This window comes from Aphelocoma coerulescens, chromosome 26 (genome assembly GCF_041296385.1).
Source record: "Aphelocoma coerulescens isolate FSJ_1873_10779 chromosome 26, UR_Acoe_1.0, whole genome shotgun sequence".
Lineage (NCBI taxonomy): Eukaryota > Metazoa > Chordata > Aves > Passeriformes > Corvidae > Aphelocoma > Aphelocoma coerulescens.
In genome coordinates, this window is record NC_091039.1 from 5,342,134 (window position 1) to 5,477,720 (window position 135,587).

General features: G+C 54.3%; 10 protein-coding genes across 13 annotated transcripts; 5 read left to right on the forward strand and 5 right to left on the reverse strand.

Annotated features, from left to right (window-relative positions):
* Window positions 1-764: 764 nt before the first annotated feature.
* On the forward strand, window positions 765-2,533 carry TOMM6 (translocase of outer mitochondrial membrane 6). The gene is made up of 3 exons (XM_068995933.1): window positions 765-955; window positions 1,626-1,727; window positions 2,285-2,533. Exons 1-2 carry the CDS (start codon window positions 798-800, stop codon window positions 1,720-1,722), a joined length of 255 nt encoding a protein of 84 aa, XP_068852034.1. The 5' UTR covers window positions 765-797; the 3' UTR covers window positions 1,723-1,727; window positions 2,285-2,533.
* Window positions 2,534-5,575: 3,042 nt separating this feature from the next.
* Window positions 5,576-36,019, reverse strand: USP49 (ubiquitin specific peptidase 49). Of its 2 annotated transcripts, none has more exons than XM_068995921.1 (7): window positions 35,958-36,019; window positions 19,523-19,659; window positions 15,846-17,232; window positions 13,204-13,408; window positions 10,789-10,897; window positions 8,552-8,757; window positions 5,576-6,673 (listed from the first exon to the last, which is right to left on the reverse strand). In XM_068995921.1, exons 3-7 carry the CDS (start codon window positions 17,202-17,204, stop codon window positions 6,483-6,485), a joined length of 2,070 nt encoding a protein of 689 aa, XP_068852022.1. In that variant the 5' UTR covers window positions 17,205-17,232; window positions 19,523-19,659; window positions 35,958-36,019; the 3' UTR covers window positions 5,576-6,482. The 2 variants fall into 2 exon arrangements, with proteins under 2 accessions (XP_068852022.1, XP_068852023.1); XM_068995922.1 differs by having other exon boundaries at window positions 6,548-6,673; window positions 8,703-8,757.
* A 2,785-nt stretch (window positions 36,020-38,804) lies between these two features.
* Window positions 38,805-43,898, reverse strand: MED20 (mediator complex subunit 20). 2 transcript variants are annotated; one of them, XR_011146675.1, is made up of 5 exons: window positions 43,834-43,898; window positions 43,412-43,563; window positions 42,384-42,637; window positions 39,145-39,664; window positions 38,805-39,026 (listed from the first exon to the last, which is right to left on the reverse strand). XR_011146675.1 is itself a non-coding variant. In XM_068996056.1 (4 exons), exons 1-4 carry the CDS (start codon window positions 43,845-43,847, stop codon window positions 39,449-39,451), a joined length of 636 nt encoding a protein of 211 aa, XP_068852157.1. In that variant the 5' UTR covers window positions 43,848-43,898; the 3' UTR covers window positions 39,049-39,448. The 2 variants fall into 2 exon arrangements, 1 of the variants encoding a protein (XP_068852157.1); XM_068996056.1 differs by lacking the exon at window positions 38,805-39,026 and having other exon boundaries at window positions 39,049-39,664.
* A 13-nt stretch (window positions 43,899-43,911) lies between these two features.
* BYSL (bystin like) lies at window positions 43,912-48,008 on the forward strand. The gene is made up of 7 exons (XM_068996057.1): window positions 43,912-44,260; window positions 44,343-44,502; window positions 44,794-44,932; window positions 45,056-45,189; window positions 45,329-45,489; window positions 45,669-45,771; window positions 47,413-48,008. The coding sequence occupies exons 1-7, from the start codon at window positions 43,993-43,995 to the stop codon at window positions 47,759-47,761; spliced, it is 1,314 nt and encodes a 437-aa protein (XP_068852158.1). The 5' UTR covers window positions 43,912-43,992; the 3' UTR covers window positions 47,762-48,008.
* A 749-nt stretch (window positions 48,009-48,757) lies between these two features.
* Window positions 48,758-85,437, reverse strand: CCND3 (cyclin D3). 2 transcript variants are annotated; one of them, XM_068996061.1, is made up of 6 exons: window positions 85,366-85,437; window positions 84,437-85,002; window positions 60,652-60,867; window positions 54,271-54,430; window positions 53,694-53,836; window positions 48,764-50,398 (listed from the first exon to the last, which is right to left on the reverse strand). In XM_068996061.1, exons 3-6 carry the CDS (start codon window positions 60,820-60,822, stop codon window positions 50,240-50,242), a joined length of 633 nt encoding a protein of 210 aa, XP_068852162.1. In that variant the 5' UTR covers window positions 60,823-60,867; window positions 84,437-85,002; window positions 85,366-85,437; the 3' UTR covers window positions 48,764-50,239. The 2 variants fall into 2 exon arrangements, with proteins under 2 accessions (XP_068852161.1, XP_068852162.1); XM_068996060.1 differs by lacking the exons at window positions 84,437-85,002; window positions 85,366-85,437 and adding an exon at window positions 62,202-62,569 and having other exon boundaries at window positions 48,758-50,398.
* Window positions 85,384-95,518, forward strand: TAF8 (TATA-box binding protein associated factor 8). The gene is made up of 8 exons (XM_068996059.1): window positions 85,384-85,432; window positions 89,176-89,332; window positions 89,914-90,012; window positions 90,229-90,291; window positions 90,620-90,744; window positions 92,080-92,227; window positions 92,894-93,036; window positions 94,026-95,518. The coding sequence occupies exons 1-8, from the start codon at window positions 85,400-85,402 to the stop codon at window positions 94,167-94,169; spliced, it is 912 nt and encodes a 303-aa protein (XP_068852160.1). The 5' UTR covers window positions 85,384-85,399; the 3' UTR covers window positions 94,170-95,518.
* Window positions 95,519-97,150: 1,632 nt separating this feature from the next.
* On the reverse strand, window positions 97,151-100,230 carry CIMAP3 (ciliary microtubule associated protein 3). The gene is made up of 6 exons (XM_068995785.1): window positions 100,039-100,230; window positions 99,587-99,729; window positions 98,761-98,859; window positions 98,492-98,625; window positions 97,942-98,068; window positions 97,151-97,522 (listed from the first exon to the last, which is right to left on the reverse strand). The coding sequence occupies exons 1-6, from the start codon at window positions 100,118-100,120 to the stop codon at window positions 97,454-97,456; spliced, it is 654 nt and encodes a 217-aa protein (XP_068851886.1). The 5' UTR covers window positions 100,121-100,230; the 3' UTR covers window positions 97,151-97,453.
* Window positions 100,231-100,515: 285 nt separating this feature from the next.
* LOC138098849 (acidic mammalian chitinase-like) lies at window positions 100,516-103,664 on the reverse strand. The gene is made up of 11 exons (XM_068995713.1): window positions 103,568-103,664; window positions 103,089-103,118; window positions 102,537-102,738; window positions 102,291-102,347; window positions 102,021-102,186; window positions 101,806-101,930; window positions 101,522-101,627; window positions 101,250-101,435; window positions 100,985-101,104; window positions 100,748-100,889; window positions 100,516-100,606 (listed from the first exon to the last, which is right to left on the reverse strand). Exons 1-10 carry the CDS (start codon window positions 103,590-103,592, stop codon window positions 100,755-100,757), a joined length of 1,152 nt encoding a protein of 383 aa, XP_068851814.1. The 5' UTR covers window positions 103,593-103,664; the 3' UTR covers window positions 100,516-100,606; window positions 100,748-100,754.
* A 3,200-nt stretch (window positions 103,665-106,864) lies between these two features.
* LOC138098848 (acidic mammalian chitinase-like) lies at window positions 106,865-110,519 on the forward strand. Its single transcript, XM_068995711.1, has 11 exons — window positions 106,865-106,939; window positions 107,389-107,418; window positions 107,769-107,970; window positions 108,197-108,253; window positions 108,358-108,523; window positions 108,614-108,738; window positions 108,918-109,041; window positions 109,161-109,346; window positions 109,571-109,690; window positions 109,780-109,921; window positions 110,181-110,519. Exons 1-11 carry the CDS (start codon window positions 106,915-106,917, stop codon window positions 110,435-110,437), a joined length of 1,434 nt encoding a protein of 477 aa, XP_068851812.1. The 5' UTR covers window positions 106,865-106,914; the 3' UTR covers window positions 110,438-110,519.
* Window positions 110,520-130,450: 19,931 nt separating this feature from the next.
* Window positions 130,451-132,903, forward strand: BTG2 (BTG anti-proliferation factor 2). The gene is made up of 2 exons (XM_068995778.1): window positions 130,451-130,657; window positions 132,252-132,903. Exons 1-2 carry the CDS (start codon window positions 130,498-130,500, stop codon window positions 132,590-132,592), a joined length of 501 nt encoding a protein of 166 aa, XP_068851879.1. The 5' UTR covers window positions 130,451-130,497; the 3' UTR covers window positions 132,593-132,903.
* The last annotated feature ends 2,684 nt before the right edge of the window (window positions 132,904-135,587 follow it).

Sequence of the window (135,587 nt, forward strand, 5' to 3'; positions counted from 1 at the left end):
CCCATCCCGCTCCCGATCCGATCCAGGTCCCGATCCGATCCAGGTCCCGGTTCCCATCCCGCTCCCGATCCGATCCAGGTCCAGGTTCCCATCCCGGTCCCGGTTCCCATCCCGATCCGATCTCAGTCCCGGTTCCCATCCCGCTCCCGATCCGATCCAGGTCCAGATCCAGGTTCAGGTTCCCATCCCGGTCCCGATCCGATCCGATACAGGTCCAGGTTCCCATCCCGGTCCCGGTTCCCATCCCGATCCGATCCCGGTCCCGGTTCCCATCCCGCTCCCGATCCGATCCAGGTCCAGGTTCCCATCCCGGTCCCAGTTCCCATCCCGATCCGATCCAGGTCCCGGTTCCCATCCCGCTCCCGATCTGATCCAGGTCCATGTTCCCATCCCGGTCCCGGTTCCCATCCCGCTCCAGGTCCCGGTTTCCATCCCGGTCCCGGTTCCCATCCCGCTCCCGATATGATCCAGGTCCCGGTTCCCATCCCGGTCCCGGTCCGATCCAGGTCCACGTTCCCATCCCGCTCCCGGTTCCCATCCCGATCCGATCCCGGTTCCCATCCCGGTCCCGGTCCGATCCAGGTCCACGTTCCCATCCCGGTCCCGGTCCGATCCAGGTCCAGGTTCCCATCCCGGTCCAGGTTCCCATCCCGGTCCCGGTTCCCATCCCGGTCCCGGTTCCGCTCCCGGTGCCCGCCCGCACGTGGCACGGCGCGCGCCGGCGGCGACGTCACGCGGCGCGTGTGACGTCACAGGTCGCCGCCTGCGTCATCGCGCGGCGCGGGCAGGCGGCAGTAATGGCGGCGGCGGCGGCGGCGGGAGGAGGAGGAGGAGCAGGAACAGGAGCAGGAACAGGAACAGGAACAGCGGGAGCGGTGGCGGCCCCGCCGCGGGGCATCCGCGCGTGGCTGCGGAGCGCGTTCCGCTTCGCCACCGACCGCAACGACTTCCGCAGGTCGGGACCGGGAACGGGGCCGAGATGACGGTCGGGATCGAGGCGGGCACTGGAATAGGGGTCGGAGTTGGGATCGGGATCGGGAGCCCGGTGTCTGTCCCCGGCCGGTGTCGGGAGCAGCGTGTCCGGCAGGAGCAGGGCAGGGACTGTCCCTCAGTGCTGGGCGCTGTGAGGGGCCGCAATCCCCGTGTCCAGTTCTGGGCTCCGCGCTTCAGGGAGGACACGGAGGGGCTGGAGGAGTCCAGGGAAGGGAGCGGAGCTGGGGAAGGGCCTGGAGAAATCCTGAGGGATTTGGGGGGGCTCAGCCTGGAGAAAAGGAGACTCAGGGGGGACCTTGTCATTCCACAGCTCCCTGGCAGGAGGGGGCAGCCGGGGGGGATTTGGGATCTTCTCCCAAGGAACAGGGACAGGAGGAGAGGGAACGGCCTCAGGCTGGGCCAGAGGAGGCTCAGTGGAATTTCAGCAGGAATTTCCTCATGGAAAAGGCGGTCAGGCCTTGGCAGGGGCTGCCCAGGGAGGTTCGGAGTGCCCATCCCTGGAGGTGTCACCTGGACGTGGCACTCAGGGCTCTGGGCTGGGGACAAGGTGGGGATCAGGCACAGCTTGGACTCGGATGAGCTTCCCCAAGGTCTTTTCCAGCCTCAGCGATTCTGGGATTTTATGCTTGCAGGAACCTGCTGGTGAACCTGGGGCTGTTCGCCGCCGGGGTCTGGGTCGCCCGGAACCTGACGGACATCGACCTGATGGCCCCACAGCCCGTCCCATAGCACCGGTCAGTCCTGGCGTGAGGGCACTGAGGGGCTGGGAGGCTCCGTGGGGTGGGATTGTGGAATGTCCCAAGTTGGAAGGGACCCTCAGGGATCAAATCCAACTCCAGGCCCTGCACAGACACCCCAAAATCCCACCCTGGGCATCCCTGGCAGCGCTGTCCCAATGCTCCTGCAGCTCTGGCAGCCTCGGGGCTGTGCCCATTCATTCCCTGGGGAGCCTGGGCAGTGCCCAGCACCCTCTGGGGGAAGAACCTTTCCCATTATCCGACCTAAATCCCCCTGGCACAGCTCCAGCCATTCCCTGGGTGCTGTCCCTGCTCACCAGACTTCAGAGGGACTCCAAATTATGGAATATCCCCTCAGGAGGAGCTGCAGCCCCCTGAGGCCTCGAGGCTGAACAAACCCCCCAAACTCATCCTGACCCACCCCAGGTGACACAAATCAGGGCTGAGCCCACCCCAGGGGCCCCAAACCCCACAAAAACCCCTCTTTACAGAGAGCTTTGAAGCTGCCCCATGACAAAACCACCTCCCCTGACGGTGTTGAATCCCTGTCCCAGGAAGGAGCCGGAGCTGCCGGGAGCAGAGCTCGCCCTCCCGCCAGGACCGGAGCCGTGGGGCTGCTCTGATCCCGCCTGTCCTGCCTGGAGCAGTGACAAGGACAGAAGGTTGAATGCTGAGAGGGAGAATCGGTTTCCCACTTGTTCCTTCGGGAATTGTTTCCTCGAGGACGTGCACGGAATTTCCTCCTGTACCCCTCCCCCCCCCCCCGCCCCCGGATGTTTATTAAAGTTTATGGAATAACGACAGGACCCGCTGGGATTTCTGGTTTTTGTTGGTTTTTTGGTTTTTTTTTTTTTTTTTTTAATAAGAAACTTCAGCTTACAAAAACAAGGTGTAAAAAGAGTAAAGATTTACAAAAAAAATCATAAAAACATGATTTATATTTCACACCCGAGAGCCAGAGGGATGAGCCCAGCCCCTGGGACCCATCAGCTGCTGCTGCCAGGGAAAATCCAGACTGGGATGAGCCTGGGGGAAACTCCAACCACGGAGTTTCCTGGGAAATGTCTGTGTAAAGCTGGGATGGGTGAAGGAATGATGGCTGTGGTGGGAGGAGAAGCCTTTGGGTGTTGCATAGCATTGAGTGCCCCGGGCTGAGCTGTCACAGTGCAGCTCTGGGGGACAGCGGGAGCCCCAGGTGGGAGTTGTGGCTGTGATTTACTCACAGGTTACACCCCAGCTCCTCCAAGGTGCTGTGGAGGAGCAGGAGCAGCTCCCAGCCCCGAGCTCTGGCAGTGGGATTCAGAATGGCTTCACATTCTTTGGACGTTTTCACAGGAGTTTTTGAGTTTGGGACATTCTCCTGAAGCAGCTGCCGCTCAGCTTTGGGGACAGAACTGCCCCTCGTGTGCCCCCCTCCCTCACAAAAAACCCTCACTCTACTCCCCCTAAAAATCCTTAAAAATGCTGTTTTCAAAGCTGGTGTTGGAACCTCCTGTAAGGAAACCGAAATTGCCTTTGAAGTCGGGATAATGGCAGTTATGCAGACACAGTTTCTGCGGGAAATGGGGATTAATTAGGACGTTTCAGGCCCTTTAGAGTTAATCTCAGTTTTAATTTGCTCCCACTAATTCCCCCCCCCCCCCCCAGCCGCGGGTCAGGCTGGGGCCAGGCCATGCCATGGATCCAGGAGGTGATTTGGGGGTGTTGGGAACAAACCTGGCTGCAAGAAAAGCTGGTGAGGAGCCAGCTGGATGGAGCCAGGAATAGCCAGGAATGATGGAATATCCTGAGCTGGAAGGGACCCACAAGGATCATCCCTCAGGAGGAGCCCAATGAGTTCTTCTCCTCCTCCTCCTCCTCCTCTCCATCTGAACAAGCCAAGTGCCCTCACCCCCGCTCCTCAAGGCCCTTCATTTGTAGCCCTTAATTAATTAATTGGATTCTCTTGTCACTTGCTGCCACCTGGGAATGTCCTTGAGGAGGATACTCAGGCCTGGCACCCTCAGTGACATCAGGAGTAGAACTTGGAGCAGAAATCTGAGGCTGTTCTGACTTAAAACCGCTGAAAAACCGCAGAAAAATCTGATTTAAAACGGCTGAAAAAACTCCAGGAAAATGGGAGTTTGTGGAATCCACCCCAAACTCCAGCCCTGGCTCTTCTATCCCAAGGAATCACATCCTTCCTGTTTGCCAGGGGATTCCACAATGAGGGAAAACTCCTCTCCCTGCCAGGAGTCTGGAATTTAGGCTGGGATTAACTTTTTTTTTTTCTTTTTTGAAGTGCTGCACATCAGCTTTAGCTCTGCCCTCACCGAGTTCTCCACAGGCAGGAGAATCCTGCCCCATCCTGCATGGAAAAGCAGCTTTGTAAGGAAAGGTTTTACTGGGAATTCATCCTCGTTCCCTCCCCTGGATGGAAAGCTGGGGCTCGAGTTTGGGAGCAGCCTAAAGGCACCCCCAGAAATCAATCAATAATCATTAACTGGACGTGGAATTCATGCGGATTTTGATGATTTAAATTCAGGAATTGAGAGGATTTTAGGATGCTCCAGGATCCAGCTGCAATAAATGGAGCAGTGTTGGGGTGACAGACACCAAAAATCCATGGAATTGCTGCTCAGGAAGCTGCCAGGCTCGCAGGGAATCCTGCAAACACATTCATTCCATGTACAGTTAGTGATTATTAATTGATTTTTGGGGGTGCCCAGGATTATTAATTGATTTTTGGTTTCCCCCCCCCCCCCCCCCCCCCCCATTTCTAAACCAGGAATTAACATCAGGTTTGGGACAGAAATGATTCCCATCCTAAAAAAAAACCCACTGGAATTTTTCCTCCTTGATCTGACAGATTTCCAGGCCAGGCAAGGCTTGGATGTTGTAAAAAAATACCTAAAAATCCAAATTTGATCCACCTTTGAGGCAGTAAATTCCAAGACATTCGTAAGGAATCCTTCCAGATCCTGCTGCATTTAGGGAACCAAAACTAAACCTTTTTTATCAGCACTGTTGCAAACAAAAAAATAAGAGAATATGACCCCCAAATGATATTTAATTGTTAAAAAAGACTTTCTTTTAGGCTCAGAAGGCAGCATCTTGGTGGGAATATGGGAAATGGGAATTTTTAGGAGGACAGGAGACCTCGTGTGACTTTGCCCAGGGACAGGAGGTTCAAAATCCCAGAAAAGAGTGGGATTTGGGAGCCTTTCCCCCACAACAGCAAAGGTTGGCAGCTTGTGTTTATCTGACAGGACAAAGGGATGAAAAAAAGGGAGGAGGAGAAACACTTTGAGAACTTCCCTGCCTGGAAATGGAACTTTTTATTTATTTATTTTTTAATATTTTTAAAAAACCCTCCTATTTTAGGTTATTTCACCTGTAACCACTTAAAAAAATAACCCAGATGAACAGACATCAGGTCTAATATTCAGATTAAAAGGTGAAATGTGAACAGCCAAGCCCCAAAACTACAAAAACCACACCTGAGGTGCAACTGTAGGCTGAGAAGTGACTCTGGATAGTCCACTAAGGCTCTGTGATTCCCACAGAATTCCAAAATCAGGCTGATTTCAGAGACAAACTTCGTTTTTTTTGTTTTGTTTTCTTTTGTTGTTGGGTTGTTTTTTTTTTTTTTTTTTTTGTAGCCTCTCCAACTCCACGTGGAATTATTTGGGATTTCACTACATTCCTTCCCTTGGGTGGCCCTGCAGGAATAGAGACCTCAAAGGATCTGGGCACCACCCTTGTGACCACCACAATTAAGTGACATTTTTCACTGCTTTTTCACCCCAAAAGCAGTGCCAGACCCTCCCCCTCACTGTGCCATTCCCACCACCCCCTTCCCCTGAGGAAAACCAACCACGTTTGTACAAAATGCAGGAATTTGCCTCCCCAAATTCCAACTTCTGCTGCCACAGCTTTCCCAAACTCTTCCCAATCCTGGTGATGCCAGCAGAAACCTGGGCACAGGCTTTGGTTTGGCTGCCACACAGAGATGGCACACAAGGACATTCCTGGGTTGTTTGGTTTTTTTTTTTTGTGTGTGTTAAAACACATTTTGGGGTGTTAAAACACATTTTTGGGGTGTTAAAACACATTTTTGGGGTGTTAAAACACATTTTCTCCAGAGCAGAACTGCATTAAAATCCCATTTGGAGGGAATTCAGCTGCCAGCTGAGTTCAGCCCACAGGAAGAAACCCCGGAGTGTGGCACAGCCCCAGTGCCACTGACACACAGAGCTGCTGGCAAAGCTTCACCCAGGGCACAGAAATCGCTGTCAGGGGGGCAGCAGAGGGAAGGATTGAGGAGAATTGAAACCTTTCTCCAGCAGGAACAGCTCTGGGAGCAGCCAGCTCCTTCCCAGGGACTGGCATTCACCTGGCAAGGCTGGCCACTCGAGGGGAGGGTACTGTGCCTGCTCCTCTTGGAGTTGGATTGGGATTTTTAGGGATTGAAGGGTGTTGGAGGCAGGTGGATTCTCCTGTTTCCTGCTTGTGCTCATTCCTCTTTGACAGGGGATGAATGAAAAGCATCAAACTTCCTAATTTTGTTGGGTTTTTTTTTTGGGGGGGGGGGAGCCAACAAGACACTTGAAAGCCAAGATTCTGCCAACAACCAGAACCAGCTCCAGAGGCTTTCCCAGACAAACATCCTGCTCTGAGCCCATTCCTGCAGCCAGTGGGTTTTCCCCACCAACAGGGGGAAGATGAACACCAATGGTTCCCAAAAGAAGCTGGGAGTGATCCCCCTCCCCATCATGGGAATGTCAGTCTTCTGTCCTTGTCACTGGTTTTGGGTGGCACCTGAGCTTGGAGTGGTTTTTCTGAGATTTCTGCTTTGTCCTGCACTGTTCTCTGAGTGTAGAAGAGGATGTAGGCCTGGGTCTTGCACACCTCCTCCACGCTACATACATTCAGTTTGGAGTCATTGCAGTGCACCCAAAAACCTGGGAAACAAAAGGAGAAAGAGGCTCTTAGCTGAGGCAGGATCCCTTTGGATTTTGGAACTGCTCACAGGAAACATCCACAGGAGAAAAGGCACCTCTGGCTTTTCATCTAACCTGGAAAATGTTTTTAATATATGTATTTGGGGTTTGGTTTTTTTTTTTTTGGTGCTTTAGAAATAGCAAATCTTCATTTAATCAGCCCCAAAAGCTCAATTAGGCAGACAAAAAAATTCCCTGGGGCCAGGCAATTTGTCCCTGCTCGTGCAGCCAGGAGGCAGAGTCAATCCCGATCCAGCTGCTGGGATCTCACAGCCAGCCCCCTGCGGATGTTATTCATGAACAGTTCCTGTCCAGCCTCAAAACACTTTCTGTTCATCTCCTCATCCCAAGGATCCTGGAGCAGCTCCACGGAGTGCCTCTGCCTGGCAGAATGGAGCATTCATGCCGTTCCCAGCCAGCAGCAAAAGGCTCCCCCAACAACCCCCACCCACCCCCAAAGGAAAAAAAAAAAAAAGAAACGACAAAAAATATTAAAAAACAGCAATACACTGAGGGGGGGGGGGGGGGTGGAGACAAAATTACTCAAGGGCAGGGAGGGGATTCCAAGTGATGCCTTAGGTTTGAACTTTGATATTTTTCCAGGAGTTTTCCTGCAGCCTGTTCACTGCTGGGCAGACATAACAAAGCCTCTCTGGGCCCGCTCTCCCAGGACACCCAGCCCATCCTAAGCCCAAAAAAGTCTAAACCAAAAGCCTCTAAAGTGGGGGCAAACTTGGAGAAACGACCTCATTAAGTGATGCTTTAATTGGAGAATTGATGCTGCTATGCAAATGAACCAAACCTAGAAAAGGGTGACCTAGAAAAGGGTGAAGAACTCGTGACCTGGGGTCCACCTCAGGATCCACCTCAGGATCCACCTCGGGGTCCACCTCAGGGTCCACCTCGGGGTCCACCTCGAGGTCCACCTCGGGGTCCACCTCAGGATCCACCTCAGGATCCACCTCAGGATCCACCTCGGGGTCCACCTCGGGGTCCATCTTGGGGTCCACCTCAGGATCCACCTCAGGATCCACCTCAGGGTCCACCTCAGGATCCACCTCGGGGTCCATCTCAGGGTCCACCTCAGGATCCACCTCGAGGTCCACCTCGGGATCCACCTCGGGGTCCATCTCAGGGTCCACCTCAGGATCCACCTCAGGATCCACCTCGGGGTCCACCTCAGGATCCACCTCAGGATCCACCTCGGGATCCACCTCGGGGTCCACCTCGGGGTCCATCTTGGGGTCCACCTCAGGATCCACCTCAGGATCCACCTCAGGGTCCACCTCAGGATCCACCTCGGGGTCCATCTCAGGGTCCACCTCGGGGTCCACCTCGAGGTCCACCTCAGGATCCACCTCGGGGTCCATCTCAGGGTCCACCTCGGGGTCCACCTCAGGATCCACCTCGGGGTCCACCTCAGGATCCACCTCAGGATCCACCTCGGGGTCCACCTCGGGGTCCATCTTGGGGTCCACCTCAGGATCCACCTCAGGATCCACCTCAGGATCCACCTCGGGGTCCATCTCAGGGTCCACCTCAGGATCCACCTCGGGGTCCATCTCAGGGTCCACCTCGGGGTCCACCTCGAGGTCCACCTCAGGATCCACCTCAGGATCCACTTCGGGGTCCATCTCGGGGTCCACCTCGGGGTCCATCTCGGCAGTAGCCTCAGGCTCCCCAGGGGTGTACCTTTGAAGGCCTTTCGAATCAATACCTACCTTTATTCCCTTATTCTTGTCTAGTCTCTGTTTTTAGGTGGCCTCTCAAGGCATCACAAGGAATCCTGAGGGAGGGAAGAGGAGTTGGTTGGGATTTCCCCGTCCCCGGCACACGCACCTCCCTCCGTGTTGTAGCAATAGGCTGTGTAGTGTCCTGAGCCAAACCCCTTCCCGTGATGCATCACCACAGCCGAGAGGTCATAGACAAAGGTCTCTGTGGCAAGGGAGGACAGAGAGTCCCTGCAGCAGTAAGGTTCCATGTTTAATACCTGCTCAAAGAGGACATGGACCCCGATCTTCTCGCGGTGATTGCGCTCAGACCACCTGCGAACACAAAGAGCACGCTCGGTGTGAGGAATGAGACGACTCTTTGTAGAAATTAAAACGATTTATTAAAACAGAAAAATATTGAAAAATTGCAAAAATTAACAAAATATCAAAATTTGGGATCCTAGTGGCTCAGGAGGTATGCCCCAGGAGCGCAGGGATTCAGGAGCTTCAGGCTTAGGCAGCTCTGAACCTCAGGTAGAGAAAAAACTTGCAGTGCTAGGCTGGTCAAAAAGAAATATATATATTTCTAAAGGCCCCTGAAAAGGAGTAGGTTTCTCCAGCACTGAACTTAGCAAGCTGGAGGGGAAGGAGAAATGAGGGAGGGCGTGTCTTTCTCTTGCACCTTTATAGCTTTTGCTCCACAGTTTAAGGTGATTGGTGTTCTCCCTTTGACAGATTATCTCTGTCCACCAATGGCTCCTCCTTGTCAGAGGGGTGGTATTAGTTGAGATAAGAGTCATGGAGCTTACGGGGGTCTGGCTATGGGGGCTGGGCTGTTTGTTGCAACTGGGGTTTTTAAAATCTGCCTTGAAACCAAGGTACAAGTAAAACATAAAAAAAATACATCCAACACATCCTAAAACACTTGTAAAAGTATACAGTAAACACAGGAAGACCATAAAAACTTGATCTGTGTACCTGGGCTGATGGGTTAATTTTAACATTCAATTTAAAAATATGAAGCTCAAATTAATTAAAGCACTTAATATGCAAAGACCAAGCACAAATAGGGATTTCATGTATGACACTCGGCATCTGCTCGGGGCCCTGGGCGTCACGAAATCCTGGGGTTTCAGCCCAAAATCCCCTGCAGCCGCCCCTCACACAGAGCTCCTGCTGCTGTTCGGGGTGCTGGTTGGACATGGGGTCTCCTGACTTTGAGGGGTTTTGTTTTAGGTGGGGTCTCCTGGTAATTTGGTTTGGTTTAGATGGGATCTCCCCGTGCCATTGATGATTCTTGTTTTAGGTCAGGTCTCCTTCTGTCACTGATGATTTTTATTTGAGGTGGGGTCTCCTGCTATTGATGATTTCTTTTTTAGGTGAGGTCTCCTGCTATTGATTATTTTTATTTGAGATGGTGTCTTCTCCTGCTATTGATGATTTTTATTTGAGGTGGGGTCTCCTGCTATTGATGATTTCTTTTTTAGGTGAGGTCTCCTGCTATTGATTATTTTTATTTGAGATGGTGTCTTCTTCTGCTATTGATGACTTTTATTTGAGGTGGGGTCTCCTGCCATTGATGATTTTTATTTTAGGTGGGGTCTTCTCCTGCTATTGATGATTTTTATTTTAGGTGGGGTCTCCTGCCATTGATGATTTTTATTTTAGGTGGGGTCTCCTGCCATTGATGACTTTTATTTGAGATGGTGTCTTCTCCTGCTATTGATGATTTTTATTTTAGGTGGGGTCTCCTGCCATTGATGACTTTTATTTGAGGTGGGGTCTCCTGCTATTGATGATTTCTTTTTTAGGTGAGGTCTCTTGCTACTGATGATTTTTATTTTAGGTGGGGTCTTCTCCTGCTATTGATGATTTTTATTTGAGGTGAGGTCTCCTTCTGCCATTGATAATTTTTGTTCTAGTTGGGATACTGTAGAGCCAGATTTCTCCTGTGACCACCTTTAAAATGCTCATTTATACCAATAAAACCCCCCCATATCCAGCCTAACCACTTTAGAAACTTGTTCTAATATTTTGAGCTTTTTCTGCTTTTTATTCAGCGGGTAAAGACCCAATATTGGCATTTAACCCTCAGTCTCCCACCTTCAACAAATCTTTCACTCAACTTACTGACTTCTCCTCCCAAGCCACCTGAAAACGCGAGTAAAACTCAAGGAAATTAAGGATTAATACGCACAAAATATTAAATTGTGGCAGAAAACACCCTGCAAACAGGCAGCATGAGGGGGTTTCACAAAGCTGATGGCTCAGAAGTTACACAGCTGCCTTTGGCAGGAACTGAGGGAAGTTAAAGGCCCACTTTTGGTCACTTTTCCCCCCAAAAATCAGGGCCCAGTGGCTCACCTGAAGCGTTTAAGGTGCAGCCGGAGGACCTGAGGTAGTCTGTAGATCAGCAACTGCTTTTTAGCTTCGCTCAGAACAAGAGGTTTAGGAGAAGATTTTCGCCGTTTGCCTGCCAAAAAAAACCCAACCAACCCCCAAAACCCCAAGGCAAAGATTATTAGGATCCAATTCATTTCCCAAAGACAAAAACCAGCACAGGGCGAACTCTTTTATTCCAGCATGGGCATGGCCACAGGAATAACCATTTCTGAATCCCTCCAGAGAGCAGGAACTTCTGGGGGGGATCAAAACTCTCCCTTTCTCCTCAGCACACAAACATTTGTCACCTGTGAGCTGCTCCTGCTGGAGAAACACCAGGAATACTGAGCCAGAGCTCAGGCCAAAGATAATCCTGGGCTGCAGCAGTTCCAGCAGGTGAATTCCAGCACACAAATATTCGATATTTTATTCTCTCTGCTGCTTTGAGCTCCTCACAGAAGCTTTTAGTAGCAGGTTCCAGCAGCTCGGGAGGATTAAAAGAAGGCACAAAATGCAACAGCAAAGCTGGAAAAGAAGGAGAATTCCTCCCTCCTCTTCCCAGGAAAGACAGGTGGCTGCCAGAGCTCCCAATCAGGACTGTAGCTGTTAATTGGATTTGTGCCCCTCAGTGCAGCCCCAGCTCAGAGCAGATGGGGGCTGCTCCTGCAGCAGCTCTGCCACGCAGTGCCCCAACTGCTCCTGGCACTTGGGGCCTTTTCCCTGACTTTTTCCAGCTGGAAAACGCTCCCTCAGCCATTTAGAATTCCTCAGCCATTCACAATCCCTTAAAAGCCATTTAATTCTGAAGTAGCCATTAAAATTCATTTCTTTTTTTTTTTCCCCCCCTCCCAAAGAAATCAAAGCAAACCGAGTTAAGATGAAGCTGAACTCGCACAATTTGTGGATCAGGATTGATTCCAGGCCTATCTGGCTCTGTTCCAAGCACATCCAGTCAGGGATTATTTCCCAACACTCTGGGAAGATGTTTGGTAACAGATTTGCCATTTGATGGAGAACAGATCCCTGCAAGTATTTGCTGCTCCAGCTGCTCAGTTGCCACTCAAACCATGGGCATTTTCCTCCTGAGGGAATGAACATTTGCCATAAAAACCTGCATGGGGAAGTATTCCAATTCCAAGGAATTTCAATCCTGTGTGAGGATATAAAAGGATTTTCAGGGATAAAAGGACTTTTCACTCCGAGCTGCTGCAGGAAAAGGAGGAATCACCTTCTGGCTGAGCACAGCAAACACCTCACAGGTGATGGTAACACATTCCCAGGGTATTCCCAGCTCTGTGCTTCCAGAGAAAATGCCCATGGAGAGCTAAAACTCCCACCTGGCACCTTGGGAACTCTGATTTCTGGCTCAGGGATTCACTGAAGAACAGGCAGCACAGAGGTGATGTGTGAGAAAAGCTTTCCTGCCACGCAGAGATGAGCAAAGTTCCTTCTTTTGCCTTGAAATCCAAAAAATTCTCACCCCCAGAATTTTTGAAGTCCTCTCCAACACAAGGGAGAGCAACTCTGAACATGCTCGGGTTAAACCTGTGGGGAATTGTGCTGCTGGGTGGCAGAGGTGAGGGAATGTGGCAGATGGAAAAATGACATGGCAGGGGCAAAAAATGGCCCAGCAGAGGCAAAAGTGACATGGCACAGCCAAAAAATGTCATTTCAGACCAAAAAATGACAAGGCAGGGGCAAAAAAATGACATTTCAGATCAAAAAATGACACGGCACAGCCAAAAAATGGCCCATCAGATGCAAAAAAATGACATGGCAGAGCCAAAAAATGACATTTCAGACTGAAAAATGACAAGGCAGGGGCAAAAAAATGACATTTCAGACCGAAAAATGACATGGCACAGCCAAAAACTGGCACATCAGTGCCAAAAATGACAAGGCAGGGGCAAAAAACGACATTTCAGACCGAAAAATGACACAGCACAGCCAAAAAATGGCACATCAGATGCAAAAAATGACATGGCAGAGCCAAAAAATGACATTTCAGACCGAAAAATGACACGGCACAGCCAAAAAATGGCCCATCAGATGCAAAAAAATGACATGGCAGAGCCAAAAAATGACATTTCAGACCGAAAAATGACACAGCACAGCCAAAAAATGACGTTTCAGACCGAAAAATGACATGGCAGAGCCAAAAAATGACATTTCAGACCGAAAAATGACACGGCACAGCCAAAAAATGGCCCATCAGAGCCAAAAAATGACACATCAGAACCCAACCGGAGCCCAAAGGAGCCGAAGCCACGAACAGGAGGAACCCAACCAGCAGCAGCAGGCAGGAAAAGGAGATTTCCCCACCCTTGCAGACCCCAATCCGTGTCTCCAGGCACGCAGGAGGTGCTCCCTGGCAGGCCACAGTCCCAGCCCACTCACTGTTGCACTGGTCACAGGCGTAGATCCTCCCCTCCAGGGCCTCGGTCTCGGTGAATTTGGCCAGCATCTCGGTCAGCATGCACTCAGCCTGCTGCACTGGGACAAGCCCCTTCTCCAGGGAGTGGTAGCGCTCCGGGAATTCCAGGGAAAGGTCCCAGAAGGGCTCCACGGTGTTGGATTTGTAGTTGCACGTCCTGCAGGTGACCTGCGGGGGGGAGGACAGGGACACACAGTTGATGGAGCTGGGACAGAGGGAGTTGGGGCTCAAAAAAACAACCAGAGCAGCTCCACAGGCAAAGATCTGGAAATACTTTTTATGTCCAGTTTGAAATGATTTCAATTCCTTTCTCGTTTTTCAAAGAGAAATCCTTCACTGTTACGGGATTTATTTCCTTCCTCAGATAAACAGAAGAAATACCAGCTCACAGATGGGCAAAGGCACCTGGGAGGTGGTTTCTGCTAGAAAAAGTCAGCGTTTTTCATCCAACCTTCCTTCCACAGTCTCTTTTCTTTCCCTGAATATTCAGAGTGTCCAATTCCTTTAATGATTTGTCTGCTATGTAAGAATTATTCATGGAAGGAGCCTGAAAGGACTAATTTTAAGTGTGCTGGTTTTCTTATGTCACCCCACTGCATCGTAAATAACAGCAGGAAAAGTTTTCATGGAATTACTGAGGTTGGAAAAGCCCTCCAGGGTCATCAACCTGTGCCTGGTCCCCACCCTGAGCACTCAGTGCCACGTCCAGGTGACACCTCCAGGGATGGGCGCTCCAAACCTCCCTGGGCAGCCCCTGCCAACCCTTTCCATGAGGAAATTCCTGCAGAAATTCCAACCTGAGCCTCCCCTGGCCCGGCCTGAGGCCGTTCCCTCTCCTGTCCCTGTTCCTTGGGAGAAGATCCCAAATCCCCCCCGGCTGCCCCCTCCTGTCAGGGAGTTGTGGAATGACAAGACCCCTCCTGAGCCTCCTTTTCTGCAGGCTGAGCCCCCCCAAATCCCTCAGGGTTTCTCCAGGCCCTTCCCAGCTCCCTCAGGGTTTCCTCAGACCCTTCCCAGCTCCCTCAGGATTTCTCCAGACCCTTCCCAGCTCCCTCAGGATTTCTCCAGCCCCTTCCCAGCTCCCTCAGGGTTTCCTCAGCCCCTTCCCAGCTCCCTCAGGATTTCTCCAGACCCTTCTGAGCTCCCTCAGGATTTCTCCAGACCCTTCCCAGCTCCCTCAGGGTTTCTCCAGACCCTTCCCAGCTCCCTCAGGATTTCTCCAGACCCTTCCCAGCTCTCTCAGGGTTTCCTCAGACCCTTCCCAGCTCCCTCAGGGTTTCCTCAGACCCTTCTGAGCTCCCTCAGGGCTCCTCCAGCCTCTCCAATTAAACTCGGAGGCAAACACTGACCACAGGAGGAGCCAGCAAACAGGAAAGGAGCTCAGTGCACTAAAGGGGGTTTGAAACTCAACGCAGCACTTGCACACCAGGGTTCCAGGAGCACAATAAACAGCTCAGGAGTTATTTATAGCGGATTTCAGCAGCAGATAAATTCCACTGATTTGTATCTTCGCACCACAACAGGGTCTGACCCAAGCACAACGCACCAGCCAAGGGCTGAGAGACACAACTGAGCACAGGACGTGGAGGAGCCCAGGAGAAATTAAGAGTGGAAATGATTCAAACGAACCTGAGCTCTGCTCTCTGTGACAGCACCCAGGGAACGGCTGGAGCTGTGCCAGGGGGATTTAGGTTGGATAATGGGAAAGGTTCTTCCCCCAGAGGGTGCTGGGCACTGCCCAGGGGGGAATTGTGGGGTGTCTGTGCAGGGCCAGGGGTTGGATTTGATCCCTGTGGCTCCCTTCCAGCTCAGGTTATTCTATAATTACATGAAGCACAACTTCAGACATCCTCTCCCTGAAAGCCAAAAGCTTTAAGTGGAAAAATCCACCTTTTAATCTCTCCAACATGCACCAAGTCCTAAGGAATGCTGAGCTCAGTGGCTCAGAGAAGGGTGACAGAAATTGTCCTGACAACACACAGAGAGCACAGTTTGTGTCTGATCTGGCAAACCACCAGTTCTGCTCCTGTTTCATGTCTCCTGGAAAGCAAAGGGAGCTGGGACTTTCAAAATGCCTGGGGGATTTTGGGACTCTGGGGCTCTTCCTTGTGGGGAATGACACATTTCCAACAAGGAACAGCACAGGAAAAAGAGACCAAACAGCACCACAGGCGCTTTCACCTCCCACACAAACCTCTGTTAAGAACACTCAGTGTCTTTTGTGCTGGCAAAAAAAAAAATTGACACAAAGAGCTTGTCCTTTAAAGTCCCAGAGGTGCCTCATCGTGTTCTTCCCAGGCACAGAAACACCATCAGAAAAGGGAAAAAGGAATGCAAAGGCACCTTAAAAACACATTCAAACCTTAAAACCAAGAGCTCAGGATTTCTGTACCTGTGCAGGTTTCATCCTCAAGTGGCAGAATTGGGGTGAATTTGTGATAAACGTGACAAGGATGGAAATGGTGGCACCTGCACAGCAACCCAAGGGGTTTTTTTCTCGGGAATTGCTCCTAAGCCACTCCTTGGTGGGATCCTCAACACATGGAGCCTTTGCTCCTCAGTGGGAACGGCTCCAACCGATCCCCGTGGAAAAGCAATTCCATACCTGGCTCAGCAACTGCCCATGGAAAATGGTGTTGACCACCTTGAGGACCTGCTTGGTGAGCTTCCTCTGCGAGAAGGGGATGAGGATCCTGCGCTTGGTCCCCTCGGACTCCAGCTCCTGCTGGACCTTGTCCAGCAGCTCGCAGAGGAATTCCTGAGCGTCCTGCTGGTCGTAGCCGCGGAAGGCGGGGATCAGGCTCCACACGGAGTGCAGCATGGCAAAGGGGGACACCAGGGCCCACTTGCCAGACCACATCACTCTGAAGAGGGTGTGCAGCTCGTGGCACAGGGAGATGTGCTTCGAGCTCGGCTCCTTGGGCTGGATCAGTTCTAAACTCCGGCTTATGGAGGAGCCCCCGTTTAAGCCAGCTGGCGAGCTCTGCGTGCCAGACGATCCCACCTTGTCAGGCTTCCCCGGCTCGTTTGCAGCAGCCCCATTTGCCAGTTTGCCAGGCATCCTGGCCCTCCCGTTCACAGTTTTAGCTAAAAGTTCTTCCGTTTCACAGAGATCAAGAGTCAAGAAACATTCTCGGAACTTCTGGAGGTGGCTGAGCACCTGCAGGATGGAGTTCATGTAACAAGTGTTGCCCAGGTTCCTCAGCCCCGTCACCCCGGGCGTCATCAGGGGCTGCCGCCGGATGGAGTAGAACTGCTTGAATCTGCTGCTCTGCACCTGCCTTGAGGTAGGGGAAGCGGTGGCCACCTCCCTGAATTTCCTTGGGATCAAGCTCTCCCTGTGCACGTGGGACAGCAGCCTGGCGCTTTTCCTCGGCGGGGTGTTCGCCAGCTCCTCCAGGAGCCGCCTCTTCACCTCCTGCCGCCGCCGCCGAGCCGCTTCCTTCTTCTTCTCCAGCTCCTCCAGCTGTTTTTTTTCCTTTAATTTCAGCTGCCCCCGGGAGCTCTTGTGGAACCAGGTGCGCAGCGCCCTCGCCAGCAGGGCCTGGCGCCGGTGCCACAGCGCCGTGAGCATCTGGGACTGGCCCTGAGGGCTCCTCCTCCACGCGTCCTCCGCCAGCGCCATGGAGCGCAGCGTCCTCCCGCTCCTCTGCCCCTTGATGGCCGACAGGGAGCTCCTCAGCAGCTTCAGGTCCCCCTCGGGGTTGTCGTTCAGGACGTAATCCTGGCAGAGGTAACAGAAGACGTAGAGGTCGTGCACTTCCATGGCCAAGGGGTGCCGGGTCTCCTGGAAGTGCCTCAGGGCGTGCTCCTCGATGTAGCGGCCGCAGGCCACGTGCGAGCACTTGAGGCAGGCCCAGAGCGACTCGGTGGTGTGGCAGTCCACGCAGTGCCACTTCTGCGGGTTCAGGATCGAGTGGTCCTGGGCGAGTCGTAGCCGCCCCACATGTTTGCATCTATCCATGTCTCACAGCAGGAGTCGCTGCTCCGACCTGGGGAGGCAAAAAAACACAAGGAAAAGGATCTGAAATCTCTTTGTAGGGTCATGGGATATCTTGATTGAAAGGGGGCCAAAAGGATCATCAGATCTGGCTCCTGGCCCTGAACAGGACACCCCAAATTCCCCACATGTTTGCATCTATCCATGTCTCACAGCAGGAGTCGCTGCTCTGACCTGAGGAGCCAAAAAACACAAGGAAAAGGATTTTAGAGCTGCGATGTGCACTTGAAATCTCCTTTCATATGATTATGGAATATCCTGACTTGGAATGATCATCACATCTGGCTCCTGGCCCTGCACAGGACACCCCAAATTCCCCACTTTTGCATCTATCCATGTCTCACAGCAGGAGTCGCTGCTCCGACCTGGGGAGGCAAAAAAACACAAGGAAAAGGATCTGAAATCTCTTTGTAGGGTCATGGGGCATCTTGATTGAAAGGGGGCCAAGAGGATCATCAGATCTGGCTCCTGGCCCTGCACAGGACACCCCAAATTCCCCACTTTTGCATCTATCCATGTCTCACAGCAGGAGTCGCTGCTCCGACCTGGGGAGGCAAAAAAACACAAGGAAAAGGATCTGAAATCTCTTTGTAGGGTCATGGGGCATCTTGATTGAAAGGGGGCCAAGAGGATCATCAGATCTGGCTCCTGGCCCTGCACAGGACACCCCAAATTCCCCACTTTTGCATCTATCCATGTCTCACAGCAGGAGTCGCTGCTCTGACCTGAGGAGCCAAAAAACACAAGGAAAAGGATTTTAGAGCTGCGATGTGCACTTGAAATCTCCTTTCATATGATTATGGAATATCCTGACTTGGAATGATCATCACATCTGGCTCCTGGCCCTGCACAGGACATCCCAAATTCCCCACTTTTGCATCTATCCATGTCTCACAGCAGGAGTCGCTGCTCCGACCTGGGGAAGCAAAAAACACAAGGAAAAGGATCTGAAATCTCTTTGTAGGGTCATGGGGTATCTTGATTGAAAGGGGGCCAAAAGGATCATCAGATCTGGCTCCTGGCCCTGAACAGGACACCCCAAATTCCCACTATGTGCCTCAGAGTGTTCCATATCCTGACTTGGAAGGGACCCACAAAGATCATCAGATCTGGCTCCTGGCCCTGAACAGGACACCCCAAATTCCCCACTTTTGCATCTATCCATGTCTCACAGCAGGAGCTGCTGCTCTGACCTGAGGAGGCAAAAAACACAAGGAAAAGGATTCTGGAGCCGTGATTTGGATGTGAAATCTCGTTGTATGGTCATGGGGTATGTTGAGTTGGAATCATCAAATCTGACTCCTGGCCCTGCACGGGACACCCCAAATTCCCCATGTCTTTGCAGCTATCCATGTCTCACAGGAGCTGTCCCTGTTCTGACTTTGAGTGGCAAAAAAACACAAGGGAAAGGATTTGAGAGCCATGACATACATTTGAAATCTTGTTGTAGGGTCATGGGATATCCTGAGAGGAAGGGGGCCAAAAGGATCATCAAATCTGACTCCTGGCCCTGCACAGGACACCCCAAATTCCCACTATTTTCCCGAGAGTGTTGTCCAAACATTCCTCGAGCTCTGGGCTGTGCCCACTGCCCTCCTTCTGCACCACATCCTTTTGTGCCAATCCCTCAACCAACACCATTATTTCTGCACAGGTTTTTTTAAAAGCAGCTTTTAGCTCCAGTGAAAGACCCTGAGTGGACAAGGCCTAAGGAATAAAACTGAGTCTTGTCTCCAAAGGCTGCCCCACACAGCTGCCAGCACGTCTGAAGGGCTTCCATGGAGAGAAAGATGAATTCAGTGCACACACACATCTGCTCTTCAGCTGCCCCCTTGCCATGGATACATCCAAAAGGAATTTGGGAGTGGAAAGGTGTCACCAGGAGCCAGCCTGAGGTTCCCAACTCCAGGCAGAAGCCATGAAAATATCAGGTCATTGTCACAACCGGAGCGTTCATCCTCAGGCTTCACCTCCTGCCCCCGAATCCTCTGATTTCCCACAGCCTCCTGAACATTCCAGTGGGGAAAAAACCCAGCTGGGAAACAGAAATCAGCAGGAAGACACACACACACACAGAAAACACAACTGGTTTTACTCAATGATCCTTGGAAGCGTGAGGAAATCAAAGCTGGGGCGTGAGGAGGTGCAGAGAGCGTCTGCTCCGTGCCCTGCATCGTTTGATGCAAGATTCCCAGTGAATCCCAGCGCTGTGGATCCCTTTTTCCAGTCCTTCCAAGGCTCTGCTGGCAGAGGAGGAGGTCAGACCCACACAGGCTACTCACGGAGTGGAGGTTACACATCCTTTCCTCCGCGACGCCGCGTCCCGGGCGCGGAGCAGCCCCATCTTCCCAAGGAGTGCCGGCGGATCTCGGAGAATTTAATTACTGGGAACTCCTCACTGCAAGGCAGCTTCAAAGCCCTGAAGAGAGAGAGGGAGTGTAGATACAAAAATGCTGCCAGCAAGGATTTTCTTGCTATTTTCTAAGTCCATGAGAGACTTTTCTCTCTCACAGAAGAGGCACAACAACCAAACACCTGCAACCTTGAAAAGTCTTGTTTATGGTATAGTAGGGAAATATTTTGACAATGGATGTTTTAGGATTTTAGCCAATCACCCCCAAGGGGTGGCTGGTCCTTTGTCCAATTAAGACTATGAAGAAAAAAGTCTATAAAAGAGTCTGTAAAATAATTAAATAAATCAATCTTGCTGCACAAGGGAGAATAGCCTGGTGATGCACAGAAACCAACCCTGGAACGCTGGAGGGGTTGGTCCAGAGCATCCTGAAGCCCTCAGTGCAGAGAGAACTCATTTATTCCAGAATTCTGGGGAATTACCCCCAGGAATCCGGATTCTCAGATGCTCAGGCACGTCACACACACAGGAGGCAAAACTCTGGAATTTCATTCTCTGCTTTCATTTTTGGTTTGGTTTTGTTTTTTGGGGGGGCAGGCTGTAAAAATCTGCTGATCACATGTAGCCTCTTCATCGTGAGGCTTTTGTAGTGGATGACCCAACATATGGCAGAGGGGAAAAAAATGGGAGTTAAGGGGAAAAAAAAGGAAGGAAAAACGTGCCCCCTCCTGTGATCACTTGGATTTTTGGCTGCTTCGATCACTTGGTGAGAGACAGGGGGAGGAGAAGGGGGAAAGATTGGAATAAAAAAAAAATAAAAAAAGCTGTGCTGAATTAGATTTCATTTCTAGGTGGTTTTTCAAACAATAAAAAGGAAGCGGTGAGGAGCTGTCAGGTGTGAACTGCAACAAAATAACAACCACAGAGGAGAGAAAAATGAGAAAAAAACCTGCCCAGAGGTAGAAGATAGTGGGAAAAGGGATCTGTTGGAATAATCCATGAAAGACTGAATGAAGTTGGTGACACAGGGACTTGGCACACAGAATATTCGGTCAAAACATCATTTTATGAGGTGCAAAGTTTAACACTTGCCAAAGCTTTGAGGCAGGGGTTGAGCCCTCACCTGCATGGGTGGGCAGGGACCTGGCCAGGCTAAGGAAATATATTTTCAGTGGCCCCAAATGATGCAAATTTGCTTTAATTCCCATCTTAATCAGTGATACTGCTGTTAGGGATGGAATCTCTTAGAGAAAAAAAAAATCAAATCTCTTCAGTTCTTTCTCCTGGACTCCACATGAAAACTCAAGTGGCCCCTTCAGCACCCAAAGGAGCCACGGAGGTGCTGATTTAAACCAGCTCAGGAATCCCCACATCTCCCTTGGGCTGGGCTCATTCCCTCCCAAATCCCAGGACATGGAAAGGCACTTCTGGAAACCCTGAGCTAAACAAAGGATTGATTTGGTCTCTTCTTTCCAAGTTGGAAACATCCCTTTCCCACCTTTTTCCCCTCCCTGAGCTTTTTTTTCTCCTCTTTCCTCTTAATTTTTCTCCTCAGGTCTGCATAGAAAAGCCGTGGAATTTTTTTTTTTTTTAGGATCCTGTTTAGCCTCGGTGAGACCAAGTGGCAGAAATTCCAGCCCGAAGGAGTATAGACACTGTGGTAACATTGACAGCCTTCATTTACATAAAAGAATACTAATTATGTTGTATCATCAACATCTGTGATTCTGCTCACTGCCATATGCGACAGTGTGAGGAATTTAACCCTTGAGCCTCCCCAGCACATGAGATTTGTACTTTTGAAACGAAAAATGGGCTTTAAAGACACAATTTCCCAGGGATTCATCAAACAGCTGGCTGCTCACGGGCTCTGTGAAGTCTCAGCACACGAAATTTTCAAAAACCACGGAATTTATCCTCAGTTTCCAAGGAGGAAGAGCTGCTGGGTTCAGCTGGGTACCAGGCTCCCAGGAAATCAATCCCACAGCAGATCCAGGGCATAAAGGAATCCTGGTTTGACAATGCAGGAGGCTGGGAGGAGATCAATCAGCAGCCTTTTGTCAACTGCTTTGGCTTTTCCTGTGCTGGACCAGGAGATTTCCTGCTTGGAAAAGGAAAGGGATTCCAAACACCTCTGTCAGCTGACAAAGCAGCTTTGTTACGTCTAAATCCAGTAATTCTCAGCACAAAAGCACCTTTGATGCTGCATTTGATATCCCTCACCTGGTTCTCTTTAGGTATCCCACAGATAACTCCCTTGCAAATCCAAGCCCTAATTCCATGTACATCTGAAGCTTGGGAAGAAATTGTGTTTCTTTTAACCCCAAACCACTTGAATGAGAGGTTTTTCCTCGAAAGTGAGGCTTCTCCACCCACCACGCTCCAGAGTTGTTCTTCACATTCAAGATTTCTCTTGCTGACTCATATTTTTGACTCTTTCCATGAAAAAAAAAAAAAAAAAAAAAAGGATTGGAATCGGCTCTCACATGTTCCAAAGGCAGCTGGAGCAGCTGCGGGTCCAGCCCTGCATCCCCCACGCACCAGAGAGCGAAATAAATCCCTGGAATCGCTGGCACATGACTGAGGAGAGAAGTTTTCTTCTCTTTCCCACGTGTACACAAACAATTTGCCACCATCTCCTCCCAGGAACAGAGAGCTGCAGCTCCCAGCGGGAATGACAGGGCTGGGATTAAAGCAGAGCAGGATCAGAGTCAGAACGTGGCACGAGGTGGGGGGGAAAAAAATAAACCTTGCAGAGATCACAGGGCTGGAGCTGCTTCAGAGATCCCAAATTGCTGCCGTGGATGGGACGAGCCGTGAGCAACGCCGGGATTTAAGGATGGGGAATGAGCACCTTGGATTTTAAAAGCCTTGGAAACAAACACTCAGAGCTCTGCTCTTTGCAATTATCACGTTTAACTCTTGGGTTTGCAGTTTGGTTTTCCCCCCCCCCCCCCCCATAAAAGTTGATGTCATTTTAAGGAATCTCTGTAAAATTCTCCTTTCTCACCTACTTTGATCTTTTCCAGAGAAGGGCTGGGGAAGGAAAAGAGGGAGAAGGACAATACACTAAAGATGAGCAAAACTGAAATAAAATGACAGGGAATGAAAGGAAAATAGAGGTATTAGTTCAGCTAGTAACATTTTAGAGACTACTTGAAAACTTCTCACCTTGTAAATCACTTAAACACCGGGGCAAACCCCACTTTCTTTCCTTGCATGGCTCATAATCCTGGAAAAAAACTCATGGCAAGATCCTCTAACAGCTCCCAGAACCAAATGCAGCAGAAACAATTTGGCTGCTGACCCCTAAAAGAGTGTTACAAGAAACCACACGAGTTCACTCTGCTCCTTTGTGCCATTGTTGCACATTTGGAACCTGATTAAAGCCATCTGCAGGCATCTGTTGACAGCAGCTACTTTCTTTTTCTAAATAAATCTGCAAGAAGCCAAAAGAACCAGTCCAGGGGCCAGGAGCGGTGCTGGATGTTTGACCTTGGAATGATGCTTCTTTTATTTGTCCAAGAGGTGATTCCAGAATAAATAAAGAGTCCAAGTCCTGGAAATCATCTGCCAGGACAGGTGGGAAGCTCAGATTGAAGGATTCTTTCACTCATTCCCGCATCCCCTCTCCTGGGAATGGCAGAAGTGAAGCAGGGCAGCACTGGGAACTGCTGCCACATTAAATAAAGCACATTTGCCTTTTATTTTTAATCATTTTTTTGGAGCACTGTAGGAGGAAAAAACAAAAAAAATCCTTGGATATTCTCGGTTTCCATCCAAAGCACATAAGGAATATACAGAGTTTGGTCAAATCACAGTGACAGGGCAAGGGGGATGGCTTCAAACTGGAAGAAGGAAGGTTTAGGTTGGATACTGGGAAGAAATTCTTCCCTGGGAGGGTGGGGAGGGGCTGGGATGGAATTCCCAGAGAAGCTGTGGCTGCTTCATCCCTGGAAGTGTCCAAGGCCAGCTTGGAGCAGCCTGGGATGGTGGAAAGTGTCCTTGCCCTGGATGAGCTTTAAGATCCCTTCCCCAAACCATCCTGGAATTCTGGGATCCTATGAAATAGGTTCAGAAATCTCAGGTGCAAACCCCAAGCACTTCCCACTCCGCCACCTCAAGAAACCACTTTTTCTGTGGAACTCTCCAACTCCTGCTGCAAACACTCAGAAAAGGAAATATGGGGATATCAGCGAGATCTCCAAGGATTCCATACAACTCCAAGAATTCCATAGGACGACTCCAGAACGTTCCTGCCCTGCTTGTTGTAACCCCCCTGTGTGTGAGGCACCAATTCCTGAACCAGCTGTGTAACACAAACTTCTAATCCGAGCTGCACAGAAAATGGGGGACAAAATCCTGCTCCACCATCCTCGTTCCAGTTCTGGCAGGAGCCCTCCCAGGAGGCAGCCCCAGCAAAATCCTTTGTTTCTGGAATTCCAGAATCACTGAGGTTGGAAAGATCTCCAGGATCATCAACTTGTGCTTGATCATCACCCATCCCCAGAGTGCCACATTCCTTGGACACCTCCAGGGATGGGGATTCCAAACCTCCCTGGGCAGCTCCTTCCGATTCCTGACCGCCCTTTCCATGGAGAAATTCCTCTGGAATTTTTCCTTGCTCCTCAAAGGCACCAGAAATGACAATTTTTCAAGGGAAAACCCCTTCATGGAATTGATATTCTGTTAGAAAATAGGAATTGCTGCTCCAAGGAAGGAGCATCACCACCCCTCCCCCCCATCCCCTCTCCTTAGAGACCCTCATGGGCCACAATTACTCACCCAGAGCATGGAAAATACCCAGGAAAAGAAGCACAAAGCTCATTTTCCTTCTCTTTCTCCAAAAATCCAGCAGGGCTTCTCCCTTTACTCCTCTCCTTCAAGCCCTGCTGGGTTCAGACTTTCAAATTCCATCCCTGAGGAGCAACAATGGCCAGGGAGATTTTTCCGGGGAGATTTTTCCAGGGAGACTTTTCCAATTTTTCTGGAGCTCTTTTCCTGAGAACTGTCAGCTTCCTATCCCATAAATGCTGCCTTCCCTCTCTCCAGGATGGCACAACAGCCAAATTACAGGCAAATTAACAAGGAAAGAACAGGGAGACACAGAGGAAGACAAATCCTCCACCTGGATCTCACCAAATCCTGAGAATTCCCAACCTTCTCATGCCAGGAGGGAGGTCAGGATCCTACAGGAGCCAAGGAAGAGATTCCTGCTGGATTCAGGCACTGGAGGACTCCACAGCCCACCCAGCTGTTCCAAACTCCAGCTCTGGGCACAAGGGAGCTTGAGGAAAATGGGATTTTCCTGCCAACTTCGCCAGCAAGTTCAGGTTTACGAACCCCTCTCAGTTAATTCCAACTCTGGAAGTGTTAAACTCTTCCTGGGAGCTTCCAAAATCTGTTCTAGGCTCCAACATGGAATTCTCAGGAATCGGTTTTCAAAGAAATACTGAAAAAACCCAACCAACCCCCCCCCAAAAAAAAAATCAAACAACCGAAAGCACTTGGATCAGGAAAATCCTATTCCCTGCACTGGCAGCATTCCTTGTGGGCAGGATTTCTGCAGGATTTGGTTCTCTGGATCCTGTCAGGAAGCTGAAGTTGCTGATTTTGGCCCATCTTTGACTTTAGAGCACAACAAATATACAAATAAAGCATTTTTCAGGTCCAACCTCCAAATCAACCAAACTGCTCAAGATAAATGAAGTGCTCAGGGAATGGAGCCCCAGGGAAGGAGCAAGGATGGAAAACCTCTTCTCCCTAAAACTCTGGAATTCTGAGCACTTTAGAAAAAAGCTTTAATGTCTTCAAGACTGCTTTAAATACGACTTGGGGCCTCCTGGAAACTGGAATGTGCTGTTACCTCACCTACAGTGAAAATATTCCCCACTCCTAAAGTCTGGAATGGATAAAATAACCCGATCCTGCCTTTTTTTTGCTGTTCCCACTCATGGTTCCTGGGGAATTGTTGGAGCTGCACTACCCAAAACCACCTCCCTCTGCTTCCTGGTGAACTCCAAGGAGTCAGAGAAGCCACCAAACTCCTTTGGGGTTGGCTGGGGAGAGAAATTTATGACTCCACCAAAAGACTTGGCATCTTGCAAGAGCTGGAATTCCAGCTCCACACAAAGGGCTGCACATGTGTCTTCTATCCAACATTCCTTCCCGATGAAGATCCCTGGGAATGGAGCAGCGGTTCAGGGTTTGGAAATAATCATGGAGAGGCAAAGAGGAGGTGAAATCCTTCAGTCCACGAAGGGATGAGCTGCTCTGTGTCTGCACTGCCATGCAAATGCAGCCACGCCAGTTAAAACGTGGAAGTTTTTCCAAGTTTAAAGTATTTCAAAGATGAAATTTGAATATTCTTCTTGAGCCGAGCTCAGTTTCTCATCTAAGAGATGAATAAAAGTGATTAAAACCTCAAGTGCCTCTATTTTTAATTTGCACCTCTTGACTTTAGCTTTAGGACTCAATTTCCAGGTGAAATGTTGTCTGTACGTTCTTTAGGGTCACTGAAAACAAACCAACAAACAAGATCCATGTCCTACAGATCCCTGAAAATGTGGGAATTACTGTTTAATGACCCCGGATGTTAAAAAGCATCATTAAAATGCTATTTATGCCTTAGTCCACAGCTTTCTAAAAGTTAATTTCTCTATTTACTCCAGCACATAAAATCCCTTCTCCCCTTTCTTTCCACAGGCGTCCAGGTTTTATTTTTGGGCTGGCTTTTGGAAGTGTCAATAAGCTGGGAAACACGATCCCAACATGGATCTGGGAATTCCTGAACAATTCCTGAACAACTGCAGTTCTCCCGAACCAGCCCAAAGGGAAGGAACTCCCAGCAATTCCCTGCCTCTTCCATCTGGAGAAGCCTGAAGCAGTCACAGCAAACACACACAATCGGAATTATCAGCCCAGGGCAGGAAGAAGAACGGAATTAGGACCAGCTGAGAGTTGATTCTGCCTGACAGAAAGTTCTAATTTCACTTTACAACCAGCTTGGCACAACCCGGGAATTCCCAAAGAATTCTGTGTCTACACGGGTGACAACAGCAGAGGGTGATGTCCCATATCCTGAAGTTTTCCACCCAAACATCCCTCCTGGAACAGCTCAGCTGGAGCAGGCAGGAGAGGAGCTTTAATGGCACAAAATCAGTGGCACTGACTCCAAATCCACGGGAAATTCACTTTTTTTCGTGCCCCCCATCCCCGAACTGTCAGGATTCACACCAAACCCAGCATCTTTGCTTCCCTTCACACTTCCCACTGCGCAGGGATCCTGCTCCAGGGACAGAGGCACAGGCAGGGATCTGGGCCCACGGAATAATTAACCAGGCACAGGTTAAACCAAATCATCCCAACGTGACAAAGCAGGAGCAGAGATCAGCAGCCTTGCCCTCTGATTCCCACTTTCCCTGCCTTATCATTCCTTTTAATCATAACCAGCCACACAAATCCCTACGTTTTTCCAGCCTGCAGGAAGCGTTTTGGCTTTTCCCCACGCTCTTTAACCATTATTATCCCACTCAGCACATCCCATTTATCACCAATCGGCAGGAAAACAACACATCCAGTGAGTTGAGGTTCACAGCAACAGTTCACAGATTATGTATTAAAAATACCAAAAATCACCCACCCAGCCTTTTCACAGGGAAAATCCTACTCCAATCCCACCCAGCTTCCCAATAACAACAACAAAATCCAACATCATTTTGGACCTGATCACCTTAAAGGTCTTTTCCAGCTTCACTGATTCCATGACTACAAAAGCAGAGCCGGTTACATTCTGACCTCGAGCACCTTCAGCATTCCCAAACCTGATTTCATTCCGTATCAAAACCCAGGGCATGTCAATAAAACAAACCCCAAACCCCTCCGTGGCACAGGGATGAGGGGAAGTTTGGCAGCTCCAGCACCTCGGGGTCCTCTCGCTGCCGCAGGGATCCACGAGCAGCCGCGGGATTCGGCAGCGGAATCCCAGCCTCTTCCCAGGATCTCTTTGTGACAGACACAAAGAGGGATTACGGCACGGAGTGAACACTTGCTAAGTTCTGGGGAGTCCTCTGCTGCTGTTTTCGGAACACAATTCACATCCATCCTGGCGAAATCTCCGCCGGCCTAGGCACGAACCCATCCCGGCGGAGGCGGGAGCGGATCCGGGAGCCATCGGTCACGCCGAGGTGTCAGAGCCATCTCCGAGGCAATAAAGCACCAGCCAAGCCCAGCAGGCTGTGCCTTATTATCTCCCCAGCCAGAATGAACAGGCAAAGAGCATTGAAGAGAAGGGCACAATTCCACAGGCTGGGCTCGGAGCAGGGAAGGTGCCTCCGATGCGTTTGGGATCCCCAGGCAAAAATAACGCCGTGTTCCAACAGCCCTCTCCAGCATTTGCTTTTCCTTCGCTTGCCAATCAATTATTAGGGTTTTTTTTTTTTTTAACCCCAAACGAGCGAGGCAGAGCAGCAGAAAATTTTCTGGGGGTTTTGTAACAGCAGAAAATTTTCTGGGGGTTTTGTAAATGCCATAAAAGGGAGTAAATCACAGTGATTTCTCCAATTTATCCAAGCGCAGCGAGGACTTCGGGGTTTTATTTGTCTGCCCAACAAACCCCAAGGTGCTCGGTGGTGTTTATGTCCAGCATCCCTAAGAATTCCCACATTTCCATATGGGGAGTGCTGCTGTGTCCCCAGCTCTGGAAATAGCAAATCTCTGAGCCCTCCACTCAGACCCTGGGGCTCGACCAAGGGCTTCTGTGTTTTCTTGCCAACAAAGAATTAAGGGATTTACACATCCTCTTCCTCTGCTCAGCTGCTGGGCCTGTTTTGTGTTGGGAAAAACGAATCTATCCAGCAATCCCTGCTCTTCCTCAGTGTCCAAACAGGGACCTGGAGCGGCATAAATAAAACTAAGATTTGTGTTTGCAGCCCCAGCCTCACCCAAGGTTTGTGCCTCTATTTTCTGGTAGAAAAGGAAGGATTTCACTTGCTCAAATCTACCTTTCCCCCCCATTTCCTGATGGAATTATTCCTGATTTGCATATTAGGAATCCTGTTCTGGCTGAAATCCTTTTTTTTTTTTCCTCCTGAATTACAGGCAGGATCTGAGCGGTGCCTTTGTCCTCCCCACAAGCCGAGGTCGGAAGCAGGACCCCGATTTGTGAACCCTCAGGTTGTTAATCTTCCTTAAGAACTGCAGATCAACCCAGGCCCCATTCTGCAGCATCTGTTATTTTAATAAATTATCCTCCCAAGAGGTTAAAGTTCATCCCTTCAATTTGTCCTGAGATGAAACAACAACAGGACAAGGAGAGCAAGGAGGGAGAGGTGAATTTGGGTTTGATGCCACAAAAAGCCGTTCCTAAACCCTTCCAGTTTGAGGATAAACAGGATATCTCCTCCCTTATTCACTGACTCATTTCCACATTGTCCAAACCAGCAGGTTCCAACCATCCTGGGAAGTGCAGGAAAAGAGCAGTGCAAATTCCAAAGGAGATTTTTTTTTTTTCCCCTCCCCCTTTGAAAGCCACTTGCTGTTTCCACCCTCTATCATGAATATTTTATTTCTTCAAAATAAACTCTGGTGAGCAGGATCTTCATCCCTGCTCTGGTTCAGGTGAATTAACTATTCTTAGTTAAATAGATTTGTTTCTAGTCTTAGTCTGATGACAGATTAACTCCTGACTGGTCGGATTATGGATTTACCTCTGGAACTAAATCACTTTTGAATCTGAGTTATAGCTATTAGTTCTTTATAGCTCAGCTGAACAGCTTTTAGTGCCTCCTTTGTGTTTTTGAAAGAATGATTAAACATCATTAAATCCAAGCTCAGGGCTCTTTCTCACAACTCCAGGGAATAAACAGCTGATTTAAGGGGGTTTTTTAAAGAATAGCTGAGTTTTACACCGATTTTTTCAGCATAATTAATGCCATCCTAAGTCTAGAATGGTTGTCCTTAAAATTAAAACAAGTTTTTTGTGCTTGTGTGGTTTTAAAGGACATAACCCCCGCTTTGTCCTCCTCACAACTCTCTGGATCAACCTGCTCTTCCCACATGGTATTCCCATTATTTTTCTCCATCTGCAGAAGACACAAAAAAATCCACAAAATTACAGAATATCCTGAGCTGGAAGGGACCCACCAAAACCATGGAAGTCCAAATCCTGACTTCTACACAGCAACCAGCAGACATTAAAACATGGTTTGCTCTTAAATGAAACATGAAATATTCCAACTATTCCAACCAGATATATTCCAAATATTCCAACCAGAAACGTCCCTGCCACCAGAAGAAGCAGCCACTAAGAGGAACCTCAATAACAAAAAGAAACCCACCTGTAACTGCCATGGAAAGTCACTGGATGGGAGAGCTGGAGCACGGATACTGAAATCCAGGATTTCGGCTCCCTCATCCCAAATCAAGGGGTTTTTAATTAACACAGCCCAAATTTTGGTGAATTCATCTTGAAGCAGCCTTCTGAGCCAGCCAGGACCTCTGAATGATTTAATTTCTCACTGTTAATGACTTGAAAACCCCTTAAACATCCAGTTCCACCAACACCCCTACAGACACACGCACACACACAAACAGATACCCACATATACATAAAAATACATCCCTGGATTTGTGTAACTCAATCCTTACACCCCTCCCTCCACCCAGAAACCCACAGTGACTATAAACCCAAACACCATTAATCAAAAAAAAGCCATAAACTCCTCATTCCATGAGTTACATCTCAGGTGGGGCGGGGGGAGGTTTTCATGCCCAACTTTATTTGCTGAAGTTCAGTGCATGAAGAAATGATCTGGGTCTGGTGGACCCCAGAGCAGAATTTATGAATAAAAATATAATAAGAAGGTAATACTCGAGGTAGGAGTCAGCCACAAATCTCCATCACTTTCTTCATACACACAGCACTTGTTATTGAACCTGCAGCACAAGGCACAGCTCTAAACCAGCTGAAATTCCTGGATAAAGTCAACCCCAGCACCAGGCAAGAGCTGGAACGGGTCCAGCACATCCAAAGAAAGGATTTACAAGAGCAAAGAGTGGCAGGACAAGGGGGGATGGATTTAAACTGATAGGGAGCAGGTTCAGATTGGATATTAGGGGAAAATTCCTCCCTTCGAGGGTGGGGAAGGGCACAGGGAGTTGTGGTTGCCCCATCCCTGGAAGTGCCCAAGGCCAGGTTGGAGCACCCAGGGATGGTGGAAGGTGCTCCTGCCCATGGCAGGGGTGGCACTGTTTGAGCTTGAAGGTCCCTCCCAACCCAAACTATTCTGGGATTTAGCACAAAGCCCAGTTTTGTCAGGAATTTACTGGAATGGAGTCAGGCTCAGAGAAACCGATCCCTGTCAGGGGGGAAAAAAAAAAAATGGGAACAAAGCCCCAGCAGCAAAGAACCCACGAGGCAGCACTGAGTGCTCTCCTCAGGACACTTTTAGGATTTCCAGCTAAAAGCCACTTATCACTTCACCACCCCACCCTGCCCAGCTCCTTCCACACCGCTTTTATTTCAACTCCAAACCCTCCAATTGTCTTCGGAAGCTTTTCAAAGCCTGGGAGAGAGGGGCAGAATGTAATTAGAGGACAGTATTTCTTCATCAAATCTAAAGCCGCCCACTGAAAGCGAGTGGGAAAATCCGGTCCCAAGGCAGCGCTGCCTCCATGGAGGGGATGGATTTGCTTTTCACAGGGAATAAGGGATGGGAGCCGTGGTCACCGTTCCTTAATCAGCTCAGCTGATCCCCTATAGAACATCTCAATGCAGGGACACAGCTGTGGCCCATAACTCTTGGCTTGATCTTCCATGCTTTGCCTGAAAAGCCTGAAAAGGGCAGAAATGCACTAAAGCTTTGCTCCAGTAAATTGGTCCTTTGAAAAAAAAACCAACCAAAAACCTAACCCCATCCCTGGCTGCTCCCAGAGGGGGGGGGGGGGAACAGCTCCTTTTTTTTCAGTGCCCACGTAGGGGTTGAGTGGGAAAGTTTTTGTGATCTCCCTCAGCCCCCAAAACCATTATTTCCTTTTAGAAGCCAAGTTATTTAGCGATTCCAGCCTTCGGTGGGGATTCCCGTGCCTGAGGATGTGCTTTTTCCTTTGGCTTTTCAGTCAGCGAACTCCCAAAAACGCAGAAAAACCACCTCCTTAGTCAGAATCTTTCTTTAAATAGTCCATTTGTCATGACTGACACGTTACACAAGACACATTTCAGAGGAACTTGGAGCTGTCAGATCCCTGGATTCCAGCTCTCTGTCTCCATTTGGAAAAGCAGCTGAAAGCTGAATTACAGAGCCAAGCAGAGAGACAAGGAAAGTGCGAGCACCGTGGGGAGGAACACGAAAAGCTCCTGGTTTTCAGATATCTTTTACTTCCTCAGTAAAGCTCTTACAAAGCCAGACTTCTCAGTGAATTACAGCATAATTACCTAATTAAAGGAACTCACCTAGCGAGTGTTCTTTCAAAAAAAATCCCAAGGTATGTCCCAACAATTTGCCGTTTTCTGAGGGGTTTCGACTGATTTGTCACGAACTGGAGGTGTAACAGCTCACGTGCTTCTCATTATCATCTCGCAAAGCTAAAAGCTCATTAACAACAATTAGGGAAAAAAATATAAACTTGGCAGCTTTGTGTTATTTTACGCCTACTTCAGACACTTCTTAACACTGTTGCCAAAAGGGATTTTTTTTCCTTTCTCGCCCAGCAGAACAGTGGGTTTTAATCTGCATTTTCCTCAGTACACCAGGATATTAATTACTGCAAGTACACAAATCATCAGCTTCAGCTCACCTAGAAATTCCATCCCAAAGACACTGGCAAAGGGCAGAATCTCATTCCCATTTCTACTTCCTCTCCCCTTTAATCTGTTTTGTTTTCATGGGGTGTTCTGGCTGCTCTGTGCTGGAATTCCCTGGCTCCTGAAGCTGGAATTCCCTGGCTCCTGAGCCACAAAAGCCTCACCTGATCCATCTCTGAGCTAAACTCTCCTAAAACCCCGAAGTGAAGAGCATTTGTGGGCACACGGGGAGACATCAACCAACAGCTGAGATATTCTCAGCTTTAAATGGGATTTTGAAATTATTTCTGTTCAACAATTTGGATTTGCTCAGCACCCTCAGGAGCAAAGACTCGTTAAGGGTTTCACACTAATGAGGATCCTCTTCCTTTTCACTGGCATTGAAGGGGGGCATTTTTCCATACAAGAGCCTGTGGTGAAGGGTTTGGGAAAGGTGAAGGGTTTGGGAAAGGTGAAGGGTTTGGGAACAACAGGCTGCTGAGACAGGAAGACAGGAACATCTCCCAAGGTTTCATTCCCCAAAGGGGAAAAAAAAAAAAAACAGCACCAAACCCAACCCTTGATGAAATATTCAAGCTGAAAACCACAAAGGTTGTTAAACAAAGCAAGAAAACTTCTCATTCTCCCTGGAGAGGATTCCTGCAGAAAAGGAAGGATTGGAGGGGAGAGGGGATCTTTGGAACAACCCCATCTTCCCACTCCTCCTCACCTCAACCACTGCTCCCATAGACAAAGCTTTCAGACAACTTATTTACTATTTCTCTGTTTATTTATAACAATTTTAAACCAAACCCCTCAGTTTTGTTTTGCCTCAGAGCTGGGGTCAACTTCAGAAAACCTTTCACACTTCCCCAAAGCTAAAAACACTCGGGAAAGAATCCACACTTAACACAGCAGCAGCTGAATTTTGCGTTATTCTTTTAGAATTTTGCAGTATTTTGAAGTATTTCCGTTTGTTAACTGTTCTAAATCAATCCATTAACATCTTCTGAGGGCTGAGAAAACACTAAATTTCACTTTACGAGTCCCAGCAGAAGCCCTGTGACGTTGCAGTAGAAAAACAGTTAACGAAGGGAAAAAAGGCCAAGAAAAACAGGATCTGAAAGACATTTTCAGTCCTTTCTACTGAATAAACCACTTTTGCTGCTGAGAAAGTGCTTCTTGTCACGTGTTTGGAGGTGCTGAGACAAAACAGGGCTGCTTAAAAATAATAATTAACAAGTGAGTGTGTTTTAGCACCGAGGAAAACAACCTGCAGCGTGTGATGTGGGCAGAGCTGCACCAGCCACAAGAAACTCTCTGCAAAAAAAAAAACACACCCAGAGCAGAGACAGAACCCGAATTTGTTTTTTTCTGTCCCCACTGACCAATTGTCACCATGCCCTTCCCCAACCCACGAGGCTGACCCCCAATTTCTCCATCCTCACAGGGCCTCCTGTCAAGCCCAGGGCTTTGGACCACATGCAGCCGGAATCTCGGCAGGAATTGGAGCAAGAGATTCCTTCCTAACAATCCTTGGACACACAACAGCCAAACAAATCCCCAGTTTTGGCTTCCTGGCTCCTTTCTAGCCCCTAACCCGTTGCATATGTGACTATTGTCCAAGCCCTGCTCCTGAACAAGCGAAATTCTCTGTAACAAACCCAGCTTGCACAAGACCCAGAATTATTCCACACTGGAAAAAATCTGCCAACTTCTAAACACCCTTTTCTACTTGGAGTCAGCTCGTATTCATCGGGAGAATGATCAGGGGAGGAATAAATGCACATTTATGGTTTGCTGAAAGCTCGGAGACATCAAACGCTGCTCACGCCTGGCACATCGTTCCCAAATATTTGCACCCAGCCCGTTCTCAAGGCAATTAAAAACACCAAATAAAACCCCAAACGCTTTTGTTGCCTTCTCCTTTTCGGGTTTTTAAACATCACCCAACCTCTCTGACCCTGGATAAACCACTGCAGCCCCCGAGTGCAGCTGCCCAAGGCAGAGCAGCCAAAATTCGGTGAAAATTCCTCTCGGGGCAGCTCCCAACACTTTAGAGCAACACTCATTTAATCCAAGTTTAATCCACACGGCTCCCATCCACAAGGAGTTTTTAATTCACAATTCCACTCATTTATCCCCTCTCATGCTCCAGCTCTTTCTCCCATCCTCATTCCCACATCCCAGCCACGTTTCCTCAGCTCCAGCAGCAGCTCAGCTCTCAGCCCCCTCCCCAACACCTTATTTTTGCTTCCAGCCCCCTCAAACCATCCCTTTTAATCCGCTATTTTCTGCCTTCCCTCCGGATAAAGAACGACTGACTCTATTCCAAAAAAAAACCTCCCGCCGAACTCCATCAGTTTTCCCCGGAACGAGGAATCACCGCTTCATTCCCTGGGCTCCACGAGCATCTTCCCCGAGCATTTTCCCCGAGGCAGCGGCGCGTGAAAGGACCAAATTTTGCATCGTTTCACACCAGACGAGCCCAGCCACTCCAGGCATCTCCCCCTGACGAAAAGCACAGCAAGGAACTCCGCAAAGTAAAGACAACTTCCCACTCTCCCAGCTCCAAGATTTCGGGATAACGGGGATGCTTTTCCCCACCGCTGTTCCTCCCCCGGCAGTACCTGGAGCTGTTCTGACACAGGGATCAGGCTCGATCCCAGCGTAACGCGATTAACGGGCGCTTTCCCTAAAATTAGCAGCTTTTCCAGCGCTGGATTCCCGTTTGGAGGGGCTCGGTTCTGCCTGATCCGTGATTCCCGTGGCTCCGGGAGCCCTCGTGGAAGGGGGGGGGGACACCCTCGGAGGTTTAAAAAAGGGGGATTTTGAAGCAGTTTTGCTGCCTCTCACCGCCAATAAACCCAACCCCAAGCCCACACCCCCGATCAAGTTCTGCTCTTTCCCCCTCTTGGGGACACCAACCCACGGCTTTTTTGGGGTTGTATTTTTTTTCTACATAAACACAAACCCGCATCGATTTCCCCCGTTTTCGTGCCCTCTCCCCGCTCCACCACGCTCAGCACGGGGGTTTAAAGGGAGTTTTTAAAGGGGTTTTCTCCCCCTCCCAGCAAAGCCACGACCCCCAGCACCCCCTCACGGTCCCGGGGAGGGGGGGAACGTGTGGGAAGAGGGTCCCGGGAAGGGGGGGATTTGAGGAGGTGGAAGGGGATCTGGGGTTGGTTTAGGAACGGGGTCTTGGGGAGGATGAGGGGGGGTCTGGAGAGGTGGGAGTCTATCCCGGGCATGAGGGGGGGAATGTGGAGAGGGGAGGATGTTCCCTCAACAAAGGGAAAGTTGCGGAGCCGCCGAGCCCGGCGCGGGGGTCCCGCCCGCACACAAAGGCGGCGACCCCCGTGATGGATGACGGGGGGGGGGGGGGGCAACGGGGTCCGCCTCAGCCCCACACCCGCATCACGGAGGGGGGGGTGTCCCTTTGAGGGGGGGGGGCACCAAAGACCCCTCCTCTCGTCCTCCTCAACCCCCCCATATCCCCCCACCCGTCTCTCCCTCTCTGTCCCCAGGGGGGGTCGCGTCCCGTGTGTCCCCCCCCCTCACCCCCCCCGTCCCCTTTATTTACCGCCATCACCAGCACGCGCGAGCTGTCACCCAGCGCGAGACGCCCCGGCCGGCCACGCCCCCTCCCCGCCCATTGGCCGCCGCGCCCCGCCCCGCTCTTTCATTGGCTGCAGACCGCGTCACTCAACGCCAACACCCGCCCCCATCGCCGCCGGTTACGCCAATTGCGTAGCGCGGCACACAGGCTAAGACCGCAGGTGCTTACGCTGTTTGCTTAGCGTACGCACCCCGCTGGCGTAGAGTACGCCGCGGCGGGCAGAGCGCCGGCGGGGCGTACGGAGTCTGCGCAGCCGGCAGGGGGCGCTGTTCAATGGGCGCCGGGGGGGGCGGGCCGGCGCGGGTTCGAGTCCCGCCCCCGCCCGTGACGTACCGGGCTTTGTGAATCGCGGGGCCGAAGTTCGGTTGAGGCACGGGAGGGTAAATAAGGGTGTCTCGGAGACAAAGAGACTCTTAAAGGGGCGGCGCGGGGCCCCCCGAGGGGGTGGCGTGGGGTGGGAGGTACCCCACGGGGGCCCTGAGGTGATGGGAGGTGCTGAGGTCATGGGGGGGGGGGGGGCGCACCCCACGGGGGTCCGTGAGGTGATGGGGGGGCACAAGAGGGAGGCTGTGAGGGCTTTGAGGTGATGGATACCTTGAGGTGGAGATCCTGAGGTGATGAGGGGGCACCCTGAAGTGATGGGGGGGCGAAGGGAGTTCTGAGGTTGGTGAAAACCGTAAGGTGATGCGGGGGGGGGCACCTTAAATGGTCCCTGAGGTGATGGGAGAAACAAGGGGGGCTCTGAGATTCTCAAGACCCTGAGGGGGCACCCCAAATGGTCCCTGAGGTGATGGGAGAAACAAGGGGGGCTCTGAGATTCTCAAGACCCTGAGGGGGCACCCCAAAGGGTCCCTCAGATGATGGGCAGACCAAGGAGGGGGCTATGGGGACTCTGAGGTGATGGGGGGGGTTATGGGGTCTCTGAGGTGATGGAGACCCTGAGGTGATGAGGGGACACCCCAAAGGGTCTCTGAGGTGATGGGAAGGGTCTAAGGGGGCTGTGGGGCCCTGAGGTGATGGAGAACCTGAGGTGGGGGATCTGAGATAATGGGGGTCGCACCCCACATGGCCCCTGAGGTGACAGGGACCCCGAGGTGAGGGTGGCACCGGTGCCTGGCCCATTTTGACCCCATACCTGCACTGAAATCCACGCTGGCACAGCTGCAACGAGTCTGCAACGTCTAAGAATTCAAACTGGAGATGAACGATCCTCACTCTCTTTGTGAGATTAAAAAAAAGCCACAGCACGAGAACGGAACAAAAGCCCCAAAAATGCCCTGGGGTGGCAGAGAGACTCGGGACTGGCTCTGCCACTGAAGCACTTGTGACCCTGATAACATCCCCTAGTTAAATAAATAAATATAAATAATAAACCACGCAAGGGTGAGGCCTCCATTCCCAAAATCCCTGTTCCCTCTAGGTCAGGCTTCAATTTAGGGAATGAAACAACACTGACAGAGATTTTGAGAGGTGCAGAAGCAGGGAAAAAAAAGGATCCATAGTGGAACAGGACCTCAGCGTGGCCACCTCTCCCTCTGAGAAAAACAACCTTCCAAACCATGATTTGACAGGAAGAATGAGGATTCTTTTTCAGGGAAAAAGAGTAATTTTGGCCATCAAGAGCCAGAGCCATGTGAGGCAGCTGATTCCCTCACTCCCAGAATGCAGCAACAGGCTTTGCTGGGACATAAAGGACTAAATCTTCCTCATCCTCACGTCTGTGGAAACCCACTGACGTCAAGGGGTTAATTAAAGGCAGAAAGTGGCTCCAGGGGTCCCTTTTTAGAACTCCAGGAACAGCAGAATGTATTCATAAAAACCCCCAGGAATCCCCAGGGATTCCAGCACACACTTCCACGTTTTTTAGGCACGTGAGCAGAGTTTTGCCATCTCCGGTGACGGAGCAGCCTTGGGAATTAACAAAGCATTACCAACATTCACCATGACTAATCTGCTCATTAAGAGGGGTTGGGTTTTTTTTTTTTAAACCTTAAGGCTTGTAATGGGAAACAGGACAGGGATAACCATCCCTACAAAACTTGTTTCCCTAAGTTTTCCCAGTTTAACCAGGTGGGACAACAGTGAATTTTCACCACTGAACAGTCCCACACAAGCCATGAACTTGGGGCTAAGAGCTGCAAAAAATTCAGTATATTCAGCATTGCTACCACACTTAGGGGACGTTGTGCCATTTCTTATGGCTCATTAACCACCTCTTGCTGGGCCCTGTGCTGATTAAATTTATTAAATGCTCACAACTAAAAGCTCGGAGCACTCCAACAGTTAATTAGGTTTGAAGGTATAAATGATAATCAGAGAATCACATTAAAAAAAAACAAAAAAAAAACCAGTTCTCAGCCAGAAAATCAAGCCACAAATCAGCTTTTTTCCACTTCTTGCTTCAGAAAAAAAACCTGCTTAGGACAAATTATTTCTGTTTTCTTTGCTCTTATGGGCAAGGAACCATCAATATTTTTTTCCCTGAACTGCTTCTTCACAAGGAATCCACTGTCCTGCTTGGATATCTCCCTTCCCAAAACCATCCTTGGAGCTTCTCCACCTGCCCTTTGCATCCAGGGTACATCCCAGCGGGGCTGGAATGCTGGTGCCTTCCCAGGAATATGAAGGAAAAAAATATACTGAAGTGGTATCATTATGTCTTACAATGAATTTTTGGCTCTTATTGCCCAAATCCCTCCTTATTCCATTGAATCTTGAAGCCATCAGGATTCCTCAAATGGTGTGCAGGGACAGGACGTTTATTACCAACCTTAAAAACAATGGGATAAAGCAGCTGGAATTGCCTCAGTGCCTGAAAAAGTTCCTGCCAGGCTTATTTATTTATTTATTTTTAATTTATCCAGAGCCTTCATTGAGAGGCAGCAGATTTGGGCACTCCCATCAGCTACAAAGGGTGAAGGCAAGGTAAGAACGTGCCAGGAACAGCAAAATGCAAGAATTCCTGGATTTTTTTCACAGGGAAATGTTTGCTTTGGGGGTATAAAGCTCTTGAACCAAATCCAAGGGAAGACTCTGTAAATAAACAACACAAGCATTGAGCAGGGACGACTCCTCCTCCCAAAATCCAGCGTTTTATTGGGATGAAACACAGCAAAACACTGAGGCGGATATAAAAAAAATACAAATTTACCAGCTCTCTCCTGTAGCTGCTCGAAGTCATGGAATCCCTGCCCTTGCTTTTGGCTGGAATTTCTCTTTTCCCTGTGCACAAACAGCGATTCCCCACACAAAGCACTGAATAAAGATCCAAGGATCCCAAACCGTGCGGGAACGAACCCGAAACGCACGAGGCACCGGGAAACTTCCAAATAGGAGAAATCGAGAAGGGCAAAAAAAAAAACAAACCCTGCAGCTGCTTCCCGTGCCACACTCTGGAGGGACTCTGGATCCAGGCAGCAAACAGGATGCAGTCAGGGAGCTCCAGGGAATCCTCCTCACCTGATGCCAGCCACGGGGACCTGCTGCTGCTTGCGGATCTTGTTGAAGAGCTCCATGTACTGCACCATGGTGTCCCCGGGGCTGTAGGCGCTGTCGTGCTTGGAGCCGAACACCGACGGGATCCCGGGCGTGTGGCTGCCCATGAAGCTCTGCATGAACTCCATCAGCAGGTTCCAGCAGTCGTTGGCGATCACACAGGGGCAGTATTCCACCTGGGGACACAGCCAGGAGCTCTGGAGCTGCCAGGAAGGACAGCGTTCCACCTGGGAACACCCCCAGACCCTTGGAGCTGCCAGGAAGGACAGTGTTCCACCTGGGAACACCCCCAGACCCTTGGAGCTGCCAGGAAGGACAGCATTCCACCTGGGGACACAGTCCCAGAGCCCTGGAGCTGCCAGGAAGGACAGTATTCCACCTGGGGACACATCCCCAAACCCCTGGAGCTGCCAGGAAGGACAGTATTCCACCTGGGAACACCCCCCAAACCCCTGGAGTTGCCAGGAAGGACAGTATTCCACCTGGGAACACCCCCAAACCCCTGGAGCTGCCAGGAAGGACAGTATTCCACCTGGGAACACCCCCAGAGCCCTGGAGCTGCCAGGAAGGACAGTATTCCACCTGGGAACACCCCCCAAACCCCTGGAGCTTCCAGGAAGGACAGTATTCCACCTGGGAACACCCCCCAAACCCCTGGAGCTGCCAGGAAGGACAGCATTCCACCTGGGAACACCCCCAGAGCTCTGGAGCTGCCAGGAAGGACAGTGTTCCACCTGGGAACACCCCCCAAACCCCTGGAGCTGCCAGGAAGGACAGTATTCCACCTGGGAACACATCCCCACAACCCTGGAGCTGCCAGGAAGGACAGTATTCCACCTGGGAACACCCCCAGAGCCCTGGAGCTGCCAGGAAGGACAGTATTCCACCTGGGGACACCCCCAAACCCCTGGAGCTGCCAGGAAGGACAGTATTCCACCTGGGAACACCCCCAGACCCTTGGAGCTGCCAGGAAGGACAGCATTCCACCTGGGAACACCCCCCAAACCCCTGGAGCTGCCAGGAAGGACAGTATTCCACCTGGGGACACCCCCAAACCCCTGGAGCTGCCAGGAAGGACAGTATTCCACCTGGGAACACCCCCCAGAGCTCTGGAGCTGCCAGGAAGGACAGCATTCCACCTGGGAACACCCCCCAAACCCCTGGAGTTGCCAGGAAGGACAGTATTCCACCTGGGAACACCCCCCAAACCCCTGGAGCTGCCAGGAAGGACAGTGTTCCACCTGGGAACACCCCCCAGAGCCCTGGAGCTGCCAGGAAGGACAGTATTCCACCTGGGAACACCCCCAGACCCTTGGAGCTGCCAGGAAGGACAGTATTCCACCTGGGAACACCCCCCAAACCCCTGGAGCTGCCAGGAAGGACAGTATTCCACCTGGGAACACAGTCCCAGAGCTCTGGAGCTGCCAGGAAGGACAGTATTCCACCTGGGGACACCCCACAACCCTGGAGCTGCCAGGAAGGACAGTATTCCACCTGGGAACACCCCCCAAACCCCTGGAGCTGCCAGGAAGGACAGCATTCCACCTGGGAACACCCCCAGAGCTCTGGAGCTGCCAGGAAGGACAGTGTTCCACCTGGGAACACCCCCCAAACCCCTGGAGCTGCCAGGAAGGACAGTATTCCACCTGGGAACACATCCCCACAACCCTGGAGCTGCCAGGAAGGACAGTATTCCACCTGGGAACACCCCCAGACCCTTGGAGCTGCCAGGAAGGACAGCATTCCACCTGGGAACACCCCCCCAAACCCTGGGAGCTGCCAGGAAGGACAGCATTCCACCTGGGAACACCCCCCAAACCCCTGGAGCTGCCAGGAAGGACAGCATTCCACCTGGGAACACCCCCCAAACCCCTGGAGTTGCCAGGAAGGACAGCATTCCACCTGGGAACACCCCCCAAACCTCTGGAGCTGCCAGGAAGGACAGCATTCCACCTGGGAACACCCCCAGACCCTTGGAGCTGCCAGGAAGGACAGCATTCCACCTGGGAACACCCCCAAACCCCTGGAGCTTCCAGGAAGGACAGTATTCCACCTGGGAACACCCCCCAGAGCCCTGGAGCCTCTCTGCAGGGAAGGTTTTCATGGAAACCTCCCCAAATATTCCGCATCTAACAAGGATGGGTAAATATAACTAAGACAGGACGTGCTGGAAACACGCAAGAGATCTTTTCCAAAGGGGCAGGGAAGGAAAAATGCAAAGGGAAGGGCAGCAAGCCCCAAATCAGCAGGGAATTAGCACTGGAGGGTTTGTTTTATCCCCCTCAGGACACTGATTAACCTGAGGGATGGTGCTCGTGTGGTGCATCTGGAATTTAATCAGCTTTTTATCTGGATGGCATTCCTGCAGGGATTCCCACGGCAGGGACAGCCCCAAAGCACCTGGCTGAAGTAAACCTTGGGAGAGGAGATAAAAACCTGCCTGCTGCACCAGCAACACGACGGACACACAGACAGGACAGGGAATCACAGAATCATGGAATGGGTTGGGAAAGGGATCTTAAAGCTCATCCAGGGCAGGGACACCTTCCACTATCCCAGGCTGCTCCAAGCCCTGTCCAACCTGGCCTTGGACACTTCCAGGAATCCAGGGGCAGCCACAGCTGCTCTAGGACCCTCTACCAGGGCCTCCCCACCCTCACAGGGAAGAATTCCTTCCCAGTATCCCATCCAAGCCTGCTCTCTGGCAGTGGGAAGCCATTCCCCTTTTCCCTGGCACTCCAGGCCCTTATAAATAAATAATCTCTCTCCATCTTCCCTGCTGGCTCACTTCAGGCATCCTCAAACAGATCACCCCTAAACCTTCCTTCTCCAGCCTCCCCTATGGAGTTTCCCTGCCTCTCCTTGCATTCCCCACCCTTCCCAAAGGGCTCTTACCTCCACAGATATGCCCCTGGCGCTGGGGCCCATGGTGACCGTGCCCAGCTTCACCAGGAAGTCGCAGTACTGGTAGCGGGTGCCGCGGCTCTCGATCTTGTTGGCCTTGGCGTTCTGGAAGAAGCCCTTGAGCTTCACCATGAGGGTGTCAAAGTTGGCGTCGGCCACGAGGCAGGGCCCGTTCTCGAAGAGGGCGAAGCAGCTCAGGGGGTACTCGGAGTTGTGCATGACGTACATGAGCTTCCCTGTCTGCCCTGCAATGACAGCGAGGGGAGCCGGGCTGGAAAACCAACATTCCTGCCTTCAAGCAGCTCCTCTTCCTGCCTTTGTGCTCCTTGCTTTAATTCCGGATCCTCGCGTATTTATTGCGATACCCGGTCAGGGAATAGCTTGCGTTTCCTTCTGGAGGTTTACAGGGAAAAAGAAATCCTCGGCAGCCCCAGGATGAAACGCCAGCACGGCTCGGGGTGAGGTGGAAGGAGAACCCCAGGAGCACCCACCTCCCACCCACTGTCCACCCTGAGCTCGGCCTCTCCTCCAAGTTCCAGCTGCCAAAAAAGCAGGAAAAAGCTGCTCTGGAAGATTCCAGTGGGTCTGTCTGGGAACACCGGCTGAGCAGAGCCCGGGGCTGCGTGGGCTCAGTGCCACCGTGGTGAACATCACATCAGGGCCTGGAAGGGATGTGGGGATCTGGGGGGAGGAAGGAGAGGGGAAAAGGAAAGGGCAAAAAGAGGGGGAAGGGGAAAGGAAAAGGGGAAAAGGAGAAAGGAGAAGGAATTGTAGAATCGCAGGCTCATAAAAGTTGGAAGAGACCTTCAGGATCATCCAGTCCAGCCCTCAGTCCAGCACTGCCACTGTAACCCCTAAACCCCACCACCCAGCGTCAGATCCAGGCGCCTCTTCAACACCTCCCGGGAAAGTGGGGAAGGAGAAGGAAAGGGGGGAGAAAAGGAAGAAAAGGACGGGAAGGAGAAGGGAAAAAGGAGCTTGGAGAAGGGCTGGCCCCGGCGCCCCCCGGCCCTGCTGACCCTGCGTGCCGAGGGCGGCCGCGGTGTGATAGGTCTCGCAGTCCACGCCGAATGTCCCCTGCTTCTCCGCGCCCAGCGCCTCCAGCCGCCGCGCCAGCAGCTCCACCGTCTGCTGCACGCTCTTGCCCTCGGCCACCGGCACCTGCGACACGCTGCCACAGGGACCGGGGGTCACGGACCCACCGGGGGTCACGGACCCACCGGGGCACCGCGCCCCCGGCCCCTGCCCCCTTCCCCGGGACTGCTCCGCGCTCTCCACCCGGAGACTCTCCCCGCGTCCCCGAGGCTGTCCCCGCCGGGAGCCCTCCCGGGTCCGCCTCCTCATCCCAGAAGTCCCTCCCAGTGCCGTCTCCCCATTCTAGGAACCCCTCCCGCTGCCGTCCCCCCACCCCGGAGCCCGTCGCGGAGCCCCCCGCCCTCACCAGGTGACCCCCATGGTGCCGGCGCCGCCACCGGAACGGGCGGGGCCAGTGGCACCGGGAAGAGGCGGAGCCGCCCCGGAAAAGGCGGGGACAGACCCCCACGTGTCGCTTCCCGGTGCGGACTTGGTCGCCCCCCGGTCGCCCCCCGGTGCCCCCGCGATGCCCAAGGCCCGGCGGGCGCGGGGCTCCGGCCCGGCCCCGGCGCTGCCCTTGGCCGAGCAGATCCTGCAGGACGCGGCCCCGCGGGCTCGGGCTCGGACGAAGCGCGGGGCGGAGGAGCAGGACGGGGATGGCGGCGGGGACGGGTTCGTGGACGCGCGGCTGTCCCGGCGCATCCTGGAGCAGGCGCGGCGGCAGCAGGAGGAGCTGGAGGCCGAGCACGGCCCCGGAGCGCCCGCAGCCCCCCGGCAGCGCAGCGCGGTTCTGGGTGAGCCCCCGGTAACCCCCGGCACCCTCCGGAACCCCCGAGGGTGCGCGGCCCCGGGCTGAGCCAGCGCCGCTGCCCGCAGGTCCCGGCTCGGACTCGGAGGATGATGAGGAATGGCCTTCGCTGGAGAAGGCGGCGGCGGCGGCCGCGGGACGGAGCGGAGACTACGGCGGGGAGGTGGAGGTGGACCCCGAGGACGAGAAAGCCATCGAGATGTTCATGAACAAGAACCCGCCGCTGAGGTGAGGAGGGGGCTGCGCCGGGGTTGGGTGTCCGCTTGCCTGCACGGACACCGACTCTGCCCTGTCCCTGTCAGCTCCCAACTTCCCCGTCCGCTGTCAGCCCCGTGCGATCCCCGATTCACCCCTCGTCCTGACTCAGTCCCTGTCCCGTGTCAGCCCCCTGCAACCCCCCATTCTCCCTCCCCCTGGCCCTGCACAGACCCCAACTCGCCCCCCTCCCCTGTCAGCCCCTGACCGGCCCCTGTCTGCCCCTCTTGGCCCCCCACTGACCCCATCCTGTGCCGGCCCCAGGCGTACCCTGGCCGACATCATCATGGAGAAGATCACGGAGAAGCAGACGGAGGTGGACACAGCGCTGTCGGAGCTCTCGGGCTGCCCCATGCCCCAGCTCGACCCCCGTGTCCTGGAGGTCTACAGAGGGGTCAGGGAGGTGAGGCCGGAGCAGCTGAACCCACAGCCACCACCCTGAGGTGCTGAGGGAGGGGACAACTCCCTCGTGTCCCTGCTGTCAGTGCCCCCAGTCATGGCCTGGCCTGTGTCCCTGTCTCTGAAGGTGCTGTCCAAGTACAGGAGCGGGAAGCTCCCCAAGGCGTTTAAAATCATTCCTGCCTTGTCCAACTGGGAGCAGATCCTCTACATCACCGAGCCAGAGACGTGGACAGCCGCTGCCATGTACCAGGCCACCAGGTGAGCTCGCCTCAGGGACCCTCTGCCATGGGATTTTTGGCTTTTTCTTTCCATAACCAAAACCAGATTTACAAAACACTAACCCACCCCTGTATGGCCTCTTTTCCTCATCCATCCCTTCGTGCTTTGCTGTTCCCAGGATATTTTCCTCCAACCTGAAGGAGAGGATGGCCCAGCGGTTCTACAACCTGGTGCTGCTGCCGCGGATCCGGGATGACATCGCCGAGTACAAGCGGCTCAACTTCCACCTGTACATGGCTCTGAAGAAGGCTCTGTTCAAGCCAGCGGCCTGGTTCAAAGGTAGGAGGTCCTGCAGGGTTTCCTCTGGGGCTTGGCTGGGTACCTGAGGGGCTGTGGCATGGCTGGGACCCTGTACCCTGCAGCAGTGGTGATTTCCTGGGATCAGGGAGAAGGGGCTGAGCCCCAGGGCTCTGCCTTGTGGCTGAAGGTGGTCAATGCCTGACTGTCCCCGTTCCCAGGGATCCTCATCCCGCTGTGTGAGTCCGGCACGTGCACGCTCAGGGAGGCCATCATCATCGGCAGCATCCTCACCAAGTGCTCCATCCCCGTCCTGCACTCCAGGTGAGGCCCTGAGGGGTTGGGGGGAAGAGCTTCTCTTTCAGAGATCCTGGGAAGTGCCTTGGATCCATCCCTCAGCCTCTCCAGCCCCTTGGATGTGGTGTTTGGGGTCACTTAGCTCCCTCTGGGGTTGAGATTTAAGGCTCAGCTTTGTTCCTGTATGCCTGGTGCTCCATGGCTCCAGTCCAGTTCCCCCAACCCCTGTGGTCTCTCCTTGGTCCTTGTGGCTCCAGCTTGGCCCCACCACACCCGTTCTTCAGTCCCCATGCCTCCAGTCCCCCTGACCCTTGTGGTCCCTCCTTGGTCCCTGAGCCCCATTCTCCATCCCCATGGCTCTGGGCCTGCCTGTTCCTTGGTCCCTCTGGCTTCTGCCTGGTCCCCCCCTTGGTCCCTCCTTGGTCCCCGTGGCTCCAGCCATGTGGACTCCTGACTCCTGTGCTCCATCCTTGATCCCTGTGGCTCCAGCCTGCTCCCTCTGTGCTCATTCCTTGGTCCCCATGGCTCCAGACTGGCCCCCCTGACCCCTCTGGTCCCTTCTTGATCCCTGTGGCTCCAGCCTGCTCCCTCCATGCCTGTTCCTTGGTCCCCATGGCTCCAGTCCTGCTGACCCTTGTGGTCCCCAGGTCCCCTCCTCCATCCCCATGGCTCCATCCTGGCCCCCCCTGACTCCGTACCTGTGCCTTGGTCCCCATGGCTCCAGCCCAGCACCCCCTGGCCCCTCACTCCCTCCTGTGTCTCTGTGGCTCCGTGCCCTGACCCCTCACCCCTCCTCTGTCCACGTGGCTCTGTCCCCTGACCCCGTGCCTGTTCCTTGGTCCCTGTGGCTCCATGCCTGACCCTCACCCCCTCCTGTATCCCCATGTCCCTGTCCCCTGACTGTGTCCCTGTGTCCCTGTCCCCTGACTGTGTCCCTGTCCCCTGACTGTGTCCCTGTCCCCTGCCCCGTCCCTGTCCCCTGACTGTGTCCCTGCCCCCTGTGTCCCTGCCCCCTGTGTCCCTGTCCCCTGCCCCCTGTGTCCCTGTTCCCTGACTGTGTCCCTGTCCCCTGTGTCCCTGTCCCCTGCCCTGTCCCTGTCCCCTGACTGTGTCCCTGTGTCCCTGTCCCCTGACTGTGTCCCTGTCCCCTGCCCTGTCCCTGTCCCCTGCCCCATCCCTGTCCCCTGACTGTGTCCCTGTCCCCTGCCCTGTCCCTGTCCCCTGACTGTGTCCGTGTGTCCCTGTCCCCTGTGTCCCTGTCCCCTGTGTCCCTGTCCCCTGCCCCATCCCTGTCCCCTGACTGTGTCCCCTGACTGTGTCCCTGTCCCCTGACTGTGTCCCTGTCCCCTGACTGTGTCCCTGTCCCCTGACTGTGTCCCCTGACTGTGTCCCTGTCCCCTGACTGTGTCCCTGTCCCCTGACTGTGTCCCTGTGTCCCTGTCCCCTGACTGTGTCCCTGTCCCCTGCCCTGTCCCTGTCCCCTGACTGTGTCCCTGTCCCCTGCCCCGTCCCTGTCCCCTGACTGTGTCCCTGTCCCCTGTGTCCCTGTCCCCTGCCCCATCCCTGTCCCCTGACTGTGTCCCCTGACTGTGTCCCTGTCCCCTGACTGTGTCCCTGTCCCCTGCCCCGTCCCTGTCCCCTGACTGTGTCCCCGTCCCCGTCCCGCAGCGCGGCGCTGCTGAAGCTGGCTGAGATGCAGTACAGCGGCGCCAACAGCATCTTCCTGCGCCTGCTCATCGACAAGAAGTACGCGCTGCCCTTCCGCGTGCTCGATGCCCTGGTCTTCCACTTCCTGGCCTTCCGCACGGACCAGCGGCTCCTGCCCGTGCTGTGGCACCAGAGCTTCCTGGCCTTGGCCCAGCGCTACAAGGAGGACCTGTCCTCGGAGCAGAAGGAGGCCCTGCTGGAGCTGCTCAAGTTCCACAGCCACCCGCAGATCTCACCGGAGATCCGCCGCGAGCTGATGAACTCCAAGACGAGGGACGTGGAGGGGGAGCAGCCCCTGGCCATGGAATGAGCAGAGCCTGTCCCACCCACCCCTGGGATGCTGCTGGATGCAGCTGGGAGCCTGGATCAGGAGTGTCCGTCCTGGATCCCGAGGGGTCACTGGGAACAACCTGTGCCCACAGAGCGGGGCTGAGCGCCCTGTGCTGCTGTCACGGGGCAGGGCAGCCCCTGTCACACCCGGGAGCCCGGTGCCACCAGCACTGGGACACTTTGGCTTGTTCCTGTAGTTGGAAATAAAACCGGAGCCGTGTCGGTCAGGGCTGGGTCTGCCCGGTGTGGTCCCGGCCTGTCCCTGTCCCCAGCAGCCTCTGGGACTCCCTGCCCTGGGATTTTCACTCCAGTCCCCCCAGGGTTTACTCCTGAAGCCACGGGGTCACTGTCCTCACCTGGCCATGGAGGCCACCTGCCTGGGCTGCTCCTGGCGCTGTGCCCAGGTGCCACCTCTGCTGGAACACCCAGGGGGGGACTTTTCCACGAGGCTGTGCTTCCCTGGGACCTGCTGCCGGTGTCGCTGCCAGGTGTGTGCCCTGCAGGTTTGGCCCACGGAGAGGAGCCCCTGCTGCACCCCGGGAGCTGTGCCAAGGGCAGCTGCCTCCTGTTGTCACCTCCGATGGCAGGAGCAGGAGCTGGGTCCCCACACGCCACCGCCTCTTCCGTGACTTCCTGATTTTTATCTTATTTTAAAGAAGCCAGAGGCTGATGAGCACAAGAGGGAGCCTGGGCTGGCACGGAGCAGCTGACACTGTCCTGCCACCCCCTGAGCTGCTCCAGTGCCCGTCACCCTCCAGCCTGCTGGGAAGGTGTTTCGCTCCATGTTCATCCCTCACCATCCCTGAGCTACCCCCGGTGTCCCTCAGGGTCCTGCCCACCCTCTCCCTGTGGTTCCATCCTGGGAAAAGCAGGGCTGGAGCTCCCAAGGGATCCCCATCACCAGGGAGGGATCCCAGCCCAGCCCTGGGGAAGGTGCAGGGAAACCCTCGAGCCGTTTTTTTTTTTGTTTGTTTAAAATACTTTATTGCAACATCACGGGGTTCTCTGGCTCTCCCAGCAGCGGGACTACTGTGAGTGAACACCAAACCACTTTATTCTTAAATTAAAAACTCATTTATATATATATATATATAAAAAAGAAAGATTTCATTTTGCACAGCCAGGCTCTGTCCCAGCCCTCCTCCTGCTCGCAGGAGGCAGCGGCTCCGTGGGTTTCCGGACCAGGCAGGCTCAGGGAGGAGCAGCAGCCCCACCTTTTTCTGCCTGATTTTTGTGGTGGCATCCAAAAAGGAAGATTTCTCTTTTTCCATGTGGAGGACAACAGCCACGGAGCCACGTGTCCAGAGGTCCCCAGGTGGCAGCAGCATCTGCCTCCCATCCCTGCAGAGTCTCCGGCTTCTCCTGGTTAATTCCACTCTGTAATGGTTTTCTCATAGAAAAGCAGCATTTTTTTTTTTTTTTTTTTTTTTTTTGCATTTTAAAAACACTTTTTATACAAAACTAACAGGATCAACACCAACAATACAAAAATGCAGGAATTGCTTTTCCAACTCAAGTGCGCAGCAGTTTTCCACCCTCTCAGGAGGCAGCTCGGATCCACGTGGATGAACACAGCCCCTCCCCCTTGTCCTGAGCGTGATCCGAAATCCCTGCCCTGGAAGAGTGGAGATGCATCCCAGACTATAGCAGCACATTCAAAGGTTTTCCTTAAATCCTAGTCTGATGCCTAAGCTACCAAAGGACCAGCCAGCCTCCGAGTGAGGGTCTCCCACTGCCCAGGGAGCCAGGGGAAGGGCGAAGGGAGAAAAGGCACTTTTTTGGGAAGGAGAGGAGAGCAGCATCCAGGCCCCACCCCGAGGAATGCCAGCTCTCCTCCCTGCCCGTTTCCCAGCAGTGAACAATAAATTAAGCAGCCTCCGTGGGCCAGCGGAAAAGCCGAGGGGACAGCACCCAAACCCGAACTCCTCCCAAGGCACGGCCGGGGAGCGCGTCCCCAAAATCCCACATCCAACAGCAAAAACAAACGAGCCCCACGGGTCCTCTCCAAGCAGAAGCAGCTGCACAACTTCCCCCAGAGCTGTGGGAACGTGGCACGAAGCGATCGGGACCGAGGGGCCACCAAGCAGCTGCTCCGCGAGCCCCGTGGCCCCGCAGGAGCTGGGGGTGATGAGGATTCGGGTCCTGCAGGGCTGGATCTCCATGATTTTTGTCCCTCACGGGGTTGGAAGTCACCATGAACACCTCAGAGAGCCGGGGAACACCAACAGAGAAACAATTCCAATTTCATCCAGGCTCCTGCTCCCCGTGCCCAGCGTTCCTGTGCCCTGGCACCACCTCGGTCACTCCCCCCTGGCCACCTGCAGCAGCTCCAAGTGCAGATCCCGCTCCACATTCCCAGCCTGGGAAGGGCCCCTCGGAGGTGCTGGATGAGCAGGGGGGATGCAGCGAGCTGGGGGTGGTCCAGGGAGGGGTCGGAGCTCTCGGGAAGGGCGGCTGGTCACAGGTTGACGTCGGTGACGTCCGTGGGGGTGCTCGTGGGCTGGCTGCCCCCGTAGGCCGCCGCCTTGGCGCTGAGTTCCTGCTGGGATTGGGATGCCTGCTTCAGGCTCTCGGCTAAGGCCGCTTCGATCTGCTCCTGACAGGCCTTCAGGCAGTCCTGGAACAGGGAAACACACGGGAGGCATCAGTTCCGTGCTCCTCGGGGGTGGGAGCTTTAGGAAAAGCTCGGAGCAGCTGCTGGGCTGCGCCTCTGGCCCGCCCTGAACACGTGGGGAAAGGGGATTTTCTCCATCCAGGGGCATGTCCAGCTTGTCCCTCCCCAGGCAAAGCCCCACACTCTGGCTGGCCGGGGGAGGACCTCCCTGCTGACCCCATTCTGCGGGAATGTTGTGTCCAGCAGCTTCCCGAGGCACCCCGGAGCCGGGGTGTGGCTTCAGCAGCACAGCAAGGGCAGGGCAGCTCTGCCAAACCTCCCAGATCCCGAAGAAACCTCCCCAGCCCCTCCAGCCTGGCTTTCCCAGAGCTCAGGGCGGTCCTGCAGCAGAGCTGGGGACGGGAATTCTGCTGGGTGCCCCTGAGGCAGCGGGACCCTCCCTGACCCAAAACCCACCCTACATCAGCAACCCCCATCCACGCCGGGAGAACGGAGCTTCTCACAAGGTTTTCACCCTCCTGTCCCCTCTGTGACACCCCCCAGGGGACCCAGAGCTGGGGAACACGCACAGGAAGGCGCAGGGGGCTGCCAAGAGCAGCAGCACTTGCCATAAATGCAAACCCCGCTCTGGTTTTTCCCCCACGAGCTGTAAGCAGAGGAGGAAACTCCCACTCGGACACCCCACAGGCACGGCCCGGCGCGGCCCAGCCCGGTGACAGTTTGCACCTCACGGGACATTGTCACACCCCGAAATCTCTTACCAGGAATCCGCCAGCGGTTCTTAGAAACTGACAGAGGATGTGGTGAGTGAAAATAGCAACGCCCGGCTCCCCTTCCCCGGCTCCCCTTCCACGGCTTCCCGTCAGAGCAGCCTCCTCCTGCCCTGGCGCTGCCCGGCCCGAGCGCCACGGACACCCGGCCATGGGCAGTCCATCATCATGGACACCTGGCCATGGGCTGTCCATCATCACGGACACCCGGCCATGGGCTGTCCATCATCACGGACACCCAGCCATGGGCTGTCCATCATCATGGACACCTGGCCATGGGCTGTCCATCATCACGGACACCCGGCCATGGGCTGTCCATCATCACGGACACCCAGCCATGGGCAGTCCATCATCACGGACACCCGGCCATGGGCTGTCCATCATCATGGACACCCGGCCATGGGCAGTCCATCATCACAGACACCCGGCCATGGGCAGTCCATCATCACGGACACCCGGCCATGGGCAGTCCATCATCATGGACACCCGGCCATGGGCAGTCCATCATCATGGACACCCAGCCATGGGCAGTCCATCATCATGGACACCCAGCCATGGGCTGTCCATCATCACGGACACCCGGCCATGGGCTGTCCATCATCATGGACACCCGGCCATGGGCAGTCCATCATCATGAACACCCGGCCATGGGCTGTCCATCATCACGGACACCCAGCCATGGGCTGTCCATCATCATGGACACCCAGCCATGGGCTGTCCATCATCATGGACACCCAGCCATGGGCTGTCCATCATCACGGATACCCGGCCATGGGTTGTCCATCACCATCCCCCAGCTGTCCATCACCATGGCCAGTCCATCCCTGGGCTCTCCATCCCCATTCCCAGGCTCTCCCTCACCATGGCCACCCATCCCAGTTCTCTCCATCCCTATGGCCAGCCCATCCCAGGCTGTCCATCCCAGTTCTCTCCATCCCTATGGCCAGCCCATCCCAGTTTTCTCCATCCCTATGGCCAGCCCATCCCAGGCTGTCCATCCCTATGGCCAGCCCATCCCAGTTCTCTCCATCCCTATGGCCACCCATCCCAGTTCTCTCCATCCCTATGGCCACCCATCCCAGTTCTCTCCATCCCAGGCTGTCCATCCCAGTTCTCTCCATCCCTATGGCCAGCCCATCCCAGTTCTCTCCATCCCCGTGACCATCCCTGAGCTCTCCACCAGCAATTCTGGCCAAAATGCCAAGGCCAGCCTGGCCACACCCAGCCGGGCTCCCGCTGGCCACGGCGCTGGCCCAGCCCTGCAGCCCCATCCCCCTCAGTCTCTGCATTGCCAGCACTGCCCAGCCGGGCCTGGGAGCTGCAGGACGGGGATCGCTCCTCCAGAGGGGAAACTGAGTCACAGCCCAGGGACCCCGCAGGGCTCAGGGAGAAGCAGCAGCACCACGGGCGGGGGAGGCCGAGCCCAGGTGCTCTCCCAGGATCCCAAAACGCTGTGGATACATCCCAGGAGGAGCTGCCATGGTCCTGCCTGGGCTGGGGCTGTTTGTGCAGCACCCCACACCTGGGCAGGGGGGTGCAGCAGATGCTGGGGAGGGACAGGAGGGGACAGGAGGGACAGGAGGGTGCTGGGCTCTGTTTCAGCTCCTCTCCCTCACAGAGCCCTCCCTGCTTCCCACCTGTTCCCTGCTGCAGCTCCAACCCGGAGCAGGTTGGGAGCAGGTGGCTGCACTGATTCTCTCTTTAAAAAGGCTCCGGAGAACAAAAAAATTCCATCTGCACAAAGGGATCGGGAGCCTCCTGCCCGGACAAAGCCTCGTGGGCAGCCACCCCCCACTCCTGATGCAGGTCCTGTCAGGGGACTGTAACCAACCCCGGGCAGGAGAGGAGATCAAAGGGGAGAGGAAAAGCTCCTGACTGGAGCGACCTGGAGAGCCCCACAGGATCCCTGTCCCTGCTCCAAGGGCGGTGGAGGGGCTGGAGAACCCCCCCATCCTGATGTCCCCAAACCTGGGAGGTTCCATGCCCCGGTCCCCCTTTCTCCCTCCCCCAGCCTGGGCACCTGCAACCGGACACTGAGGGGAGCAGATGCCGAGCCCGGCGTGTCCCTGTCCCCATCCCGCCCCGCAAACCCGATCCTGCCAACACCTGCCCAGGCAGGGAACAGATCCTGCCCTTTGTGTGGCGTTTCAAAGGCTCCCAGCCCACCCCGAGCCCACCCCGCCGTGCCCAGGCAGGAGCAGCCCCGGGGCTGTGTTTGGGATCATCCCACAGCCCTTGGTTCTCCTCAAACCAGGGCAGCACCGTTTGAACAGCACAACCCCACGGCATCCCAAAGCAGCTGGGGTTGGAAGGGCCCTCTAGAGCCCATCCCTGTGCCAGGGCAGGGTCACCTGGAGCAGGCCACACATCCAGGTGGGTTTGGAATTCTCCAGAGGGGGACGCTCCACACCCTCCCCGGGCAGCTGCTCCGCTCTCCATGGAAAGTTCTTCCTCTGAGGAGAGGGAGGATTCCCAGCAGCGGTTCCGTTCCCTTTCCACCCCCGGTGCCATTCCCGGTGTCCACTCACCACCTCCGTGCCCGTGATCCCGGCCAGCAGCTCCGTGACGGCCTCGCCGCTGAAGCCGTTCACGGACAGGGTCAGGCCGTGGATGGCGGCGCCGATGCTGCCCGTGGCGACCATGGACGGGGGGTACATCACGAAGGTGTAGTCTGGAGCAGGACAGGGACACAAGGGTGGGAAAGGGCCGTTAGGGAGGATGCACATGGGGTTTGGGAGTGGGATCTTCCCTGGGAAGCGCGGGAGGGCCTCACAGAGGGAAATCCTGCAGGGGCAGGGAGAAACTGGGATGGAGGAGCATGGAACAGGCTGAGCAGCAGGGCCAGGTCTGCAGGAGAAGTCCTGAGGTGGCTCCAGAAACTGAGAGAGAGGCCGAGAAAAGCTGGGATTCAACCCTGGACACCCTCCCACGGGCACGGCAAGAACCTGGCACGTGGCCCTGCCCTCCTGGCATCGAAGAGCCCCCAGGACTGCTATCCCACCTGGAACAGCTCCGATGGGAGTGAGGGCGGGCACCCAGCTCCCAAAAGAGGTGGGGAGCCCATCCCAGGTGTGCCAGCACCCCCGAGCCCAGCCCGGCACCCACCTGTGGCGCAGAGGGCAATGAAGGTCTGGGCGTGTTTCTTCACCAGCTCCACCTTGTCCGTGGGCAGCGGCAGCCGGTGCAGGATGTGCGCCAGGAAATCGTTGGCGATCACCGACACCAGGTCCCACTTCAGCTTCTCCAGCACCAGCAGCTCCCAGTGCTGCAGGGCAGGGAGGACAGGGCGTTATGGGGTCGCTCAGGAGGCTCCAGGGCCAGCACAGGATGGGGAAGGGAAGAGGGAAAGGGAAGAAGGAAGGAGGGGCTGTCCCCGCTCTGTGGCCGTGGCACAATTCCAGCCAGGAGCAGAGCTCAGAGGAGGAAGCAATAAATGTGGATTCTTCTTTCCAGGGATTAGCCCTGGACACTCCTCGCTCTGCAAGGTGCTGGGACAGCCCAGGGAGGGAAAACCAGAGCAGGGAGCAGCAGGAACATTCCCAATCCCTTCCCCACTCCCAGGAGGACAGGCTGATGTCCAGGCTCCCAGAACAATCCAGCTCAAGGGTGACAGCCAAAGGGGACAGAGCTGTCTCTGGAGGCTGTGCCTGCCCCACAAGCCCCAAGGGCAGCAGGGCATTAATTCCCAAGGTGGGAATGCAGCTTTTTTGGAAGAGAATTCCCCTTTTCTCCACCAAGAGAGCCTCCAGCTGTGCTCGGAGCATCCCCAGCACGGCACAGCCACCCCAACACCCGCTGGGGCTTCCCAGGCGCTGCCAACGCCTCCATCCCAGCCTGGGCTGCTCCCTCCAAGCATCCAGCAGGGATTTCTGGATCTCCAGAGCAGGCTGGGAGCAGATGGTGGAAGGCTGGGAGCCCCCTGAGTTCCAGCTGGAGCTCCTGCACCTCCTGAGCCCCTCCTGGCCCTGCCAGCCCTGGGCACTGCTCCTGCCAGGGACAGGGACAGGGACAGACCCTTGGCAGGGCCAGCCCCCAGCAGGCTCAGGTGGTGCCAAGGTGAACACAAGGAGAGCCCCACTTGGAACCTCAGCACGAAATTCGGGATGGCTGCCCTCAAATCCCGGCTCTGGCAAGGCTGGGGCAGAGGCTGAACCCAACGCAGGGGGTGACACTGCCACGGACTCTCAGCAGAGCTGGGACTTCCCAGGATCTTTCCTTTCCCACCCCTCTCTGCAGCTCCCAATTCCCCCACAGCCCAGCCACGATGGATTTCCCAGCCCCTTTTCCCCTCGTGCTGCAGGTCAGCAGCAGATCCGGGCTGGGGACCCAGGGAGGCCACGGGAGGTGTCCCCAGGTCCCTCCTGGCCTGGAGCAGGGGGTGACAGGGGACAGGGGCCCTGCTGGGAAAGGGAAACCCCCTCAGGAGCTGCAGCTGAGGCTGCAGAGCTGGACTGGGGTTCGGGCCAGGTGTCCCCAGTCCGGGACCTCGCCCTGCCCAGCACAACATCCCCTTTTCCTCCCCGAAGTCAGCATTCCAGGCAGAGCTGCCAAAGAGCTCCAGAACGGATGGAATTGAGGAAGTGACACTTTTTCCTACGCTCAGATCTTCATTTTCCCCTTTTTTTCTCGTTGTTATCCCCCTTCCCCTTACACAACAAACCCGCCCTGAGTTGCTCAAACGAGCAGAGCAGCGTTGCTCAACCTGCTCCAAACCCCACCCTGGGCCCGAGCTGCCACTTGCCAGCCCCCACTTTTCCCCCCAGGAATCCGTTCCTGCCTCCCACCTCCCAGATGGATGCCAGGATTGGGAGTTTTTTTAAGCCAAATCCACAGGATAAAAGCAAGAAGGAGCCTTGGAACAGAGCTCCAGAGCCTGAGGATCACCAAGAGCCTGGTCAAGGAAAGGATTGGGGCAGAGGGGAGGGATCCACCTTGGGAAAAGGAGGAAAGACGGGTGTGGAATGTCCCGAGTGGGAAGGGACCCGCAGGGACCGTGGTGGGTGCGGCCACAGAGCCAAGGGTCACGGGCGAGGGCCAGTGCAGAGCTCTGTCCCCACTGTCCCTCACCTGGGAGCCTCCAGAGGGTTGGGAAAGCTGGTCCTGCAGCAGCCCAGGCTCCTGGGAAGGGGCACAGGGCACCTCTGGCAGTCGCTGCCCCGAGCTGGGAGCAGGGCAGGAGCAGCGCCTGGAGCTTCCTCCTCACCCAGCAAATCCCAAAGGGATCCCTGAATCCGAGGGGAGCTCCCAGCACAGCCCAGCCCGTTCCCAGCACCTTTTATTCCCCCAGAGGCACCAGAGGCACCGACACCCTCAGGGCCGTGACAGGGCTGTCCCTGCTGGGATATTTTGTCCCAAGGAGCCGCTGCAGCCGGGCCTCACCTGGGGCAGGGATGGATCCTGCCCATGGGCAAGGCCCAGCAGCAGCTCCTTCCCAGCCACAGGTTCCTCATTATCCCTCGCTCCCCCTGTTCCAGGGATATCCCCTGAGCCCAGGGCTGGGCAGCGCCAGCCAAAGGTGCCAGGGACTGTCCCCAACCCACAGGATGGAGCTCAGGGAAGCTTCTCCTGCCCCTCTCCTGCTGACCCTGGGCACTGCCTGCTGCCAGGGCCTGGCAGAGCCTCTGGATCGCTGGATCCAGGTTGGATCTGTGGAAGGAGCCGGACAAAAGCAGCAGGGCTGGGCCAGGCCTGTGACAGCTGAGGGAGCCAACATCCTCTTCCTGGCATTCCTCATGGAGTCAGCCCCTGCCTGGGGAGGGGAACAGAGGAAGAAAGTGGGAAATGTCCCTTTGCTTCTCCAGCCTGAGGAGTGAACCCTGCCCACGGAGCATCCCAGAGCCGGGAATGCATCACCCCCCTCTCCTGCCAGATCCCCAGGGCAGAGCTCCGTGGGGCTGGGAATGACAGAGCAGGGGGTGACCACCACCCCCCTCTGGAAGTGTGATCTCTCCTGGCTGTATCCCAGAGGAAAACAACAAAAAAAAAAAACCAAAGGAGGCAGGAAAAGGAAAACTCCCAGGTGAGCACAGTCCTGGTGCTGCCAGCGCCTCAGAGGGCAGGGAATGCCCGATTCCATCTGGGATGTGGCAGTGGCAGCGTGGCAGTGGCAGTGCAGCGCCATCCAGCCCCGCCCTCGGTGCCATTCCAGCCGGGAGCAGAGTTTGGGTTCTGTCCCTGCAGGTGGGAAGGGCCCCTTTGATGCTGTCCCACCCTCGGGGCCACCCCTGAGGTCACTCACAGAGGGTGGGGGGAGCTGCTCACCCACCCCTGCAGCACCAAAATCCATCTGCAGATGGAAAATGAGGGGAAAACTCCAGATTCCCATGGCCTGAGCCGAGTTCAGGATGTGAAGGGACAGGTGACAGCTCTGGGTGGAAAAACGGCCCCATCTGAGCCAGAGGAAGGGGAACACAAACTCTGGAGATTCCCAAGGGAACATCCCTGCATCCTCAGCTCTTATTCCCTGATTTTTCACTCCCCACTGCTGCTCCTTCATCATCTCCCTGCAGGCTCCTCGATTTTTTTTTCCAGGGAAGATCTGGCCCTTGGCAAAACTGAGGGTGAAGATTCCTGAGCCAAGCCACAGCAGGAGGACGGAGGCGATTTCCAGCTGCTCTCCCCAAGCTCTGAGCAGCCGAACCCCCTCTCACCCAGGGAAAATCTTCATGAAGATAAGAAAACAAAACAAAAAGAAAAAAAAAAGAATTAAATTAAAAAAAAAAAAAACCCAAACCCAAGGTGGGTTAGAGAACGCCCTGGACGGAAATCCAACTTCCTCCGAATGGACAAATCCCTCCTTGCATCATTTCCTTCTCCCCCAGAATAACTCCAGCGAGGTTCTGTGTCCTTTCTGAAGGGCTGAGCTGGTGCCAAGCATCCCGGCCCGAGGAGGAGGAGGAGGAGGAAGCAAAGCCCCCGGGAATGTGAGCCAGCTTCCTGCGGAGCCGGGATGGCCCCGGGCCATGGGAAGGGAGGCCAGGATGCCCCATTGTCCCGGCCCTGCTGAAGAAGCTCCCCTGGCCCTGCTCTCCCCACCCTCTTCCAGGGGGTTGGGAAAGAGCAGGGGATGAGCAGAGAGGGGGAAGCAGCAGCTCGAGGGTGTTGTAATCCAGATTTAACTCCCTCAGGCCCCACAGGCAGGGTAAATCCTTCACAGATCCCTGGAAATTCCCTCTGTATCGGAGCAGGATGTGCTCCAAAAAGGGTGGAAATCCATGGAAATCCAGGGAAGAGGACTCTCCATGGGTGTTGTAATCCAGATTTAACTCCCTCAGGTCCCTCAGCCAGGGCAAATCCTTCACAGATTCCTGGATATTCCCTCAATTCCCTTTATATCAGAGCAGGATGTGCTCCAAAAAGGGTGGAAATCCAGGGAAGAGGACTCTCCATGGGTGTTGTAATCCAGATTTAACTCCCTCAGGCCCCTCAGGCAGGGCAAATCCTTCACAGATCCCTAGATATTCCCTCAATTCCCTCTTTATTGGAGCAGGATGTGCCCCAAAAGGAGTTAAAATCCATGGAAATCCAGGGAAGATTTGTAATTCAAAATAAACTCCCTCAGGTCCCTCAGCCAGGGCAAATCCTTCACAGAGCCCTGGATATTCCACTCCACTCCCTCTATACTGGAGCAGGATGTGCCCCAAAAGGGGTTAAAATCCATGAAAATCCAGGGAAGAGGACTCTCCATGAGCTGTGGAGATCCTGCCCAGGGATCTCAAAGTGCCTCAATTCCCCTCCCTCAGGGCCAGGCTGGTTCCTGATGCCTCTGCCCAGCCCTTGGATAACCAGGAATAAACCCCTGCTCTGCTGAGGGCTCACATTCCCATCAGGAAAGAAGAAAGGGATCCAGTTTGCCTGGAAAAGCCCCCCAAAAAAAGCACTTTTGACCCCCCCCAAATAATAAAATAAAGCCATTTTCATCCATATCAACCCCGGAGTCAATCAAGAAACATCCAAGAGGATCCTGGGGGGGAAAAAGTGGAGGGAAGGAGAACTCCAGGACTGAGACCTGCAGGATCAGGAGCGACAAACAGGGAGCAAAGAGAGTTTTCCTCCTCCATCCCCAGGTGCCAGGAGGAAGGAGCAGGGAAGATCAGCACCGTGGCACTGCCTGGCCACAGCTTCCTGCTGAAAAACCTCAGGGGAAGGAACAAAACCGACCCTGAGCAGGCAGGAATTACCCCCGGAGCCTGGGAATGAGGGAGAATCTCCAGGGATGCTCTGCCCCGCTCCTCACCTGCTCAAGGCTGAGCTGGGAACAGCAAATCCTCACTGAAAATCACCAAAAAAATCAGAATCAAACCCAAGTGGGATCCGACTCGGTGCTGCAGGAGCCACCAGGACCGGCTGGGATGTCCCTCAGGGGTGGTGACAGGACTCAGCATCCAAGGAAATGAGAGTTTCCTGTGGGCATTCCCACCCCTCACCACACTCCTCAGCTCCTGAGGGCTAATTAAGCCAATCACCACCCACTAATGACTTCTGGAGGGGAGGGGATTTTCCCCAGCCTCTCACTGGCCCTTGGAAAAAACCAGGTTGACCTCAGAGCTCCCCAGTTCCCAGAAGTGCCTTCGAGTCACACCTGAAAGTTCTGTGGGTTCGCTGCCCACCTGGGGCACGGATCACGCTCGGATCACCCCACCCCAAAGAAACCAGAGGTTCTGAACTCAGCAATGAGTAACCCCGAGAAGTTCTCGGAGGCTGACGGTCCCCAGGGATGCTCTGTCACCGGGGGGAGGTGACCAGTCCCTCCTGAGGCCCCAGGAAAAAGGGGTTTTCTCCCATTTCCTCCCCCGTGGCTGAGGCTGAGCTCCCAGGTTTGCATCTCGGAGCTTTTATCAGCCACCCTCAGCAAACACTTGGCCTTCCAACGCCTCAGAAGGGAACTTTCTGGATGCAGGATGGGAGAAGAGGAGGGGTAGGGCAGGAATTCCACCCATTCCCCCACCACCTTGGAGCACTGGGAAGAGGACTCTCCATGGGCTGTGGAGATCCTGCCCAGGGATCCCGCAGTGCCTCAATTCCCCTCCCTCAGCTCCAGCCTGGTTCCTGATTCCTCTGCCCTTGGATGACCAGGAATAAACCCTGGAATAAAGACTCAGGAATAAACTTGGGGCTCCAAGTGACCTCACCAGGAGGCTCCCAGCTCAGAAACCCCCTCCCCCTGACCCATTTGGATGGGTTTTTCCTGCTGCTGTGGACGTGAATCTGCCCCATTCCCCCCTTTGTGCAGCCAGGGGAAGGCAGAGCTGCCTGAGGCAGTGCTCGGAGCCTTTGAGATGCCACTGCAGTGAGAGCCCAGAGTGACAGCCCAGCGCTGGCACAGGGAACTTCCTCAACAACCAGGATGAGACAATTCTGCTTCCCAGCACGGGGAGGGTGGAAAAACCTCTGCCAGCAGGGCAAGGAGGAGGAGAAGGCAGAGGACAGGAACAGAGGTGATGCCAAGCGGGATGAGGGTGCTGGGAGGGGGCACGGGGCGGTTACCAGGAGCTCCTGGGGGGTGATGGAGTTGTCTGTGTAGATGCAGAGCTTCTCCACGGTCAGGGGCATGGTTTCCCTCAGCTTGGAGGCCAGGAGCATGCACACAGCTCCCAGCAGCTGCAGGTGGTTCTTCTGCACGGGCACCGAGGACAGGTAACGATCCACGTAGTTCATGGCCAGCGGGAAAACCTCTTCCTCACACTTCTGCTCCTCGCACACCTGGCCGGCCCCACAGGCAGAGACACAAGGGAAAAGGAGGTTTTGGTAAGCGTGGGACTGCTCAGCACAGCTTCAGAGCTGGTGTTTCACGCTTGTCAGGCACCCTCGGAGGGAAGGAGCCACAGGCATGGCCCTCATCGCATCCGTGGCGTTGCACTGGCACCTCGAGGCTTCATCTTCCTGTGGAAAGCAGCAGGGCCGAGGTGCAGCTCCAAGGAGTGCACAAATAAGACCGAAATTGCCTGATTTGGCCCCGTTTCTGCTGTGCCCGGCTGGGGATGGCTGCAGCCAGCTGGGCAGCAAAGCTGCCACCCCCCGCCCTGGGGGATTGGGAAGCTCTGGAGCAAAGGAGCAGCTCCAGCTGGAGAGTGGAGAGCGGGATCCAGGGCTGGCAATTCCACTTGGAGCGCTCCAGGGACACGAGGAGCATTAATGGCAGCACCCAAATCTACGCCGAGTCCTCCGAGTCCCCTCCCTCAGCCACCAGCAGAGTCCAGGAGCTCCCGATTTCAGCCCTGTGCTCTTATCTGCCACCAGTATCACAACACTTGTCATCTCGAACTTCCTTCTTTCGACACAACCATAAAAATATTGTGGTTTCTCCTCATTCTGCAGCGAACACCACCCTCCTCCTCCTCCTCCTCCTCCTCCCAGCCGCGGCTGTCCCGGCCATGGGGACAATGACACGCAGGTCGTGACAGCTGCCAGTGTCACCTCGCTGCCTTTAGGGCTCCGCAGGAGCGGCTTCCAAAGCGGCGTTGATCTAAGGAGCCTTCTTGAAAAGGGGATTGCGGGAACAGAGCAACAGCAAGGGGGGAAAAGCCCTTTACAATGAAAATCTTCATTATTTCTTTTGAAGAGCTTCCTGCAGCAGCGGCTGGGGGACAGGCACGACCCATCCCTGCAGAATCCCGATTTATTGAGACTCTTCCCTGCGACCCCACCGTGAGATCCCCCAGCCCCGAACTCCATCCTGCAGAGAGCCACATTCACTTTTAATTTAGGGAAGTCAATAGCAGCGTTATTATTTCCCCCTTTAAGCAGCGCCTTTGCAGCCCCGGCTCTGCCCTGCAGGGCTGAGCTCTGCCCGGAGGTTTTGGGGTCTCTCACGCCCTGGCTGTGGGTTCGGGGCGGGGTGGGAATCGCATCTTTTAGCGCAGCCAAACTCACCGACAGGCTGCAAAGCTCCTTCCCCACCTGCCTGCGGACCCTCCATCCCCACCGGCATCGCCCTCCGCGCCTGAGACTCGAGACATCGGCGCTGGCTTGTCCCGCGGATCGTCCCCTGCAACCCCGGGCCCCGCAGCACGGGGAATTCCGGTGCGCTCCCGTACCTCCAGCATCCAGAAGGCCAACATCTTCCGCATGTAGGGCTGGATGTCGCGCTGCACGCACTGGAAGTAGGACACGCGCGGGCTGTAGCGCTCCTCCAGGCTCAGCAGGTTCTGCAGCACCCGCCGGTCCCCCAGCAGATGCGGGTCGCGCCCGGCGCGGGGCACGCGGGGCACGGACTCCGCGCACAGCAGCTCCATGGGGCGCGGGGATGGGTGAACGGGCGCGGAGCGGCAAGGAAGGGGGGCGGACGAGGGGCGGACAGGGGGCTGCAGGGCAGGCAGGAAGGAAGGAAGGAAGGAGGGAGGGAAGGAGGGAAGGGGACGCGGGCGGACCGAGGCGCTGCAGCCACCGCCGGCTCCGCCGCGGCCGCGGGACGCCGGGAACTGGCGGCGCTCCCGGCCGAGCCCCGAGCGCCGCCGCGCGCCGGGGGGGGCGGGGCCGCGCTCCGCGCCAGCCAATCAGAGAGCGGGGAGGGGGCGCGGCTATAACCGGCCTCGACCAATCAGAGGAAGGAGCGCCGCGGAGGGGGCGTGGCCTCGGCGCGGTGGGCGGGGCCAGGGGCGCGCCGGCGGGACGGGCGCACGTGGGGCGCGGCGGGCGCTGCTGCCATGTTGGGGGGGGACAGGGGGACACACGGACACACGGACACGGCGCGACCGCCCGACACCACACCCACGGCACATCGCCGCCGCGTTCCCTTCGTTCCCCCCGCTCCCAAGCGTCTGTCAGCTCTCGGATTTAATTTTAATTAACTTTTAATTTTTTTTTTTCAGTGCTGAGTCCTAGATTTTTTTGTTTGGTTGGTTGGGTTTTTTTTTTGGTTTTTTTTTGAGGGAAGTTTTTCAAGGCTGTGGAAATAATCAGCTGTGCACATGTTTGGAGCCGGGCCGTCCCGAGCCTGCTGGCTTCCAAAATTCAGCCTGGGTGCAGCTCCACGGCAGATAACAACCGCGGGGGCTGCCGAGATAAGGCTTTGTCAGCCTTGGCTGCTGCTCCCGAATAATTCACAATTGTTTGGGAACACCTTTGAAAAGTACGAGGCTGCTCAGTCGTCAAAGGAATTTCAAAGTCTTTGGAATAGTTTTGCAGTGTGGTTTCCCCAGCTCTGTGCTGGGACCTGATCCTGCTGCTCCTCGCTCCACCGCAATTCCTCCCTGCTCTGGGAAGCTGCAGATTGCTGTGGGAAGGTCCCTGAGGTTTGTCCCTGGCTACAGAAGCTGCGACTTTGCTGCTGGGAAGGGTCCGAAACCGGCATAAAATACATAAAACCCACACCAGGTTCTCCACACAAAACTCTGCTCCGCAGGGATCAGAGCAATGGAAGCTGCAGAAATCCCGGAGCAAAGCCTGAATCCCGAAAGGATCCCAAAGGGGGCTCCTCTGGACACCCCTGACCGATCCTGCTGGGATATTCCGCAGTAAATCCACTTATTTGTAGGCTAAGGAATGAAAATGTGCCACGACAGCTGCTCCCACACACACGAGTGACACTTAAGTCACTTCTGCCTGGGCCATTTTGACACATTTTGTGCTTCTTTGTCATCTAAAGAGTGTTTTAATGACAAGCAAACACCCCAAATTAATAAGTGCCAGTAAGACAAGACCGAATTCTTTGTTCTGTCAGCTCAGGAGGTTTTTTTTTCGGGTTGTTCAAAATGAAAAGCATCTTTGTGATCAGAGGTTTCGAGGCTCAAAGTGCCCCTGGTGACAGCGAACACCAAGGTCGCATCCACAACACCCTTCCCACGTGCTGGAATCCCATCCCTGCCCCGGGCAGGTGGCTTTAATTTCCTGCAATTTATGGCAGGGATGGCCAATTTTTAATGCTGTCATCAGCATCCATTTGCTGAGAAGCCCAAGGATGATGCAGAACTGGAGGCAAAACCAGGGCAGAGAATCCCATCGACCCCACGAAGTTACAGCGAGGAAGAGGGAATTTTTCTAGGTGAGATCAGAACTCCCAAAAAATCCCCTTTTCCCCCAACTTTCTCTTCACCTCACAAACAAATCTTCCTGCGGTGTGGGCAGGAAATATTTGAGGAATCCATGGGAGAGAGCCCTGTGGATCAGTCAGCTGCTTTTAATCCGGGGTGACCCCCCTCACTCCTTCCTCGGGAGCTGCATCCCCCCTTCCTGCAGGGGAAGAGAAGGGCCCCATATCCCACATTTTTAGCAAAAATAGCAGCTCTTGACTCCGGCAAAGGGAAACCACAGCAGTGGCTTCTTGGGCCTTCTGATTTTGGGGCTGTGTCTTTGGAAATTGAAAGTTTCAGGACTTTTTTTTCCCCCCCCCTTCCCTCCTCACCGAGACTTTCTGGGTTTCCTCCTGTTCCCGGTGTTTGTGGGGTGGCTGTGGGGGGAAGGGAACGTTGCACAAGCCGATGTTCCTCGCAGATGATGACTGGGCAGAAGCGGTGCCCCTGCGAGCCGCATGAGCAGGCTGGAAAGGCAAAATTACAGACTGCAGGCATCCCAAAAAGCCCATTGTGCATGGGTGTGCGGAGGGAAAGGGGGGAAAATTCCAGGAAAACCAAATTTTGGTCGCTGCTGGCCATAGATAGGCGGCTTCCTGGCTCGGCCAAGAGCAGGGCAACGTTAAAAAAGGAAATTCCTTGGGAGTAAAAATGAAAAAAAACCAAACCCCAGTGGCCTCCAAGCTTCCAGGAGCTCGGCCTGGTGCTGCTGATCTTTGCTGAATCATAAAATCGGGATCGTTGTTTGGGAATGTTGATGATGAGGTGCAAAGTGCGTCCGGCAGTTTTCAAAGGGCGGCGCGGATGTGGGGCCGGTGCTGGTGGCACACGAGGGCTGGGATGGAGCCTAAGGCCGTTCATCCACGTTCCTGGAATGGTTGGGGCTGGAAAATCCCTCCAGGATCACCAAGTGCCTGATCCACGCTCAGCCCAGAGCAATGAGTGTGACATTGTCACCTCCAGGGATGGGGACTCCAAAGCTCCCTGAGCACTTCCAAGGCCTGAGCGCCCTTTCCATGAGGAAATTCCTCCTGATTTCCACCCTGACCCTCCCCCTGAAGCCGTTCCTTCTCTGTCCTGTCCCTGTTTCCTGGGAGAAGAGGCAGCACCTTTTCCCCACCTGTTTCTTTGGGTTTTAATTAATATTTCCCACCCATCCAGTGTGACCTTCCCGGAGCTGAGCCCTCTCCTTGTCCCTCGTCACAGCATGACCAGAGCGTCACCGGCGACATCAGAGTGAAACTTTGAAGGGCTTGGAAAGCAAATCCAGCGAGCCCAGAGCTGTCACTGCTGCAGGAAATCCCCCACCCCAAATGACACCCAGCTCCCACCCGCTGGGAAAGAGCCAGGGCAGCGTTTCACACTCTCAGCTTTGAGGAGCTCGTTTAATTTGTCATATTCTCCACCCGTTTTTCCCTAATATTCCCCAAACCCATCCTAGATTTTGCAGTTATTCCCAGCAGGAAAGAAGAAGGGAAACGAGGGCTGGCAAAGTGTCACCGCCTGTGGTGGTCACAAGGGGCCGGGGCAGGGGCTGGCCCAGTTTAGGGTTCATCCATGGGGAACAAGGACAAGAGGGGATGAAGGAAGGAAGGTTTAAATGGGATTTTGGGAAGGAATTCGGCTCTGGGAGAGAGGTGAGGGGCTGGGATGGAATTCCCAGAGAAGCTGTGGCTGCTCCATCCCTGGAAGTGCCCAAGGCCAGGCTGGACATGGCTTGGAGCACCCTGGGGTGGTGGAAGGTGTCCCTGCCCGTGGCAGGGGTGGGATGGAATTTAAGGTCCCTTGCAGCCCAAAGCATTCCATGATTCCATGGAGCTGTGCCAGGAGGAGCAGGCGATGCTGGGACACCACAGGGACACCACAGGGACACCACAGGGACACCCCAGGGACACCTTGGGCCATCTCAGGTGGTGGCTCCAGGATTCCAAGCCCGTGGCTGAGGCATCTTCCCTGCTCATCCAGCCCTTCCCTGCTCATCCAAGCTTTTATATTCCAAAAGACAGCTTTTCCCTTGATTTAAATCCCTTTATAAGGGCAGGTTTTGGGCCAGTTTGGCCCAATTTTCACTAAAAATCAAAATCAGAATAAAAGCGGGACCGGTGCTGCTGTTTGGGTTTATGCTCCATCCCTCACACTGGTATCCAGGAATCCACATTCCTGGGGTATAAATCCATTTATTCCCGAGTTCCTTAACCAGGATTATTCTAGGAAAAGAAGAGATGGATGTAGGGGAGCCCTTGGCCGAAGTGGCTTCCAGAAGAGAGCAAAGAAAAGGTTGGAAAGAGGGAGAATGAGGGAAAAGAGACCTTTTAAACCCAGGACTGAGCCAGCGATTCACTGCGTCTTCTGGTAAATAATTTAGGAGAAAATTCGTGATTTTGTAGAAAATTGAGACGTAAAATTAAAAAAAAAAAAATCAAAGTGATTTTTTTTTTAGGCTTTGCAGTGTGAATTTTGGAGCAGCTGGGCCAGATGGGAATCCAGAGGAGCCAGCCCAGGTCACCTGAGGCAGCTCAGTGTCATTTCAACCTGATTTTGATGAGAAACTTTTTGCCTTCATTTGTCATTTTCACAGCTGTTGGCTGCCTCAGTTCCCTTTTCCCGAGGAGATCTCAAATGAAACCACATTTTCATTGACTCAAACTCGGAACCAGAGCGAGCCATCCCCAGGTGAAGGCTCGGTTTGGCTCCCAAATCAGCATTTTAGAACCAGCCAAACTCAGCTGGGGAAGACACAGAGAGAGAGAAAGAAATGAAGGACTGTGAAAAAAAATAAAAATGCAAAGCTGAAACCAATCAATTTCAGGAAACAAACTGGGCTTGGAAAGCCCCCGGTTGGGATAAATTTAGGTCATTTCAGGGGATTATCTGTGGTCACCAATTATGCAAATAGCGAAGAAAACCCAGGCTGCCCTGATATTTTACATCGAAAATTCAGCTGTTTCTCCACCCCCCTGCCCTTGTCCATCCTTCCTGCCCTTGTCCATCCTTCCTGCCCTTGTCCATCCTTCCTGCCCGCTCCTGCCCTGCCCTGATCTCGCTGCCTGCGGGGGACATCAGATGGGCTTGGGTTTTTTGAAGAATTTGGGGTTGCAGGTTGGTTTCTTATTCGATGTGAGGAGCTCAGGGCTGCTCGGAGGAGCAGCACAAAGGGAATTTCCTGGGATTTGCTGGAAGAAGGAGCAGCCCTGCCCTGCTGGAGGGCTCAGGAATAGGAAAATGCTGGAAGTTGAGCTTGGTGTTGAGTCCACTGAGGGATGGGGGTGCTGCAGCAGCACCTGGATGTGGGAGCATCCAGCCACGTTTTCCATAAGGGAAAAAGGCAGGAGAATCGTGGCTAGAGGCAGCCTGAGGGAAAGGGGAGAGATGGGCTGAGCTCAGGGTGGGGAGGGGGGGGGTTTAAGCCGGGTGTAAACGGGGCTGGAGGCTGGGCAGGGCTCTTGGGAGAATCATTCCCTGTCCAGGGTGACTGATGTGAGCCTGGGAAGAGAGGAGAAAGGGGGCAGGAAGGAGGAGAAAGGGGGCAGGAAGGAGGAGAAAGGGGGCAGGAAGGAGGAGAAAGGAATAAAAGGAGGAGAAAGGAATAAAAGGAATCAGGGAGGAGTAAAAAGTAGAAGAAAGGAGGCAGAAAGGAGGAGAAAGGAGTCATAGAGGGGGGCAGAAAGGAGTAAAAGGAGAAGAAAGAAGAAGAAAGGAGGCAGAAAGGAGGAGAAACAAGTCAGGAGTCAGGAAAGAGCAGAAAGGAGTAAAAGGGAGAAGAAAGGAATAGAAAGGAGCGAGAAGAGTCAGAGAGGAGTCAGCAACGGGGTCAGAAAGGAGGGAAAGGAGAAGAAAGGAGGAGGAAGGAGTCAGAAAAGAGAAGGAAGGAGTCAGAAGGGAGTGCAAGAGAGGAGAAAGGAGTCAGGCAGGAGGCAGCTGCCCTGCAGTGCCCCAGCAGAGCCGGGCTCGGACCAGGACATGGCTGTGGCAATTCAAAGCCGAATTTCAAGCCTGAACTTCCTTCCCCTCCAAGGCTGAGCCCCGAGTGCCCCGCAGGGCATTTCTGTGCTCCCCAGCACCGCTGCCCAGCTGGGCTGGCAGCCCAAACCGGGGTGAACATCTGGATAACAGCTGCAGGTGTTGGGAGCTGGGCCAGCTGCATTGCCGGGATTGAAATCCAGCGGGATGTGCTCCACTCGGGATGGCTGCAGACACGGGGATGAATCCGTGGGATCCAACCCCTTTGGAACTGCCCAACACAACCTGCTGGGCCAGGACAAGGCTTGGATGGGATTTGGGAAGGAATTCTTCCCTGTGAGGGTGGGGAGGGGCTGGGATGGAATTCCCAGAGCAGCTGTGGCTGTCCCTGGATCCCTGGGAGTGTCCCAGGCCCGGTTGGACGGGGCTTGGAGCAGCCTGGGATAGTGGGAAGTGTCCCTGGTGAGCTGAGCTTTAAGGTCCCTCCCAACCCAAAGCATTCCATGATTTCAGTGATCCCTGGAAAGCTGTGATCCTTGCCTGCTGGAGGGAATCAGGAGCATGTGACAGCCTGGGGGACGTGGGGACAAGGCCACACGGCCGGGTCAGCGTGGCCTGGCGGGAGCAGCGATCTCCCTTTGGTGTTCCCTGACCTGGAATGGCGCTGCCTTTGTCCTGCCAACGTGACTTTGGAACCAGGAATCTTTGGAGCCTCTCCTTTGGCTTTTCCTGCTGAGTTTTGGAGCAGCCTGGCTGAGCTGAACCTGTTACGGTGACCCTGGGGAGAAAAAATTGAGGGAGATCTTTCCCAGGAGAGAAAAAATTGAGGGAGATCTTTCCCAGGAGAGAACAGGATGGGAAGAGAGCGGGGGAAGCAGATGAATCTCACTGCTGTGCTCGCTCTGTGACAAATCTGGGAGGGGACAGGGGCAGATCCAGCCAAGGAATTCCCATTTCCAGGCAGAGCCCTGAGGGTGCAGGATGGGAAGCTCAGGGAATAGAGCTCCGGGGGGTTTCTTGGGTTCAGAAGAGGCAAAAGTCAAATTTGGCACCGGATTTTGAGTTCTCAGCCCAGGCAGAGAGAGAAACCAGGGAGATTCACAATCCCAGAGCCAGGAAGAGGAAGGAAAAGGGAGGATAAGGAGGGGAAAGTAAAAGCTGCATCAAGGGCTGGAATTTCAAAGGCACACTGGGGTTTTTCTGTCCAGGCTGTGGAAGAAGCAGGGGCTGGATTTGGGAATCTGCCCCTCCTTTCCAGGCTGGATGAAAATTGCCCAGAGCTCAGCTTTGGCCACGGACACAACACACAGGTCTGGGTGTCTCAAACAAATTTCCCAGAGGGAATAATTTGCATTTTCCCTCTCTGCTGGATAACAGGAGGTACAACAAAAATCCATTCTCGATGCTGACACTGAAAAGTGTGCATTGGGAAGAGCCAGGGATTCATTTCCCAGCTCTTTCCTGCCTTGCTCAGAGCATTTCTCTGCTCCAGGCCTCAGTTTCCCTGCAGCCAAATGGGATAAAGGAGATCCACGGACAAAGGAGATCCACGGAATTCCACCTGACGCTGCAGAGGTGTGGAATTCTAAAACTGCCCACGTTTGCCCTGCAAGAGGCTCGGCCCCCCCTTCAAGCAGCCACGTGGGATTTCATGCCATGCACAGGGACACCCTGGCAGCGTCCCCCAGCCCCAGCACCCCCTCCCAAAGCCCCCCGAATCCTTGGCTCCACAGGAACTGCTGGAGGGCATCGGAGCAGCTCCAGGGCACGAGGGTGAAGAGCAATTTTGCTGTCCCCACTTGGGTTTGGGGTCCTGGGGGGCTCCCTCAGCCCCCGGAGCAGGCGCAGCCCGATGCGGAAAGGCTTAAATTCCCAACAAAAGCCGTGCCCGGCGCCGGCGGAGCCAGGAGCAGACTCTGCTTTAAAAAACCCCAACAAACCAGCCCTTTCTGCTGGCAGCAGCAGTGAGAGGAAGGAGATCTGGGTCTCCTGAGCAAACTGCTGGGGCTGGGAGCGCTTGAAAGGTTTCCTGGAGACACCAGCACAGCCCATGGCAATGTTTTCCCATCGGGAGCAGAGCTCCCACCTCGCTCTTCCCGGTGCCCCGAGCGATGCCCGAGCTCGTGGGGCTGACAGCTGACAGCCAGTGCTGGCTCCTGCCACTTCCTCTGGGGCCTGCCATGCCAGCTGCTGGCAGGGGGACAGGGCGAGAAAGAGCCTGGATATTGTCTGGAGAGCCAGGGGGGTTCTCAGAGGCAGCGGAGGAGAGGTGAAACCGCAGCCCCGATAACGGTTCTTGCAAATCATCCCTGGGCAGGTCCTCCTGCCTTCCTGGCTCAGCTCACTGCAGCCTCTGCCACTCTCAAACCAGCCCCAGCTTTCAGCAGCACGGCAATTTCTTATTTTCTGGTTTCCTGAACAAGTTTTCCCGAGAGAAAAATGAAGGTTGTTTTTTTTTTCCCCACTAATGTGATGTATAATAAAAATATGCAATCGGTATTTAAAGTCCATACTGGGAAGAGTCAGGGTTTGGGGATTCATTTCCCAGCTCGTTTTTGCTTTGCTCACAGCATTTTGCTGCTCCACGCCTCAGTTTCCCTCCAGCCAAGTGAGATCCACAGAATTCAGCCACTCCAGGTACTCTAAAATACTCAAAAATTGACTGTATTTATTCTGCACTTCCAGGGCACGAAGCCCATCCACATTTAGGTGATCAATCATTAATGGTTTTCTTTGATTAAAGGTAATAAAGGCCTTCGGGATGGTAGAAAATTCCCAGGTGGGAGATGATGCCTTCAAAACAACTGCACAAACACAGAAACAAAGGATTGAATTCCCCCTGAAAATGACATTGTGCAGTGGAATGGCTGGATCAGCCCCTTGGAAAGGCACCTGGTAATTAACTCGGTGTAAATTAATCAGCTTCAGACAGGATTTAGGGACTTTCATAGCCGAGCGCTGCCTTTTGTAGTGACAACTCCCAGGAGGACTTTGAAGTCCTGCCTGCTCCAAGGGGTGGCACAGGCTCCGGGATTTGGGAATATTTTTGCTTTACAAGGGGGATAAAAGCATCCCCAGCCCAAAATCTGGGGTTGTTTTGTTTTTTTTTTTTTTGGGCTCTGTCACACACAGGAGGTGCCAAACTTGAGATAAGGCGGACAAAGGAGCTGCCTGAGAAGCCAGGGAAGCGGGGGGAATGTGGGATCCGATTTCCTGGGAGAAGCTGCCAAAGGGTTTGTCCCGCTTTGTGCTGCCTGCCCTGGCCTGGCTGAGGGAGCTGTGCCAGGGCAGGGACAAGGACAGGACCTGGCTGGCTCTGGAGCGTGGGCACAGGCGACAGGAAAAGGGATTTCGGGAGAATTTGTCTCAAAATCAGGTGGGCTCCAGGCAGATGAGAGCTTTGCTGCTTCCACCACCCAGCAAAGGATGTTGTGGTGGTGAAACCATTTCGGTGTGACTGTATTTAAATCAGGAGAAATGTAAAAGAAACGGGGTTGATGTAAAGTGGGACTGGATTTGGGTAAAAGCATCTCGGTGGTAAATAAAGCTCCCCCAGCTCAGCGACAGGAGATTCCTGAGCTCCAGAGGTTCCCACACACGGAATAATAACAGGAATAAGGAAATGCTCCTTATTAGAAGAAACACACAAAGTGAGACTCCTGCAATTCATTAAAAACCAGATCAGAGCTGCCTAAATATTGGGTGAGCTTAAAAAAAAAACAAACTGGTGGGGGGAAAAAAAAAAACAAAAGAAGAAGAATCTCCAAAGATAACTATCAGAGACTCCACCCCAGCTGCCCCCGAGGCACCCCAGGACGTGGCACTGGGCAGGGTGGGGCTGCCAGCATCCGTGCTGGGGGATCTGTCCCTCGACAGGGAGAGAGAGAGAGGCCTCAGCGAAACCCCAAAGTTCACAGGATGTTTGTCTCCCAAAAGGCTGGGAAGGGCTTGGTTTTTCTACCCGAAAAGAAATCTGTGATTTTGTGCCTGTGAATCCCTCTCTCCTTGTTTTTCCCCGTGCTCTGTGCAGGAGCAGGGCTGGGCTGTGATGGCATAAAAGGGAATTTGGGGTGAGGCTGCAGGATGTGGAGCCTCCCTGTGGGGCACTGCCTGTGGGTTCCCCACGCTGGAGCTGGGCAGGGAAAATTCCTCCCATCCCACAAAAATCTTCCTTGCTGGCCATCAGGATGGACCCAAGGCTTTGCAGAACTTCTGGCCTCGTTTCCTAAAGAAACAATCCAGCTGCCTGGCCTCCCTTTCCCATAAATTCCTCATCCTTTGGCTGATTTCTGCCCAGCCTGACCTGACCACTGAAGGCACCACGGTGGCACAGTCCCACAAGTGTCACACCAACAGGGCACTCAGGAGACACTCAGATCCCACTGAGGAACGGCTGCAGCCCTTCCAGACACGGACAATCCACTCAGGGGCTGGGGTTTTGTGGGAAAGCAGCTGGGGAGCAGTGGCTGGAGAGCTGTGCCACATCTGGTTGTCACCAGACCCTCGCAGGTGGCACCTCGGTGTCTAATCCTGCCACCCCAGCCCCGGCGTTATCAGGGCCCTGTGACCACCCTGAGACCAGAAAGGGCAGAGATAAAGCAAAAAGTCCTTTTTTTTTTTTTTTCCTTTTTCTTTTTTTGTGCTCCTGCAGCTCCAGGCCTGGGTTTCTCAGAATCCAGGCGCCTTCAAAGGAGAAATGAGACAAACAAATGTGTGGGGACAGGGACAGGGAGCGATAGCGCTGCCAGGAGCCCCTGGCACTGTCCCTGTCCCCAGGGGTGCCCTGAGGTATCACCACCCTGCACATGGAGCAGCTTAAAGGGTGAAGAAGAGCTGCCTGCACCTCCAGAGGCAGCTGTGCAGGGTTTGGAATGGAAATCCCACGGTTTTCCTCCAGGAAATCCATCCTGCTGCAGTCTCTGTGTGTGAGAGACTGGAAATAACCTCAGATATTGATACTTGCACTTTTCTTGCTCAGGCCCCTGCCAGGGCAGCTCCTGAGCTGTTGGGAAGTGATGCCAAGTGCTGGAATTGTTTCAGGACACGGCTTGGGATCTGTCTGAAGGAGGGGGACACATCCAAGTGGCAGCTCTGGCTGGGAACACCCCAAGCAGAGACCCAGAACGTGCCCTGGGAAGGGGTCAGGAGCTGTGCTCAGCTCAATCTGACATCCAGGGAAAGTGGAGATCCCTCTTTTTCAGGGATACACTGCTCGAGATGAATGTTATCCTAATTAATAAACTGGAAACAAGAAATAAACTGCATTCTAAGTAATAAACTATATCCTAAATAATTAACTATAAACGGGGACTGTGCATTCGGCCTGAACCCCACAGGGCTCTGCTGTGAGAGGGGGCTGGGAAATGCTGCAAGACACCCTGAATTCCCAATTTTTGCAGCTCTAACCACCAAAATCCTGGATAATTCCTGCCCTGATGGAGCCAGCAGAGCCCTCAGTGCCTGCACACCCAGGATGGTGCCCCTGTCACTGATGGTGGCAGGGAGACAAGAAGAAATAAAAGGTTTAAACACAAGGCTGCCTTTGCCCCCACAGATTTCAAGGGGTCCCCACAAAGCCTTTCTCAGCCCGTTGAGCCCCACAAATTTATTTTTACCTGCCAAACACATTCAGAGCATTCAAAAGTGTTTATTTACTTCCTGCCCAGTGAAAGTGGAGCGGGAGAAAATAGATGCTGAGCAACGATCTCTGCTCACCTGCAGGGCCCCGCTGGTTGGGTGCACAGCTGAGAACTCCAGGGGTGCCCCCAGAGCAGTTTTTGCACCCCCCCCCCCCCCCCCCAAATCTCTTGGTAACCCCACACCTGCAGCCCTGGCTGAGGTGCTGAGGATGTGTCTGGGGGAGGCTTTGAGCTCAGCCTGCAAAGCCACGGCGGCTCAGGGAGCAGAGATTCTGCTGGGGGGGGGGAGGGTCCTGAGCTGCCTGTGAGCTCTGGGCTCAACCCTGAGCTTTGCAAAGCTCGGCTTTCACAGGGTTTAAAGGGTTGCACCAGGTTTGTAAAGCAGCTGCAAGAGAGGCTTGAAAGATGTGGCACAGGAGGTTTGAGGAGTGTCACATCCCAGAGCTGGCAGGAGTTGCTGCCACATTTTCCCAGTCCTGGTGCTGCTCTGAGACTCCTGCAGCTCTTTGCACTCGGGGTTTGGAGCATCCCAAATATTGGGATTGCATCTTTCCCTGCCTCCATAAAGCCACAGAGGGACCCACACGTGTCCCCTCACCAAATTCAGGCTGGCTCTCTCCTCTGCAGCATGATAGGAAACTGCAGAGATAAAGAGAAGATGGAGAATTTGGGGAAATCTCTGCAAAATCTGAGACTTTTTGGGGTATTTCCAATGGTGAGGCTGATCCAGGCTCTGCTTGTTGATGTAATTGAAGCCATCAGACATCAAAAAAAAAAAAAAAGGGCAAAGCTCCTGTTTTTATTGATTTGTTTTTTCTGGATCAGGCTAGAAATCCAAGCAGGGCTGGTTTGGAAGGTGCTTTCCGTGAGCCTGGAGTCCACCTGAGCCCTGCTCCCACCCAAAACCTGCCCACAGAAACCTGAGCTGGGCTGGGGAGCACCAGCCCCTGAACACCTGAGCTTGGAACAGCCTTTTTCCAAGGGAAAAACCCTTGGAGGAGGAAAAGAAGGACAAAAACTGCACAAAAGTGCTGGGTTAGAGCCTGCAGATCCCCATCCACGAAGCAGGGATGTGCTTGAGCCAGGAAATGCTTCCCAGGAGAAGGAGAAATGCAGGATGGAACCACTTCCAAGGGATTGTTGCTCCTCACCTCTCCTGATGCTGATCCAGGTGGTCTTGACTCCAAGCCCACAACATTTGGGCCTGATTTTTGGAGGTCTCACCCCCTGGATATTCCAGGCAGAGGCACAAAGTGTTGTTTTGTTGCTTTCCAGCAGGAATTTGGCACAAGGAATTCAGGCCCACGGACACTTTGAGATGAGCCCAGTGAAGCTGCACAAGCAGCAGGGCTGGTTTAGGGGCTGATGCTAAAAAAAAATAGAACAAAACACTTGAAATATTTGAATTTTGAGGTTTTTCCCCCTCAAAAAGATCCCATTTTTCCAAGCTGTGGCTCCTGCACTGCCACACTCAACCAGCTGCAAGGAGGAGGGAAGGCAGCACCAGGCTCCCTGCACCCATCCAACTTCTGCTCTCGCATAGGAAGTTGATAAAAACCTCACTGGGTTGCAAAAAAGAAAATCAGATTTCAAAACCGCTGCTCAAAGGGCTCCAGAGGCTCTCAGCAGGCCTGGATTAACCCTTTCCACCCTTTCCAGAGTGTCCCTTCCAGCTGGGGATGCCAACAAATCCTTTGGTGTCTTTGCTCAGCTCTTTGGGGGCTTTTTTTGGCCCTTTGTGTTCTATTTTGATGTGGATTTTATCTCGGGGCTTATCACCTGCCCAACCTGCTCTTATCAACGAGCAGGCTGGGGAGAGGAGGGGATGGAGGGAAGGTTTGGAAAAGCTCTGTTAAAATGCTCACCTGCTGCAAAGGGTGAGCAGAAAATGGGGAAAAACCAGTGGAAGTTTGGCTGGAAAAAGCCATCAGCCTGTCAGAAAACACTTGATCCAGCTCCTGCTGGGAAGATCCAGCTCCTTGGGGATTCCCAATGCTGGATTCCAACCCCAAAATCCTCATTCTCACGGAAGAACCAAGTTTCCACTCTTTTTGTGTATTTTCCACCCATTCTGGGAATCGTTCCTGCAGCGGTGACACAAAGATCTGTGTCCTGTCAGCCTGGGAATGCACTGATCCACGGGATCCAGCTCCCCCAGGGATCCCAGAGCAATGACAGCTGGGGATGGATCAGCATCCCAGAGGATGGATCAGCATCCCAGAGGATGGATCAGCACCACTGTGGCTCTTGGTGGACAAAGCAAAGACAGATTTGGCCTCACTTCACTTTGGGAAGTCCCAATTTTAGCATCCTTCTCACCAGGCAGGAAAAATGCCACTAAAGAGGGCCATTTTGGTTTTTTTTTTCCCATTTTGGGTTTTTTTTTTTCCCATTTCCTGCACCTTCCCTGCCGTTTTCCCTGGAGCAGAGCCCCAACACCAGCACCACCAGCTCAGCCACCTTTTCTCCATACCTGCTGCTCCTGGAAGATCTGCTCCCAGCCTGCTGCAACCCGCCAGGCACCTGGGGAACAACCTGGGGGAGGAGATGCCCTGGATTCTGGTATCTGAAATACGGGATTTGTCCCACTTCCCATTCCACGGGCCTGCACCAGCCCTGCCATGTCCCTGTCACAGCAGGACAGCTTTGCACAGCTCCCAGCCGTCGGATTTTCCTGCCAGGAGGGATCTGGGCACTTCCCTTCCCGCTGCTTTGTGGTTTTCCTGGGATGGGGAGCACGTGGCCTGGGCTTGTCACCCCCTGCCTGTCACCCCCTGTCACCCCCTCCTGGTCACCCTGCCTGTCACCCCCTGTCACCCCCTCCTGGTCACCCTGTCTGTCACCCCCGTCACCCCCTGTCTGTCACCCCCTCCTTGTCAACCCCTGTCTGTCACCCCATCACCCTGTGCCTGTCACCCCCTGCCTGTCACCCCCTGTCACCCTCTGTCTGTCACCCCCTGTCAACCCCTCCTTGTCACCCTCTCCTTGTCACCCCGTCACCCCTGTCTGTCACCCCCTGTCTGTAACCCCCTGCTCGTCACCCCATGCCTGTCACCCCCTCCTTGTCAGCCCCTGCTCATCACCCCATCTGTTACCCCCTGTCTGTCACCCCCTGTCACCCCTGCCTGTCACCCCATCACCCCCTGCCTGTCACCCCTGTCTGTCCCTCCCTGTCACCCCTGTCTGTCACCCTCTGCCTGTCACCCCCTGTCACCCTGCCTGTAACCCCTGTCTGTCACCCCCTGTCACCCCCGTCACCCCTGTCTGTCACCCCCTGCTACCCCCTGCCTGTCACCCCATCTCCCCTGCCTGTCACCCCCTGCCTGTCACCCCCTGCCTGTCCCTCCCTGTCTCCCCTGCCTGTCACCCCCTGTCACCCTGCCTGTAACCCCTGTCTGTCACCCTCTGCCTGTCACCCCCGTCACCCCTGTCTGTCACCCCCTGTCTCCTCTGCCTGTCACCCCGTCTGTTACCCCCTGCCTGTCACCCCATCTCCCCTGCCTGTCACCCCCTGCCTGTCCCTGCCTGTCTCCCCTGCCTGTCACCCCCTGTCACCCTGCCTGTAACCCCTGTCTGTCACCCCCTGTCACCCCCGTCACCCCTGTCTGTCACCCCCTGTTACCCCCTGCCTGTCACCCCGTCACCCCTGTCTGTCACCCCCTGTTACCCCCTGCCTGTCACCCCATCTCCCCTGCCTGTCACCCCCTGCCTGTCACCCCCTGTCACCCTGCCTGTCACCCCTGTCTGTCACCCTGTCTGTCACCCCCTGTCACCCAGCCTGTCACCCCTGTTACCCTCTGCCTGTCACCCCCTATCACCCAGCCTGTCCCCCCCTGCCTGTCACCCCTGTCTCCCCCTGCCTGTCACCCCCTGCCTGTCACCCCCTGTCACCCTGCCTATCACCCCTGTCTGTCACCCTGTCTGTCACCCCCTGTCACCCAGCCTGTCACCCCTGTTACCCTCTGCTTATCACCCCCTGTCACCCCTGCCTGTCTCCCCCTGCCTGTCCCCCTGTCCCCCCCGCCTGTCCCCCCTGCCCGTCCCCCCTGTCCCCCCGTGCCCTGCTCGCTGTGTGGCTGTGATTAAATCGGGCCTGTTCAACCGCCGCCGCCAGATGTGGGGACCTCCTCTGTCACACAGGAGAGGCAAACAGCCCCAAGTGACACGGGGTGACAGAGGTGACAGTTGTGTGCACGTGAAGCGTGGCCTGGCCCCCCACACCCCCCCCCCCCTCCCCGGGTGCCCCCAAGCCGCAGGATCTTTGCTGGGCCCGTGGGAAATGATTTTATCAATCTTTAAATATTTCCCCCCAAAACAGACCCTGCTCTGCTGGTGAGGCTGAGGAAGGGCCTGCTCTGTCCCTCAGCCAACTTTCCCTTCTGGAATCTGGGAAAAGCTCAGTATTCCTGAGCTTTTTCCAGCTAAAAACCCCTGCTCTTCCCCAAATCCATGGGGATATCAGACCTCTCCCCTTTCCTGCCCAGCTGGAGGGTTCCAGAGCATGGAAAACCTGCTCGGAGCAGTTTTTGGGGTGCCACCAGCATCTCCTTGGCCTGATGGAATTCCTCACCCCCAAATCTCACACCAAATGGAATTCCTCCCACCAAGGGACACAGCCTGAGGGAAATGTTGTCCAGGGATGTGATCCAGGATCAAGATTTTATCCAGAAATATTTTCTCCGCTTATCTTTCCCCTCTTCAAAATTGCATTTCCTGGGATAAAGGGATCCTTAGGATGGGGATCCAGGGAGCTGCACAAGAGGGACAACGAGTGGAGCCAAGCCAGAAACTTCCAGAGGAAATTATGGAGAATTACAGAGAAATCTGCAGCTGAGAGAGGAAGAGCTGGAGCCGGGAAGGAGGGAGGGAGGGAGGGAGGGAGGGAGGGAGGGAGGGAGGGACACGATCTCTGTCCCCATGGCCAGGGCAGGGAGGTGACAGCACAGGACCTATCGAGGCCTCCCAGCTGGTGCAGCTCCAGCCTGTGGCTCTCGGGGCTGCCATCCATGGGGACTTTATCGGGGCTGTCCCTCCTCTCCTCCTGCCCCACTCCTGCCCCTCGATTTCCAAAAAGGGCGGGAGAAGTCCCAGAATCAGCGGCACATCCTGAACAGCTGCTGCCACTCTCTATCTGTGCCTCAGCCCTGGTGTCTCCTTGTGGCTTCTGAAGCCCCCAGAGACACCAAACTGCCCTGCCAGGCTGGTGGGGAGGGGTGATGACCCCAAAAAGGCTGCAGGGGTTTGTGGGTTCAGGTGGGAAGGGGTGAGAGGAGCCCAAAAAGGCTGCAGAGCTTTGTGGGCTCAGTTCTGGGCGGGAAGAGGTGAGAGGATGATTTTTAGGGACATGGCTCCTTCTGAAGTCAAGAAAAGCCATTAAAAAGCCAATTTTTTTGAGGGAGGAGGGGATTAAAAAGGTCCTTGAAAGAAAACCAACATCATCCAAGTGATTTAACAAACCTCCCTCTCCCTACAGCCTTTTTCAGGATTTCTTCCTGAGAAGCCTCCCCTTTCCCTGAAGATCCTGGGGTTTTTTTTTTTTGGAGCACGGATGAATAAACTCCAGGCTTTGTTCTTAGCAAGGATCTTTTATCAGCTCCTTACCCTCATTTCATCTGCACATGGGGACGGGGAACTGATCTGATCAAACAAGAACCAGGCCTAACCCAAGCTCTAAACTCAGCTTGAGCTGTTGAGAGGGTCCAATGAGTTCACACAACTTCCTGCATTTCATCCATCCCGATTCCTTCTGTACTTCCAGGATCCCACTGGGAAGAAAAAAGGGACTTTTCATCAGCCTCCCAGCTCGGATTTAGGGATTTTCTCAAAGTGCTTTGCTAAGAAGCGACGGCAGCTTAAAATGACAGATTTAATGAGCAAGAGAAGGTGACAACAGTCGCTGTCACCCCCGTTATTGTCACCCATCCTGTCACACCAAGGAGCTGCTCAACTCTGCCACGCAAACCCTGCTGCTGCTTCAGCTCTTTCCCCTCAAACCCTTTCAAAAACCAGCTCATTTTAGGTCCAAAGATCCCCCAAGGCTCCTGTTCCGGTCAGGGAATCCCAACAGCAGAGTTTGCCCCATATCCCACTGTGGGAAGCATCTCCAAAGCCCCTCGGTCCATCCTGGGAGGATTTTTGCATGGATCAGACTCAGAACCATCTGGATAAGTTCCCCTGTCCGTCAGAAATTGGGAATTGCTCATGAGAGGACCCCAAACCCAGCTGGGATCAGCAAACCCTGGCACACGACCACGGCTCAGAAGAGTTTCCCAAACTTTCCCAGAGTTTCCCAAACTTTCCCAGAGTTTCCCAAACTTTCCTGTTGCCCTGCTCTGAAGCAGAGCCAGCCTGGGATCCGCTGCAGGGATGGCTCTGCATGCTCCATTCCAGGAGGGAATTTGGGCACAGCTGCCCAGAGCCCATCCCAACCCCAAGGAGCAGCAGGATTCCTTCCCCCACCCCTGCCCTGAGGAGGCACCACCCTGCCTGTGGTTTCCTGTGGTGACAGTGGGGTTTTGTCACTCAAATGTGGCTGCTCCGGGGGCCAGGATGTCACCCCTGTGGGGCCACCAACGCCTCCCTCTGTGAGGCACCGAAGGGATGGGTGACACTGCTGTCCCCTGCGAGCTGAGGTGGCTTCCCCTGCCGGCTCCCACCTCTGAGCCCTGGAAAAATCCAGGCAGGCACCTGGGATGGGCTCCTGGCCCTGGGCAGAAGGGCCAGATGTGGATAAAACCAGGGATAATTCTGGGATTGCTGCAGTTGAATGTGGTATTTGCACCTGCCTGGTCAAGGATGAGTGGGAAGAGGAGGATTCCGGGAGGTTCTGGTGAGGAATCCATGCCAGGAATGAGGCTGAGCTCTCTGTCCCTGATCCCAGAGTCTCTCCAGGCCATTTTTTTTAAGATCCCTTAAGGGAATCCATGCCAGGAATGAGGCTGAGCTCTCTGTCCGTGCTCCCAGAGTCTCTCCAGGCCATTTTTTTAGGATCTCTTAAGGGAATCCATGCCAGGAATGAGGCTGAGCTCTCTGTCCCTGCTCCCAGAGTCTCTCCAGGCCATTTTTTTAGGATCCCTTAAGGGAATCCATGCCAGGAATGAGGCAGAGCTCTCTGTCCCTGCTCCCAGAGTCTCTCCAGGCCATTTTTTTAGGATCTCTTAAGGGAATCCATGCCAGGAATGAGGCTGAGCTCTCTGTCCCTGATCCCAGAGTCTCTCCAGGCCATTTTTTTAGGATCCCTTAAGGGAATCCATGCCAGGAATGAGGCAGAGCTCTCTGTCCCTGCTCCCAGAGTCTCTCCAGGCAGTTTTTTTAGGATCTCTTAAGGGAATCCATGCCAGGAATGAGGCAGAGCTCTCTGTCCCTGATCCCAGAGTCTCTCCAGGCAGTTTTTTTAGGATCCCTTAAGGGAATCCATGCCAGGAATGAGGCAGAGCTCTCTGTCCCTGATCCCAGAGTCTCTCCAGGCCATTTTTTTAGGATCCCTTAAGGGAATCCATGCATCAATCAAGGGAATGAGGCAGAGCTCTCTGTCCCTGATCCCAGAGTCTCTCCAGGCAGTTTTTTTAGGATCCCTTAAGGGAATCCATGCCAGGAATGAGGCAGAGCTCTCTGTCCCTGCTCCCAGAGTCTCTCCAGGCAGTTTTTTTAGGATCCCTTAAGGGACCAGCTCATCACCACCCCCGAATAAAGCAGGAGAGGCTGGGCCAGACAAGGCCTGGCTCTGCTGAACGTGGGGATCTGATGATTCCCAGCATCCCTGATCCCAAGGGAATGCCTTGGGCTGTCCCATCCAGCCTCTGGCACGTCCAAAGTGGCTGCACTTAGCCCAAAGTGACAATGACCATCTGCAGGTGGCATTGGGCAGAGAATTTGTCACCCTCTGCACTTCAGGAAGCAGGTGGGGAGCATTCCCATTGGAAGAATCCAAGGAATTGAGGGGATTGGGGAATGCAGAGAGCTAAACCTGCAGAGCTCCTCTGTTCCCTCAGCAACCCCAAATCTGCTTTTCCACAGAAAATAAAGTTCTCATCTGAGCCACACAAAAATAAAAAAGCAGCTTGGATCCATCTCCTCATCCCTTTGGATCCCAGAACTCCAGGCAGGGGGACAGGAGGGAGCAGAACATTCCCTGAGCCATCTGTGGGGCTGGAGATGGCTGGGGGGAGGTGGGGGGTGAAATTCCTGCTGGATTAGAGGTGGCCTTGACTCAGGAGCTGAGGGAATGGGAAGGAACAGATTTGACATAAATAAAAAATAAAAAGCCCAAAGCAAATATCCATCAAATCCTGGGGAAAAAAAAGCAGGAAAGATCTCTGATATTCCAATCTGGCCAGAGACAGCTCCTGGGATCTGCTGCAGGCTCATCCTCATGGAGCAGGACTTCCAGAAGGGGTGTCCTGTTCCCTGGGAATACCTGGGAAGGGTCTCCTGCCTGCCAGGGGTGGCTCTGAACCCCCCAGCTCATCCTGGGGATGAATTCCAACACTCTCCAAAGAGTTTTGTGGTGGAGCTGGATATCTGGGAGAACACTGCACCCCTGAGGAGCCCAGTTCCCTGTTTACTTCCTGCTGCCCTGCATTCCCAGCAGCTGGAATTTGTGGCATCAAAGAGCCCCCAGTGCAGGCAGCTTCTCCCCCGTGGTTATTTAGAGGTTTGGATAAACCTCTCCAAGTTTTCCTCTGGAAAAAATCGCCCCTGGAATATCCTAACTCCCAGCCTGAGAGGTGTTTGGCATCCTGGAAGTTCGTCCCCACTCTCTGTGCCTGTGGCACCTTTGGAAGAAGTCTCAATTCCAGCTGGGGCTACTCAGAGCTCATCCACATCCCCACACCTCGCTGGGAATTCCTTTCTGGATCAGATTTTCCTCTTCCAAATAACAAATCCAGGGAGAAAACTCCAAGACTTTCACTTCCAGAGTCTTTAATATCCACCAACTGCCAAGAATAACACTTTAGCAAACAAATAAGATTGCTCAGGTATAAAAAAATGGCTCAAAACTCCAAATAAAATATAAAACCCAACAGTCCCATGGCTTTAAACTCTCCATGTTGGAGTTCTCATTCCTGCAAGGCACAACCCAATGTCCATATGGGGAAAAAACCCCCAAACATTCCCAAAAATTCTGTTAATTCCCTCCTAGCCCAGCAGCAGCTTCTGGAGCACATCAAGTGTTTGTCACTGTCAAACTGCACCCCAAAACCCCTCAGATTTGGTTATCCAAGGAATTTGGGGGGGCTCAGAGGAGTTTTCAGTATCAAGCGGGAGCAGGGTGGGTTTGGGTGGATTTTTTGGGGGATCCTCACAGCTGAGGGGTGAAAATCGGCATTAACTCAGCGCTGGTGATTTGGGTTCGGAAGGAAGCGGCTCAAAAATCAGAATATCGCGGTCCCAACGTGCCCTCTGCTGGCAGCGGGGCTGGCGCAGCCAGGAAATCCTGGGAAAGAGGGAGGGAACCAACCACACAACAAGGTCCTTTTCTCCAACCCCATCCAGAGCACATCCCTGGGAAGCCACAGAGGGATTTCAGGGACTGGAGATTAAAACGGCTCCAGGCTTTCCTCTGGAAAATTCCCCACTGGAATTTGCACCCTGAGAGGTGTTTGGCATCCTGGAAAGTCTTCCCCACTCTCTGTGCCTGTGGGAAAATGGAGTCTAAATCCCAGATGGGAGCAGGGATGGACACAAGGTGCCAGCAAATTGGATTCATAGAATCATAAAATCATGGAATTGTTGAGGTTGGAAAAGCCCTCCGGGATCATCGAGTCCGAGCTGTGCCCGATGCCCATCCTGAGCACTGAGTGCCACGTCCAGGTGACACCTCCAGGGATGGGCACTCCAAACCTCCCTGGGCAGCCCCTGCCAACCCTTTCCATGAGGAAATTCCTGCTGAAATTCCAACCCGAGCCTCCCCTGGCCCAGCCTGAGGCCGTTCCCTCTCCTCCTGTCCCTGTTCCTTGGGATAAAATCCCAAATCCCCCCCCCCGGCTGCCCCCTCCTGCCAGGGAGTTGTGCAGAGCCAGGAATTCCCCTGGAGCCTCCTTTTCTCCAGGCTGAGCCCCCCTCAGCTCCCTCAGGATTTCTCCAAACCCTTCCCCATCTCCCTCTCCTTCCCTGGACATTCTCCAGCCCCTCCATGTCCCTCTTGCCATGAGGGCCCAGAACTGGACACAGCATTCCAGGTGCCTCAGCAGCTCCCAGTGACATTCCTGGACATTCAGCAAAGGCTCCTTTGTGCTGGTCCCCCCTGTCCCAGCTGCTCTCAAAGCCACTGCAGAGCCCCTGGATCCCTGGAAATGTCCCAGGCCAGGTTGGATGGGGGTCGGAGCCATCTGGGATAGGGGAAGGTGTCCCTGCCCATGGCAGGGGGTGGAACGGGATGAGCTTTAAGTTCCTTTCCCACCCAAACCAGTCTAGGATTGGTTGTTTCCATCTCTCCATGTCCTGAGCCCACTCTGGGGTGACCCTCGTGTCCCCCAGCCCTGGCACGCACAACGCCCACAGGGAATTCCCACAGGGAATTCCCACAGGGAAACCACAGCCAGATCCCCAGAAATCCATCCCAAGGAACATTCAACATCCTTGGCACGACCCAGAGCACAAAAGGCAGGAGATTGCCCTCAACACCACCTTGTCAGCCCACACCCCCCTTCCTCCTCCTACCTTTGCTGCTCCAGAAGTTTCCTTCGCTTCAGCTTGGAACAATCCAGCTCCACCTCCCCGTGCCTCCTCATTTCCCTGCTTTTTTCATGGATTTTGCTGCTCCCGCAGGGGAAACCCAGCAGCGTGAGGGAGCCGTGTTTCCATCCAGCCCCAGGACCTTTAATTCCTGGCGTGGCAGCTGTTGTTTACATCGCTTTTCACCCCTCTCTGACGCTCAGCAATTGGCTCTCGGAGCGTTCTGGCTGTCCCACACGTGTGCTAGAACAGGAAGCGAGGGGTGGGAGCTGCAGCCTGGTGGTTTCCTGTTCTGGCCTCCCCAAACACTTCGGGGACAGCAGAGCTTTGATCTCGGGTACACCGAGGTGCAGCTCAGGGTACACCGGGCTTTCAACAGGAAACCCTCGCTGTTCCCATGGTTACAGGGCTTTCAGAGGGGTTTTAGTGAATCGTTTCCAAGTGGGAACGCGGTGCTGTGACAGGAGGTTTGCGGTCCTCGTTGCAAAATAAATCATGGTTATCTCAAGGCAGGATGTTCTTTGAGGTCGGGTCTTTGTGCGCTTTGGAGCCTAATCAGTGCGAAAGGAGAGTTAATCAGTGGAGCAGGCACAGGTACATCCCTGGCTCAAGGACATCCCGGAATTAACGAGCTCGAAGGATGTCATAAATCAGGATGTCCATGGACACTTCGCCGACTTGGCAAAATCCCCGCGGTCCCTGTGCCCTGTGGAACCCCGGAACAGTTTGGGATGGACGGGACCACCATAAACCTCATCTCGTTCCACCCCCTCGGCATCCAGATGTGAGGGGCGGGAGGATCCAGATGTTGCCCCGCCTCCGCACTACAACTCCCACAACGCCCCGCGTCCCGCTCCACCCGCACTACAGCTCCCACAATGCCGCGCGCTCCCGCCTCCCCCGCCCCGCCGCACCTGACGCGTGCGCACAGCTCCATATGGCTCCAAGATGGCTGACACAGCGTCCGGAGGCTCCGGCACGGTAACGGCGGCTCATCCCCGGGGCGTGGGGCCGCGGTGGCGAATCCCCGGGCGGGGCCGGGCGGGGCGGCAGCGCCCGATCCCTCCGGGGTTCGGAGGAGCTCTCGGCCCGGCCGCGGAGCGCGGAGGCGGCGGGTGGAGAGAGGGAGGCGCTGATTGGCCGGAGGACCTGAGGGGAGGCGGGCTTTGATTGGCTGAGGATGGTGCGCTCGGATTGGCTGGCGGGGGCGGGGCGGGGAGTGCGCGGGTGAGTCCTTAAAGGGGCCGCGTCCCAAAAGTGTCCGAGGAGGTTCTGTAAGGACATGTGTGTAAATATATATATATATATGTATATGTATATATATATGTATATGCGTGTATATATATATACAAGCATGCCCAGGTGTGTGTGTGAATGTACAGGAGTGTGCTCCTGCTCCCTTCCCATTACCTGCTCCCTGGCCCATCCCGTTATTTGCTCCCAGACCCTTCCCATTACCTGCTCCCAAAACTTTTCCAGTCCCTGCTCCCAGACCCTTCCCAGCATCTGCTTCCCTGACCCTTCCCATGTTCCTTCCCAGTCTCTGCTCCCAGTCCTGTGTCATTACCTACTCCCAGACCCTTCCCAGTCCCCACTCCAGGTCCCTTCCCATTACCTACTCCCAGACCCTTCCCAGTCTCTGCTCCAGGTCCCTTCCAGTTACTCCCAGACCCTTCCCAGCCCCTTCTCCCAGACCCTTCCCAGTCCCCGCTCCAGGTCCCTTCCAGCTACTCCTGGACCATTCCCAGTCCCTTCTCCCAGACCCTCCCAGTCCCTGCTCCAGGTCCCTTCCAGCTACTCCCAGACCCTTCCCAGCCCCTTCTCCCAGACCCTTCCCAGTCCCCACTCCAGGTCCCTTCCAGTTACTCCCAGACCCTTCCCAGCCCCTTCTCCCAGACCCTCCCAGTCCCTGCTCCATGTCCCTTCCCATTACCTACTCCCAGACCCTTCCCAGTCCCCACTCCAGGTCCCTTCCAGCTACTCCTGGACCTTTCCCAGTCCCTTCTCCCAGACCTTTCCCACTCCCTGCTCCAGGTCCCTTCCAGCTACTCCTGGACCCTTCCCAGTCCCCACTCCAGGTCCCTTCCAGCTACTCCTGGACCCTTCCCAGCCCCTTCTCCCAGATCCTTCCCACTCCCTCCTCCATGTCCCTTCCCATGACCTACTCCCAGACCCTTCCCAGGAGCTGCTGTTCCCTGGCCCATCCCAATCCCCTCTCCATGTCCCTTCCAGCGTCTCCCAGACCTTTCCTTTTATCTGCTCCCAGCCCGATCCCATTATTTGCTCCCAGCCCCTGCTCCATGTTCCTTCCCCCTGCTCTGGGACCCTTCCCAGTCCCTTCTCCCAGACCCTTCCCAGACCCTTCTCCCAGACCCTCCCAGTCCCTGCTCCATGTCCCTTCCAGCTACTCCTGGACCCTTCCCAGTCCCCACTCCAGGTCCCTTCCAGCTACTCCTGGACCCTTCCCAGTCCCTTCTCCCAGACCCTTCCCAGTCCCCACTCCATGTCCCTTCCCATTACCTGCTCCCAGACCCTTCCCAGTCTCTGCTCCAGGTCCCTTCCAGCTACTCCTGGACCATTCCCAGTCCCTTCTCCCAGACCCTCCCAGTCCCTGCTCCATGTCCCTTCCCATTACCTACTCCCAGACCTTTCCCAGTCTCCACTCCATGTCCCTTCCAGCTGCTCCTGGACCCTTCCCAGTCCCTTCTCCCAAGCCCTTCCATTACCTGCCCCATCCTGACACTGAGCCATGCCATAAATCAAGTGCCTCAGGATGGGAGAGAATTTGCTGGAAGTCCTTGCAAGGAGTTTCAAAGATAAACCCAGACTTTTCCTGGAGTTTCAATGCTTCCAGATAGTTGTTTGTTAAATCTTAGCAGAGGAACAGAGCCACCAACGTGACCCAGGTACAGCATAGAGCACAGAAAAGCAGGAGTGAGGCCTCCCTATCAAGATTTACACAGATTTTTAAAGATAATTTAACCAATGGTTACTAAAAACGTACATTATTTTCATTTTCCTGCCAATTATTCAGTAACACGGGCAGGAACTGCGGAATTCTCTATCCAATCATCCCAAACTACTTCTACTGCAGAACATGGAGTAGTAGAAGAAGGAGAATTTTGATTTTTTTTTTTATTTTTTTTACTCTTATCTATTAACTACAAAGAGAAGCCCCAAACCTCTACATTTTTCTGCCTGTGACAATCTTACAGAGCAGTCTATCACCTAATTCCCAACACTGTATTTTCTAGTTGTTGTCTGACTGTTGGTAATTTTTTCCAAGGTTGGAGGCTAAAACAGTGTTGTTCAGGGGAGTAAGAACCCTTAAAAACAGGCAGAGAAATATTCTCGGCACTCTGAGTTCCTACACCATCCCATCCCATGGATCCCATCCCATCCCATCCCATCCCATGGATCCCATCCCATCCCATCCCATCCCATCCCATCCCATCCCATCCCATCCCATCCCATGCCATGGATCCCATCCCACCCCATCCCATCCCATCCCATGGATCCCATCCCATCCCATGGATCCCATCCCATCCCACCCCACCCCACCCCACCCCATCCCACCCCATCCCCACCCCATCCCATCCCATCCCATGGATCCCATCCCATCCCACCCCATCCCATCCCATCCCATCCCACCCCACCCCATCCCCACCCCATCCCATCCCATGGATCCCATCCCATCCCATCCCACCCCACCCCACCCCACCCCACCCCATCCCATCCCATCCCATCCCATCCCATCCCATCCCATCCCATCCCATCCCATCCCATCCCATCCCATCCCATGGATCTCATCCCATCCCATGGATCCCATCCCATCCCACCCCATCCCCACCCCATCCCCACCCCACCCCACCCCATCCCATCCCATCCCATCCCATCCCATCCCATCCCATCCCATCCCATCCCATCCCATCCCATCCCATCCCATCCCATCCCATGGATCCCATCCCATCCCACCCCATCCCCACCCCATCCCATCCCATCCCATCGATCCCATCCCATCGATCCCATCCCATCGATCCCATCCCACCCCACCCCATCCCACCCCATCCCATCCCCATCCCATCCCATCCCATCCCATCCCATCCCATCCCATCCCATCCCATGGATCCCATCCCATCCCACCCCATGGATCCCATCCCACCCCACCCCACCCCATCCCATCCCATCCCATCCCATCCCACCCCATCCCACCCCATCCCATCCCATCCCATCCCATCCCATCCCATCCCATGGATCCCATCCCATCCCATGGATCCCATCCCATGGATCCCATCCCATCCCATCCCATCCCATCCCATCCCATGGATCCCATCCCATCCCATCCCATCCCATGGATCCCATCCCATCCCATCCCATGGATCCCATCCTATCCCATGGATCCCATCCCATCCCATCCCACCCCACCCCACCCCACCCCATGGATCCCATCCCATGGATCCCATCCCACCCCACCCCACCCCACCCCACCCCATCCCATCCCATGGATCCCATCCCATCCCATCCCATGGATCCCATCCCATCCCATCCCATCCCATCCCATCCCATCCCATCCCATCCCATGGATCCCACCCCACCCTCCCCCCCCCATCCCTCTCCCATGTCCCTTCCAGCCTCTCTGGGGCCAGCCCTTCTTGCTCGCTTCTCCCGGCTGGGTTCCAAGATGCCTCTCCCCATCTCCTAACGCTCCATTCCCGAAATGCCAGCGGGCAGGCAGCAAGCAGGCGGGCACCCCTGCGGACAATTACCACCTGGCACGGCGCCGGACGCTGCAGGTGGTGGTCAGCTCGCTGCTCACCGAGGCCGGCTTCGAGAGCGCCGAGAAAGCCGCGGTGGAGACTCTCACCGAGATGATCCAGAGCTGTGAGTGCCCCCAGGGGCTCATCCAAGGATCCCCCCCTGTGATTCCAGAGGGGTTTGATCCCGGTTTTATCGTTGCTGAGGGTGTTGGGAAAAGGAGGAGGTTGGGTTGGTGGCTGGAGCGCAGCGCTGGAGGTGCAGATTTCTGTGGGTTTCTGGTTTATCCCAGCTGAGAAATCTGTATTTTTTTTTTTTTTACTGAGTGGTTACTCATTAGATACTCCCAGGAGCTTCGTGTTGCTGGAATAAACAAAATGCCAGGTATTTGGTTCATGAAGGCCCTCGTGGAGCAGCTGTGCTTCTTCCTGTGTGGGTGTTGTTGAAAACCTCACCTACAAATTGTTCTGAAATCGAGAAATGATCCAATTCTGGGGTTTTTTTTCATGTTTTAGATGCAGATTTGCATTTTGCCCTTGTGGCAAACACTGATTTTTTTTAATCTTTTAAACACCCAGCCTGCAAAGTGCTCCATTCCAGGGGGTTCTTTTTCATTCCTTGCTAAATTTGTTGCCAATTCCCATCCCTGGAGCTGCCACAGATGTGTGATCACTGCAGATGAAACGTGTGCTGGTTTTATCCTGCAGATATCTCAGAAATTGGGAGGAGTGCCAAGTCCTACTGCGAGCACACGGCCAGGACCCAGCCCACACTCTCGGATATCGTGGTGACCCTCGTGGAAATGGGTGAGCAGCTCCCTCTTCCCACTCTTCCCACCTTTTGCATCGGGAAATCTGCCCCTGAATCTGGGATTTGGGTGGTGCCCGCTGCTGTGGACACCCACAGCTCGTGGTTTTCCTTCTTGTTTAATTTGGAGCTGTTGGAAAAATTCTGGAGAGAGGGGAATTTGGACAGGGGAAAAACTCCTGGAGTGATTCCTGTTTCCCTTTTCTGTGTTCCAGGGTTCAATGTGGAAACTCTTCCCGCCTATGCCAAGCGTTCCCAGAGGATGGTGATCACTGCCCGTACGTGGGGAGCTGGGAATAGTTTGGAATTCCTCTCTGCTGCCTTCCAGAGAGCTCCTGATGAGCTTTCTGAGGGATGGTGCCAGGAATTCAGGGCTCCTGTGGTGACACTGCAGGAGGTGAAGGGACCTCAGTCACTCAGGGGAGCCTTCAGGGTGGTTTTGCTGCAGGACAGAGGGGCCAAGGGATCCTTTTGCCTTCTGGGGTGCCAATCCCAAGCTTGTGGGATGTGCTCCATCCCTTGGATGGAGTCTGGGATGGGCTCACAGCGCTTTGGGGTGAGCCTGGGAGGGAGGAACCCCCTGATTCCCGTGGTTTCCCACTGCAGCTCCGGTGACAAACCAGCCCGTGACTCCCAAGGCCCTGACAGCTGGGCAGAACAAGCCTCATCCACCCCACATTCCCGGCCATTTCCCGGAGTTCCCAGATCCTCACACTTACATCAAGACACCGGTGAGTGAAAACAACATTTCTGTGCTGTTTGAGGTCTGTCTGAAGTCCAGGAGCGGGGTGGTTTTACTGCAGTGCCATTTATCCAAAATATTGCTTTTCCTGGCTTAAAACAGTCCTTCTTTGTGGGTTGTGGGCATCCCTTGGCATTCAGACATCAGCCAGAATCCCAGGATTTCTGCCTGATTTTTGTGCTGGTTGGGATCTGTTTGAAGTCCAGAACTCCAGGAGTGGTGCTTTTTTTAACTGCAGTGCTGGTGCCATTTGTCCAAAATACTGCTTTTCCTGGCTTAAAATATTCCTTGCTTGTGGGTTGTGAACATCCCTTGGGATGGGATCCTTCCCATTACCTGCTCCCAGATCCTTCTGAGTTTAGAATCCCTGGTCCACTCCCTGGTCCATCCCATAACCTGCTCCCAGATCCTTCCCAGTTTAGAATCCCTGGCCCATCCCATTATCCACTCCCCGGTCCATCCCATTACCTTCCCCCAGACCCTTTCCAGTTTAAAATCCCTGGCCCACCCCATTATCCACTCCCTGGTCCATCCCATTACCTTCCCCCAGACCCTTTCCAGTTTAGAATCCCTGGCCCACCCCATTATCCACTCCCTGGTCCATCCCATTACCTTCTCCCAGATCCTTTCCAGTTTAAAATCCCTGGCCCATCCCATTATCCACTCCCTGGTCCATCCCATTATCTTCCCCAGACCCTTCTCAGTTCAGAATCCCTGGCCCATCCCATTATCCACTCCCTGGTCCATCCCATAACCTGCTCCCAGACCCTTCCCAGTTTAGAATCCCTGGCCCATCCCATTACCTGCTCCAAGACCCTTCCCAGTTTAAAATCCCTGGCCCATCCCATTATCCAATCCCTGGTCCATCCCATTATCTTCCCCAGGCCCTTCCCTGTTTAGAATCCCTGGCCCATCCCATTATCCAATCCCTGGTCCATCCCATTATCTTCCCCAGACCCTTTCCAGTTTAGAATCCCTGGTCCATCCCATTATCCACTCCCTGGTCCATCCCATTACCTGCTCCCAGACCCTTCCCAGTTCGGAATCCCTGGTCCATCCCATTATCCACTCCCTGGCCCATCCCATTACCTGCTCCCAGACCCTTCCCAGTTTAGAATCCCTGGCCCATCCCATTATCCACTCCCTGGTCCATCCCACTACCTTCCCCCAGACCCTTCCCAGCACAAAATCTCTGGATTTCTGGCTGCTGGACCTCTGTAACTCTCCAAAAACCCGTGGATACTGAAGAGCAGAGCCTGCAGCTCCTCCATCCGTGTGATATTTGGAAGTGGAGCTGCTCCATCCCTTTCTTTCCCTGCTCCAGACCTACCGGGAGCCGGTGTCCGACTACCAGGTGCTGCGGGAAAAGGCGGCTTCCCAACGGAGGGACGTGGAAAGGGCCCTCACACGGTTCATGGCCAAGACTGGAGAGACCCAGAGCCTCTTCAAGGATGATGTCAGCACATTCCCACGTCAGTGATTCCATCATTTTGCATCCCTGCTTCCCCCCCCTGTAGGGTTTGGGAATTGTCCTGTGGTGTTTGCCCTGCTGAGGTGCTGGACGGTCGGGAAAGGAGGGATTTGGGGGTTAAAATGGGGAGGAAAACCAGAAAGCTGCTCCTAAACTCCTCAAAGCTCCCTTTTAGCTCCTGGTGAAGGCTGAGAGGGGCTGAATCCAAAGCTCATCCCAATCCTGGCTCCACCTCCTGTAACCTAAACAAGGAATTTCTTCTCCCTGCCATTTTCCTGCTGCTGGGAATTTTCCTGTCTCTCTGCCTGAAGAGCAGTGATGAGAATTCCCACTTTGCCAAGGCTCTCTGACAGCTTCCCTTAAGGGGAACCCAACTTCCCAGATAATTGGGATTGTATGGTGGAGCTCAGGAAGGAATTTTTGTGTTGGAACACTGCTGTGTCCTTGGCTGGAAACATAAAGAGGCTCCAGAAAATTGGGAAGTAGAGACTGCCATCTTTTAGGGATCAGGATTTCCTTCCTGATCCTTGGGAACAGCAGGAAAAGGAAGCGTGTCCAAACCCAGAACCAGCGAAATGTTCGATCTCTGTAACTTTGTGCTTCATTTTTGAGGGGAGGAATTTTCTCCCAGCTTCCTGACTGTGTGTCCTCTTCTCCCAAATCCCAGTGATTGCTGCCAGGCCTTTCACTGTGCCCTACCTGACAGCTCTGCTCCCCTCCGAGCTGGAAATGCAGCAGATGGAGGAGACGGATTCCTCGGAGCAGGACGAGCAGACGGACACCGAGAACCTCCCGCTGCACATGAGCACGGTAGGGCCACCCTGGGGGGGCTCCTGGGGGCCATTCCTGCAGCTGGGAAACCTGGATGTGCCTCCTGGGAAACGGGAAGTGGAGCTGAACATTGTCAGGGGTCTTGAGCTTGGAATTCTGGCTCTGATTCCTGGGAAATGGGAAGTGGAGCTGAACATTGTCCTGGTTCTTCAGCTTGGAATTCTGGCTCTGATTCCTGGGAAATGGGAAGTGGAGCTGAACATTGTCAAGGGTCTTGAGCTTGGAATTCTGGCTTTGATTCCTGGGAAATGGGAAGTGGAGCTCAACATTGTCAGGGGTCTTGAGCTTGGAATTCTGGCTCTGATTCCTGGGAAATGGAGCTGAACATTGTCAGGGGTCTTCAACTTGGAATTCTGGCTCTGTCTCCTGGGAAATGGGCAGAGTGGGTGGGAAATGGCAACTAAAATCGTTGTGGTTCTTCAGCCTGGAAAACCTGGCTCTGTTTCCTGGGAAATGGGAAATGGATCTAAACACTGTCAGGGTTCTCGAGCTTAGGAAAACCTGGCTTTGTCTCCTGGGAAATGGGAAATGGGAACTGGATCTAAACATTGTCCTGGCTCTTCAGCTCCCTGCAGAGTTCATTGCAGAACGAGGCTGGAGCAGGAGCTTTCAGTACATCCCGAATTTCAGCGTCAGGGAAGAGGGCTCTCCTTGGGTCCCAGCTTCCCAAGGGATTTTCTTGTGTTAGAAACCAGGAGGCCTGGCCTTTAATGCAGCTCCTTGTGTGCTTGGCTGTTGATTATCCCTCCTGCCCACAGGTTCTGGGGCTTGAACTTGGAATCCTGGAATGCTTTGGGATGAGAGGGACCTTAAAAATCTTATCCCATGGGCAGGGACACCTTCCCCTATCCCAGGGTGCTCCAGCCTGGCCTCAGACACTTCCAGGGATGGGGTAGCCACAGCTTCTGTGGGCAGAAGGATTTCTAAGCCTGACTTTGTTTTTTTATTCTTGTTTTTGACTGTGCCAGGATGATTCCGGACCCGAGAAGGAGAACACCTCAGTGCTGCAGCAGAACAGCTCCCTGGCAGGCAGCAGGAACGGGGAGGAGAACGTCATCGACAATCCCTACCTGCGGCCCGTGAAGAAACCCAAAATCCGCAGGAAGAAGTGAGGGGGGAGCTGGAATTCCTGTGGCTGCTCAGAGAACCACAGAGGAGGGGTCAGGAGAGGCAATCCAGCTGAGGAGGGATCTCTCTGCATGGTCAGCTCCACTCCCATCCTGCTTCCCAGGGCTCCCTCTTCCCTCTGCTCACTGGGATGGTCCAGGAAAACCACCTGGGAATTGTCTGGGGGACTTTGGTTTCCACGGTGGGGAGGATTCATTTTCTGAAGAGCTGGAGGACACAGGGCTTGGATTTGGAGCTGTGGGACACGGGGAATTTTCCTGCTCCCACTTCCCAGCAGAACACAAAGGCATCGTTGGTGTGTTGGTGCCTGGCAGGCTGGAAGAGGAACTTCCATCAACCCTTAAATCCAAGGAATGTGTATTAACAAAGAGAAAACTCCCAGGGAGGTTCTTCCTTTTGCATTCTTGGCCAGGTGAAAGCAAACAAATCTTTTCTTTTGTAACCTGAAGGTGTTGGTAAAGGAGTGAAGTGTAAATACAGAGAGCTCCAAGGACATTTTATTCCCACCTTGCAGCTGCCCTGGGGACTGGAAACTTCTCAAGTGTGGTGGTGTTTATCCTGCCCTGCTCTGAGAGCGTTTTCCTGTCACAGCTGCTTCGGGCTCCTTTGCAGTTCATTGTTGTTTTCCACACAGCTCAAATCCTTGGAGAGTTCCTGCCTTCCCCCCCCTTTCTTTGGAAGCTGGAAAATGGAACAAAGCTGCACAGATGGCAGCAGTGATCACACTTCTTGCATTTTATCTGCTCTCAAAGACGTGCTTTTATCAGCAGAAGTTGGGGTTTTTTCCCCCCTGCTTTATTTCACCCTTTTATTTCCTTTATTTTTATGGGAGTGTTGTCATTATTGGCTGGTTCTGGAGGGGTTTGCTTTCATTTTCCTTCAGCATTTTTTTTTGGCAAAATATGGGTTCAATATCCTTGAGAAAAGACTCCTGTGGTTTGGTCCAACCTTCCAAGAATCCCAAATTCACCTCCATGCAGTTAAAAGGATCCTCCCTCTTCCCCCATCACCCAGGGAGGAGGAAAATAAAAAGAAGCTCTTCATTTTCAATGAAAATGGAGATGTTCCTGCCAAAAAATCTGAAATTAAATCTCAGAAAACCCCCTCTGTGTGTGCCATTGTCACTTCTGCTGGTGCCTTGCTTGTACAGAATGACAAATGTACAGACACACCCTGTATATGTTTGTATATATCCAAAAGTTTTATCTTTTTTTAACTTTTTTTTTGTTTCTTCAAGGAGAAAAATCCCTCGCTGGGTAGGGGAGGAAAAAAAAAAAAAGTGGAATGAAAATTGTAATTTTTATGTTCATAATAAAAGAAATTTTATCTCCTACGAGCAAAGCTGAGTCCTTCACGTTTCAGGAGTGGGAAAGCACCTCACACATCTTTTTTTTTTCTGGTTAGAAAGAATTAAGTGGAGGTGAACCACGATGTCCACCAGGAATACAAAAGTGAAGCCTTCAACAGCCTAAAAGCCCCAAATTTTAGGGCAAGAAAAATTCCAGGGAGCCTAATGTTGCTTCAAAATCTTGCACCAAAAAGGGACAGCTGTGACTCCAAAAGTCAGGCTGGGAGCAGCTGTGAGAGCTCCTGAAAGTGAGAATTGGAAGAATAAATGTTGGGTTTATGGCTAAAATTGGGCTGCAGGTGAAATTTGCTACAGAAACAATAAATAAATAGAGGAAATTGGAAGAAGAGTGGAGCTGGAATTACACCCAGAGGGATTTTGCCTCTCCAAGGTCTCTGTGGGATTGGGATCGGACTCATCCGTGGGAGGGTTTGGAAACAGAGAATTCTCAAAGGTCTGAGGGGGAAACAGCTGCCCCAACACCAGGAACTTTCTGTTTCAGGCCACGTTTATTTTTGTGGCCAGATTCTCAGTTCAAGCATCTTTCTTGTTGGCTTGAGAATATTTTTGTGTCATCAGGGAGGGAGCCAAAATGCAAAAATCCACCTGCTGGGGCCTGCTGGGGCCTGGTGGGGCCTGTCCCAACGCAGCCTCTTTCCCTCAGAAGTTTTCAGGGTGTTATTTTGGGCACAAAGACATTGAACACCCTCTGAGGGTACCAAAACCACCTCAATATTCCTGATTTTTCCTCAGGTTGTGGGGAAATCCCTTGGGATATGATGAGAAAGTTGGTGGAAGGGGGGGGAACAGCAGGAAAAGCTGAGGGGAAGATGGGGATGTTCATTCCTGGCGCTGAGGAAATGGAGGAGCTGCCCTTTGGTTGTGGTTATTTGGCTCTTTTCCTGCCTCAGGAAAAGCTGGATTTTGAGGGAAAAGTGAGGAAATCCATGGAAGGAGGGGGATGAGCTGAGGGGGGGACTTGGGGTTGTGGTTTCCAAGCCCCTCGCAGCCGCTCCCTCCCTCCCTTTCCAAAGGGATCATGGAGAGGGTTTTTATTTATTTCCAGCAGGATTTGGGAGAGACTTGTGAGGGGAAAAGCTGGAAAACTCGCAGGTTGAGACAATGGTGATTTAATAGGGCAAGCAAAGGAAAACAAAGAGTTGATTCCCTGCTTCCCACAGGCACCTCCAGGCGAGCAAGGCCTCATCCAAGGCGGTCGTGGAATGACTGGAAAATCATGGAATGGTTTGGAGCCTGTGACTTGTCCAAATATCCCCCAATTCCTCCCCTTTCCCCCTCATTTCGTATCCTGAGCAGGATGGAATATCCCTTCATTTGTGTCTCCCTCAAAACTTCCCAACTTCTCCCTCAGGAAAAGCAGGAAAGGCCCCAGTGCTGTGGAAGCCCTGTACAGCAATGACCAAAAAATCCCAATATTAACCAAAATATCCCAATATTATTGACCTTGTGTTCAGCACAAATCCAAACTACAGCCTTATTCCAGACACCAGGAAGGAAATCCCTGTTTGAAAAGATTTTATTTTATTTTATTTTATTTTATTTTATTTTATTTTATTTTATTTTATTATTTTACTTTCATGTATTTGGATTTTATTTCAGTTCATTATTTTCAATTTTTTAAAAAATCTCTTCAATATATTTAAACCATATTAAAATATTTTAAGACCTCTTTAAACTATTTTAAAACAAATTCTGGAGTTAACTTTCTTCCCAAGTGGCTGGAATGGGGCTGGTTTTGCACTTGTGCTGAGCACGGGGTTGAAAATATTGAGCTGTTTTTGTTACAGCTGAGCAGAGCTATTTTAAAACATTTAAAATATTTAAAATATTTGATTTATTAAGCTTGATGGTGCAGGTGAGCGTTTCCAAAGGAAGGAGGTTGTGGCACAGTTGGAATCCTCAGCTGTGGTACAGCTTCAGGTAAGCTTGTCTGGCCTGATTTTTCCGGAATTTTTTATCCAGAGTCATCTAAAAAACACCAACTTTTCATGAATAACAATGAAAATGTTCCAGAAAAGGAAGGGATGAGACCTCGACCTGTGCTTTAAATGATATTTTCTTTCCAGCAGAGCCACACAAGGCAGTGGAGGCCACGCTTTGCTCCCTTCGGGAGTGGAAACTTCCAGAGGAAATTTCTGAATAAAAGGGGTTTTTTTTTTTGGAAGGATTTTGCAAACAGGCATTTTCTGAGAGAAAATCACTTTGTCTCCTGTGGCCCAGGCAGGAAAGGATAACAAAGAACAGTGAAAATACAAACTGAAAAGGAAATTTCCTCTCACAGAAGCAGGAGAGGATAACAAAACATGGCGAAAACGGGAAGTGAAAAGGAAATTTCCTTTTTCAGAAGCTTTGAGGCAGGAATAACAGCCTCTTATCCCCATCCTCACCTTCTGGATTTGCAGTTTCACCATCCTCTGGGGTAGTGCTGCCACTGTGGCCCAGTCTGGAGCCCCAAATTTCATCGGCCAAGTGACCCTTCTGGTTAAAGGCTGTTCTATGTTGTAAGTTCCAGGCCTAAAGCAAACAGGCACCAGATATCTCAGTTTTGGAGCTGGTTTTGGCTGGTTTGTAATTCCTGAATTTACCTCTGTGGTCAGCTAAAATACAATTATTCATTCACAGCAACAATAATGCCTCAGAAAAGGAAGATGTGAGGCAGCATCGAGAACCCTGACCTGGGTTTTGAAGCGATTTTTTGTTTTCAGCAGAGCCCCACGGGGCAGATCCATGGGAATTCCATGCTGTGGTGTCCCAGTCATCGTCCTAAGCTAAAGCCTAAAGCAGAGGCAGCTTTTTGGAGATAAAAAGCCTTTTTTTGCAGCTAAAAAGCTTTGTTTGGAGATCAAAAGCTTTACTGAGAACTGCATCCCCACCTCCCATTTGTGCATTTCTCCCTGCCAGGATTCCTGCTTATTGTGAGAAAACGAGTTAAATTACCCAGGGTAAAATTCCTGATCTGGAATCCGGGCTGGGAATCGAGGTGTGCTGGAGAAAAAGGGAACACGGGCAGGCTGGCACCTCCTCTCATCCCTCGGGAAGGGCCGGTACGCGCCGGGGCCGGGGGTCACCGTCTGCAGGGGAAAAAAAACCCCTCAGGATGGAGGATTTTGTGCCAAACATTCCCAGAGCAGCAGCCAGGTGGATGTCACAGCCTCGCTGGGGAATATTTTGGCTGCTTTCTCCTCCATTTTTGGCCTTCTCCTTACCCGGGCGCTCAGCTGGAAGCGCGGGGCTGTCCTGGCTCCCATCACGTATCCCCGGCTGCTCATGGGTCGGGTGCTCATGGAGGATTTGAGGATGTTTTTCTGCAATTGGAAACCCAAAATGATTTATTGATGTTTTAAAGACACCCTTTGCAGGGCAGAATTACCTCGGCAGCAAACGTTATTCCTATTAAAGTTATTCCTAATAATTCCACTGATTGCTCTTTCCTGCAGAGCCTCAAGGACTGGTTGGGAAAAGAGATAATTCCTTTTTCCAGGTGGGTGTGGGGACATCCTGCAGCGGGTTTGCAGGGCAGGAGTGCATGAGCAGCAGATACTATTCCTACTATAATTATTCCTATTAATTCCCCTAATTTCTCATTCCTACAGAGTCTCAAGGATTGGTTGGGAAGGGAGGGAATTCCTTTTTCCAGGTGGATGTGGGGACATCCTGCAGTGGGTTTGCAGGGCAGGAGTGCATGAGCAGCAGATACTATTCCTACTATAATTATTCCTATTAATTCCCCTAATTTCTCATTCCTGCAGAGCCTCAAGGATTGGTTGGGAAGAGAGATAATTCCTTTTTCCAGGTGGGTGTGGGGACATCCTGCAGCGGGTTTACAGGGCAGGAGTGCATGAGCAGCAGATCTTATTCCTATTAATTCCCCTAATTTCTCACTGCTGCAGAGCCTTGAGGACTGGTTGGGAAAGGAGAGAATTCCTTTTCCCAGGTGGGTGTGGGGCATCCTGCAGTGGGTTTGTGGGGCAGCTGTGGCCCCATTGCTCCTGTGCTTTCTGGGAAGGAGCCCAGAATGGAAGAACAACTCACCTCTGGCCCCAGGTAAGAGCCTGGCCCCAGGAGAGGGTTTCCCTGCACTGCTGTCACCTCGATTCCCAGCCTGTCTGGGGCGTAGTAGTAGGGGAACATTTTCCGTTCTTGGGTTGTCCCGGAGGAGATGCGCTTCTGCACGGCTGGGGGACGAGCAGAGGGAAATGCCACCAGCGGGATGAACAAAACAGAGGAAAGAGAGAAAACAGTGACCACTTGCTGCTCCCCCTTCATCTCCCACGTGGGAACCTCCCTTGACCCTGGGTATTTGGGAGGGATCTGCCCTTCGGCTCTGCCTGATCCCTCCTGCCCTGCTGGTTTTCCCCAGCCTGAGCAAGGAATTGGGATCAGCTCCGTGGTGGGAAGGTCGCTGGGGAAGCCGATGCAACTGGGGAGGTGAAGGAGAAGAAAACACAGCTCCCCTGGGTGCCCCCAGCTCGCCCAGCTCTCACCTTTTGGGTCCTGCCCCGCTGCCATCCTGCCGTGCCAGATCTTCCCGGGATGGGCTCTGCGTGCTCCAGTTGTTATAGCCATGGAGCAAGGGGATGGCAGCCCATGGAAGGAGCGGGAGAAAGCTGAGGATTCACATTTCCCTGTGGAATGTGCTGGGCTGGCTCAGGAGAGCAGCCTGGGATTGTGATGTCACAGCCTTGGGGATGTGACAACAGTTCCTCTCCCGGTTTCCAAGTGGCTGCCAGGGTAGGGCAGAAAAAAAAACCCCGGGGAAAATGCCAGGCTGGGATTAAATCCAAGCCCTTCCCCAAGCAGAAGTGTGAACGTCCTGATAGAATCAGGAAGAACCGGAATACAAAGGATTGAATGAGTTGAAGCAGGAAGTTGTTGCTTTTGCAGAAAGCTTTATTTAATCATTCTTATTGTGCGCAGTTGGATCAGAGGATCAATGGGCTGGAACAGCATCGGGATCTCCATGGCCGGTCCCCACCATCGGCTCTGCAGCTCCCCCCACACCTTCAGCAGCTGCAGGGCTGTGAGGACGGCGCTGTGCAGAGCTCTGGCAGCCTGAAAAGAAAGCAGGATTTTCCTTGGGGAAGGGATGGTGTTTAAATGCCCCCCCTCCCACGGCCCCACAGCGTTCCCAGCCCCGTGGCCTCTGGAGCCGCTGGAAGGGGCAGAAGCCCGGCTCCCTCCCGGCTCACTCACGGCACGGTCACAGCCCCAGGCCCTTCTTCAGCGTGGAGATCAGGGGGTATTTGCCCTCGTGGCAGAAGGTGCCGGTGAAGTCATCCAGGTCGATGGTCCAAACCATGGCCCCACCAAAGTTGTTCTCCTTCAGCCAATCCACCTGTGGGGTGCCAAGGAGAAATCCCAGTGAGCCCCAGCAACTGATCCCACAGAAGGCTCCGGCCCCGTCCCAGCACAGCCCCGCTGCCCCCAGACCTTGAGGCCGAAGCTCTTGACGTTGTCGTAGCCGATCCATTCGCTGCCCTTGTAGGCGTAGGGCACGTCCTCGGGGGCATCCCAAGCCTGGGTGGCTCCGGAGTTCAGGAAGCTGCAGATCTGGGAAAAAGGGCAGAGCAGGACAATCAGCGAGGGGCTGTGGAAAGGGCAGCGGGAACGTGGGCTGGGTTAGGAATTCCATGCTGGGAAGTCCCAGCAGTGTCCGTGCTGCCCTTGCAGCGCTGGGGGCGAGTCCCACACGCACCTCGTAGTAAGCCAAGAGCCCGGCCTCCCCGGTGTAGGGTCCCGCGGGGCCAGGGCCGGAGGTTGGGGCTCCGATGCCGGTGTTGGATGGGTTCTGCAGGGTGAAGGTTTTCCCGTAGGTTGGGAATCCCACCAGGAGCTTCTCAGCTGGGGCACCGTTGTTCTTCCAGTAGTTCATGGCGTATTCCTGCAGAAGCCAGCACGGGTCAAGGCCGGGCTGGGATGGGCTGGCGGGAAGAGGAGCCCTGGGCCAGAGGCCCCAAAGGCACTCACAACACTGAGGGTGCTGCCGCTACTGAACAGGGGGCTGTTCTCGCCCGTGGAGCCGTCCCAGGGCCCGTGGAAGTCGTAGGTCATCACGTGGATGTAATCCAGGTACCTGCGGGGAGCAGGGGCTGTGTCCTAACCTGAGGCACCAGAGCTCTGGGTGCCCGGTCACCCCCCAGCCCCGGCCACGGCCCCTCCTGCTGCACATGGGGCTCCCTCAGGGAATCTTTCACTTCAGCACTTCAGGAAAGCCTTCAAATCCCCCCAGTGAGCCCAGATTTGCCACTCACTTGCCAATCTCAGCAATCTCGTAGCCAGCCTGGATGGTGGAAAGTCCGGCAGCAACAGCGGCGGTGACCATGAGCCGGGGCTGGTTGGTCTGTTCGGCTTCCTGCTCGAAGGCTGCCAGCAGTTCCTGAGGGATCCCAGGGACAGGAATCACCTGGGGGCTCTGGGATGGGGCTTTGCAGCCGCCCAGGGCTCACAGGCCTGGAGCCAAGCCCACCTTAACCAGGACAGTGAAGAGACCCTTGTCCTGGGCTGGGCTGCCCCTGGAGCCGGGGTATTCCCAGTCCAGGTCCAGCCCGTCGAATCCGTACTGGCGCAGGAATTTGACCACGGAGTTGATGAAGGTCTGGCGGTTCTGGGGTGTGGAGACCATGGTGGTGAACCTGGGCAAGCAGAGCGGGACAGAGATGGGGTTGGGTTGGAGCCTCTTCCTCCTTTCCCTCCCTTTCCTGGGAGTCATTATTGGAAAGAGTTGGATTGAACTCACTTCTCTGTGCCGAAATTCCATCCTCCAATGGCCAGCAGGGTCTTCAGGTTACTGTTCCTGCAAGGAGGGGACAGGAACCGGAGTCACCCCAAGGCTTTGCAGGCCGGGTCCTTTTGGTGGGAAAGGCCAAGGGCCAACGGGCAGCGCCCGGAGCCGCTGTCCCCAAGCTCAGGGAACGGGGCTGTCACCCTGCCCTGCCCAGCCCCAGAGGGAGCAGCAGCCCTGCCCGAGGCTGCCGGCACTCACTGGTTCTTGAGGCCATTGAAGGACTTGTACAGGGTCTCATCATTCCACTCGTAGGTGGTGATCTCGTTGTTGTTCATGCCGGCGAAGGCGTAGATCAGGTGGTTGCACAGGTAGGGGTCGATGTTCTCAGGGGTGTATTTGCCCTCGCCAGGCCTGTACTGGGCCCAGTTGGTGAAGTAACAGGTCAGCACATAGGCAGTGCCTGCGGGGAGACACAGGGCATGGAGGGGCCTGCAGCGCCCTGGGCACAGCCCGGCCCCTGCGGGCACAGCGGCCGCACGGAGCCGCGGGCAAGCAGCGGGCACAGGCTCCCTGTGCGGGCCAGGAGCTCAGGGAAAGGGCAGCAGGGCTGGCGATGCCTCGGACGCTGCCGGGCTCCCCGGGACAGCCCCGCAGCGGGCGCCTTCCTCCCCTGGCCCTGGGGACGGCTCGGTCCCGCAGCCTCGGGTGCCCTTCAGCTCCTGGCTCGGGCTCTGTGCCCCCGACGGGCCCTTCCTGCCCGGGAGGCAGCCGGGAGCTCCGGGGGAGCTGCTGGAGGGAAGAAGCACCTACCGACGTGGGCGTTCAGCAGCAGGGCCAGGCCTGGCGGGGCACAAGGAAACAACAAACAGGTCACTGGTTGCTCTTAGAAATGCAAAGGTCTTGTGCAAGACTCTGCTCCCAAGCTGAGGCAGAGGAGGTTTTCGACAGAAGAGGCTAAAATCTGTCAAATCATTTCAGGTAAAAGCATAGGAAAGGACCCAAACAGGTGCCAAAGCAGTCATTGGACTTTCAGATTTATATTTCAAAGCACATCTCCGTCCCGGCCTGCGATGGACTCTGTCCATGTTCAAAGCAGAACAGACCCCCAACAGCAGCAGCACTAAAGAATGGAAGTCTCCCTCCCAAAAGGAAATTGTGAAACCTTTGACAGAAAAGAGAGAGCAGCATCTTTATCCCTCCAACCCCCCTGTACAGCAGCAGAGTGCCAGTGGCAGAGCCAGCAGCCCTGGGCAGGAGGGCAGAGAGCTGCAGTTTGCAGCGGCACTCACCGGTGAGCAGAGTGAGCTTGGCCATCTTGGACCAGGACTGATGTGCTCGGGCTCTCTCCCACTTTTATACCCTGCTCCTTCCTCCTGCCAGTCTTACATCAACAGCGAAGGACAAACATTACGAAACTTGGCAAAGATCCCCATCGCCAAATCGGACACCAGGACAATGGGCAGAGCACCCCAGCTGGAGGGGTCACTGGTGTGGGGCTGTGCCACGTCCTGGTGCTGCAAGGGCAGATAAAGAACGGGATTAGATTTCTGGGATTGTCCAAATGCTGTTCTTAACAACAGCTTTGTGTCCCCGCTGGCGACTGCGCAGGGAGCGATGGCTGAAGTGTGAGACCTTGTGCTGTCCTGGAGCCCTTCCAGACATGGTGGCACTGCCAAAACAAAGGGTTTGCACAAGGGTTGGGTGTCCTTTGTGTTGATGGAAACAAAGTGAATCAGAATCAGGTTCTGCTGCGTTGTCCTCCCACTTGTTCTTGTGACCATGGGTGTCAGGAGACTGGGGAAAGATGACAAAAACAATGCTTCTTACAGAAGAACTTTATCAGGTGGAGAATGACTCAGTAAAAACTGTTTGGGTTTTTCTTTAGTGATGGGATTCCTCCTGTCTGCTTCCATGATGTGCCCCCACCTCAGCTGGGTGGGCAAGAGACAGCTCAGACCACAAAGGTCCCTCTGTCCCAACGCTGCCCACAGCGAGTGAGCCCAGATCCCAGAGCCTCCAGCATTCCCAGTGCTGGGAGCCAGAGCCCCGCTCAGCCCTGCCTTGGGACGGTCCCACCAAGGACACCCAACCCTGGCAAAGCCCAGAGCGTGGGTTTGGCAGTGCCACCATGTCTGGAAGGGCTCCAGGACAGCACAAGGTCTCACACTTCAGCCATCGCTCCCTGCGCTGGGATTTGAAGGCTTTCCTGGAAGTGCTGAAGTGAAAGATTCCCTGAGGGAGCCCCATGTGCAGCAGGAGGGGCCGTGGCCGGGGCTGGGGGGTGACCGGGCACCCAGAGCTCTGGTGCCTCGGGTCAGGACACAGCCCCTGCTCCCCACAGGTACCTGGATTACATCCACGTGATGACATTTTTGGGATAATTCCCCCCAGGAAAATTCCCAAGAACGCCATTCCACACTAAAAAACTAAATCCATCCTGGGAACAGATTGTCCCCGGGGCAGTTGTCACTTCTCTGCCTGCACTGAGGAGCACCAGACCAGCAGCCCAAAGGAAGCCTGGCTTTCCCAAAGTTTTCCTTGGAAAACTCATCCAGCTCCTCACATCCAGACCCAACGGCGCCTTTGCTCCATGTGGGAATCCCAAGCTGGATCTTGGCTATCCCAAGGACCTCCCAGCCATTGGCACAAATCCCTCTGGGAGCTGCCAGCTCCAGTGTCCCTGTTCCAGGAACCCGGACCTGCATCCCTGCATCCCGATAAGGATCCCAATGATGTCCAAAGGACACAGTGCCATTCCAGGGACTTTCCCACTTGTCCCTGTGGAGCTTTCCATGGTGACATTCCAAGTGTCCCCAGCAAGGGCAGATAGAGCCAAACTAACTCCCTGAAGGAATGGCTGGGGCACAGCGAGGTCAGCTGGGCTGGGGTGCCCAAGGTTTTGGGAGAAAACAGCAGATTTTTGGGGATTTTTCCTGACAGACACATCTCTGGCTGTGCTGGTGCCATCCCTGAATCTGCCAAACCTCCAGGACAAGAAGGAGGAGAAGGTTTAAGGAATCATCCTGGAAGGAGCACCTGGGCACTGCTGAGCTTGGATACCAGCAAACATCAGGGTCTGCTCTCCGTGAGCCGTCGGGAAAGAGCGGAAGGACAGACGGACTCAATCCCAACAGCCACGGAATCAGCGGGATGGCAGTTCCAGAGGGGAGATGCAGCAGGAGCAGCCCAGAGTGGTGGAATCTCTCTGCAATCCAACACTGGGACAGCTGGAAAGTCCCCCGTCTGCTCTTTTAAATTGGAATTCTTTCAGCAAGGACCAATTCTTGTGCCCACAGCTAAGCAGCTTTGTCAGACCAGAAAAAAGCTGGAAAAGTCCTGAAGGAAAACTCCAGAAGTTGCCCGACTCTCATTTGTTACCTCCCCTGTGAGAACAAGCACCCTTGAGCCTGCCCCAAACGCTCTCCTTTCCACACCAAAACACCTTCCATGGATAACAGAGCTGAAAAGGCTCCAGAGGTCACTGAGGGTGGGATTTTCCAGATCTATTCCAGTTGAATTTGTACCTTGTGACTTTATCAAGCAAGAAAAACACTGGAAAAATACTCCTCAAGGATGTTGTCCTGTTATCAGCCGTATCCCACCCCGTGCCTGCACGAAATCCCGAAGGCTCAGGCTTCATTTTAATCTGCACGTTGGCCAGCATCTGATACCAGGCTGTGACCTCCTGGAAAGTCACCTTGGTGTCACCCCAGCAGGAATTAAACAACATCCCAGTGCAGGGACACGGCCGTGTCCCTGCTGTGTCCCACTCCTGAGTGGGGGAAAGGGAAGAAATCCCCGGTCTCCTCACACAGGGTGAGAGTGTGGAGTCTCCACCTGGGCAGAAACCGAAATAAAAATGTGGAAAGGAGATTTTGAGGCATTCAGCTGTCGGAGCTGCACTTAAGGAGAAACAGGAATGCTTGGCAACATGGGGGTGTCTCAGATTGGGAAAGAGCTGAGCAGGAAGAGGAGGGGATAAATGTGAGAGGAAAATGAACCTGCCCCATCTTCTGGGGCCTCCTTTGTAGAGTTTGACCCCCAAGAAATAAAGAAACTTCCTCTGCTTCCATGACGTGCCCCCACCTCAGCTGGGTGGGCAAGAGACAGCTCAGACCACAAAGGTCCCTCTGTCCCAACGCTGCCCACAGCGAGTGAGCCCAGATCCCAGAGCCTCCAGCATTCCCAGTGCTGGGAGCCAGAACCCCGCTCAGCCCTGCCTTGGGACGGTCCCACCAAGGACACCCAACCCTGGCAAAGCCCAGAGCGTGGGTTTGGCAGTGCCACCATGTCTGGAAGGGCTCCAGGACAGCACAAGGTCTCACACTTCAGCCATCGCTCCCTGCGCAGTCGCCAGCGGGGACACAAAGCTGTTGTTAAGAACAGCATTTGGACAATCCCAGAAATCTAATCCCGTTCTTTATCTGCCCTTGCAGCACCAGGACGTGGCACGGCCCCACACCAGTGACCCCTCCAGCTGGGGTGCTCTGCCCATTGTCCTGGTGTCCGATTTGGCGATGGGGATCTTTGCCAAGTTTCGTAATGTTTGTCCTTCGCTGTTGATGTAAGACTGGCAGGAGGAAGGAGCAGGGTATAAAAGTGGGAGAGAGCCCGAGCACATCAGTCCTGGTCCAAGATGGCCAAGCTCACTCTGCTCACCGGTGAGTGCCGCTGCAAACTGCAGCTCTCTGCCCTCCTGCCCAGGGCTGCTGGCTCTGCCACTGGCACTCTGCTGCTGTACAGGGGGGTTGGAGGGATAAAGATGCTGCTCTCTCTTTTCTGTCAAAGGTTTCACAATTTCCTTTTGGGTGGGAGACTTCCATTCTTTAGTGCTGCTGCTGTTGGGGGTCTGTTCTGCTTTGAACATGGACAGAGTCCATCGCAGGCCGGGACTGAAATGTGCTTTGAAATATAAATCTGAAAGTCCAATGACTGCTTTGGCACCTGTTTGGGTCCTTTCCTATGCTTTTACCTGAAATGATTTGACAGATTTTAGCCTCTTCTGTCGAAAACCTCCTCTGCCTCAGCTTGGGAGCAGAGTCTTGCACAAGACCTTTGCATTTCTAAGAGCAACCAGTGACCTGTTTGTTGTTTCCTTGTGCCCCGCCAGGCCTGGCCCTGCTGCTGAACGCCCACGTCGGTAGGTGCTTCTTCCCTCCAGCAGCTCCCCTGGAGCTCCCGGCTGCCTCCCGGGCAGGAAGGGCCCGTCGGGGGCACAGAGCCCGAGCCAGGAGCTGAAGGACACCCGAGGCTGCGGGACCGAGCCGTCCCCAGGGCCAGGGGAGGAAGGCGCCCGCTGCGGGGCTGTCCCGGGGAGCCCGGCAGCGTCCGAGGCATCGCCAGCCCTGCTGCCCTTTCCCTGAGCTCCTGGCCCGCACAGGGAGCCTGTGCCCGCTGCTTGCCCGCGGCTCCGTGCGGCCGCTGTGCCCGCAGGGGCCGGGCTGTGCCCAGGGCGCTGCAGGCCCCTCCATGCCCTGTGTCTCCCCGCAGGCACTGCCTATGTGCTGACCTGTTACTTCACCAACTGGGCCCAGTACAGGCCTGGCCTGGGCAAATACACCCCCGAAAATGTCGACCCCTGCCTGTGCAACCACCTGATCTACGCCTTCGCCGGCATGAACAACAACGAGATCACCACCTACGAGTGGAATGATGAGACCCTGTACAAGTCCTTCAATGGCCTCAAGAACCAGTGAGTGCCGGCAGCCTCGGGCAGGGCTGCTGCTCCCTCCCAGTCCTGCCCTGTGCTTCAGTCTCTGCACGGTGGCAGCGGTTCTGGGTGAGGGATGCTGAGAGAAGAGGGAGGGAGACACGGACAGGGCGGGACAGGGTGACAACCCCGTTCTCTGAGCTCAGGGACAGCAGTTCTGAGCGCTGTGGACTTGCAATAACTCCGGTTCCTGCCACTTCCCTTTCAGGAACAAAGACCTGAAGACCCTGCTGGCCATTGGAGGATGGAATTTTGGCACAGCCAAGTGAGTTCAAACCATGTCCTGCCCTAAAAAGCAGCGTGGAAAAGAAAGGAGAGGAGGAAGAGGCTCCAACCCAACCCCATCTCTGTCCCGCTCTGCTTGCCCAGGTTCACCACCATGGTCTCCACACCCCAGAACCGCCAGACCTTCATCAACTCCGTGGTCAAATTCCTGCGCCAGTACGGATTCGACGGGCTGGACCTGGACTGGGAATACCCCGGCTCCAGGGGCAGCCCAGCCCAGGACAAGGGTCTCTTCACTGTCCTGGTTAAGGTGGGCTTGGCTCCAGGCCTGTGAGCCCTGGGCGGCTGCAAAGCCCCATCCCAGAGCCCCCAGGTGATTCCTGTCCCTGGGATCCCTCAGGAACTGCTGGCAGCCTTCGAGCAGGAAGCCGAACAGACCAACCAGCCCCGGCTCATGGTCACCGCCGCTGTTGCTGCCGGACTTTCCACCATCCAGGCTGGCTACGAGATTGCTGAGATTGGCAAGTGAGTGGCAAATCTGGGCTCACTGGGGGGGATTTGAAGGCTTTCCTGAAGTGCTGAAGTGAAAGATTCCCTGAGGGAGCCCCGTGTGCAGCAGGAGGGGCCGTGGCCGGGGCTGGGGGGTGACCGGGCACCCAGAGCTCTGGTGCCTCAGGTCAGGACGCAGCCCCTACTCCCCGCAGGTACCTGGATTACATCCACGTGATGACCTACGACTTCCACGGCTCCTGGGAGAAGAACACTGGTGAGAACAGCCCCCTGTTTGCCGGCCCTGCTGACACCGGGGACTACAAATACTTCAACGTTGTGAGTGTTTTTGTGGGACGCTCACAAGTCTCAGATCCCTCATGGCTCCCCTGAGGAGGTTTTGAGGAATTCATCCTCCAAATCCCGGCCAAGACTTGAGCAGGACTGGTTTCTTGCAGGAATACGCCATGAATTATTGGAAGAGCAATGGTGCCCCAGCTGAGAAGCTCCTGGTGGGATTCCCAACCTATGGAAAGAGCTTCACCCTGCAGAACCCATCTGACACCTCCGTTGGAGCTCCAGCGTCCGGCCCTGGCCCAGCTGGGCCCTACACCAGGGAGGCCGGAACCCTGGCTTACTACGAGGTATGGATGTTCCCATCACATTCCTTTCCCAAATCATTTGAAGGAATTTATCAGGAAGCTCCCATGGAGTTTTCAGACACAAAGCTGTCCATAGAATCGCTAGGAAAAAGTTAAATACTCAGGGGCCAGAGAAATGGCACAAAACCAGAGGATAAAGCCAAGACAACGGCCGAGCCTGGGCTTTTCCCTTTCTGTGGATAACATTCCTGCTTCCTTCTCCCCAGATCTGCACTCTCCTGAGCTCTGGAGCCACCCAGGCTTGGGATGAACCCCAGGACGTGCCCTACGCCTACAAGGACAGCGAATGGGTCGGCTACGACAACGTCAAGAGCTTCGGCCTCAAGGTCTGGGGGCAGCGGGGCTGTGCTGGGATGGGGCCGGAGCCTTCTGTGGGATCAGTTGCTGGGGCTCACTGGGATTTTCCTCCCCACAGGTGGATTGGCTGAAGGAGAACAACTTTGGAGGTGCCATGGTCTGGGCCCTGGACATGGACGACTTCACTGGGGATTTCTGCCACGAGGGCAAATACCCCCTGATCTCCACGCTGAAGAAGGGCCTGGGGCTGGAGAGCAGCGGTGAGTGGCTCTGGGAGAGCGGGAGCAGCTCCTTGCTGGAGACTCCCAAACTCCCTGTGAAGGGATGGGGAGGAATCCAACACTTCCAACCCTTTCCTGCCTGAATTCCAGACTCTGTTCCCCCTTCCTCCCATTTGAGGCTCCCACCACCACCAGTGGGAGCAGCTCCCTCATGGAGACTCCCAAGCTTCCTATGGGAGAGATGAAACACCGGGAACACGAAAATAAACCTTCTCCTGCTTGAATTCTTGAATTCCAGACTGTGTTCCCCCCGCTGAGCCCCTGCCCCCCATCACCGAGGCTCCCACCACCACCACCACCACCAGCGGCAGCTCCGGCGGCTCCGACGGCTCCGGCGGCAGCGGCTTCTGCGCCGGGAAACCCAACGGGATCTACGCAGACCCCAACAACAAGAGGAACTTCTACAGCTGCGTGAACGGGCAGACCTTCGTGCAGACCTGTGAGCAGGGGCTGGTCTTCGACCCCGTCTGTTCCTGCTGCAACTGGCCCCAGTGATCCCAACCCTTTTCCAGCCAATCCATCCCTCAGATCCAATTGTTGGCACCGGTGGTGATTAAATAAAGCTTTCTGCAAACAATCCTCCGTGGTTCGACTTCTTTTTTTCTGGCTGGCTTTCACCAGCTCTTGGCTCTCTGGGAATCCTGGAGCGCGTGGCTATTAGAATTCCCGACGGCAGGTGTCAATGTTGCCTGCTCTTCTTCCCTGCCCTGTGGGGCTGGAGGGATTTTCCAGGAGTCTTCCGGCAACATTTGGAGGAGCAAAGTGGTTGCAGGCCAGAGAGCTGAGTTGTTGTTCCTCTTTGTTCAGTCACAGATCGAGATCTGTGGTGAAGAGGAATTTTTTTTGCAGTTTTGTATAGAAATGGAGCACTTTGGCCTTGCCATAGGTAAAAAAAAACCACGATAAAGGCAGTTGGTTTCTCCAGGGTTTTAAAGCCTGTGTAAGACATGGAATCATGGAATCCAGCCTGGTTTGGGTTAGAAGGGATCTTAAGGTTCATCCCATTCCATCCCCTGCTGTGGGCAGGGACACCTTCCACCATCCCAGGTTGCTCCAGCCTGGCCTTGGACACTTCCAGGGATCCAGGGGCAGCCACAGCTGCTCTGGGAAATCCACTCCAGAGCCTCCCCACCCTCACAGGGAAGAATTCCTTCCCAATATCCCATCTAACCCTGTCCTCCTTCACCCTAAGGCCATTCCCCCTTTTCCTGTCACTCCAGGCCCTTGTCCAAAGTCCCTCTCCAAGCCATGACTGGTTCAGGGTTAAAGAGAAATTATTCAACGTGTCCATCCCAAACCTCACCCTACCCTGCCAGGACGCCTGCTAAGGCATCCATCCATTTATTTACCCGCCCAGGAATCCCATCCCCTATGGCAGAGCACCCCAGAGCCTTGGCAGAGATAAATCCATCCCTTCTGCCCCTCTCAAATGTCCCATCACGTCATCCTGGCGCGTGTCCGTCCTTCCCTGGGCGCACACGGAGCTGCTGGAAGAGGGGCGAGGACGTGGCTGGAATGCTGGCAGGGCTGGCATCTGCTCAGCTGCCTCAGGAGAGGGATTTGGGAGCTGGCCTGGTCCAAATTTCTTCCTGTTCTTCCAAGCAGAACATTTGGGGTCGCCGCAGGATGGAGGTCGCAGCTGCCGTGAGATCCATCCCGTGGGAAGCCCTGGATGAAGGCCCAGCATCGTTACCGGAGGTGCAGAACAGAATCCCAGAATCCCTGAGGCTGGAAAAGCCCCCCAGGACCATCGAGTCCAAGCTGTGCCTGATCCCCACCTTGTCACCAGCCCAGGAGTGCCTTGGACACCTCTGGGAGTTCCTTGGACACCTCCAGGGATGGGGATTCCACACAGTCTCTCCAGGAGCACAGCAAATATCTGGCAGCTGCTTTGGGTCAGATTCATGGCAAGAAAACTCCTCAAATTCCCTCCTCCCAAAGGTCTTGGACAGGAGATCCACGAAGTTCCGGGCATTCCTCCTGTTTGGGCCAGCCAGGAGCGCTCCTCTCTCCCCGAGTCCCATGAGCTCCGTGGAAAGGGCTCTATTTTCCAGCTCTTTCCCCCAATCCCGACTCCTCATTCCTCTGTTCCCATCTTCCCCTGGCGTTTGATTTCCCTTCTCTCCACAGCTCATGCAAGAGGCGCTGATGTTCACACACCAGCCCTCCCCTGCTCCCGGGGAGGATTCCTGCCTCCCTTCCTCCCTCCTTCCCAGAAATGCCAGCTCTGACTCACCCTGCTTACGAAATCCTGCAGCCGTTCCCCCCCCGCTGCCGCTTCTCCAGCGTGCTCTGCTCACCTCTTGTCCCCAGGGATGTTTTGGGAGGGCTCAGAAGAGTTTTTCCACGAGGATTCCGTGCGGCGCTGCCGTCTCCCATTGTCCATCCCTCCCTTCCAGCGCATCTTCCATCGTTCCTCGTTCCCCCTCCCGGCGCTCAGCTGCTGCCATCGGGCTCTGTAAACAAATCTCGAGCCTCTGCGATGTTGCGAAACGCCTCCCACTCGATTTCTGACCGTCCCGTTCCCCAAATAACCCTGACTCTGCTCTGCTGGCATCTCCCTGACGTTCCCTGGAGCTCGGCATCGCCTTCCCCTGTGCTGGTGAGCTCCGGGCAGCTCCGTGCGCCTGGGAATGGGCTGCAGATCCTTCCACCTATCCCAAAATCAATCCCGACGTTATTTCCTGCTTTTCCAAGCCTTCAGACACATTCCCAGATCCCTTCCCCGCACATAAACGTATCCGTGCTCAGCACAGGTGGGAAAAAGAACTCCAGAAATGCTGGATCCACAGGAATGAGCGGGCTCACGGGTGTTGTTTTGGCTCAGGAAATATCTCATGGATAATCGGAGCTTCGTTTCAGCCACTCTGGATTTTCCTTGATTTTTTTTTTTTTTTTTTAATGGGCCTTACGTGGCCTGAAATTTTATTTATTTATTTATTTGTTTGTTTACTATAGCCTGATCTTTTAAAGATTGGATTTATTAAAGCGTGTAATCTCCCCAAATCCATTTAGGATCGGTAACACATCTCCCGGCCCGAGTTGATATCAGCTGTTATTTAGGAAAAAAAAAAATATATCAGCACCGGGCAGGTCCTGAACTCCTCCCAGCCAGGATTCCAAGAGGCAGCTCCCAGCATGGAGCAGGACCCGTTTTCCTCATCCATCCCCATCACCAGGGAAGCACCAGATGTTCTGAACTGGGAGCTGAGACAAACTGGGAGAGCCGGGGGTTAATCCACCCCCCAACACAGGGATGTGGGGACAACATCCTGCATTTCATCCTGGGGTTTTTTTCGGAGCTTTAGACCTCACCAGGAGCTCAGGAAGCGCCTCCCTTGTCCCCCTGAACCCTTCCGAGGATGCTCTGCCCCCACAGCCCCATCCCAGCTCATCTAATTACGGCCTAAGCCCTCCTGGTGAGGCAACATCTGCCCATTCCCGATTAATCCGTGTTCCCGAGCTCCACAACCGGAGCCATCTGGGCAGGGAAGGCGGGTGAGCTTCCCATGAAACATTTACAGCAACATCGAGGCAACTGTTGCTGAGACAACCCAACCCAGCCCGCGTTTCCGACTTCAATGTTCCCAAAAAAAACCCCCAGGAAAATAAAACAGAGGGGTCTAAAAAATAAAGGGATCATCACATTTCCCCTTCCCGGGGTATGAACTCCTCTCATTCCCATCCACAAATTCCTGCTGCGTTGAAATAAAGGATTTGGAATCATTTAATGACATTTTGGGCTCTGCCTGAGCAACCAAATAGCCTTTAAATAAAACATTCCCTGCTGGAGCTGGTGCCCTTCAACCTCCCCGGGCTTAAAATAGCTCTGGAGTCAGGCTGAGCCCCCAGTTCAGCTTTCCTGAGCGGGGTTTAATGTGACCTTAATTCTGGGCTGGGGCGTTATCTCTGTCCCCACGCTGCAGCAGCCGCTCGGCCTTGTTTGGAAACAGCAAATTTCCCTTCTGAACCTTGTGGGATGGGGTTTATCTCCCATCCCTTTTTTCCCCCACTCAAGGTTTATTTGGGATGGAATATCCCGTTCCCTCAGCAGTGGTTAGGTCAGCAGAGGGGGGAGAGCCTAAAAATCCGAATGAAAATTAAGGAATGAAGCCAGAAATTGGGAATATTTCCAGGGGGAGGGTTGGGGATTATGGCTTTTGAGGGTGTGAGGAGTTTATGGGGCCATGAAATTCCACAGCTGTGCTCAGTGCTGGGCTCCTCAAGACTTTGGGGAGAATGGAGCTGGAGAAGGATCTGGAAAGGATCCAAAGGCTCTTTTGGAAGAGCCTTTCCTCATGGATACAGGAGCTTCCTGTGCCAGGATCTTTGAGTCCCTTCCAACCCAGCCTTGTCTGGGATTCCTGGTGTCACCCGGAGCAAATTCAGCAAAAAAACCCCTCTGGAATATTGCAGCCAGGAGAGAAAACCCTGGCAGGCCGAGGACTTGAAAGGAATAAAAGCGAAATTCCTCAAAGAAGCTGCCAATTACCCCGGCACTCCGGGCTGTGCTGGGAGCAGCGGGATTGGGGTGTGAATCCAGCTGGGATCAGGGTTTGTGGGAGTGGGGAAGCCACGGAGAGGGAATTGTCCTGGGTTTTGTCTGTAATTCCTGGTTTTCACTGCTGGGCCTCTCCTGGAGCATCCAGGGAGGCTCCAAGGGTTTGTAGGGGAGAGGAGGAAGTGGGAGTGGAAATTTTTGTATAATAATTTCTTGGATCAGCCAACATTTTCCCTCATGGATCACACTCAGGGAAGGGGCTTCCCTTCTGTTTCCTACTCCTTTATTTCACCCACAGGGCAGCGAACCCCTCCTGATCCCATCCATAACCGGGACATGGAACAGGCCCTGTGTTCCCACCCACAATTCCCATTATCCACCAGGAAAGACCCAGACTCCCCAGATTGGAGGTTTCCCATTCCTTCCTCACCTCCAGGCTGGATTCAGCTCCCTCTTCCAGGCATCCCTGATGTTCCTGTCCTTTATTTCCTGCTCCTTTATTTCACCCACACAGCAGCAAACCCCTGTGGTCCCATCCATAACCAGGACATGGAACAGGCCCTGTTTTCCCACTGACAACTCCCATTATCCGCCAGGAAAGTCCCAAACACCTGGCATGGGATCTTTCCCATTCCTTCCTCACTTCCAGGCTGGATTCAGCTCCCTCTTCCAGGCATCCCTGATGTTCCTCTCACCAGCATCCCTTTGTTCTGCTGCCAATCCCTATAAAACCAGGAAAATCTACCCACAGCCCTGCTAGCAGAACCCCCGGCATTCCCGGGGCTCCAGAGGCTCTCCCAGTGCCGGAATCTCTGTGGGATCTCCATCTTTGGAAGCGTGGCTGTGCTCTGGAGCCCCTGGTCCCATCCATAACCGGGATATGGAACAGGCCCTGTGTTCCCACTGACAATTCCCATTATCCACCAGGAAAATCCCAAACACCTGGGATGGGATCTCTCCCCCTCCTTCCTCATTTCCAGGCTGGATTCAGCTCCCTCTTCCAGGCATCCCTGATGTTCCTGTCCTTTATTTCCTGCTCCTTTATTTCACCCACACAGCAGCAAACCTCTGTGGTCCCATCCATAACCAGGACATGGAACAGGCCCTGTTTTCCCACTGACAATTCCCATTATCCACCAGGAAAATCCCAAACACCTGGCATGGGATCTCTCCCCCTCCTTCCTCACTTCCAGGCTGCATTCAGCCCCTTTTTTCCCCTATCCCCCCTTTCCCACGCTGGAATATTGAATGCACAGGCACACATGGGTGTTGTTTTGCAGAACCCCCAGCATTCCCAGGGCTCCAGAGGCTCTCCCAGTGCCGGAATTTCGGTGGGATCTCCATCTTTGGAAGCGTGGCTGTGCTCTGGAGCCCCTGGTCCCATCCATAACCGGGATATGGAACAGGCCCTGTGTTCCCACTGACAATTCCCATTATCCACCAGGAAAATCCCAAACACCTGGGATGGGATCTTTCCCTTCCTTCCTCATTTCCAGGCTGGATTCAGCTCCCTCTTCCAGGCATCCCTGATGTTCCTGTCCTTTATTTCCTGCTCCTTTATTTCACCCACACAGCAGCAAACCTCTGTGGTCCCATCCATAACCAGGACATGGAACAGGCCCTGTTTTCCCACTGACAATTCCCATTATCCACCAGGAAAGTCCCAAACACCTGGGATGGGATGGGATGGGATGGGATGGGATGGGATGGGATGGGATGGGATGGGATGGGATGGGATGGGATGGGATGGGATCTCTCCCCCTCCTTCCTCACTTCCAGGCTGCATTCAGCCCCTTTTTTTCCCTATCCCCCCTTTCCCCCCCTGGAATATTGAATGCACAGGCACACATGGGTGTTGTTTTGCAGAACCCCCAGCATTCCCGAGGCTCCAGAGGCTCTCCCAGTGCCGGAATCTCTGTGGGATCTCCATCTTTGGAAGCGTGGCTGTGCTCTGGAGCCCCTGGTCCCATCCATAACCAGGACATGGAACAGGCCCTGTTTTCCCACTGACAATTCCCATTATCCACCAGGAAAATCCCAAACACCTGGGATGGGATCTCTCCCCCTCCTTCCTCATTTCCAGGCTGGATTCAGCTCCCTCTTCCAGGCATCCCTGATGTTCCTGTCCTTTATTTCCTGTTCCTTTATTTCACCCACACAGCAGCGAACCCCTGTGGTCCCATCCATAACCAGGACATGGAACAGGCCCTGTTTTCCCACTGACAATTCCCATTATCCACCAGGAAAGTCCCAAACACCTGGGATGGGATGGGATGGGATGGGATGGGATGGGATGGGATGGGATGGGATGGGATGGGATGGGATGGGATGGGATCTCTCCCCCTCCTTCCTCACCTCCAGGCTGCATTCAGCCCCTTTTTTCCCCTATCCCCCCTTTCCCACGCTGGAATATTGAATGCACAGGCACACATGGGTGTTGTTTTGCAGAACCCCCGGCATTCCCGAGGCTCCAGAGGCTCTCCCAGTGCCGGAATTTTGGTGGGATCTCCATCTTTGGAAGCGTGGCTGTGCTCCAGAGCCCTCGGTGGCAGGGTTGGGCTCCACGTCACTTGTTTTGGAGCGGGCCCTGGCAGCTTCCTGCTGCTCCTCTGACGTCCGTGGGGCCACGTCAGGCAGCGCGAGGGAAGCGCGGCCCTTTTTTGGGAGCAGAGGCTGTGGGATTCGGGATTTGGGAACAGCTGGGCTCTGTCAGTAATTCAGCACTCAGAGCTCCAGGGATAAACACTCCAGGCGTGCCAGAGCTGCCTCTTTTTTCCCCTCTGCTCAGCACAATATTTTCCTTTCTCTTTGGGAAGCGTTTTGCTGTCGAGAGTTAATTTGGGTGGGATTCTTCGCCAGAGTCGCTTTTAAATTTGCTTTTTGCCCCCATTCCAGCCTCTCCAAGGCAGATGTGGCCCCTTTGGAAATGGGGAAGGATCCTTTGGCTCCCGTAGAATTTGGGAGTTTCGTGTCCTGAGGCAGAACTGGGGCACTTTTAGGGGGTTTTGTGGAGGAAAAGAGGTGGAGGAGGGAAGGAGAATTCGGGATTTCAAATGCCTGGGAAAGGGGGATAAAAAAGGAGGGGATTAAAAAAAAGGAGGAGTAAAAAAAAAAGGGGGGGGAAAGGGGGATAAAAAAGGGGATAAAAATGAAGGGGGATTTAAAAAAGGGGAAATAAAGGGGAATAAAAAATTAAGCGAAAGGGGGATAAAAAAGGGGATAAAAATGAAGGGGGATTTAAAAAAGGGGACATAAAGGGGAATAAAAAATTAAGCGGGATAGAAAAAAAGGGGGATAAAAATAAAGGGGGAATAAAAATAAAGGGGGAATAAAAATAAAGGGGGAATAAAAATAAAGGGGGGTAAAAATAAACGGGAATAAAAATAGAGGGGGATAAAAAAAGGGGGATAAAAAATAAAGGGGGATAAAAATTAGAGGGGGATAAAAAGCGGGGATAGAAAAAGAGGATAAAAAGGGGTGTAAAAAAAGGGGAGTAAAAAATAAAAAGGGATAAAAAAGGGGATTAAAAACGGGAATAAAAAAGAGGGGGACAAAAAAGTGGGATAAAAAATAAAGGGGAGTAAAAATAAAGGGGGATAAAAAGGAGGGATAAAAAAAGGGGGATAGAAATAAAAAGGAGGATAGAAATAAAAAGGGGGATGGAAATAAAAAGGAGGATAGAAATAAAAAGGGGGATAAAATCAGAGCACGCTGACAGCGGTGTGTTATCCCAAACAAATCTGATACAAATGCAGAAATATTTGGAAATCTGAGCAGTTTACAACAAACCTTTCAGCCAGGCTGAAGTCAAATCCCCACCTGACTCCTCCTCAGCTCCTGGGAAAACCCCAAACCCATGGCAAAGAAAGGAATCAGTGGGAAAGAACGAAATCAGTGGGGGAAAAAAATCAGATTACAGAGCCACGAGGAGGAGTTGGCTCACCTGGGACAGCCCCAGCTGGAGGACAGGGACACTGGGAGATGCTGCCTGCCTGGAAAATCCCTTTATCCCAACCTGCAGAGATCCAAAAGTGAGGATCACACCCAGGACTTTCATCTTATCTGGGAGCTGGGAACCTGCTGGGCAGGGGAGGAGCAGGAGTTGGTCCAGCAGGAGCTTCTCACATTGGGCCAGATGTGGTCAGAGCCCGAGTGTCATTAGGGGTAATTAAGGCAATTATGGTGAATTTTAGCAGCCCACAGAGTAATTGGGGGCAATTTTTAGCATCCCCAGGGGCATTTAGGGAGCCCAAGGTGGCCCTGCTGATGATTTTCCTGCTCGAGCAGGGCTCAGGTGACACCTTTGAAGTGGACGCTGTTGTGCTGCTGCTGCTGGGATAGGGCTGGAGAAGAAAAATTTCGATTTTTCCCTTCCTTCTTGTTAAAAAAAAAAAAAGGAGTTTTGCCTCCTTTTTCAGCTCTGAAGCAAATGAAACCTGAGGCTCCGGGTGGGAGCGATCCCAGTTCAGGTGGGACACAACGGAGAAGGGATGGCCTTGGAGCTGTCACCCCCCAGGGCACAATGTGAGGCTCATTTTGTCCTCCCTCCCTCAATTTGGATGAGAAATTCCAGCCTGGCTCCAAGAAACCTTCCCCAAAAAAACCCCAAAAATGGGAAAAACCTCCTTGAAGTGTTTGGTTTGCAGCGGGAGGATCTGCCCGGTTGTGCAGATCCCTCCCTTAGATCCTGCTCTTGGCAGACAAAAGGCAGCTCCCTGGCTTTTCCCAGCCTTTTTCAGGTTCCTCCAAGGAATTTTATCCCTTCCCTGCCTGATGAGCGACCTCTGCAACCTTCCTGGGGCCACTCAGATCCTCATCCCAGCTCCAAATCCGGCTCCGGCCTCATCCAGAGAAATCTGAGCCCCTCTCTGGTGGTCAGCACCTGATCCGGAGTCACCTGAGCACCGGGAAGGGCAAAATCCCGAGGGTGGGTTGGGAAAAATTGCATCAGGAGGGAGGAAAAGCCCTCCTGGCTGTGCTTGGAGCAGAGGGGAAAAAAAAGGGACCCAGCTCCGGGGTGAGGAAATCCTGAGCATCTCCCTCTGCTCCCCATCCAGGTGTCCACAGGGAAAAATCAGGGATTTAATGGCTTCTAAAAATCCTTAAAATCCCGTTGTTTTTTCTCTGGCTGTGCTTGGAGCAGGAGGAGCAGAGGGAGATGAAATTCTGGAAATTCTGGGGTGAGGAAATCCTGAGCATCACCTGTTGCCTCTGCTCCCCATCCAGGTGTCCACAGGGAAAAATCAGGGATTTAATGGCTTCTAAAAATCCTTAAAATCCCAATGGTTTAACTCTGGCTGTGCTTGGAGCAGGGGGAAAAAAGGGGACCCAGCTCCGGGGTGAGGAAAATCTGAGCATCTCCCTCTGCTCCCCATCCAGATATCCACAGGGAAAAATCAGGGAATTTAACACCTTCTAAAATCCCTAAAATCCCAGGGGTTTTTCTCTACCCTCTCCCCACCCCGAAACACCGCCAGCCCGAAGGGAACTTCGGGATTATTCCTCATTCCCTGCTTCCCTCAGCTGACTCCTGCAGATCAGCAGGACCAGTTCCCATTCCCAGCTTTTTCCTCAGCCAGAACCATCCCTTAAATTATTAAATTAAAGCCTCACCCCTCACGGGGAGGGCGGGCAAGAAAAGCCTCAAACGGGGCAACGCTTGAGGAGCTCGGAGCTGGAATTCCTGACGCTGGAGCAGAGCCCTTGGAGCACAAGGCGGCCTTGCTGGAAAAAGGGGGGGGGGAAATCCCCATTTATGGCTGACAAACGTGGCCAGAGGCCAAGGAAAACCCTCCTGGGCTCTGGATCCGGCAGGGAGAGGGGGTGGGGGTTATTTTTAGCTGGATTTTTTTCTGCTCCAGAGGCCTTTCACTGTTGCCTTGAGCCCTGCGAGAGCTGCTGGGCTCCGTTCTCCTGAGGAGGAGGAGGGAGTGGAAAAGCTGGAATTTGAGACCCTTTTAAGGTCTGTTTACTCTTCCAGCCTCCGCAGGTTCCAAGGGCACGGCCCTGAGGGATCCGGAGCGGGTTAATCTCGGGAAGGGCTGCGGGCACAGGAGGGAAGGCAGAGCCTCGGAGCAATCCTGGGGGATTTTTCCCTGCTCCACCAGGCCATTCCCATCCCAAATGTCCCTGATCCCGGCTGGGAATGGCCCCTCTGGAAGGACCACAGGGAAAAAAAAAAGCCTGGGATGTGTTTTCCCACGGTTTGCTGCTCCAAGGAAAATGGATTTTCCCCCTCCCTTCCCCTCTTGTGCAAGGTTTGGCCTTCCCAGGCTCAGCCTCTTTCCAGGCCTTGCCTCACATTCCCAGCGCCTTCCCCTCCTTTGGAAATGCACTTTTCCAGCTTCTCAAATCCTCAGGTGATTCCAGAGCGGGAAGTGAACGTCCAAGTGCCTCAGGAAACAGAGGATCGCTGAGTTTTAGCAGCCACGGAGCTGGATCAGCCCTGTGGAGCGAGTTTTCCAAGGGAAACGGGAGGAATGGCATTGGGATAAGGGATTTCAGCCTGGCTGCACGCCTCGGGATGGGCAGCAAGGATCCAGGTGGCTTTTGAGGCTCCACAGGGTGGAAAACCTGGATGGATATCCCCAAAGTCCTGTGCTGGGAGCTGTAATTCCTGGTTTATCCTGTCCCTGGGAGCTGTAATTCCTGGTTTATCCCGCCACAGTATCCCCAGTGCTGAGATCCAGGTTTCCCAAATGCTGCTGATCTGAGACGCTGCAGTTTAACCTCGAACAGTGACTTCCCAAATCATGGATTATCCGAGATTCCACATCCAGGCCCGAGCCTGCCCAGGGGGAGCAGACCCGGGGGCTCTGGATTTACTGGGAATGTGTGAGCCAGTGGTTGGGAATCTGAATTTCGGGGGAATATCTCACTCCAACCCCTGGCTCCTTCCCAAACCTCCTCCCCTGGGACTCACTTCACCTCCTGGGAAACGGGGACAAGTAATTCCCTAATTTTCAGGCTGATTTTTTGGGGGGGGGAGCTGGGTCACAGACACTCCAGGTTTCCTGGGAATTCGGGGCGAGCGGGATGGGGCTGGAATGGAGGGAAGCAGCAGGACCCATCCTGCTGGGACAGAGGGGCTCCATCGCCGCCTCTGCCCCTGTCCCCTGCCCTGCTGGGGGAAGGATTTTCCAGAGTGCAATTCCCTCGGCCCAGGGAACAGCGACTTCTCGTTGGGCGCTGGTTTTCCAAACCTCCCTTTGTTTCCTAAGGAATGTGGCTGTAAATCCCGGCTGCTGGAGCCTCTGGAGAGTCCTGCTCTGACTCCAGGGGCTGCTGTGTCCAACAGGGATCCGTGTGAGTCGTTTTCCTGGCACCCAGGGAGGTTTTCCCCTCGGGAGAATCCCACCCCTCCAAGTTTTCCCACATTTCCTCCTCACAGCTTTTCCTCTGCCCATGCTCTGGATCTCCAGTTGTCTTTGGCCTGCCTGAGCCACCTCATTTGTTTCCTGGTGCCTGCTCAAATTCCAGAGGTGCCAGGAGATCCCAGGCTTTGGGAGACAGGGGCAGAGCTGGAATGGGACTGTCCCTGCCATTCCTGGTGGCTGGGGGGCAACTGGGGGACAACTGGGGGACAACTGGGGGACAACTGGGGGACAACTGAGCTCCCCAAAATGTCAATTATTGCGTGAGCTGATGGTGGGGGATGATCACTCCCAGGAAATTTTGGTGGATGAAGCATCCTGGGATGGGCCCTCAGGGTCACCTCTGTCCTGGCAGTGTCCAGGTTATTGGCCAGCACATCCCTGGAGGAGGCTATTCCCAGGATATCAAAGCTATTCCCAGGATATCGAGGCCTTTCCCAGGATATCGAAGCTGTTGTCAGGATATTGAGGCCTTTCCCAGGATATCGAGGCTGTTCCCAGGATATCGAGGCCTTTCCCAGGATATTGAGGCTGTTCCCAGGATATCGAGGCTGTTCCCAGGATATCGAGGCCTTTCCCAGGATATTGAGGCCTTTCCCAGGATATCGAGGCCTTTCCCAGGATATTGAAGCTATTCCCAGGAAATCGAGGTTCTGTTTAGCTCCAGCAGGTTTAGGTGTTCCTGGTTCATTCCCACCCCGCTCCCACACGGACTTTTGGGTTTTCATGGAGCGAGACCCAAGCTCGGAGCAGAAGTTGAGCGATGGATCCAAACCTGGAACAGGCCCCAAGGCCTGACCCGAAAGCGGCTCAGGAATCCGGCCCCACCTCCCTCCCCAGCTGCACACTGATAAAAATCACGACTCCCTGAATTTCCTGAGTGGAAAAAATGCCCCCGGAGCCTCTGCCAAAGCCTTGGAAACGCTGAAATCCGAACAGGGAGCGGCTCCTGGGAGGGATCCCTGTGGCTCTGACCTGAAATTCGGGCTCCAAACCCAGAGGATTGAGTGTGATCCAACCCCAGATCTGTGAGGAAATGCCCCCTTCTTTAACAACTCCACAACTCCCTCCCTGGCCGCTCACACCCAGCTCCAGCTCCCAGGCCCCATTCCTGCTCCGGCCTCCCGGATTTTCTGGAGTGACAGAACTTTTCTGTGGGATTTTGGGGCCAAAACCACATTTGCTTCCTCCTCGGAGCCTTCAAGAGAGACAGAAACGCTTGGAGGGTGATGCTCAGCCCGTCCTCGCTCCGGTGCTCATCCAGCTCTCGGAATTCCCTGCAGAGCAGATTTGGGCGAACGTGGTGGAGCTGTGGATTTTTCCAAGGAGTTTTCCAAAGCTCTGGAGGGCAAATCCATGTGGTTCACCCTGCCCATGCATCACTCCAACAACCCAACCCTCCCCCTATGCCAGGGAAGGGCGAGGACTTCTTGGGAACAGCCCGGAGCCATCCCACAGAGTCCCCCTGTGCCACCCAGGAGGGATCTCCTCGAGCAAGGATCGGCTTGGGAAGAGGCACCACCCGGATTTAAGCCCGGCCTGGGTGTTGCCTGGCTTTATCTGGGCCTCCTTTGTGCCCTAATTGCTGCTTGCAGGGCCTGGGAGCCCGGCTGGGCCCTGGGAAGCCGAGGACTCTTTCATATTTTGTGGGTGTAGCCTGAGAAGAACCCCCAGGACCTTCTCCCGGTGTCCCTTCCCTCCCACGCTGTCCCCCAGGACAAAAATCCACCATGGATTTGGAGGCATGGGCAGAAGGGATGGACTGGGCAGAGCTTTATTATTCAGATAATTCAGATTATTCAGATTATTCAGATTTATTAAATCAGATTAATCCAGGCTGTGGAGGAAGAAGGGGCTGGTGGGCAGGGAGAGGAGGGGAAGGTGGATCCGTCTGGGAGCCTGTGGAGGGAATGAGGTCTGGAATCAGCCCTGGATGGGTCAGCTTGCCATGAACTGGCCCAAATCTGCAGTCTGGAGCCTTCTCTTCTTCTTATCAGCACCTGGGACTGATTTGATCCCTTCAGCCTTGTGGGAAAGCACAGAACATCCCAGAAAAATCCCATCCGGACACCGTGCATCCCACAAAACCCCGCAGCACAGGACACGCCTGTGGCGGCAGCTCAGGCCTGAGCTGCTCAATAAAAATCCCTTTAACCTGTGACCGTCTCCCCCTCCAAAATGGGCAGAATAAACTGCTTTTCACAGCCTTTTAAAAACCACATTCAAGCCCAGCCGAGGCTGCAGGCAGCTCTGAGCAGGGTCAGGAAATTCCCTTCCCAGCTGCTCCAGCCACGGAGGCTTTGGTGCTCTTGGCCTTGTTTTTGTGCTGGTGATTGGGGTTACCATGGAGCTGCACCACAGTTCCCTTCTCTTCGTGCTCCCCGAGCAAAGAAACGAGCAAAAAAACGCAGATTTCGGGCAATGTGCTGCCTTGGCAGCTCCTCCCAGCCTGGCTGAGCTGCACTTTGGCAGCCCGGTCACATTCTCAGTGTCTTTAAAAAAAAAAAAAAAAAAAAAATCAAAAATTCCTGTCTTGTGGTTTCAGCCAAAGAGGTTTTGGGTTTTTTTGTTTTTTTTTTTTGTATAAACTTCTCGTTTCTAAGAAAAGCAAAATCCCTTTTTCGTAGCTGTGTGTCAGCAGGGAAGGGGGAAATCCTTAAATCCATCCCTGCGGCCTGCCTGCCTTAGAAGGAAAGGTGTGGATAGACCCGAGGAGGAGGGAGGGAAGTTTGGCCTGAAAAATTCAGAGAGATGGGAGGAATTTTGGCCTCTCATCCCACCGGTGCCGTGCCCTGCCTGCGTTTTGTGGCTTGGGACAGGACGTGGCATCTCCCAGGCTCAGTTTTCTCCATTCTGAACCCACGCTTGCCCCCAATTCCTCTGCCATAGCCTTGGAAACGCTGAAATCCAAACAGGGAGCTGCTCCTGGGAGGGATCCCTGTGGCTCTGACCCGAGATTTGGGGCTCCAAACCCAGAGGATTGCGTGCGATCCTGTCCGCGGGGGGGAGGATTTTGTGCCATCCCCAGCGGAGTCAGCGGTGGCTTCACCTGTCCCCAGGTGTGTGGGGGAGGGAGCGGCTGTTTTGACTGGAGCTCGTGTTTATCCTGGGAGTTTCCAGAGGGGAAAGAGCAAGGCCTGGCTCGGCAGCCACACCCCGATAAAGGGGAATTACCGAGGGGCAATTTGCCTGTGCCCAGCTGTGCCCCCACGTGCTGTTTACCCTGGGCTGGGGGAGATTTTATCACCGAGGCCACAGCGTTTGGGGTGGGGCAGCACCCAGGGCACGTCTCACCTCCGTCCCTTCCCCCTGCTCCGTTTCCAGGGCTCTGGAGTCCCTTTTATCTCCTGGTTTCCCAGCTGCCAGCTTTCCCTGGAGCTGCCTGTGCAAACACCTCCGTCCCCAGCGCTGCTCGCTGTCCCCTCTGTCCCCCCGTGACAAGGACACGGGTGGGTGGAGGCGGTGGCGTCGTGCAGAGAGGATGTGGAAAATGAACAATAAACCGAGTGCAAAGAACAGGAAACCATCTCTGAGCTCATCTCCACACCTTCCCCGCCGAGGCGGCTTCGGGAGGAACCCAAGGCTGAGGCTTCCTCTCCGAAAATGCCGAGCTCTCAACAAATTCTCCTTGCCCAACACGACGTCAGCAGGGCCTCAGCAGGAAGCTGGGACTGAGGAGAAACCCTCCCTGAGCGCCCTGGGAGCTCGGCAGCGGCGGAAAACCAGGTCCAAAGTCCTCGGGAGGGTGAAAAAAAGAGCGATATTTACTTCCCAAAACACTCCAGAGCCGATGGGATGTTGGCAGTGGGGCAGAGAGGTTGTTTTCCATAAGGGAATGGGGCACGGAGGAGGAAAAGCGGAGCAGACGTCGTTGTGTGAGAGGCGGCTCTGAGGGACCGCTGCGGTCCCTGCCATGGGATCCAGAAGCTCCTGGCTGGGTGGAAATCCAGCTCCCAGCCACACAAATCCACCCAGGAGCCCAGGGGAATATTTAAAGCTCCTTTATAGGACGAGGGAAGCTGCCTGGACATGCCCCGAGTGTGTCCTGGCATGTCCCGTCCGCACATCCCAAAGTCCCCAGGGCTCCCCTTACAGGCGACAAACAAAGGACAGAGCTGACAAAAGCCTCCAAAATCGGGCTGGAGGAGCAGAATTGGGGGCTGAGAAGTTCCTGGAATTGCCTGGAGTGCCGGGAATCCAGACGTGCTGCGGGCCACGGAGCAGCCCCGGGTTTGGTTGGGTTGGGTTGGGTTTGGTGGCCCTGTCCTGCCTTCTCCCCCCATTTCACACGGTTCCCTCATTTCACAACCCTGTTTGCAAAGGCCTCATGAGCCCTAAGTGTAGGCTGGGCTTTAAGCCCTGCCTTATTGTTTACCCTGCCTGCCAGGCCCGTTCCTGGGGTCAGAGCCGGGTTACCAATTACAGCCGCGATTAAACATCTTAAGCCCGGCTTACCCCTGGGCTTCTTTCCCCTCAAATTCCCACTGATTGTGCTCATCTGGTGTCACCGACCAGGTGGCTGCTGGCACTGCTGGCACTGTTGTCTGTCCCTCCTCCGGCACAGCCACATAATGAGATTTAAACCAGGCCAATACATCCATTATTTTTATAGTTCTGGACCGTTCCCAGCGATTTCCACTCCCCAAACTTAAAGAAAAGCAGCCCTTGGCTGCTCCAATCGACAGAGAGAACCTTCAAATCCTTCCCAAAGGTTGGGGTGGCTGCAGGGGAGGTGGCAGCTGATTTAGCAAGTGGGGCACGGCTGATGAGCAGGATTTGAATGTTAATTCTTCATTCTGGGGCTGTTTTCCTGCCGGTGACAGGGGGTGCAGAGTCCCCGTGTGGCCCCGTGACGGGCAGCTAGCTCTGCTGGGATTCCAGGACAGCTGGGAATTGGGGTTTTGTGCCTCATGCCCTATAAACTTCAGACTCGAGGGTGTCGTCACCCCAAAAAAAACCCCACACAACGAGTCCGAGCGTGGCGTGGGAACTGCTGCCTTTTAGGTGAGCATAAAACACCCCGAGCTGCTGACTTGCAAAGCCTCAGTCCCTGTGAGCAGCTCGGGTTTTAACCCTTGATTGAAAGCCAAATATTCCCCCCCTCTTTTTTTTTCTTTTTTTTTTTTTTTTTTAGTTGTAAAATTTCCAGCTCGACTGGTTTGGAGCCTCATTTGGATAAGCAGGAGTGTTTGGGAGCCTATCTGAACTCCTGGTTCCTGTCAGACCAGTTCCAGCCCCAGCCTGGCCAATCCCCGGGCAGAAATTTATTGAGTTTGGGTCGTTTTTTTGGTTTTTTTTTTTTTTTTTTTTTTTCCAAATTGAAATCGAAATGCTCTCAGCGAAACGCAGAGTGGAAAACTCGCCCAGCCAGAACCGCCTCAAACTCAGCTCTCTTTTTTAAACCGAATTTTATTTTCTGATGGTTTGTTTGCTCTGTAACTCCTCCGAGCGCTTTCCGAGGGTGCATTAAGCCTCATGCTCTGCCTGAAAAACCCCAGCCTTGTAACAGGGCCAGAAATTAGGGGCACATAACCCGCTTAGAGGGCCTTGAGCTCCACAGGAAATCTCCTATTGGAAGGACTTAACGGGGCCAAGCTGATTTGGGAGCACTGTGTCCCACCGGGAATCCAGAGCGAAGGGGGCGACTGGGAATAAATGGAAGCTGAGAATTTGGGGAATGGTGCCACCATTTCCCTCCCCATCCTGGGGGGACCAGGGGAACCTGCTGGGTCAGGTTGGCTCATCCTAAACGAGCACAGTTAGCCCCTAATGGCCAATTAATAGCCCTGGCTATTAGAGCTATTCCGGGCAGGCTGCAAGAGACCTCCTGCTCCAATCCGGTGACTCAGGGCTGCATGATTCCATCCCAATATTCCTTCGGCTGGCAGAAGCCACCTCTTCTCCTTGCTGCCAGCTTGGATGAAAAAAAGCCATCCAAGCTCAGCTCAGTGAAAAAAAAAAAAACAAACAAAAAAACTCGAGGAATTTTTAAATTTTTAAATTTTTAATTTTGGTTTTTCCGGCTGTTTTCGCACTGGGATGTCTCCCACCTTTGCTGGATTCCCACTTTTCCCGCTGATCCACGCGCCCCGAGCGTGGCTGCCCGGCAGCACAGGTGTGTTCAAAGCTCTGGAGCCGTGCATGGACACGCTGGATGTTTATCCAGCCTCTTCCAGGGGCCTCTGGAATAACCAACCCCGCTCCGGCTCTCCCAGGCCTCTTTCATGTGTGGTGCTGACTTTAAAAAAAAAAGGGGGAAGGAAAAAAAAAAACAACCTCCTTAGACTTTAATCCTTGGGTTTATTTCAAAGCTTGCAAAGGCAAATCTGGTTTATGGCAAGAGATTTGCTCGATTTCTTCTGCTCTGGGGATGAATGGGGTGGCAGATGGAGCGGGGAGGGGAGGATTTGGGGACCCCTCGGCGCTGTCTCCTCGCAAACCTGACCCTACCCAGGGCCTGCTGCACTTTGGGGCTGCCCAGGGCACGAAATGGGGTCAGTGCAGAGCCCTGCTTGGGCAGATATTGTATCCCACTCTTCCACAGCTTCCAAAGCCGTTTTCCCTTCCCCTGATTCCCGTCTCATTCCCGATTCCTGTTCCAGTCACTGCACAGCCCTCGGCTCGTCCTTGGTGTGGGAAATCCCGTGTGCAGAGTGGGAACAAAACCAGCTGCAGACTGGAAGGAAAAGGCCTCAAAAGATCCTATTACACCCCAGAATCCTGGGAAATAATTGGGAATTTGAGAGCTGCAAAAAGGAGGTGCTGGAAAACCTCGATGCCATCCCCACTTTTGGGGTGGGCACGGGTGGGGGATGCTCTCAGCGAGTCCATAACAATTTTCCAGTGGGACAGGACCCCGAGGGGCTTGGGAAGAGCCCTGGCGAAGTGGGATGTGCTGGCAAACCCCGTGCCAGCAGCCACAGCTCCTCCTGCTCCGGGAATGCTGCGCCAGCGCCGGGAGCGGCACTGTGGGAACGGCCACGGGGCAGCTCCGCGGGCACGGCGAAGCCTCCGGAGCTCCTTCCCTGCCCCAGCTCATTCCAGCTGCTCCCAGCGCTTGTGGAGATGCCAAAGGAGGCCCCAGCCACGGGAGGAGAGGGCGTTTTCCTGGGGATCACAGCAGAGCTGTGGCTTCAGGTCCTCCCCCGGTGCAGGAGGAGGATGCCAGACATCGGCTTGGAACAATCCCGGTTCTCGGGCAGGGAATATTCATCCAGGATCCCGTCCTGCGTTGATAGGAACTCTCTCATGGTGGATCAAAGCAAAGAGCTCGGCCTCCCACTGCTCTTTAGCTCGGGGCCAGTTTCAGCAGGAGCTCTCTGGGCAGCGTGGCTGGGCCAGCTGGGCCAGCTCCCGGGCTTGTGGTGGCTTCCAGGTGCTCCTTCATCTCCCACAGGATCAGGGCTTCTCCTCTCCCTCCTGCTGGGCTGGATGGAAGCACCTGGAGACTCCGTGTTCTGCTCCATCCGTGCCTGCCTTGGCTTGTCCTCCCTGATTCCCCGGGATGGGACACGTCCTCGGCGCTGCAGCCGCCTCCTCCTGCATCCCGCTCTTCCTCCGGCCTGGATTGGGGCTGGAAGCTCTCAGCCCTCACTTCAGGCGCTCCTCAGGCAGGGAGATGAGGGTGGTTGTGGCAGTGTCACCCCTCATCTCCTCCGTGGGACACTTGGAAAGTTCTCCCTTCTTCAGGGATCTCTGGGAAGGGGTTGGCCTTGTCCAAGGGACACGGATCCATGGACGTGTCTCGAGGAGGGAAATTCGGTGGTGGAAATACAGCTGGGAAGAGACTCCCCCTGTGCAGGGGGGTTTCAGTGGGGTGGCAAAGGGCAGCTGGGCTGATCGGGCATCTGCAGGAAGTTTCTGGATGGGAGGGCTTGGAGCCTCTTCCAGGGGGCATTGAGGTTTTCCAGCACCTCCTTTTCCAGGTCTCAAACTCCCAATTATTTCCCAGGATTCTGGGGTCTGACAGGAGTTGGAAAGGGACCTGGTACACAGGATGGAGTGACAGGACAAGGGGGAATGGCTTCAGACTGGAAGAGGGAAGGTTTAGGTTGGATATTGGGAGGGAACTGTTCCCTGTGAGGGTGGGGAGACCCTGGCACAGGGTGATCCCTGGAAGTGCCCAAGGCCAGCTTGGAGCACCCTGGGACGGTGAAAGATGTCCCTGGCATAGACAGGGGGTGGCACTGGATCAGCTTTAAGGTCCCTTCCCCACCTCCGCCATGACTCGATGCTTCCATGCCCAGCACGGCTCGGCCCCCGCCCGCCCCCGGAGGGGACTTTTGAGTACCGGCAGCTGCCCAGGAGCCCCAACCGCTCCGCGGGGGCCTTGCCGAGGGGGTCTGGCGGGTCGGGGGTGTCCCGGTGTCCCTGTGTCCCTGTGTCCCTGTGTCCCTGTGTCCCTGTCCCGTCCCCGTCCCCGTCCCGGTCACCCCCAACCTCCCCCCGGTAACCGCCCCCCCCTCCCCGCTGTGACGTCACCGCGCTGAGCTCAGGCGCTATTAGCATACCGCGATTTGCATTCCCTCATTTGCATGCGGCGCGGCCAATGGAACGCCGCGGCCGCGCCGTGACGTCACACCGAGCCGCCCTATATAAGGCGTGCGCGCAGCCGGCGGCGCAGACCGAGCGTCGGTGGAGCTGCCGAGAGGTCGCGGGTGTTTTCCCCCGTCCCCGCCGGGATGAGCCATCGCCACAGCCACCGCCGCGGCCCCCGGGCCGACATGGTGCCCGAGATCGCCGCCGCCGTGGGCTTCGTGTCCGGCCTGCTGCGGACGCGGGGCTGCGTCAGCGAGCAGCAGCTACAGGTCTTCAGCGGGGCGCTGCGGGAGGCGCTCACAGGTGAGGTTTGGGGAAGGAGAAGCGCGGCGATAGAAGCCCTGCTCGTGGCAGGGCTCTTCCCGGAGCCCTCGGGACCGGCCGCCCACTGGTGTCCCTCTCGAGTGCCCCCCGTGTGGCTTCCAGGACCTGGTGTCCCTCTGAGTGCCCCCCGTGTTGATCCGAGGACCTGGTGTCCCTTCGAGTGCCCTCTGTGTTCCTTCCAGGACCTGGTGTCCCTCCCGAGTGCCCCCCATGTTTCTCTCAGGACCTGATACCCCTCCTGAGTGCCCCCCGTGTGTCCCTTCCAGGACCTGGTGTCCCCTCTCGTGTCGCTCCCGGGACCTGGTGTCCTTCCCGAGTGCGCACTGTGTTCCTTCCAGGACCTGGTGTCCCCTCCCGGGGTGCTCCTCAGTGTCCCCTCGGCTCGGGCACCCACGGGGCTGGCCGCTGCCACCCGGCTGTGCCACTCCCGGTGCCGGGTCCCTTTCTGTGCCTTTGCTTGCCCGGGTGCCCACCCGAGTGCCCCTGGGGACCCCCCCCCCGGTGTCCCGGTGGGGTCCTGGATGAAGCTGCCTCACTATGGGACTGCGCAGACCCCACAGATGATCCCAATGATGACACCGATGATCCCAAGCCCCTCCTGTGGGCACCGGAGCCTGGCACTCCCTCCCCACGGGCACGGCAGGATCTGGGTGGTTCAGGGGTTCCTCCCAGCCCGGGGCTGTTATCAGCCCCAGGGAGGGATGGCTGGTTTGTGATAAGGGGTACCAAAGTGCTCCTGAGCTCGGGGAAGGGCCTGGCTGGCGCTGTGGGATGGGGGTGCTTTGGGGTGGGCGATACCGTATCTGCCCCGGCCACCCCAGTCCCGTCCCCGCAGCCCCTGGCATTGTCCTGCCGGGGAATTTTGGGGTTAAAGAGCTGCACTTTGGGACAGGCAGCGGCTAAACATGGAGCACTCGGCTCGGGAGCGGGCTGTGGGATGGCAGCGGGAGGCGAGCGCCGCAGCACTTCCCGGTTCCCCTTGGGAGAGGGATTTGGGTCCCACAAAACTTTTTGCACAATTCAATTCCTGCTCCTGCCCGTTTCCTTGGGCACTGCCAGCGTTCAGGGAGGCTCTGCCCAGGCGTTGTTTGGGATTTGCCCTTTAAACTCCAAACTCGGTGGGAGCTGAAGGCCCTAAACTCCACCTGCCAGCTGGGAAGGAGCCTTTTCCTGGGATATTCCTGGGATATTCCTGCTCACCGCTCTTCCCCTTCCCCTCACAGAGCATTACAAGCACCACTGGTTCCCCGAGAAACCCTTCCAAGGGTGAATCAAGCCCTCCTGAATTCCATGAAAAAGGAGTTTGGGGCCCAAAATCAGCCCAGGCTGATTGAGCCACGGTCCTTGAAGGAGGTCTGGTGGCAAAGGGGGGTTCCCAGCCTGGGGAGGGGTCAGAGCTCCGAGTTCTTCACCCCCCACCAACAGGAGCTGCCGTGACTCGGCCCCGGCTGATGATTTACCCTTTAAACCCCAAACTCAGTGAGAGCTGAAGGCCCTAAACCCCACCTGCCAGCTGGGAAGGATCCTTTTACTGGGATTTTCCTGCTCACCGCTCTTCCCCTTCCCCTCGCAGAGCACTACAAGCACCACTGGTTCCCCGAGAAACCCTTCAAAGGCTCCGGGTACCGCTGCATCCGCATCAACCACAAAATGGACCCCATAATCAGCAAGGCCGCGAGCCAGATCGGACTGAGCCTCCCACAGCTCTACCAGCTCCTGCCCAGCGAGCTCACGCTCTGGGTGGATCCCTACGAGGTCTCCTACCGCATCGGAGAGGACGGATCCATCTGCGTTTTGTACGAGGCGGCGGCCGCCAAACCCCCCAGCTCCTACGGGATGCTCACCTGCAAGAACCAGATGATGCTGGGCCGTACCAGCCCTTCCAAAAACTACATCATGACTGTCTCCAGCTAAAAAAAAAAAAAAAAAAAAACGCCAAAAAAAACCCCAAAACAACAAAAAAAAAACCAACAAAACGAAAACCCACCAAAAAAAAAAAAATAACCAAAACCAACAAAGAAATCTCCTCTTTGTCCTTACACTGCCAAGACACAGGCTACTGTAATACCTCCAGCTGAGGATCTATTTTTAAGATGAAGAGCTATTTATATATTTTTAAAAAAAAAAAAAAACAAAAACAAAACAAAAAAACCTCCAGAAAATCCAAAATTAAAATACCGGGCGCCGCTCTGAGCCGAGGCGGTGCCCCAGGTGCCTTTTCTAAAGCTGTTGCAAGCTTGTGAGTTTGTTTTTATTTTTTTTGTTGTTGTTGTTGTTGTTTTTCCTTTTTTATCGTGAAGCCAAGATCTACCTACTTTAGTGTCGGATGGCAATTTTGGGGCTGGCTTTGCTCCCCTGAGCGCCTCGGAATGGGGGGTGAGGGGGCAAAGCCAGGCTGGGCAGTGTGGCTGAGGTGTCACCTTGTCACCCTGCTGCTTCCCGGCGCTGTTGCTGCCATCTCCAGGTGTTGCAGCAGTGCTGGAGAAGGGATGGGAGGTGCTGCTTTTCCCCTCCCCAGCTGCTCTGACCTCGCCGGGGCCTGGATTTGGTGCTGCCTCGGGGCTGGGTGATGGTGGGGACGCTGAGATCCCTTTCCTGGAGCCACTTTGGGAGCGCTGCAGCTCTGCCCCGCTCCCAGCCTGTCCCCAACCCCTGGCATTGTCGGGGAAGGGATGTTGGAGCACGGCAGGGATCTGCTGGGAATGTCCCCAGGGTGACTCGTGGTGGCACTGGAGGGGTGCTGCCAGTCCCCTGCTGTCACCCACCCGGAGCAGGGTGCTCCAGACCCCGGACCAGCTGTGAATTCCAAAGCTTTTCTGCTCCGTGGGGCTCAGACACCAGCCCAGCCCTGCCCTGGTGGCCTCTCCGTGTCCCTTCTCCCGAAGATCAGAAGTCACTCCTTGTCCTGCAGAGGTTGGTGTGTGACACCCCCTTTTTGCTGCCCTTTCTCCTCAAATCGGGGGTTTTTTCGGGAGGAGGGGGATTTTCCGTGTGGGATTTTCAGATGTTTTGGTGCCCTGATGTTGCTTTTGAAGCCGCAGCACTTCCCTGTCCCCCTCCCCTGCCCCCTTGGGAGAGGGATTTGGGTCCCACTTCTTTGGTACAAAACTTTTTGCACAGTTCAATTCCTGCTCCTGCCCGTTTCCTTGGGCACTGCCAGTGTTCAGGGAGGCTCTGCCCAGGCGTTGTTTGGGATTTGCCCTTTAAACCCCAAACTCGGTGGGAGCTGAAGGCCCTAAACTCCACCTGCCAGCTGGGAAGGAGCCTTTTCCTGGGATATTGCCTTTTTCCCACCCCCCTGGTGCTCCCCCAGGATCCTGGGAGAAGATTGGGGCACGGACGTGCTCGGTTGTAGCAAAACTTCCTGGATTTTTTCTCTCGGCGCGCTTTGAACCTTCCCCTTTTCCTGACCTGGCAAAACCGGAGCTGTTCTCACCCAGCCCACGATGACTCAAGTTCTCAGACATTTGTGCAATAGATTTCCAAATCCTGGGTGCTCTGGGAGAGGAAGGAAGCTCCCATTATTTAATAAATTAAAGAATCCAGCCCCACAACTCAGCCCTGACTTGGAAAATTCAGATTTTTTTTCTTTTTTCTTCCCCTCTGCAAGCTCCAAACCCTCAAGCCCAGAACTGGAAAATCAGCCTCAATCCTCAAACCCTTTTTATTTTTCTAAACATCAGGCTGTTGTTTGTGCCAGAGGAGATCAGAGCAGAGTCTGGAGTTGCATCACTTCCCCCTTCACTCGAGTTTCTCACGTCAGCAAAGCAGAAACGAAGCACTGGGGGCTTTTCCCGGGGTGAACTTGTGCAATAAAGGTGACCTCACCCACAGGGCAGCGCCTGGCAACAGCCAGAAAAGCAAATTCATTCCCTTTTCCAGGAAAAGGCATCTCAGTGCTGCTTTTTGTTCCTTTTTTTTGGTCTTTTTTGGTTTGTTTTTGGGTGGGGGGGAATCCTCCCTTCACCTGCCTGACATGGAGAAGCTCGGGATGGAGGAGCTTTGGGCTGGCACTTCCCTGGCTGGGAATTTGGGCAGGATCAAAGCAGCCCTGAAGATTGCCACCCCCCCCCCCCTCCTCTTTATTCCTCCCCTCTTCCCAAACTTTTCCAGGACTTTCCCACCAAAGGAACACCCCAGAACCGAAACAGCCTCACTTCTCCTCAAGGTGTCTTTTTTTTTTTTTTTAAAGCCTCAAAACCAACCAAATTTGGGTAGAATCCACTTCTCTCTTGTAGCTGGTGACACAAAAAGCTGTGAATTCCTGTGCTCTGTTGCCTTTTGCCTCCAAGCCTGATGCGATGTGGACTTTGAGACAGTGTCTTTTTCAAGGGGGTTTCTGTCATTATTATTATTATTATTATTATTATTTTATTTGAATTTTTTTTTTTCAACCAAGCTGGACTGTTGAACGGGACCTGCTTTTTTTTTGGGGGGGGGGAGGAGGGGTTGTTTTTTTTCTTTCCTTTTTTTTTTTTTTTTGTTTTTTGTCGGTTTTTTTTGGTGAAAATGGTCGGAATTCTGCGAGGGATCGCAGCGGGGAGTGGCTGGTTCCTGATGTACAGTAGTGTTTTATACCCACGGTGTACAGATCCGGATGCTTTTTGTTACTTTAATAAAAATGTAGCGTTGGAACCCGGCCTGCCTCGTCCCTGGGAGCTGCTCCGGGCTCAGGGAGAAGGTTTGGGATTTGGGATTTCAGCCCAAAATCCCCCCCCCCCAGTTCTGGGATTGTGGTGGGGGTGACAGCGAATTTCCGGCTGCGTCAGCGAGGAGGGGCAGCAAAAAGCTGCTGACTCAGCGTGCTGACTCCCAGCCTGGCCTTCTGAACTCCAGGAATTCCAGCTGGGAATGACTCAGGGAAGGCTGTGGGCTGTCCTGCCCTTCTCCTTCCCGGGACTCTGGGTGG

Coding starts and splice junctions, on each gene's coding strand:
- LOC138098849 (XM_068995713.1), bottom strand. CDS start 103,592: ATGGCCAAGCTCACTCTGCTCACCG. Junction 102,187..102,290: donor TGGAATTTCGGCACAGAGAA/GTGAGTTCAATC, acceptor CTGCTTGCCCAG/GTTCACCACCATGGTCTCCA. Junction 101,931..102,020: donor TCTTCACTGTCCTGGTTAAG/GTGGGCTTGGCT, acceptor GGGATCCCTCAG/GAACTGCTGGCAGCCTTCGA.
- LOC138098848 (XM_068995711.1), top strand. CDS start 106,915: ATGGCCAAGCTCACTCTGCTCACCG. Junction 108,524..108,613: donor TCTTCACTGTCCTGGTTAAG/GTGGGCTTGGCT, acceptor GGGATCCCTCAG/GAACTGCTGGCAGCCTTCGA. Junction 109,042..109,160: donor ACTACAAATACTTCAACGTT/GTGAGTGTTTTT, acceptor GGTTTCTTGCAG/GAATACGCCATGAATTATTG.
- USP49 (XM_068995921.1), bottom strand. CDS start 17,204: ATGGATAGATGCAAACATGTGGGGCGGCTACGACTCGCCCAGGACCAC. Junction 10,898..13,203: donor CGCCTGTGACCAGTGCAACA/GTGAGTGGGCTG, acceptor TTTTTTTGGCAG/GCAAACGGCGAAAATCTTCT. Junction 8,758..10,788: donor CTGCACCTTAAACGCTTCAG/GTGAGCCACTGG, acceptor TTGTGTTCGCAG/GTGGTCTGAGCGCAATCACC.
- TOMM6 (XM_068995933.1), top strand. CDS start 798: ATGGCGGCGGCGGCGGCGGCGGGAGGAGGAGGAGGAGCAGGAACAGGA. Junction 956..1,625: donor GACCGCAACGACTTCCGCAG/GTCGGGACCGGG, acceptor TTATGCTTGCAG/GAACCTGCTGGTGAACCTGG.
- TAF8 (XM_068996059.1), top strand. CDS start 85,400: ATGGCTGACACAGCGTCCGGAGGCTCCGGCACG. Junction 89,333..89,913: donor CACCGAGATGATCCAGAGCT/GTGAGTGCCCCC, acceptor TTTATCCTGCAG/ATATCTCAGAAATTGGGAGG. Junction 90,013..90,228: donor GGTGACCCTCGTGGAAATGG/GTGAGCAGCTCC, acceptor TCTGTGTTCCAG/GGTTCAATGTGGAAACTCTT.
- MED20 (XM_068996056.1), bottom strand. Junction 42,638..43,411: donor GGCCGCCCTCGGCACGCAGG/GTCAGCAGGGCC, acceptor CTGTCATTGCAG/GGCAGACAGGGAAGCTCATG. Junction 39,665..42,383: donor CCAGGGGCATATCTGTGGAG/GTAAGAGCCCTT, acceptor CTGTGTCCCCAG/GTGGAATACTGCCCCTGTGT.
- CCND3 (XM_068996060.1), bottom strand. CDS start 62,399: ATGGAGCTGCTGTGCGCGGAGTCCGTGCCCCGCGTGCCCCGCGCCGGG. Junction 60,868..62,201: donor TGGCCTTCTGGATGCTGGAG/GTACGGGAGCGC, acceptor GGGGCCGGCCAG/GTGTGCGAGGAGCAGAAGTG. Junction 54,431..60,651: donor TCACCCCCCAGGAGCTCCTG/GTAACCGCCCCG, acceptor CCTGCCCTGCAG/CACTGGGAGCTGCTGGTGCT.
- BTG2 (XM_068995778.1), top strand. CDS start 130,498: ATGAGCCATCGCCACAGCCACCGCCGCGGCCCCCGGGCCGACATGGTG. Junction 130,658..132,251: donor GCTGCGGGAGGCGCTCACAG/GTGAGGTTTGGG, acceptor TTCCCCTCGCAG/AGCACTACAAGCACCACTGG.
- CIMAP3 (XM_068995785.1), bottom strand. CDS start 100,120: ATGGCTATAACAACTGGAGCACGCAGAGCCCATCCCGGGAAGATCTGG. Junction 99,730..100,038: donor AGCGGGGCAGGACCCAAAAG/GTGAGAGCTGGG, acceptor CTCGTCCCCCAG/CCGTGCAGAAGCGCATCTCC. Junction 98,860..99,586: donor GCTCTTACCTGGGGCCAGAG/GTGAGTTGTTCT, acceptor TTCCAATTGCAG/AAAAACATCCTCAAATCCTC.
- BYSL (XM_068996057.1), top strand. CDS start 43,993: ATGCCCAAGGCCCGGCGGGCGCGGGGCTCCGGCCCGGCCCCGGCGCTG. Junction 44,933..45,055: donor TCTACAGAGGGGTCAGGGAG/GTGAGGCCGGAG, acceptor CTGTCTCTGAAG/GTGCTGTCCAAGTACAGGAG. Junction 45,772..47,412: donor ATCCCCGTCCTGCACTCCAG/GTGAGGCCCTGA, acceptor CCCGTCCCGCAG/CGCGGCGCTGCTGAAGCTGG.